The sequence below is a fragment of the Talpa occidentalis genome, unplaced genomic scaffold (genome assembly GCF_014898055.3).
Source record: "Talpa occidentalis isolate TD23 unplaced genomic scaffold, MPIMG_talOcc4v2.1 talOcc4.5, whole genome shotgun sequence".
In the NCBI taxonomy this organism is placed as follows: domain Eukaryota; kingdom Metazoa; phylum Chordata; class Mammalia; order Eulipotyphla; family Talpidae; genus Talpa; species Talpa occidentalis.
In genome coordinates this window covers 126,212,820-126,320,357 of record NW_023604861.1, presented here as the reverse complement: position 1 = coordinate 126,320,357, position 107,538 = coordinate 126,212,820, and the positions used below count along the sequence as shown (strand labels likewise).

The window sequence follows — 107,538 nt, the reverse complement described above, 5'->3', positions numbered from 1 at the left end:
GATATGTGGGAGCAGGGAATGTATAACTCTCTATACTTTCCCTTTAGTTTTGCTACGAACTTGAAATGGCTCTAAAAACAAAAGCTTCTTACAAATACAGGAATCAAAAACTGAAAGAATTGCAAGGAGAGATAAATCTACCACTGTAATTGAAGATTGTAATATTCCTGTGTCAATAAAGTATGGAAAACACGAACAATTTTATCAACCAACTTGAACTAATTGATATTTATAATACATTTCCCCACTAGCAACAGAATGCACATTTTTCTTTTCAAAACAGATTGAATCATAAAACAAGTGTTATTAGAAGGATTCAAGTCACATAAAGTTTATGTTCTCTGAGCACAATGGACTTAAGAGAAAAATCTGCAGTCTCCAAATATCCAGAAGTCAGACAGGGCACCTCTGAATTAACATGGACTAATGAACAAATCAAAATTAGAAGGTATTTTGAATTGCAGAAAAAATGAAAAATCATGTCAGAATTGTTGGGAGGCTGCTGAAGCAGTAATTAGGAGGAATTTTTAGTATTAAACACACATATTAGAAAACAAGAAAGTTCTCAAATTACTGACATCAACTTCCATTGTAAGACATTAGACAAAAAGAGCAAATTAAGCTGAATATAAGCAAAAGTAGCAAGCAAGCATCAGGGCCTCCCTGGTGGCACAGGGGTTAAAATCTCAGTGGTATCAAGCTATCAACAGCCACTGGGGCTTAAGTTCAAACCCAGGCCAGGGAGCTGACTCACATGGTGCAGCAGACCTCTCCTGACTCGCCCGCTGCTCCCCTCAGCAGTGTATTTCAGCCGATCTGCCTGTTCTGCTCACCACTCTGTCTCTGGTGAATCCGCTCACTCCCACACCCCTCGCCTAAGCCCCAGTTCTTGTATGCATAAAAAAAAAAATCTTAAAAAATGAAAAAGCAAGCATCAGATTGGAAATCAATGAAAACCAATGAAGAATATCAATGAAATCAAAGCTAAATAGTGCTGGAGTAAACACGGGAGTGCAAGTTGCCTTTCAAATTAGTGTTTTTGATTTTTTTTGGTAGATGCCTAGAATCACTGGGACAAATGGCTATTTTTAATGTTTTGAGACGACTCCATATTGCTTTCCACCAGCGCTGGGCCAGTTCGCATACTCACCAGCAGTGGAGGTTTCCCTTTTCTCCACATTCTTGCCAACAAAGCCATTTTAAAATTAACCATCTCTGCTGCAGAGAAAAGAAACTCACATTTAATTTCCTTATCCATGATTTTTCTTTTTGGTATTAGTTTTCATTTTTTTTTAAAGATTTATTTATTTATGCACACAAGAGCTGGGGTACAGGCCAGAGATGTGGGGGGTGAGAGGATTCACCAGAGACAAGTGGGGAGAAAAGGTGGATCTACTGAAATACACTGCTGAGGAGAGCAGCAGGCGAGTCAGGAGAGGTCTGCTGTGCCATGTGGGTAGCTCCCTGGCCAGGGATCAAACTCATGCTGCAGTGGCTGTGGACAGCCTTATAGGTTGCGTCTCAACCCTTGAACCACCAGGGAGGCCCTTGATGTTAAGTTTTTATCCTGGTAAAATATACACACACTTTCCCATTTTAAGCTTTTAAATGTACGGTTCTGTGGCATTACATCCACATTATAGAACCATTACTGCCATCTCCAGAACTTTAAACTCCCCATTGCTATCCACCCCATCACTGACAGCCACAACTGTACTCTGAATTTCACTACTCTAGTATCTCATTTAAGAGTAATCATACAGGGCCTTCCTGGTGGCGCAGCAGGTTGAGCGCAGTGCTGTGATGCCACCTGCAGCCTCTGCAGCACCAGTTTGATTCCCGGCCAGCTAGGGAGATACCCACATGGCGAGGCAGACCTCTCCTGTCTCGCCCGCTGCTCCCCTCAGCAGTGTACTTTGGTCCTTTTGCCTGTTCTACTCCCCGCTGTCTCTGGTGAATTCGCTCATCCTCCTGCACCTCTGGCCTGTACCCGTGCTTGTATAAATAAATCTTAAAAAAAAAAAAATCATACAATATTTGCCCTAGTGTGGCTTACTTCACCTACCATGTCTTCAAAGTTCATGCATACCGTTGCATCAGTCATAATTTCATTCCTTTCTTAAGGTGTAATATTCCATTTCATATATGGACACATTTTGTTTATCAATGACACTTGGGTTGTTTCACCTTTTAGATATTGTGAATATTGTTCTGAACATTAACGTACAAATGTCTGTTGGAGTCTCAGCTTTCATTTCCTGAGTATATATCCTGAAGGGAAACTGCTGGATCATAGGGTAGCTCAATGCACAAGTGTTCCAACATTTGTCCTTGGCAACACTGTTTTCTTATTTAATAATAGCTAACCTAATGGGTGTGAAGTTCTCGTTGTGGTTTTTTTTTTTTTTTTAATAGAGGCATGCTTTTATTTATTTGTTTGTTTGTTTTTGTTTATACACGCACTGGGTACAGTCAGAAGCGCGGGAGGGTGAGAGAATTCACCAGAGCCAGAGCGGGGAGCAGAACAGGCAGAAGGACCGAAGTACACTGCTGAGGGGAGCAGCGGGCGGCAGGAGAGGTCTGCGCGCCATGTGGGACCCTCCTCTGGTGGCTGGGGAGCAGCCGGGGATTGAACCGGTGCCGCAGAGGCCGCGGGCAGCTTCGCAACCCAGCGCTCAACCGCTGCGCCACCGGGGAGGCCCTCTCGTTGTGGTTTTGATATACATTTCCATATTGACTGGTGACGCTAAGCATCTTTTGATTTGCATGTATCTTTAGAGAAATGTCCAATCAATCCCTTCAATGATTTTAATGTTTTGCAGTTCAGTTGTAGGAATCTCTTGTATGTTGTAAATAATGACTTATCATTTGCAAATGACTTACAAATAAATGTTTCCATTTTGTATTGCCTTTTCATTGTCGGTAATATCCTTTGATGCACAATTCTTTGGTTTTCAATAAAATCCTACTTTTGTTTGCTGCCTATGCTTTTGCCATAGTCAAAAAAATCATTGTTAAATTCTGTTATGAGGGTTTCCTGTTTTTTTTCTAGTTTTACAAATTTAGCTCTTAATGGATAGTCTTCAATCCATTGAGTTTTTATATATGGTGTAGGGTAAGGGTTCAAATTCATCCTCTTGCATGTGGATATCAAGTTTTCCCAACCACCCTTTCCTCTTGCCACATTGTCAAAAAGCATCTGACCATATAGGTGATGATTTATTTCTGGGCTGTCTATTCTATTACTTTGGCTTATCTACCTCTACACAATTACATTGTTTTGATTGTAGCTTTGTAGTATGGGTTCCCTTTTTAATTTTTGAAATATACACATTCATCTTTCTGGCTCATGTTGAGTTTACTGATCTCCTGAGTGTTAGACTGGCATGCTCTGTAGTACCCACATTTAGCCAGAACCCAGGGACAACTGTGCAAACAGGCATAAGGGAAGATGGGGCAACAAGCAGGCAAGTCATTCCAATTGGTATCTGGTATCTTTGGAAAAGAAAAGGCACAGTCACTAGAGTAAAACTGTATGCCTTTATTCAACATAAACTGAGTCATTAAGATGAAATACAGTTTGTCCATGTGCAGAAACATTATTATACATTCAATTCTGAAGAAGGTAGTTTTATATGACCAATAAAAAGAACAGACTAAAAGTGAGAGGAATAAAGATAGTGAGGAGCTAATAAAAGGCAGAGTTTTTTCTGTCAAAGTGCTAAGGCCTATGTGCACAGAGATTTTAAAGTGAACAAGACCACCATAAGGTCATTTCTTCCATTCTGATTTCTCTTGGTGCTAGTGCAAGTCTTAAGGTGTGATGCAATGAGTCACAGAATTAAGATGGGTTTTTAAAAAACAGGTCATAGCACTTACGGCTAAGAGAAAAGTTTCATTTCTAGAGTTTCGTTTATCAAGTACTCTAGATCTTCCATGGATTCTAAAGAAATTTTGAAAATTCACTAAGAACAAACTTGCTCTTCAATCAGTAGTTTATTATCAGAGAATAAATTATCAGGTCTTCCCAGTCTAGAAGCTACCTCCTTATGCAACAAAAGTGAAAACAAATTTAAGATCAGGACTCCAAATTTCATTAACTTAAAGCTTATTCAAAGCAATTACACATAGGTTTAGCTGGGGTCCCTACTTAAGTTTTCAAAATGTCATTGCCTAAAAACCTAAAACGAAAATTGTTAACTTAGGGTCAAAGTCCAACTCCAACATTTCCAAGCTCTAGGTATCTGAAAACACAGACCCTGGTTATTGAAAAGAACCAAGAAATGCATTTTATGTATCACACTTTCCATAGGAAGGATATAGGTTGGGCATAAAATAATATTTCTAAAGTGTCTTCAAATATTTTGATAACATTTAATGTGCTTTCTTGCTGAGCTCATCTGAATTTTAAATATTTAAAGCTCCAAGATCAAGTTTAAAAAATTAAGTGTTGACTCAAGTTGGTTTAATATAGTGTCTGAGCTAACATCTGCGTCACTTACCAGACACAAGTGCACAACCCTAAATCAGCAGTAAAGCCTATCACTAGATAGTTCAATAAAAAACCATTACCAAGCTCACAAAATATCCCAAATCAAATTCCATGTTCCACTCATGGCAATTCAACATTGTTACGAATCCAAAACCCTAAAAAATATATTCACAGTAAAAGAATAACTCAAGGCTTACTTAAGCCTATCTTAGATCCAATCTTGGGTTTACCTTTCTTCTGCCCAGGGATTCTCTAGGTTTCGCAGTCAAGATGAAATTGAGGGTATGTTTTTAAATTCCCTTTTGCTTCTTCAGTTTGAAGAACCAGGAAAACTGAGTTTGAAGTTATTATTCAGGAGAACCCGCTATCTAGTCACAGTCCATCACCACAGCTGAATCATGTCTGGGTGGCTCTCTTCCAAGTTCAGTTTCCTGTTACAAAGAAATCTTCCTAGGGAATAAATTCCCTTTTTTGAATAGAAAGCTACACAGGGGTATACAGAACACTTAGTTTATAGTCTATTAAAAAAATCCAATTTTCCAATTAAGGTCACCAAGAATTAGGAAGATGTAGTATCATCTACTCTCCTACTTCCTGGAGAGTTGAGACTACATTACAGAGTGGAAGACACCTATCTCTTTGACTGAAAGGTGAAAATGAATATAGGGTACATTGTAGAATTTGAGTTGCAAACCCAACAATCCAGTTTAAAGATAAATGGTAAGGAAATTTAAAGAGTAAGTATTGATGAAATACAAGCTATTCTTTTAACACCTTTCTACAAAAAGCCCTTAAATAATGATTTAGTTCACTAAAAAGGGCTAGAGTCCTACCGAAGTCTAATTCAAGTTTGTGATACACAGAAAAAAAGTGAATCCTACAGTATTAAAGTTTAAAGAACATTAATTTTATCCATTCATGGAGGGAAAAAAACCCAGGTTACATCTCTTTAACAACTTAAAATGAAGTGATACACTTCCTCCTCACCAGTCTGTATGATGTAAAAAATCAAGGAATGCTTTTTTATTCCCTTTAGCTTGAACAGTGATAGCTTAGCTCTATTACCTACCCAATTGTTAGCTGAAAGGGTTAGTTGAACATTAGATAAAGCATCTTTCCAGGCATACACCAGAAGTAATCGACAGGGATTACTTTTGGTCAGTCTCTCTTAATCTGACTGAAAGGTGAAAATGGGTATGTTGGCATATAGGATTTCAGTCACAAATCCAACAATCCAGGTTAAATACAAATGGTAAAGAAAATTTAAGAATAAGCACTGACAAAATACAGTGTTACCAAGGTATTTCTTAACATTTCTATAAACAAGTCTAGATCTCCCGATGACAGTTCTCAATAAACAAACATGGCGACTCATTTCCACATTGCTGTTTCAAATAGGAGCAATGCATGTGTCTTGTCATTGTTTCACCCAGTACCTCCATGTCTACTATTTCGTAACTCAAACTTGCAACATGTCTTGGAAAAGGTGGTCAGATGCAGACGCATGCTATTTGGTTACTACTCTAGGAAGGCCTTTACAATTCACATAACTGCTTTTATTTATTCTTGCTTAACCAGAACTTTACCACAGTGCTTAGCACATAGTTGGTACTCAATAAACATTTGAATTAGTGAAAAACAAGACTTATATGCAAAAATAGCTAGAAACATTATGCAAAATCCGACCTCTGAAGACCACCTATGGCCTAGTAGTGTCAAAAGCAATGAACACAGGTTTCAACAACTGTGATGAAAATAAAGTTGTGGCTGCAAGTCAACACTATGTTCTTGGTATACTACTCTTTCTTACTCAACTACAGACCAACCATACCCTTAGGCTCCTGCCATTACCTGAATATAAATTTTATTTCCCATGAGGTAGAAGGCCCATTAAAATAATTATAAATATGTACTAGAAAGGTGTGTCTGTAAATGGTCATCACAGATTGGTTTGCACACACTAATATTTCACCTTCATCCCTATCTACTATACATGGGAATTATGAGGATGCAGATGATGTTCCCTGAGACTTTATAAATTTCCTTTAGAAAATAGTATACTTTCAGCAAAGATTGAGAGTTATCTTGGATGGCTAAATTATCTGCCATGTCTTTGGGCAAGTCTGATGTACGAAATTTTAATTTTTGCAAAATAACAAGACTGTCTTTAAAGAAGCATTCCATGTATCCTTATTAAATTCCAAAATAAGCCATTTTTATTGGTGAAAATAACCACAGCTGAGTAATTATGGGGAGAACGATGGAACTACAAAAACAAGTCAGCTTCACTGGTCATTAAGATACATTTCCTCAAACAATGGGCATATTAATTTTTCTGTAGGTCAATAAATGTCATTCATTTTGAGAATAGGCTATATACCTTTATTGCCAGAGACTGACTAGGTATCATTTTTTTCCCTCAATTGTATCCACTTCAAACCAAGTATTTACATCCATAAAATGAATTCTCTTCGACAGCAGGATTCCAGATTATCTCTAGCTATGAGACTATAGACAATTAACTTTCTCCTAACATATGGCTCAGTCGTCATTTCCATAAACGCCTGACCTGACACTGGGCAGATCAAAATTCAAGCTCTTCTATCCCTCCACGTCAATCAGGAAGGAAATAAAACTACTACGAAACTCACTTCTTGGAGAAGAATCGGGAAACAGAAAAGGAAGTTTTCTTCATGAGATTTTGTCACATACCCTATGGCTTGCAGGGTGGTGGCAGGGAATGTTTCGTTAATTATTAATCACTGGAAACAAAGAAAAATCTATTTCCCCCCTGAGACATTTTACCATTCTTTGTTTTAGAAGCAAATAGTGGGCACATTAAAAAGTTTTTTTTACTAATAGGTGGTTAGAAGACATAACAGTTCTAGGAGGGGATCACAGAAACACAGATCAGGAGAATTTAGTATTTTTACTAGAGTTCTGATGGAAATATACTACCCTGATTTGTTTATCACCAAATTTCTCTTCTCACTCTCCCCTACACAATCTGTGGTAAGCTCCCGGTGGTAGTATAAGGCAATAACTGAGGGCCCTGCCAACGTACTCTTAGATGTATGTCAGACCTCAAGATTCACCAAAAACTCCAAGGCTTTTATTTTCACTTTAATTATCTTTTACTTAATAATAAAATGAAAAATAAGAATATATGAATACATACAATCTATATACATATATTTATTGCAAATACTTAAAATTCTTATGTAAAATGATTTTTCTATATTTGTGAAAAAATACGACTTTTTAAATGGTGTCGACACCAACTTCTCTGTACATACCCTCAATTCCAATGTTAACAATTCCTTTAAAAAGGCGAAAGACACAAGAAAGTTTTGCATTTACCAAACCGTCTGTACAAACCTTATAGCCAGAAGGGAAAAAAATAGCTTGTAGTAAATAAGTCAACTTTCTTTTAAAATAAAAAACTCCAAAACTATTCCCCTTATTGCATTTTTTTGGAAATAATTTGAACGTCTTTAGAGTAACTTCCTTTGAAATAATTTGTGCCTTAACAGTGAGGTTCTACATTAAACACACCATACGCAAAATTCAAAGTCTTCCACTGTCGCTTTTTACATAGATATTAAAATATATATTACTTAAAATATATTACTGGAAAGCTATGTTTAAAATTGATCTTTAATAAGTTGTATCAAATGTAAAGCATTAAAAAAAATAAAGTAACCAAGAATCTATGAAGCTCTCATTTCAACTTTAGGAAATGTTCTACCTATTGCTCTCTTGCAATAGGTATGTAGGTATTGAAACACGGTAGGGAAGATCCCTGACTAGAATCATGTTTCTCAGTCTCTTTGGACTATTCTATAAATTGAGCTGATGACTACCCTTGGCTAAGCTTTTTACTCCGCATACTGCTGCAATGTGTTGGGGAGCCTTTTCCCTCCTTGCTGTGATTTGAAACTGATAGGCCACAGAGAAAAATAACCCTGGCACTGCTCACTGACAGTGAGTTCTAGAAATAAATAGCGGTGTAATGACCAGAGAAGACCCACTCACTCCCATTACAACAAATTTCACCAGAGAGCTCTTTAAGGACTCAACGGTGGAGAAAGGCAATATTTAGCAATTAGGATGGTAACTGTCAGGTCATTATGTATGAATTCATGCCTTCACCTGGAAGGCAGTAAGGCTTTCCTTTGGCTACTGGAATCTGAAATAATTCCTAAAACATCTGCGTGTGCACCTCCAACTCCATGTAATTAATATGCTTCCCCTGCTACAAAAATTGCCAGAAATTCCTTTAAAAATGTTACATGGGATATACCACAGTTTCAGTATCGTGAGCACAGGGGTGAAGACTAGAATTAGGGTAAACAACGTAAGGTTATCTGGCATTATCTTCTGTTTAGTAAGACAGAGAATTTTAATCAAAGTTGTTTGAGATTCAGGGAGCCTTCTCTACGAGAACACTCGTAAGAAAGATGAGATGATATATTGTTAATGCTTATCTCTCCATGGTGACCTGCAGAGGAAGGATTGTGAAAACTCAAGAAGCACACACTGTAGGCGCAGCATCAGGCAGAATGCTAGACTAGTCACTGGAAATGGCATAATTTAATAAAAATAACTTCAGTACTTACTAGAAACAGTTCAAACTGAATGGAAAGGAAAAGCAACTTAAAACTTAAGATATAAACTGCTTTATAAGGTAGTATAGTACCATACTCTAGTAATTTTTCTTATTCTTCATTCACTTTCAAAAGGGTCAGATTGTAATTTTTTCTCTTGTTCAGCTCATGAGATAACTTTATACTTGAAATCGCTGTTTTAAAACAAATCAATAGTGGATTATATTCAATTTACTAACAATGGTCAAAATTATTTCTGTCTTACAATCTCTGTTTCGGGGGCACTGATAAATGCAAATATTTTATTAGTTGGGTATTGGTAAGAGAATCAGGTGAATAGTAATGCTTGGGAACTATCTGCAAGAGCCTGGGAGAAGGTGAAGAGGCACAATGTGGTTTGCTCTCCAAATGGACCTGAAAATCCCTGATGCTCTTCCTAATTTTTCTGGTTAGTCTGTCCATCTTAGAATAAAGGCGCCACAGAGGAGAGACGTCCTGTGACAGGAAAGGTGTGAGGAAGAAAAATCACTTTGCTCAATCCGAACTGGTTATTAAAATTTAGCATGGGGTTAGTTATGAAACTCTCAACCATTCAGGCAGGCAGCCCTCAATCCTGCCACTGAAGTGGGGTGTGAAGAAGCTGGGCATGGAGAAGTTCACCCAGCAATAGGTCTCCTGAAATCCCTTTTGGATTAACCAGGGCACTGATAAGTATGGGAACAGAACAGTTTCTGTTTCCTACTGTTTCCTACTGTCCTACTGTTCTTGGCTGGAGAACTGATTCCTTATCCCTAGATGCTTGCAGTCTTTGTATCTCTTAGCTAGGTGTGTACTAGAAGGAAAAGGGCTGCTGAAATGACGTTATCAATGCTATCTTGTCTGAAACTACAACACAGATATCAATCCTATATTTGCCTTGGGTCACAAAAAAACCAAAAAACAAAACCAAAAAAAAAAAAAAAAAGATGAAAAAACAGGGCCTCCCCTGGTGGCGCAGCGGTTGAGCTCTGGGTTGCGAGGCTGCCCGCAGCCTCTGCAGCGCCAGTTCGATCCCCGGCCACCGGCGAGGGTCCCACAAAAAAAAAAAAAGGGAAAGAAAAAACAGTACAGTTATGGGGTCTGGAAATATTAAGAGTATATAATGGAGGAGGAGGGGCACGCCATGGGGGGAAAACAGAAATGGGACACAGCAAAGATTAGTACTCCTTATCTGGAGTGTGACGTAATTAATGAGTTTAAACTGTTTTGTATTTTGTAAATATTACATTCTGAGTATGTAGTACAGCAAGAATGGCACTAGGTTGCACTATTAATAACACTTGAAATTAGGAGACTTAAAATCAATATGCAAATGATGCACACTGACAATCCCCAATCTTTTAATACCAAATTCTAGTAAGTTGTAGGTTTATTTTAACATTGTTTAACCATGTCCTAAATATATGTAATCAAAAATACTTCAGTCACTAGAGACAGGATTTAAAAAACAGCAAAAAAGGAAACAAAAAATAATAAACAACAATAAAACTTTGCAGCTAATTTCTCTTTCTAGACGTTCCCTTCACCATCCACCAAGCCCTTCACACTAGAAATCTTTGAATATACATAGCAATAATCCAGAACTGGGGGCATATTTCCTAATACAGGAAAAGTCATCTTTACTGTGTATGTGTGAGTACATACCTAAGTGTTCAAAGCAATACACCATTACTCCATGCTCCTCAGATGCCTGGGAGGCCAAAGCAGGTTTAACAGAACGGGCAAGGCAACGCTACTGAGCCTGCAGAAACAGCTGACTACAGAACATCAGGTGATGGGGTTTGGATAGAAGAGGAAAAGAGTAGCCTCGTTTCTAGAGTTAAAACTGTTTCCAAAGTTGTTTAATAATTTCTGTACCTTTACTTCCCTCGCTCAACAAAACAGAGTTCAAATTACCCCAACACTAACATGTTTCCATTAATTTTATCTTGGTATTTCGAACCTGCTAGTAAGCTCCCAAGAATGACCAAATGCTTGGACATTAATGCTGGAACCGTTGCCCAGCACAGGCACTGGTAACATGAGAGGCTAGAGGAGGCAGACCGTGCATGGACCACATTCACTATCTCCCGCCTGGGGAGTGGGATGAGCCTGAACAGCAGAGATCCACTAATTGTAAGCAGACTGCTTAGCAACAGCACTGGCTTATGGAAACCAAGAACCAAGTCAGAGCTTTCAGAGTCTGAAATACTACCTGGGAAATCAAGGCCTTATCAAAAATTTGAACTTAAGAAGGTTCCATCTAAAGTTAAAGGGACTGCGTAAATCCTGACTCCGAGTCCTAGAGAGCCTTCAGTCAAACTGTCAAGACATAATCAACATGAATGATCATTTCAACAAACTGTTCCTTCACACCTTCTTTTCCTAGCCTCTGAGGAAAGGACAGAAGGGAAACCAATTCCTTTCTCCATGTATGGCATTAAACTCATCTCGGTCACATGAAGTGGAACATAAATCTGAATTGAAAGTAATACATTATTGCCTAAGCACTTGGAAAAATAATGTTAAAACAAAATGTGACATATTTACATGATTTTGTAAGTGCAAACTTGTCACGAATTCACAAAGTCTTGCTTGACTGAGACTTACTATACAAGGTGCTCTTCCCTAAAATGTGAGATCTGTATGTCTTCTGTATTCCTGATTAAAAGTAACATTTATCTCTTAGGACAACTGAAACCTACTCGTTTATTTCTGTGATTCCAAAAGGATGCAAAAAACACATCAACCTTTCCCTTCTTGCCCCCGTTACACTGAGTTCTCTTTCTGGTCTCATTACCGAACCACCAGGCAGGAGACACACAGTTTGGAGGGACCAATGCAATCATCATGGCAGAATGCTCCGCAGCCCTTGCACATGATCATGGCTTTCAATCGGCAGTAACATTTTGAAGGCGTGTCCTCTATGCTGTTCTCTTCAGGAAAAGCCTGGACAGGAATGGTCTGGCCATGGCTGCTGGGATTCATTGCTTGGCTAGCAGGGATGGTAGTGACAGTCACTGAAAAGGACATGACATCACCGACGTTGCTAGGTACCTGGCCACAGTCAGGCATCCCTGGAACAGCAGAGTTATGGTCCATGTCAGATGAGGTGGAAACATTGATCATGCCTCTGTAGCTTGGCCCGATCTGTGTGGGGCTTCCGTACAGCTTTGGGGTTTGCAGAGGTGGAAGGACCAGAGGCTGATGGGTGGGACTGTCTGCAGATAGAGGAAGAGCAGAATTGAAAAGCTCAGGGCTGCTACGCATTGTCTTACCTCTCACTGCATGAGCCATCTGCTTCTTTGCTGCCTGGATAAAATCTCTGGCTAGGGTCTTTTCATCAAATGTTTGGCCTCTACTGAATAGGTAATTCTCCTTGCTTAAAGAGGTCTGCTCATGCACTGGTATGTCTGCCTTCATATTCTTTTTAGCTAAACATTCATTGGTGGGTAGGGTTTCTCTACTGTGGTGTACTGAACTTATTTCGCACTTGCCAGAACTCTGGGAAGCCTGAGGCTCCTCCTTTATCATGATAGAGTCTTGCTCATCACCAGTACTTTCTTCATCAGATTCTTCTTTGCCACTGCTACTATCTCCTGTTGCATTTTTACAGTCTCCATACCCCACTTTCAAGGCCTCTGTGGGGCTACTCAGACAAAATCGGTCTTCAGAGTTTATAGAATGGGTCCTCCTAAAGCTCTCTGAACCCCGGCCATAGGTGGAAATGTTAAGTAAGTAGTGACCTGCCATTGCAGGCTTGGATGTCCTTCTGCCAGCAAAACCCAGCATGAATCTCTGACTTGTAGAGATGTCTTCTAACTGGAAACCTGAGTGAGTTAAGTTGAACTGGGAGGGCTGCACAAATGAGGGAACATTCTGCCTCCGAACCCTCTGGATGAGAGTTTGAAGGATCTGATCTTGGGTTGCTTCACTTAGTCCTTCCTGGTACTGGTGTGTGTCAATGCTAGGGTCCCTCAGATCCTTACCTGAAAACAGCTGAAGAGGTCTTGGAACCTGGGGGAGATGCTTACTTTGCAAGGCTTTACCGAGCTGCTGTACCACGGGAGGGGGCTGCCGCTCGTTAACTTCCTCTGTGATGCTGTTTCCTGTGACGTGGGTGCCTGAGAGTGTGCCTGCCCCCTTCTCCTCTTTTGTAGTCAGTGGAACAGTTTTCATTTCAACTTTGGTGAGAGGTTTAGGCAGAATTTGCTCCATGGGAACATCTTTGCCCTGGAGCAGTTGAGTCACCAAAGGATTATTAGCTGGGATACTAGAGCTTGGCCTTGAAATGGGTCCATTCATATTTGAAGAAGCTCCTGGAGGAGTTTTAAGGCTAGAAGCTGCTGGCAAAGTGCTTGAGAATGGAGCTGATCCAGTAGGTACTGTAGTTACACTGACTTGGGGTACAGACTGTTTTTCTAAAGTGGCTGTTGTTAATAAAGATGTTAAAGGGGAGGAAGTCATATCCACTGAAGCACTAGCACTTGTCTCTGCTGAGGCTGAAGGGTTTGGTGTATTTTTACCAGAACCTGCTTTGGGCTCAACTGTGCCATCAGCTACAAAATGAACGGGTGAGGCACCTGAGATTAGAGCAGCATCAGTTGGAGTAGAAGGTGCTTTCTCCTGCTTGCAATTATCGGGCCCTTGTATGTGGCTAAGAGAGGCCACTGTGGCTGTTGCCCTGTTGGGATTCAGTTTTTCACTATTCAATTTCCCTAAAGTTGGGGGTGCATTAGTGTGGGCTGGTGATGGGACATTTGTGCATGTTCCAGCGATGGCAGATGTTGGAGGCACTGAGGAGGTTTGCTGTAGTTGTGCTCCAGAAACACTAGGAGGCTGTGCCTGGCATGGGGTCTTGGTCTCAGATTTGGGCTGAGTCTCTGGACCACAGGGTAAAAGCTCTCTCGTACCTCCCCTGCCTCCAGTTCCTGCCAGTTCCAGTGTGGAGCCCTTTCCAGTTTCACGGACTCTGTCTGAGTCTGGACTCCCTCCTCTAGCAGTTTTTCCTTCACCACCGTCTCCTGGACCTTGTCCACCCCCGGGACCAGGTCCTGGAATGGTCCCTCCAACTGAGGCGGCTGCAGCGGCGGCAGCTGCAGCAGCCGCTGCTGCCCTCTGTGCTTTGACCAGCTGGGCTTTTGCTTTGATGTCTGCAAGGGTTCTGGCTCCTGTTCTGTTAGGACTAGTGATGGAGATTGGAAAACGAGCCCTGGGAGAGACCTGCGATGCAGGAAATGGCATGGGGGAGATTCTGGAGACCGGGATCTGAAAGAAGTAGGAGGGAAAACAGGAGTTAATGTTCATTTAAGACAATAACAAAATTTCATTAGCACTTAACGTTTTCAGAGTAGGGTGAACACTACAATACCTGTAACAGAAGCGGGAGGCCTATGGCCAAGAGACCCAACTGTGGAGACAGCAATGCAAGTGTATTTCTTGGGGCCTTCCATTTCCTCCTTTCACACAACTACACCCACCCCAAATCCCCATACCTCTTTTCTCAACCTAACTCTCTCCTAATGTCACTTCATCTCACAATTGCTTGTTATTTCAGATACGGATCTTTCCATGGTATCTGCATTTTAAAATGTGTATGAGAAAGAGAAAAACAGGAAAATGTAGAATACTGTTGCTGTCTTTTATTCTTAGCTTAACTACCAGGGCTCAGGCGGAAATTCTTGTTCTCTGCTGTCCTAAACATGGATATACAGTCAAGAATTTAGGATACATTATCTCAAATTACAGAGGCTTACAGGTAATGCTGGAAGATAGTACATGATCTACAGATACAGACACACCCCACTGCTCACCTACAAGAGTATATATATGTTTTTATTTACCACAGTCATTCTCTTCACCCACTGCACTATATCTACGTGCAAAGTTTTTGAAATGCATGTATCTGCTTGAGTCCTAAACTTTACATACTAGAACCCCCAGGGGAAAAATAACTTCTAAAACGTTTCTTGTAAAAACAATCAAGTTTGTGAGACTGTCATGAAGCATCAGGTTTGAAACCTCACTTTCATATCAAAATGTATCTGAAAGGAATCTGATTCCAGTACAAAATAACTGAGAATTATTGATGTTAATTAGAATGCATCAGGATCCAAACCCTTCTAGTAGGTACAGATAGAAATGATTATTACTGATGTTCTAGGGCATTTAATTAAAAAAAATAATAATAATTAGGGCCTCAGTGGTGGCTCAAGGGGTTAAGACGCGACCTATGAAGCTATCCGCAGCCACTGCAGCACAAGTTCAATCCCCAGCCAGGGAAATACCCACATGGTGCGGTATTTCTCTCCTGTCTCGCCCACTGCTCCCTTCAGCAGTGTATTTCAGTCAATCTGCCTGTTCTGTTCCCCACTCTGTCTCTGGTGAATCCTCTCAGCCTCCACACCTCTGGCCTGTACCCCAGTTCTTGTATGCATAAATAAATAAATCTTTAAAATAATAATAATTAAGCCACTAAAGCTCCAAGAAAATGCACACCATCTTTCTGGAACTCCTTAAGAATAATAAAGTCAGGGGCCTCCCTGGCGACGCAGCGGTTGAGCGCTGGGTTGCGAGGCTGCCCTCAGCCTCTGCAGTGCCAGTTCGATCCCCGGCCACCGGTGAGGGTCCCACAAAAAAAAAAAAAGAATAATAAAGTCAGGCCTCCCTGGTGGCACAAGGGGTTAAGCACCGCACTATGAAGCAATCTGCAGCCTCTGCAGCACTAGTTCAATCCCCGGCCGGCCAGGGAGCAACCCACATGGCGAAGCGGACCTCTCCTGATTCGCCTGTTGCTCCCCTCAGCACTATACTTCAGTAAATCTGCCTGTTCTGTTCCCTGCTATGTCTCTGGTGAATCCTTTCACCCCTGCATCTCTGGCCTGTACCCCAGCTCTTGTATGCATAAATGAATAATAAAGTCACTGAAGCATTTTCATTATTTGTGACACCCATTTTTCAAAAGGTCAGCAGTCCTGAAAAGTAAATTCTCTTTCATTCAGAAGTTAGATCTGGGATTTCCTAACAGTTATCATGGAAACCACATCACATATCAGTTGAATGTATTTGTATTTTATATCCATTACACACAGAATTTTAGAAGCTACACAGAATAAGAAAAAAAGAAACTGCTGTCTTCTGATAATATCATCTAGAAGAGAGTACTTGGGGAGAGATTGGGGGTGGAGAGAAGAAAGATAAACTAGAAAGTGAAACACAAAAAAGTAAAAGCACAGTTGTTTTTGGGTAATTGGTATATACAGGGGCCAAACAAACCAACATCAGAGTAAATAAGTAATAACAACCACAATAAATGACATCTATCACAATGGCTGAAAATCTTTAATAACATGTTGAAATTAAATAATTAATTTAAAGATATATAAAAGGTCTTAATACTTAAATTAAAAATGTTTCATTTATTTATGCAAACAACCCTAGCTCTTTATATGGAATGAGATGTCATACTCATATAACACAAAACCACTCAAGAGTTGTCTAAGCACTGATAACAATTTAACTCACTGAGCAGCACTAACCTAGTATTGTAAAGGAATTATTTTCTTTAAAAATATATACTGAGGGCCTCCCTGGTGGCGCAAGCGGTTAAGACGCAACCTATGAAGCTGTCCGCAGCCTCTACAGCACGAGTTCGATTCCCCAGCCGGCCAGGGAGCAACCCACATGGTGCAGCAGATCTCTCCTGACTCACCCGCTGCTCCCCTCAGCAGTGTACCTTGGTCAATCTGCCTGTTCTGTTTCCCACTCTGTCTCTAGGGAATCCTCTCACATCCCCACACTTCTGGCCTGTACCCCAGCTCTTGTATGCATAAATAAATAAAATCTTTAAAAAAAAATTATACTAAGTGGAAAAAACATAACATGTTGAGTTTTCTTTCACCTCTCTCTATGCAGACACACATATATGCTCACATATATTACAGACTACATAACACATGTACATAATTTTTATACATAATGTATAAATTTATAATAAAATTTAACTTTTGTCTAATTTTTTAAAAAAAAGGTTTTGTTCCATTCTAAATTACTTTAAGCCTTTTTTTTTTTTTTTTTTTTTTTTTTTAAGAAAATGGGATTGAGATAGGGTCTAAGGTAAAAGAGCTACTTAAAGCAATTTCTGGTACAAAGTTTTTTGGAGGGACAAGGAAGAAGAATAAAGTATAAGAAAAGGGAAAGAAATTGAATAATATTAACCTGGTTGGGCATCCCTGGTGGCCTAGCAGTTAAGTCTCAGCACTATCCCCACTAAGGCCTGAGTTCAATCCCCAGCCAGGGAGCTAACCCACATATGGCACAGCAGACCTCGCCCGTCTTTCCCCCTACTTCCCTTAGCAATGTATTTCAGTAAATCTGCCTGTTCTGCTCCCCACTCTATCTCTGGTGAATCCTCTCACTGCCCCCCCACCTCTGAGCTGTACCCCAGCTCTTGCATGCATAAATAAATAAATCTTTTTTAAAAAATTAAGATATTATTAGTACTAAGAAGCAAAATAAGAGAAGTCACATGAAGCAAGAAATGGGTCAATTTCTAATATCTGAATGTTACTAGGGATATTTCCTGATACAACTAACTTTGGTTCATCCAAGTTAAATATATAAGGGGGGAAGTAAATTTCTATTTTGCTTATTTTTCAATTATATCCTAATTACGAACAAATAATCTCCAGTGTCCATGCTCATAAGACACAACAGTATTACTACTAAAAAAAAAATTAATGTATATTAAATGAATATTCCACAGCACAAAAATTATTAAGCACAAGTCCAAGTATAAATAAACCTTTAGATTAGAAGAAAAAAAAAAACAAACATTTTGGAAGGATAAACTGCTGCCATTCGCAGCAATATGGATGGAGCCAGAAGGGATTTTGCTCAGTGAAATAAGCCAAAAAGAAAAATATTGGATGGTTTCACTTACAGGAGGAATGTAGAGGAACCAATAAAGGATCAGGGAAAAAAAGTAACTATAATAAAGTGAAAATCAAAATCAACAGGCAACTATAGATCAGAGACATTCTGTAGGGAGGAGGGAGAAGGATCAGGATGGGTGGGAAGAGCACAAGGGCAAGGGGATGGTGCATGGGAGAGGTGGTGGGAATTTCATGGGGAAATCAATCATTGTACAAATATGAAGAATGATGTAATAAATATATAAAAAATAATTAAAAAACATGTTTTGGTTTTAAAGGTTCTCTGCTGATTAGATGCACTCTTTAATACTAAGATAAAGACACTGCTATAGGAATTTCAAAGATTTGATACGTAGCAAATATAAAGCTAAAATGGAAATTAATGACATATCCTAAGCAGTAGAGCTTAGCAAGGATAATTAATTTTATTAGAGACCTTCAAGTAACCAGTAGTGAATCAGGATAGCCACACACATTTCCTTTAGAAGGATGGATCTAGTTCCAGACTCACAGAACATCAAATCAGTTAAGGCACTAAGGAAAGGGCCATGGTACACTTATGCATCATGGCTCTTGGTACAAAGGTATGATCTCTGGAACCAATAGTTTCTTCAAGCTTATTGTCATATTCTTATTTTGTCACATAAGAGAATCATTTTTCCATAACTGTCTCAAGATATAGGTTAGCAGGCCAGGGGGTGACAGAGGTGCTTTACATTATATATCCAAGTACCTTATGTATTCAAAACCAGTAAGATATATAAGGAATATAGTTCTGAATGCCTGTGTATTGGTAATTTTATTCAAGATCACAGTTATAAGCATACCAAACATAAAACCGCTTCTGCATTAAGGAACATAAATTACAACTGAAATTTAATAGATATGACCAAAAACTTAGTGTGGAGACCAACTCTCTTTTTCAGTTCTTCCCACTTTCTTACCTTGAGGGGTGGTACTTTTCGCACCTGGACTCTGTCCCCTCTGTTGAGAAAGGGCTGTGGTGAGACTTGAAATGGCTGCTGGTGCTGGCGATTCTCAGTGACACGTGGTCTCTTCTCCCAGCTCGGAGGGACCTCCTCTTGGGTGAGAGATTTTCTCTTGAGGCTTTCTGGGCTGTGATCAACCAGAAGTGATGGAGGCTCTTTCACGGTAGTCTCCTGCTGACCTGTTCCTAATGTGGGCTGGATTGGTTTTTCCACACTAGGGCTCTTGGGTTTGATGGGGGATGTAACTGAAGCAGCTTCTTGGTTTTCATTTTTATTAAAATTAGAAGCTTTAGTGAGATGATTCTCTTTCTCAGACTCCTGTTCAGCAGAAACAGCTGGCTTCTGCTCCAAGAGATCCTCTCCCTTTGGGCACTTGATGGGAAGAAGCTCATCCGTACCGCCAGCTGCAGAAAGCAGAGGCTCCGTGGATTTGGAGAAGTTTGGCTGCACCTTATCCTGGCTTTCGTGCTCTTCTTTTCTGATTGGTGACACCATTTGTACTACTTCATCTTTAGACTCTAACTGGGGAATGACTGGGTCTATATTGACAGGTGAGGCCTCTAAAAGCACAGATTTTGGTGGCTCAGCTGGGCTTTTCTTTACTTTGGGATCACTGGGTGAAGCCGTCAACTTCTTTGAATCCTCAAGGCTCAAGCCAGAACTAAAAAAGTAGAAGAGAGAAATAATCTAGTTGAAAAATAATCTAAGTGAAATAATCTAGTAGAAATAATCTAGTTGGCCCCTGTTGTGGAAGGCATTATGAGCGAGTACTCATGTTACTAGCGTTGCTACCACACAGTTTCCTCAGTTGAGCACTGGGGTTAATTAATAGTGTTGCTATGATGATTAGCTATAGTAATATACATAAAGTCCTTAGAATAGCACCTAGCACATTAGTAAAGCTCAAAAAAGTTAATTTTTATTACTTGCTAAAGAGGCTACTTGCTAGAGGCACGCACCACAACCACCCACAAGGAAAGTAAAAGAAGGCTAGACCCAGGCATCCTGGGACTATGGGTCTGAACTACAATCAACTCTGCTCTGCAATACCTGTAGAAAGACTAGCCCAACAAATCTAAGAAAGCCTGAGAAGGTAGTAGGAGAGGTGGCTGTCAATGTTCCTCATAGGCTGAGAATTGTAACTGAGCTTTTAGAAAAAAAATGTTAAAATTCTGAGCTCAGATGCCTCTGGAGCTAGCCTGGGAGTATAGGCCAACTGGGTCTTCCATAGAGTGGCCGGCTAACAGCTAGGCTACTCTGTACACTCACTGGACAGCCTTCTTTGCTGACTTCAATTAGAACTGCATCTCTGAGTTGTAAAAACTAAGGAAAAAAACCGGACAGTAATCAAAAATAGTCCTTCTAAAAATGCTGGCAGAAAGTACTAACTGAAAGCAGAGCCAAGAAAAGCTGTAATGGGGCCTCCCTGGTGGTGCAGGGGTTAAGGCTCAGCGCTATCTAGCTAACACCAGCACTGTGGCATGAGTTGAATCCCCAGCCAGGGAACTAACTCTCATGGTGCAGCAGACCTCTCCTGTCTCACCCACTGGTCTCCTCAGCAGTGTATTTCAGTAGATTCACCCATTCTGCTCCCCACTCTGTCGCTGGTGAGTTCTCTCACCCCACACACCTCTGGCCTACACCCCAGTTCTTGTATGCATAAATAAATAAAATATTTTTAAAAAATCATTAAGCTGCAGAGAATAAAACAACACTCAAACAAGTCTTAAAAAAAGCTGTAATGGGGCCTCCCCTGGTGGCGCAGGCGGTTGAGCACAGTACTGTGAAGCTGTCTGCAGCCTCTGCAGTGTGAGTTTGATTCCAGCTGGCTGGAGAGAATCCCACATGGCGCGGCAGACCTCTCCTGTCTCGACCGCTGCTCCCCTCAGCACTGTATTTCAGTCAATCTGCCTGTTCTGTTCCCCGCTCTGTCTCTGGGGAATCCCCTCACCCTCCCACACATCTGGCCTGTACCCTGGTTCTTGTATGCGTGAATAAATAAATCTTTAAAAAAAAAAAAACTGTAATGGTCTCTCTACCTAGTAAAAAGGGGACGAACAAATTTTTATGGAATCATAAATACCTATAATATAGTCTCAATGCAGACATCATTTCCATAAAAGAACTCAAACCTCATTATTTCCATATTCATTGAATGTAGAAAAATCAATGAATGAGGCTCAATCTCAACAGGACCCACTTCTGAAATGACCACAAAGGGGATCAATGAACAATATTTGGAGACAGGGAAATAAGCCCAGAGTTCTCAAGTTGCAGTTACAGAGTCAATCTCTGTAAGGGCTCTAATTAGGTATGTACAAGGAATACAAACAAGTAAGACTCTGGCTGTTCAAGTGATACAGCTCCACTGCCATCTATTTAAATTAACCCATGAAGATTTCATTTGGACCTTTTTGTTAGAAAAAAAAAATTATTTAGATTATTATCTGTTGAGAATAGGGTTTGTATCTTGATTAGTTATGTACATCTCCCATTCGGCTTCTAAGACAAGAGGTTAAATCATTTTGGGCATAATATTACATATTATAGGATTCTTAGGATTCCTTAGTGATTCTGGGGAGTTATCATATTGTAGGATAATTAACTACTATAAAAAATGTTAAAAACTTCAATATTCTTATTCTCTTACAAAGTTACTAGAAAAGCCAATTTATTCAAAGAAAGGGAATCTAATTCAAGATAATAAAATACTTTTGTTTTTAATTAAATGCAAAGTTGTGATCTGCTTTTTATTAAAAATGTAAAAATATTCTTTAACATTTACAACACTATAAATCATAAAGACACAGGATCACATCCTTCAGATGTATGTTACACATCATACCCACCAGCAAGACAACCACAGTCCACTGTATTCCCTCCCTCCCCCACAAAGAAACCCTCCTGCCACCTACAATGGCAGTGAGTGAACTGGATTACAAGTAATCCAATTCTATGAACCTGAGACTCATAAATAGAAAAAAAAACTTCTTGAAAAAGAATTGGTTACAAAAAAAAGTAAATAAAAAACTAGATTTTCTAGAAAGGTGATGAGACAAAGCACCATATGACATAGACAAAAAAATTAACATTTGGTTTTGCAAACTGGATTGACATTACCTCTGGCCATAGTAGCTTTCAAAGAATTGTTCTTTCCATGGCTCCACTTTCTTCTCCTTTTCAATCTCTTGTCGAATTCTCACCTGCATCTCAGGTGTAAACTCACCTGTAAAGTCCACCCCCCCGAAATATTTAATAGAAAAATAGTGCTTGAAAGTTTTACCTATTTTTAAATCACGAAAGACTCAGATGGAAGAAAGAACATTATCATGTGAAAGTAACACAAATTCCCAAAATTCCTCACTGTAGGGGAGTACCTAAGCGCCATGAGGTGAAATAAGAATATTTGCACACTACTCTACTTAATTTTCAGTCTTCAGCTGAGATCAACCATTTCTTTGGATTTTCCTTGTGCACCATCCTCCTGCTCACAAACATATTCCCCACAGATTTCTTTCACCACTATCCTTGAATTTGTGAATTTCTTTCCACTAGAAAAACAGGTACATGCTTTCACTGAATAATGTCACTTGACATTTTATTATTTTAAACTTGTTTGTCTTTGGCAACTTGTATTTTAGGTCTTTTATCTCTATATACATAATAAACATCTGTGGCCCTGCTTAAGGGGATATGGAATTCCAGGAAAAAAGTAGAAAGTTTTTCTGGAGTTGTCAGTTTTCTAATTGTTCAAAAATTTTACCATTTCTAGAGTGTCAAAAAAAAGATACCTGACATGCCAATGACACAGCTGCTATGAATATGTCATTTATTTGCAAATACAGGTTTCCCCTGCTATTCCAAAGTAGTGTTTATATTTGGTAAGAATGGTTAGGTTATTTTTTGGGTCTGAGACCACTATTGCAACTAATTTAATATAGAAAAAAAATGAAGCTTTCCCAGAACCTCTCCCAAAAAAACCTACCAAATCACACCAAACAGGAATGTTCTGCATTCAGATAGCATGGGAAACCTGTACCACCAACACCTCAATCCTTCCCCTCGATGAGCAAAGAACTTGAATGTACTGGATAGGCCATCTTCAAACTTATGGCTCAGAAAAGCAGCTCCCTTTTATACTCTAATACCCATGACATCAGGGAATAAGAGGTAGAAAAGGCAGAATCTGAAGTTTAAGTCTTCCTGGAGGTAAGAAGAGATAAAAGGAAAGTGTTAGGGGACAGTGAACATCACAGTCCTGGACACAAGGAAAAGAAGGATCTGGTTGTCAGAATCTAACCCAGAACTTCTGCTCTTCTGTTGAATTTATTGTGTGACCACACAAAGAAGGAAAAAAGTATTGAACTCTGTTCACCTGAGTACAGTGCTCAAAGATTCTGCTGCCCATAAAAGATGATCAAATAGCTGTAAACAACAGCAGCAATGGCTCACATGCACAAAAGAAATATCACTGATAATAATCAGGATGTTACTGTTACTAGTACCTACTTGCCAAAAATGTGCAGGTTAGGGGCATAAATCCCTTACAAAATTATTATTATTTTTTAAAGAATTATTTATTTATTTATACAAGCACTGGGTACAGTCAGAAGCACGGAAGGGTGAGAGAATTCACCAGAGCCAGAGCCGGGAGCAGAGCAGGCAGAAGGACCGAAGTACACTGCTGAGGGGAGCAGCGGGCGGCAGGAGAGGTCTGCGCACCATGTGGGACCCTCCTCTGGTGGCCGGGGAGCAGCCGGGAATGAACCAGCTTTGCAAAGGCTGCGGGCAGCTTCGCAACCCAGAGCTCAACCGCTGCGCCACCAGGGAGGCCCCACAAAATTATTTTTTTATTCTAAATTACTTTTAAAGAAGTCAACAATTTCAATGAACAATGGAGGTATAAAATAGCTAGTCAATTAACTCTCATTGTCTGAGATCTAACAGCATTCTTAACTCCCTTCTTATACATTAAAGCTTCTTATACTTCTTTAAGCTATTTCTTGGCATAAGTTCAAATGACTTTTCAAGTATTTTTTGTATTTACATACTGAAAGACACATGCAACAATTGAAATAAAAGTAATACAGCCAGTGGTTTTAATTATGGCTACATATTAGAGTAACTTGGAAGAACTTAATTATCATGAACAATGTGGGTTAAGAATTGCAAACGGTGTCTAATGCAATATCCTACGTTGGTGCAATCAATCACTTTTTTACACTTTATCATTTATACATAGTAAATATGTTAGATCAGAATCACATGAGGCATACATGGTAAACCAGTAGCCAGAGTCAGGAATTCCTGGTCATATCTATATTTATTAAAATGCTTTGCCTGCCACTAGACTATACACCTCAAGTGGGTAGATTTTATATGTGAATCCTTTTTCAATAAAGCGGTTTTTAAAAAAAGTTCTTAGTGATTCTTTCTACTTTATCATTGAGGTTGGGCAGTAACAAAGAGATTATCTCAATACTTACCAAATCATGTTTCATAGCAGCACAAAATAACTATTAATTCTATACTCTGCTCATTATGGGACTTATTAAAATTTCAATTCCTAGGCATTAACCTGGAATTACTCAGGTGACTTTAAACCCTTAACAAAATATATTCTGGATTCCATGTGGAGCCAAACCTTGTTACACAAGACCAAATAAAGACTAAGCATATGCAATATGCCATCACTGTGAGTCCTGGGAAACACGTTAGGTGGAAGACTTACCTTCTGACAGTCTTTCTTTCCAGCCTTGGGCTGCCGAAGTGAAGAACTCATTGTTAAGGGCTGAGCCATTTAACTTCATCAGACCATCTGGACCAACCTGAGTCAAAGAAAAAGCCAAGGGAAGCTTACAAAGAAAGTTAAATGTATCACTTGGAAATTGAGTTGACCTTCATTTTAGAAAAGAATTTGTGTACTTTTAATTTTATAGAAACATAACAATGTATCTTACTGCTTATTATGAAACTGCTATTTGACAGTGTAGTATATCATTTCTTCTAGAAAAACCCTTTCCAATTTATTTTCTCCCGTTTCTTCAAATTCCCTTCCCGACTGATTAATTACACTCTAAGAATCAATAACAGTAGCTACTTATTATTTCACTGCATGACTGTATATCAACTCACCATTTCCTAATCATACACATGTACCTGGTTCCAATGTTTCCCACAATCAATAAAGCTGCAGTACTGCCAGGTACTATTACTTCTATGGGAAAGGTTATGAAGCAAATAAATATTTGTAATAGACAATGTTAGATTATTTTCTAAAAAGACTAAAGCAATTCATTTCTACTAGAAATCTATAAACAACTTTCTCCTGAAAACAACAGATTTTTGCTGATTTAATGGCCTTGAAATGATAAAAACACAAAAAAGTGGAAGAGGAAGAGCACCTATAAATACACAGCGTGTATTTATTAAGACTATATAACAACATAGCATTTCAAACTATGAGAAAAAGGAGCGCTTACATACACATATATACATACATGCATATAAATGTAGCGCTGGAACAACTGGTTATCCAGTAGAAAATAAAGCTGAACCCCATTTTCAGAGTAATACAGGTAATTTCTAGATGGATTAAAATGTTAAGTTTTAGGTCAAAAAACAATTTTTTGAAGAAAAACTGAGTAACCTATCTGGATCAACATTATTTTCCACTGGCCCTGGAGTAGAAATTAGCACACTTTTTCTGTTAAGGGATAGAATGGAAGTATTTTAGACTTTGTAGCCTCACCCCTCTGTTGCAATTATTCCACTCTGCCATTGTAGCACAGTAACAGTTCTAGACATACGTAAATGACTAAGAGTGACTATATGCCAATAAACTTTATGAATACACACGGGGCAGTGGTGGGGGGTGGGGGAATTAGCCCCAAGGCTATAGTTTGCCCACTGCTTGCTGAGTCATATTCGAGACAGCTGGTAGAGGGGTAACAGGTTGCCTAAGATAACAGGTCATCCAACCTCTGTTTGAATAATCCAGTAATGAGCAAGTTACTCCATCACAAGTCAATCCATTCCACAGTTTAACAGCACCAACTGTTAAAAAAAAAACTTATTTTAAACCCAAATCTGCTTTCTGGAGAAAGATGCTTACCTCTTTCATGACACACCTTCAAATACATCTGAAGAGTGGTGTTTTCATCCACTCACCTCCCTTATTCTTTTCCTTGGCCTAAATAACATTTTTCTACTGTTTACTGATATGTAGTCCATATGTTAAAATATGGTTTCTAATGTTTCATCCTAGTGAAAACCAGAATTCTTTATAAATACTTTAAATGTCATCTGATAGAGAAGTTGTCTATCACTTAATTTGAACTTTATACTCTCTATATATAAGGACTATACTTGTCAGAATACTGTGTGCTCCCACCAAAATAACTGAAAAAGTCAGGTCAATTCCAATTAAGAATATCCCACAGACAAGACTCCATGGGAGGGTGAATAGACAACCTCTAAATCCTTTGAAATCTAAACTTCTATGCTATGTAGGCATCTTCCTTATAAGAGAGGATAAGAGATATTATTCAAAAGACAGTTTTGAGGAACTTAAAATAGAGTTCTAAGTCAAGCCATCAGTTAGGTACTGTCTTGTTGTTCCCTACCTGAGAACTCCAGTCTAAAAAAGATGAGCGGAATCTCTAATGAGAATCTCTAATTCTCTAAAAACTGCTAAAAATTTAGACTCCTAACTTGTTCTAAGAACTGGGCACCAAAGCTATAACTTCTCCAAGAAGTATTATGATAGGGAAAGGAGTAGTTGGGAAAGATCAGTTCCACTTCTCTGCCCCTGCTGCTTAGAGGATACCTGATTTACTTGGACTCTCTGGAAATCTAACCTGCTTTCATATGTGTGAATTCACAGCACTATGAAACTGCTATCAGTATCATCTATCAAAAATATTACTTTCAGGACCTCCCCGGTGGTGCAGCAGTTGAGCGCTGGGTTGCGAAGCTGCCCGCAGTCTCCTCAGTGCCGGTTCAATCCCCGGCTGTCGGGTGAGGGTCCCACATGCGCACAGACCTCTCCTGCCACCCGCTGCTCCCCTCAGCAGTGTATTTAGTCAGTCTGCCTGTTCTGTTCCCCGCTCTGGCTCTGGTGAATTCTCACCCTCCTGCACTTCTGACTGTACCCAGTGCTTGTATAAATAAATAAATAAATAAATATTTAAAAAACAGAAAATTACTTTCAGAATTAAAATTATTTAGCTTGCCTTTATATTCACTTAGCTATGGTAATTGGACCATTTGCTTACTCCCTATTAATCTCTTACGATAAACTGGAGAAATTATCTCATTTTCTTATTGTAAACGAGAGAAAACACCTCTTTCTCATCTTGTTTTTAATAATGATTGGAAGTCGGGGGAGGGGGAAGCTATCAGATTACTGAGAATATAGCAGGTATTTGAAAACAATAGTAAAAACATCTCAGAGCTCAATAAACCTTAGAAAATATTAATGGTCCTAGCTTCCTCTTGCAGAGGTGGACCCAAATGTCAGAAGCGGAATGATATGACTTACTAGTTATTCTTTCCTCGATGAAAGTCTATGCCTCAGATCTTTTACCTTATTCCTGGATTAAACTCTTTCTGGTCCACAGAGAGTCTCTTCCCAAATCTTTGGTATTTCTTCTAGCTATTTTTTTTATTCCTTTAAAGAGTATAACTTATGTTAGGTTTTTAAGTTCTCTACTGTGCAAATGATAAATGTTTTACAAAAATTTTACAATAGAATGAATATTGTTACTCCCTGCAAAAAAAAAAAAAAAAACCAAAAAAACTTTAATGTCCTAGGCAACTCTTCCTCTTGAACTATATTCTATGGATGCCCACATCCTATAATATGATAGTGAGATAAATTTTTTTCTATAATCTTGATATTCTTTTTTTTTTTAAAGATTTATTTATTTATGCATACAAGAGCTAGGGTACAAGCCAGAGATGAGGGGGGTGAGAGGATTCACCAGAGACAGAGTGGGGAACAGAACAGGCAGAATGACCGAAGTATACTGCTGAGGGGAGCAGCGGGCGAGTCAGGAGAGGTCTGCTGCGCCATGTGGGTTGCTCCCTGGCTGGCGGGGATCGAACTTGTGCTGCAGAGGCTGTGAATTGCTTCACAGTGTGGTGCTTAATCCCTTGCACCAAAAGGGAGGCCCTATAATCTTGATATTCTGATAAAAGGTTTTTTCCCCTTTATAAGTCATACAAGGCAACCAATTAATTAAGAACACTTACATTAAAATATTCTTAATTTTTTTGGGCCTCCCTGGTGGCGCAGCGGTTGAGCACTGGGTTGCGAAGCTGCCCGCAGCCTCTGCAGCGCCGGTTCGATCCCCGGCCACTGGCGAGGGTCCCACGTGGCGCGCAGACCTCTCCTGCCTCGCCCGCTGCTCCCCTCAGCAGTGTACTTCGTCGGTCTGCCTGTTCTGTTCCCCGCTCTGGCTCTGGTGAATCCTCTCACCCTCCCGCGCTTCTGACTGTACCCAATGCTTGTATAAATAAATAAATAAATCTTTAAAAAAAAAAAAAAAAACAGTAAAAAATTAAAAAAAAAAAATTCTTAATTTTTGATACCACTTCTTTGGAGAAACTTAGTACATCCTAAAGAGGATGAGGGAAGGAAGCCCGAGCAGGGTTATATAACTGCTTAGCTTGAAATAACTCACCTGTCGATCCACCTCTGGAAGCAGCAAAAGCAGTCGCTGTTGGCAATCTCCAGGAAGGACTGAAAAGGTATGTTTGTTGATCAGGGCTCGTAGATTTGTATTAACCAGAATGGAGTCCGGTGTCTCGACATCAATTTCAGCACACTTAGTCCTTTTCATTTGCCCTACAAAAACATGGAAATGAATCACTTGGGCCTCATTCACATGCCTGTTTTTACATATACTAGCTTGCTATCCAATGCAAAAACCACAGTTGAAGTACTTTAAGTATTACACTCTGAAGAAGGTAACAAGGTCCTTAGAAATTTCTTCTAAGACTAACTAACAAAGCAAGTTTTGCTCATTCATAAAGAATAAAAGAACATAATTTATCTTCTCTACAAAAAAAGGAACAAGGCCTGTGAAAGTAAACCTTTTGCCATAGGAAAAGTACATTTTATACTTGAGATTTATTTCCCAAGTGGAAATGAGGACGTTTACAATAAAGGACACATATACATCAGAATGACTAAAATCTACAAATCATTCCTGTGCCCCTTTTTTCCTTCTCATGAGAATTTTTTTAATCAATTTTAATTTGCATTACCCTAAAATGTTACGATTGAACAGCACTGCCAATTCAGGAAATCTGTTCACAATCAAAAGGTTAGAGTGTTTCAAAAGACTGACAGATTTACATAAAGAAAGATTTAAAGTAAGTGTCAAAAAAATATTTTGTTCATAAGACTAATTTGCAAGCCATGAGAAAAGGTTATTGCTCTTCATATTAAAAGTGCATTAATTTATAAATCAGTAAGAAAAAGACAAATATCACCAAGAGAAAAATGAGCAAAGGAAATTAACAATAGTTACACTAACCATAAACACATACCATGGTATTAACATTTAAAGAAATACCAGCTAAACCAATAACATTTTGTCTATCAAAATAATAATGCAGTACTGCATGTGTAGTGAAACAGCAAAAAGTATTTTCAAATCCTGCTCATGGGGCAGAATACCAGATAAATCTTGCTAGAAGAAAACATACAACAAATTTTTTTTAAATATTTATTGTTATTTATGCATACAAGAACTCTGGTATAGGCCAGAGGTGCGAGGGGTGAGAGGATTCACCAGAGACAGAGTAGGGAGCAGAACAGGCGGATCTATTGAAATACACTGCTGAGGAAAGCAGTGGGCAAAACAAAAGTCTGCTGCAACATGTGGGTTAGCTTCTTGGTCAGGGATCCAACTTATTCCATAGTAGCTGGTGACAGCTTGATAGCACTGGGAGTTTAACCCCTGCACCACCAGTGAGGCGAGAGCCCCATACAACAAAATTTTAATATACATAGAAATCTAGAAACCCAGAAATTCTATATTTGGAAACGCCCACACAAAGCTAGATGTCAGAACTCTGCTCCTGGCCAAAGCACAAGCAGGAGTAATCTCTTTTATAAGAAATAGACTTCCCAGAGTTATGGTCACAGGATTCCTGCCAATTAAAATCTAGTACTATCTTATAATGATTATCCTAACAAATCAGAAGGTATAGCACTATGACAGAGTTAGCGGAAATCACAAATAAAAAGATTTAGATCTACAAGTACTATTACTGAAAACGTCACATACATAGAATACAAAATAGGTGTATATAAAATCATTAGAGGGGGGAAAAAAGTTAGAAAAGATGAGGATCAAATAATCAGAAATTAACATAAAGATTTGAAAAACATAAATGGGACTGCCACAAATATATAATAAAAAGTGCAGAAATCAGTTACCATAGATGAATAACCAGAATACAGACTTTCAATTCTATGGAATTTTCTTAAATTACTTCTCCTATCATTTACTTCCCTTTATAATTTTTTTAAAGATTTATTTATTTATGCATACAAGAAGGGGGGTGAGGGAGGGATGAGAGGATTCACCAGAGACAGAGTGGGGAGCAGAGCAGGCAGATCTACTGAAATACACTGCTGAGGGGAGCAGTGGGCAAGGCAGGAGAGCTCTGCTGCACCATGTGGGTCAGCTCCCTGGCCAGGGATGGAAGCTGCTGACAGCTTCATGTTGCTGCAACATAATCCCTTGAGCCACCAGGGAGGCCCTCTTCTGATAATCCAATTATTTAAGACACTGGACAGCCTAGACGTCCATTGCAATTTTCTTACCTTTTCTCTCCTTTTGAATGTCTCCTCTGTTTTCTGGGAAATATCTTCTTATTTCTACCATTATATTTTATTTCTGCTATCATTTAATTTAATATTCAGAAACTCTGTTTTCTGGTTTTGAAAGCTGTATTCTGTTTGTTTGTTTTTTCATGGATATAATACCAGCTTTGTATTTCTTTCTGTGGGTACTTTACTTCTAAAAGTTGTGTTAAAGTTTCTCCTTCCTGAATTGTCTGTTTCTTCCGAGTCTTTATTTCAGATTCTCTCTCCTGATAGAAGTTTCTTCAAAGGTAGTCCCTAGTAATAAGTAAAAGAGAGGCACTAAAAAATTCTGGGTGTGTGGGTGGGTCTAGGAGATTGGTGAGCTCTACAAAAGTATGATCAAGATGACCTCTGTTTAGTTGAGTATCTGTAAATGTGCAGGATTTTTTTTGAGGCTATTCAATTTCTGGAGGTACAAGTCCACCAACATCCTGCTAGAACATGGCAGGGGGAGAGGAAGGAAGTAGTGATAGCAGAAATACACTCACCAATAGTATTCTGGAAGCCAAGGAGGAGGATCCATAATTAAGTATTTGTACTTTACTTCCCTAATTTCAGAACACTGTGCCTTATTATCTGCCCTCAGTTATCTGTGATATCACTGAATTTGGAATCTCTATGTATTATAATTTAACCATAGAATAATATTCCTGACTTCCTATTAAGGTGAGCCTTCAAACTGTTTATTAGTTTTCAAAGGTTCTTCTTTTCAACCTCATACTTCATCCTTCTGTGCTATGCTGCAGGATATCTCCAATTCGTGAGGCTTTCTATGTCTGCTCCTCGGCTCCATGAAAAACTATCAAAAATATGTTGACACTGTCTGCCCATCTGTTCTTGTTTCTTCACCCATTTGGATTTAATTGTTTATATTTTCATATTCTCATTTTAGTGGAATTTCAGAGAGAGCACGAAGAAAGTTTTTAGTTTGCCAAGTTTAATTACAAGCCAAGCCCTTCTAATTTTCTGTACACAGAAATAAAAGGAAATGCTGGACAAAGCAAATTATTGTTAGAAAGAGAAATCACAAAATGGCTGATAACAAAACTTACTCTGATACAAAGTTTGATAAGGGCAGGACAGGAAGAACAAGAAGATTGTCAAAAACTCACAGGTGAATGGAAGGTAGTAAATGAGGGGGGACAGACATGTCATTTCTGTCTCTTATTTCTTACATATAATTCTCTCTCTTAGACACACACACACACACACACACACACACCACGAAATTACATATAATCGTTGCTATGTAACTCAAGCAATGCTCTAAACCTAAGCTAAGCAGTTGATAAATTTCAAACATAAAGTTGACAAATTAATGTTAAGAACTGAAATCTTTGTAAATTAACTCACGTGTATGGAGTCTGTCAGACCTCTGGAACGACTTCTTTCCCAAGCCTAGCAAAGGACTTTCCACTTTAACTGAAGAAGAAAAGCTAGAGTTTGAATTATGAGGGCTGCTGGACTGTCCATCGGATTGCTTTCCTTCCCATACCACTAGGGGGAAGAACACATAAAGCGTGACACTGAGGTTATGGATGGAAATCAATCAAATCATCCAATGCTAATTAAAAGGAGTTACGTATGAGGCAATACCCTGAACATGTTGTTTTGAGTCTGAGAATTAAGAGTCAACAAGTAAAGTGAAGTCCCTTCCATTTTCCCAGCACATTATTTGCTACTGGTGGTAAATTTTCTCGCTTCCTAACAAAAATGCAAAGTTGGAAAAAATGGAAAACTACAGTTTAAATCTGACAGGCCCATCTAATTAGTCACCATCAAACTGAATTCTGAAGTAAAATATATAAAGTCTATATCTAAACCAGTTTAGATTTAAAACAAAACAAGCAACAACAAATAAATCCAAAGACCTGTGGATATGGCCAATGTAAACTCAAAGGTAGCATGTATTCTTAGGGATAACTTATTTTCATAAAGGAAAGAAATGGTGAAGAGTTCTGTTAAAGTGCCTTGGAAATCTCAGCTTCGTAAGTTACCAATTAGCAGCTTACAAATATTATTGGCTAAGCAGTTGATCTCATTCTAACATGCAGATTTGGCTGATATTTTTTAATAAAGACATGATTACTTAGTGTAAGATTTCCCACTTATCCTGGAAATATTTACATTGATGGTTTGGTGGGAGAGAAATTACGTTAATATAGTAATATAAAAATTAATGGTATAGTATACAAATTTGGAAAGGCAACACAAAAACACCAGGAAAAAGAAACTTCCACAGATAAGACACCAATCTACCTACCAGGTTTGGCAGATACAGAGTCACTGGCTGCTTTGACAGTCTTGAGCGAGAGATGTTGGTTGGAAGAAATGGACATGCTTGGCCTACACTGCTGCTGCTGCTGTTGCTGCTTCTTCTGCTGTTGCTGCTTTAGAGCCTGTAAAGTGAAAACTGACTATAAGAAACAATCAGTTTTCAGAAATAACAAAAAGTAAAAGCAACTTCTTTTTAAATGGTTAAAAAAAAGTCACCACAAATTTCTTGAAATCTATCAAAGTAAACAAAAATCTAATTTATTTTAAATACAAGGCCTAAGTGATCCTTAAGAGTGCTAGGTTTTGCCAGTATTACTCCTTTAGACAAATAAGAAATAGTTATTAGTATTTTCTTAAACTTCAAAATTGCCAGAAAGCCAAGAACTTCTCATTTTTGTTGTAGCAAAGAATTAGATGTTTTCAGTCATTTCTGAAAACAGAATCCTAAGTCCTTCAACAAGAATAGTTCCATTTGCTTCAACTTTATCTAGAAGTGAAACTAGCTTATGTATGGAATTTAGTGGTGCTAGATTTGAACAAAAATTTCGAAGTAACTACTTGAGTCTGATCTTGTATAAGAGCAGTAAAATTTGGTCTAACGACCAACTCTCAGGAATTTACAGCAAAGTAGCAATCAAAAGGAAGGCAGATTAGAAAACACAAGTTCTAATAATAGTGTGGTTCCTTCTAGTTACTTCAGAATATTTTTATATCTATTAAATTTATAGAATACACTACCCAATACTATTTAGAATGAACAGAAAGACCAATAAATTTCTGGATGTTTAGCACGAAGTCATATAAAAGAAACGTTTTCACTCAATGTTAAAAAATTAACCTAAAAGGACCTCCCCTGGTAGTGCAGCGGTTGAGTGCTGGGTTACAAGGCTGCGGCGCCAGTTCGATTCCCTGCCACCGGCGAGGGTCCCACAAAAAAAAAAAAAAAAAAAAAAAAAATTAACCTAAGGAAGTAAAGCTACATTTAGGGAAAATATTGAAAATCTATAATCTTGGCAAATTGCCAGTTCTGTGTTTTAACCTTCAAAACCATCATACAGAAAGTATGGAGTAACTAATTATTTCCCATTCCCTCTTCACAATATAGTTTCCCTGTGTTTAACATTCCCACGTGTCTCTGGCTATACTTTTTTTTTTTTTTTTTTAAAGATTTATTTATTTATTTATTTATATAAGCACTGGGTACAGTCAGAAGCGTGGGACGGTGAGAAATTCAACAGAGCTAGAGCGGGAAGCAGAGCAGGCAGAGTAATGAAGTTCACAGCCGAGGGGAGCAGCGGGCGGCAGGAGAGGTCTGCGCTCCAAGTGGGATCCTCCTCCGGTGGCCGGGGATCGAACCGGTGCTGCAGAGGCTGCGGGCAGCTTCGAAACCCAGCACTCAACCACTGCACCACCAGGGAAGCCCTGGCTATACAATTATATATGCACAGAGGCAACAACTGTGCCTTAATCTAAGCTATTAATGGCTAGTAATAACAGAGTCAGTTATCTGGCTTACACTTGCCTACATTTATGGTAACTGAAGGAGAAACACAATGTGTATGAAAAAAAAAATGTTGTTTCATCATTGCTTATATCTTATCTCTCATTCTTCAAAATCAGTCCAGAAAATATTCACAGACTTCCTGAATAGCAGTCACTAGTATTCATTCCTTGCTACTAACAGTATCCAGGTAATTCTAGGTTAATGTAAAATTTAATAAACATTTAATCCCATTTGCTCCTACTGTTACATAAATTAAGGAATGTCAGGAACAGAATAATTTATAACTTCTTTATTCAAGAACAGTACTCAGTTTTTTCCTTCCTCAGTATCTTACAAACTGCTCCTACTTCCATTTTAAAATTAAAAATCAAAGTGAAAAATCTTATTTGTGGTAAAAAACAAATTACACTAAAGCAATTTTTCTCACCTAATGTTATGAAAAGCATACACTGCAGGCAAGGCCTTACTTTACATACCAACAATACAAATTATAAAATTTCCCATACTTATATCCCAAAAGAAAGTACATTTTATTCCTGGGATCATACAGGAGCATAAAGTTTATGAATTAGCTAAGTAGGTTTATGAAAATACGTTCTTTTTTCCCCTCTGTAGAAAACAGTATCTTGTACTTCTTAAAATTTTCTAACAGCAACATGGATGGAACTGGAAGGGATCATGCTCAGCAAAATAAGCCAGAAAGAAAAAGAAAAATACCGGATGGTCTCACTCATAGCAGGAATTTAGAAAACTTAAATAAGGTACCAGGAAAAAAACTAATTACAATAAAGTAAAACTCAAAATCAACAAGCAACTAACTATAAACCAGAGACATAATACAGGGCCGGGGGGAAGGAGTAGGATGAAAACAAGGGGGGTGGGAATTGTATGGGGACTATAACCATGACAAAAATGCATACATTGTGCAAATATGAAAAATGATGTAAAATATATATAAAATAAAAATAAATAAATCCAAATGTTAAAAAAAAAATTTTTCTAACAAACATCAATACAGATGCCAAAGCATATCCAGGCAGGCAGGTAGTTATTACGCTTACTAAATTACTGGGCACCTTTAAATAAAAGCACTTTTGATTTAAATACTTTAAAAACAACATGATTATTAAAAAATTTAATTATACAGGTAATATATGAACACATTTTTAACATTTAATTAAAACATAAAGTTAAACATCTCTTTCTGACCACCAGTTTTGATCGCCAATTCTTATTTTTTGATTACAAAATCTCTCTAAACTAACCATAATAATTTATATTCCACCAGTAAACTTTGTTATTTTCTACACTTGCCAAAGCTTGATAGTATAATTAAACTCTTTAATTTTTACTAATATGAGAATAAAAGCAGCCTGTTAATGTTTCCATAAATACTAATGAGCTTACATTTATTAATCACTTGCATATCAAGCTATCGCCAGTGACCATGACATGAATTAGATCCCTGGCCAGGGAGCTGGCTCACATGGTCCTGTCTTGCCTACTGCTCCCCTCAGCAGTGTATATCAGTAGATCTGCCTGTTCTGCTCCCCACTCTCTCTGGTGAATCCTTTCACCCACCCACCCTGCACCTCTGGCCTATACCCCAGTTCTTGTATGCATAAATGAATCAATCTTTAAAAAAAAAAAAAAAAGCCCAACAAAATAGATAAAACTACCACAAAGTATTGTTGGGAGAAAAAGATACTATAAGTTAACAACACTGAGGAACAAAAGAGATACAAAAAAATACTCTGTACATCTTTATACCAATATTTGAAAAAATTAGGTGAAATAGGCCATTTTATAAGAAAGATGAATTTCCAAAATTGACTCAAAAAAACCCAGGGAGGGCCTCCCCAAAGGCACAGCGGTTGAGCGCTGGGTTGCGAAGCTGCCCGCAGCCTCTGCAGTGCCGGTTGGATCCAAGGCTGCTCCCCGGCCACCGGAGGAGGGTCCCGCATGGCGCGCAGACCTCTCCTGAGCCTCTCCTGAGCCCGCTGCTCCCCTCAGCAGTGTACTTCGGTCCTTCTGCCTGCTCTGCTCCCCACTCTGGCTCTGGTGAATTCTCTCACCCTCCCACGCTTCTGAATGTACCCAGTGCTTGTATAAATAAATGAATAAATCTTTAAAAATAAAAAAAAAAAAACCAGGAAATCCAATACTAATAATAGCAGACATAAGATGCTTCTAAAGCAATTTTTTTAAAAAGATTTATTTATTTATGCATACTAGAGCTGAAGTACAGGCCAGAGTGTGGGGGGTGAGAGAATCACCAGAGACAGAGTGGGGAACAGAACACGCAGAATGACGGAAGTACACTGCTGAGGGGAGCAGTGGGCGAGTCAGGAGAGGTCTGTTGCACCATGTGGGTTGCTCCCTGGCCAGCCAGGGATTGAACTAGCGCTGCAGAGGCTGCGAATTGCTTCATAGTGTGGTGCTTAATCCCCGGAGCCACCAGGAAGGCCCCTAAAGCAATTTTAAAAGTTGAAATTTACAGAACTTTCAAGGAAAGAATAATTTCCTAATTCTTTTCCAAAATCCAGAAAAATACAGAAAGCTATACGACTTATTTTATGCTAGAAATTATAAATTCTCAAATTGTACAAACAGTACAATAAATAGTGAAATCCAGGCCTCCCCTGGTGGCGCAGGCAATTGAGTGCAGCACTGTGAAGCTGTCTGCAGCCTCTGCAGCACCAGTTCAATCCCGGCCGGCTGGCAAGGGTCCCACATGGCGCGGCAGACCTCTCCTCTCTCACCCGCTGCTCCCCTCAGCAGTGTATCTCCTCAGTCTGCCTATTCTGTTTCCCGCTCTGCCTCTGGTGAATCCTCTCACCCTCCCGTGCATCTGGCCTGTACCCCGATTCTTGTATAAATAAATAAATCTTTTTTTTTAAAAAAGTCAAATCCAAGCTAAAATCTTAGAAAATTAAACATACTTTATACATATATATGAGCTACTGTAGAATTTATTTTAGAGAGCTAAGTATAAATCAGCATTAGAAAAATCTAGCTATGAATTCAGTATACCAGTAAATTTAAAGAGAAAAGTTACCTTATATCTGAATCTATGCTGAAGAAAACAAAACTGAAAAATCCAACAACTATTTATGATTAAAACACACAGAAAAATCTCCTAGCAAATCAGGAACAAATTGAGGAGCTTCTAAAAGAGTATTACCAATGGTGTATGCATTATTAAAGCCAAACTGGGACAATGTATGAAATTTCTCCTTAAAGGGATCTCATAATGTCCTTTTCAAGAAAGAGTCAATGACTGCCAGAGTCATACATTTTTAATTTAAGAGATTATACTTCTGGATAAACACAGACTAGCATGATTACCTGCTTTAGTGCCTTCTTGCTGTGCTTCTGTGATGGAGAAATGACTTTACCTGCTGGAATGGTGGGTGATGGGCAGCCTGACTGAGGAGAGGATGGCTGAGACAATCTAGACGATACTAAAGGGGGAAAAGTAACAATAAAAAAATTTGTTATCAGAGGTGACATCAAACACCATTCCTTCCCCAATCATATGCTGCTACCTGTATTAAGAACTGTGACCAAACACTTTTGGGAAGGATCTTCTTTTTTGGAGTTCTACTGCAAACAGCCTCCCTTTCCAGTTTATTTCCTCAGAAAGCTCTAGTGAAGGATGATAGGATGGGGAAGGGATGGTGTTAGTATTCATTCTTAAATTTTCCAATAGAATTGACTGAAGAAGCAGGACGCAGAATATAAACCATGAGTCATTAAATTAGAAAAAACTTAGTAAAGATTCTAGAGCGCTCTGGATGGTGTACATGCTCTTAGGGTAATCTAATGACAATGTGGTAATGAGGAAGAGGTCCTGTTTAACAGAATAGGTCCCAGTTCCCCCATCTTGAAAATGAAGGGAATAGGTATTCTACCTCAAAAAACTCTACCAGAGCCTTCATCTCTTATATAGTTTTAGATTTACCAAAAGCTCCCCAAAAGTGAAGGGAAGCTTTAAAATTTCTAATGGAAGCAATGTAAGTTTGCACAGGAAGTAACCTCTCTACTTCATCACTGACTGTTATGGAGTCTGTTAGAGCTTAGCTGAACCTTAGTCTTATATAAATGAGGGCTTTTTCCTTCAAGAACCTACACTTCTTAGGGCCTCCCCTGGTGGCGCAGCGGTTGAGTGCTGGGCTGTGAAGCTGCCCGCAGCCTGTGCAGCGCCAGCCGGCCAGCGAGGGTCCCACATGGTATGCAGACCTCTCCTGCTGAGCCCGCTGCTCCCCTCAGCAGTGTATTTCGTCGGTCTGCCTATTCTGTTCCCCACTCTGGCTCCGGTGAATTCTCTCACCCTCCCACACTTCTGACTGTATCCAGTGCTTGTATAAATAAAAATAAATCTTAAAAAAAAAGCAAATATTGTACAAAAATGAACAATGATGTAAAATATATATATATATATATATATATATAAAAAGAAGTGTAGGGTTTTTTTTTAAAGATTTTTTTATTTATTTATACAAGCACTGGGTACAGTCAGAAGCACGGGAGGGTGAGAGAATTCACCAGAGCCAGAGCGGGGAGCAGAGCAGGCAGACTCAAGTACCCTGCCGAGGGGAGCAGCAGGCGGCAGAAGAGGTCTGTGCACCATGTGGGACCCTCCTCCAGTGGCCGGGGAGCAGCCGGGGATTGAACCGGCGCTGCAGAGGCTGCAGGCAGGTTCGCAACCCAGCACTCAACTGCTGCGCCACCGGGAGGCCCGAACCTACACTTCTTATCATAAATAGCAATTAGATCTTTTTTTTTTTAATATTTATTAATTTATGCACACAAGAGCTGGGGTACAGGCCAGAGATGCGGGGTGGAAGGGGGGTGAGAGGATTCACCAGAGACAGAGTGAGGAACAGAACAGGCAGATTGACTGAAATACACTGCTGAGGGGAGCAGCAAGCGAGACAGGAGAGGTCTGCTGCGCCATGTGAGTTGCTCCCTGGCCTGCCAGGGATAGAACTCGTGCTGCAGAGGCTGCGGATTGCTTCATAGTGCGATGCTTAACCTCTTGCGCCACCAGGGAGGCCCCAGCAATTAGATCTTGATGTTTTAAAAAGTTCAACAATGTATTACTGATAAGAGATATAGAACTTAGTGAATTCTGGTGCTTTAATAGTAATTTTAAAAAATAGCAACCATAATAATTAGTGATAACTCTCAAAGAGTACATATTTACTAATGCCTTTTCTTTTTTTTTTTTTTTAAAGATTTATTTATTTATGCATACAAGAGCTGGGGTACAGGCCACAGGTGCAGGGGGTGAGACCATTTACCAGAGACATAGTGGGGAGTAGAACAGATAGATGTACTGAAATACACTGCTGAGGGGAGCAATGGGCGAGACAGGAGAGGTCTGCTGCACCATGTGGGTTAGCTCTCTAGCTGGCTGGGGATTGAAATGCTGCAGAGGGTGGGGGTTATAATAGCTGAACTAAAAAGGCCTTGATAGCAAAATGCATCCTATGGTAAATCTACACATATTTTAAATATACACATTCATATGCCTATTATGATAGTATCTAAAATCTACATATCAGGAAATTCAATTAGCCAGCCAAAAGACATAGCCGGCCAGATTTTGACCTCAGTATATTTGAGATGGAAAGGCCATCCTGTATTAACCCCAGTTGGTCCTAAAGCCCATGACAAGAGTCCTTGGACACAATAAGATAACACATACAGGAGAAGGCAATATGGAGACAGAGACAGAGACTGGAAAATGTGGCCACAAAGCACCTAAGTCAGTAACCAACAGAAGCTAGAAAGAGCAAAGAACAGTCTTTTTAGGGAGTATGACCTTTGCTGACACCTTGATTTCAGACTTACGGCCTCCAGAACGGTGAGAAATAGATGACTATTATTATTTTTTTTAGATGACTATTATTTTAAGGCACCCAGTTTATGGTAATTTGCTCAGCTTCAGAAAATAGTTGTTTTTTTTTTCCAGAAATTAGTTTTTTAAGTATTATCATCAACTCACTGAAGTTTATATATTTGAAATATTTAAATGAAAAGCAATACTTAAAAATCTGGCATCTACACTATGGAATACTATTCAGCCACAAGAAAAGATGAAATGCAGCACTTTCAACAAAATAGGGAATTTGAGAGAATTATGTGCAGTAAGACAAGTTGGAATGATAAAAATACTGGATATTCACACAGCAGGTGACTCAGTAAGCATCATAAAATACTTTGAAAAGCCAGAGGACATCAATAACCACCGCAAGGGCTCTGAGGTTAAGAGGGAGGTGAGGAGGGAAAGAGACGAGGGGACCTAAGTTGTCAGAAGTCTTCTAGATGGCTCATTCTTTTTTTTTTTTAATTATTTTATTTTATATAATTATTACATCATTTTTCTATTTTTTTCATTTTTCATTTTTTTTTAAAATTTCAGGCTTAGGTATTAGCACAGGTTGATCTGTTTAAGGCACAAGTACCTGGTCTTTGGGACATAAACTAGCACTAAATTTAATAAAATAAAATAAAATAACTGAAAATGAAAAAAGAGATTTACATTTCCTTAGTGTAAATTTAAAACACTATCCGAGATTTACATACAATTAGTTTCAATAAAAGAACAGAATGTCGATTACACTGTAACTTAAGAAAGAGAGAGGGGAGGGGAGAAAGGAAAGGGAGGGGAGAGGAGGGGAGGGGAGGGGAGGAGAGGAGAGAGGAGAGGAGGGGAGGGAAGGGGGAGAAAGAGGGGGGAGGGAGAGGAGGGGGAGAAAGAGGGGGGGAGGGAGGAGGCAGGCAAGAAAGCAAAGATAGAGTAGGCAGGCCTCCCTGCTGGCGCAAGGGGTTAAGCACCGCTCTATGAAGCTGTCCGCAGCCTCTGCAGCTCACGTTCAATCCCCGGCCGGCCAGGGAGCTACCCACATGGTGCAGCAGACCTCTCCTGCCTCACCTGCTGCTCCCCTCAGCAGCGTATTTCAGTCAAACTGTTGTAGAGCAACCCCGATACAAAACGGGGTGCGTGACTGTGGGTCATCACCCGCGCACTTAAAAGGACTTATCAATGCTCTACTGCAGGCACACGCAAAAGGTTAATAAAGGTTTATTTACAAGGGAAGGGGAAATGAGGAAATGTACAGCTCAGGGAGAAAAGTGGGAGACAAAGTTTTCAATGAGTCCTACCCGATCCACCAATCAGGAATTCCAAAATGGCACTCTGAGAGCTGGCCGAGAGCCAGGAGCCGTGAAGCCAGGAGGTGAGCGAGAGAGCGAGCCCCAAGGCCCACGTGTTTTTATATCCAACTTGGCTACCCAACTCCACCCTCAGGTCCCAGCCACCCTCCCTTTGGTGGTGACGGGATTTGTCTTTCCCAATGTCCTGATGGCTTTAGTCTGGAGTGGGGGTGGAGTCCACAAAGCCTGTATGGGATTAGCTCAGGACATCCTTTCCCCCTAACAATTCTGCCTGTTCTGTTCCCCACTCTATCTCTAGTGAATCCTCTCAGCCCCCACACTTCTGGCCTGTGCCCCAGTTCTTATATGCATAAATAAATAACTCTTTGAAAAAAATCATTTTAACCATCAATCCTGTTTATAATCTTTCCTTACAATGTGGCACTTAGAGAAAAATAGTACCTCACAATTGTCTATCACCAGTTTTACTTCAAAAGAACTAGTGCCACCAATTAATGTCAACGAGCATCAAGGAAACACATTATCCACAACAAATGATCTTCAAAAGTAGAATGGAAATGAATTCTACGCTAACAGTTAACCTACATAACAGTGCCAAGAAATAAAATGAACTAATGCAAACACCAGAGAGTAGGAAAATAAATCAAAGAAACTAGCATATTAACTCAAGATACTAAATGAAAAAGAGGATAAAACCAACAGAGAAAGATCTACAAATAAATCCTGTTCCTCTTGGTATGTGGCTCTGCACATTTGGGAGAGTAAGCAGCACTGCTATTATTTGATCCATACCATACACCTTAATTTTCCCAAGCAATTGATACTTCATGCACACTAATAACCTATAAATGATAGCAACCAGCACTAAAGATTAACATTCTGATCCCAGGTTCTTTCCACAAATACCCTTATCCAGCCAAACTTATTTTCCCAAGGCTTCCTGAAAACCCTCTACATATTTTCACCTTCACATCACTTTCTGCGATGTATCCTATCTTCAGGTGAAGTTAGCTACTGCCTTCTATAATGCTGCCACATGTTATTTACGGTCATTTGCTAATTAACTACTCATTTTTCAATGCCTACAAATATTCTGAGAGAACTGTAAGGGTGTGGGGCCCATACATTATTCAAATAGATGTCCCAGATACCTGACAAACAGAACATACTGGAAAAAGAATGAATGTAGCAATGTGGCTTTGTAAATAAATTAATGGCCTAAATAATACTTCTTAAGATTATAACCTGATCTACCAACCTGATCCTCCAATGTGGACTGCTCAATAGATTAAAATCACGCCTACTTAACATATTTTGTAGCAGATTAGAAACAAAAATGTTTCCTATAAACATACAGATATAACTAAAAATTAACAAGTTCTGATCGAAAGATCAGCAGTTATGCATCATTTGATTTAAAACAGAAAAAAACCCAGCCTAGTAGAACAATTACTTGTTTAAAACTAAGTACTTTCACAAAAATATTTAAAACCAGTTTTAGCACTTGCGGCCCATAAAATCAATTTTACTTAGTTTCAGGCTGTACCACTCACTGAGCATAAGGTTAGAAGGTACTACTTTACAGGTAATTTATACAATTGAGAAATTTCCATTTTAACAGATAAGTATTATATAATAAAAGGTCAAGGGATAAGGAATAGTATATTAGATGCATCTGAGCTCAAAGTTTCAGTAAATAATCAGACTTGATACTTTATTTTCTCTTCTGGGCCCCTCTCAAATATTAAGAGACTATCAGAAATAACGGAGTAACAACAACAGTATCAAACCTTAGCTATATATGGTTGAAAGATTAATAGTGGAAGGCCTGAGAACAAATGAGAACAAATGAAGTTTCCAAAGTACTTAATTTTTGGAGTATTTTATTCTCACAATAGTCTTTCTTCAGAGGAATTTCATTTCCAGAAGTAACAGACATTGTTTCATTCTAGGTCCCTTCTTCCTACACCAAGTAGTTATGGCTACTAATTATATTTAAGCAATTCCCTAACCAAAGATGAAGAGGCCATACCCCAACACCTTCCATTGTTTCATGGAACCCTAACTATCCAAGTCCTACTTTTGTATAGTTGTCTTTAATACATGACGTGACAACTCAGTCACCAACAAACCCAGAGAAGAAAACATCTCCCCAAAGACCTTGCTCTCACATTAAATTTACCCAAGGAGTTTTTCTCCCCAGAATACATTTTTAAGGAGACATTTATATATATAATCATCCCCATTCAGTATCTTAACATATGTATAAGAACTGCAGAGGGCAGGCAAGTCTATGGTATTTTAAATAACTATAAGCACAGTATGTATCAAATTCCTGATTTAAACTAGTTCTGAAAAAGCATTAAAACTAACATTAGTTTATGCTCCTGGAAATAACTAGTACTTCCTTACTGGTGAGAAGGTTATTTTACATAATTAGTTTTAAGACACTTTAAAATGGGGCCTCCCCGGTGGCGCAGCGGTTGAGCGCTGGGTTGCGAAGCTGCCCGCGGCCTCTGCGGCGCCGGTTCGATCCTCGGCTGCTCCCCGGCCACCAGAGGAGGGTCCCACATGGCGTGCAGACCTCTCCTGCCGCCCGCTGCTCCCCTCAGCAGTGTACTTCGGTCCTTCTGCCTGCTCTGCTCCCGGCTCTGGCTCTGGTGAATTCTCTCACCCTCCCGCGCTTCTGACTGTACCCAGTGCATGTATAAACAAAACAAACAAACAAACCAGCAAACAAATAAATAAAGCATGCCTCTATAAAAAAAAAAAAAAAAAAAAAAGACACTTTAAAAGCAGACCAATATCTAGCATAACTTTTCTCTATCAGAAGATAAAAACAGTACTGCTACAGATGCTTCATGCTGCACTATTTATATTTTATTGGGGGCAGGGAGAATGGGTAAACAGAGATGCCACTGAACTATGATCCTACTAAAAACCAGCAAAACAAACAAAAAACAATGAAATAGTAGACTTTATTACTCATTTTTCTGGAGTTATTCCACCTTACCTTGGCTTGGAATTCCATAAAGTTCTTCTCTGAACATTGTTTCCTGTCTTAAAATTAGGACTCGGACTATAAACTTCTAACTACTTCCACTTTACAGGGAAATCAACAAAACAGTTTTAATATTGGGCTTAATTTTACAGTTCTGTACTCTGTTCCTATTTGACCGAAAGGTATACCTATTTCAAGAGAGTTTCTATCGATTTTCAACTAGAAGTATCAGTTTTGCTGTCAGAGCTCTTTATTTTTGTACATAAAAGGAAGTGGGTTTTGATACTATCTCTTGTTCTTCCTGTCTTACAATGCATTTGAAATAAAGGGGTGTCAGATTGAGAATAAAAGCCCTAACAAAAAGGAACAGACACACTGCTTTACCTTTATTAATAACTGCAACTGATTTAAAGCTGCTTTGTTGTGTGCTACTGCTGTCACTGCTAACTATGAATTTTCCAACTTTATTTTGTACAAAACATTCATAAAGAATATACACCTAAAAATTTACATGATATCTGTACTACATAATATTTGTATGACCCATGAGTCAGAGAGGCACATTCTATGAAAAATTAGATTCTTCATTATTGCCAGGCCAGCATTTATCCACTTCTTGAAACTATCAGAGTTGCCAGAGTAAATGTGAATTGCATAGGCCATCACATCACATGCGCCTCTCATCTCCACCTTCTAAACACCACATATAGCCCATTCTATTTTCAGTTTAATAAAATACCTACAATCAGAGATCTTAATAGGACAAGTTAATGTAAGTTGAGGAAAGTCTTTCAATATTAAGACAATTTCTAGTAGAAAAATAAATCAAAAGGCAGTTCAAAAACAATTTATCTGGATCACAATTTTGAATTTGCTATTATTTTGCTACTATTGTCTTAAATTATTGTAATGCATGTAGGGCAAGGTCATGGTATCTTAATCTAACTATTATGCTATGGACAACTGGCTCTCTTGTTATTTCTTAGATCCTCCTAAACCACAATACATTTACCTAAAATTCTTAGAGAGCACTTTTAGCCACCAGGCAATAGCTGCTACTAAAAGAGCTACTGCAGCATGTGGCTAATAAAAAGTAAATATATCCAAGACCATGAACTTGTTCCCAGTTTACAAATCTGGCCTCCTTTAATACTGACCCCCTGTTTCCAGTCACCTCCAGAAAAATCTGCATCTGCTGTTTCCCTTGCCTAATGACTTGGCTTGGTTCCTAGATTCTTGGTTCTTAAAGCAACAATTTCCAAAGTTAAAAAGAAAAATTTAATCTGGAGAAACAGAAGAAAGATGGCACCTAACAATTTGGTTCCGTCCTTCCAAATACAGGTCCTTTGCAAATCTGAGGAACGCAAGGCCCTGGTCCCTATGTCCTTTCACTACTAATAGGATTACTCTATATATCATTACATAACAAGAACAGAGATCCCAGCTTTGTCCTGTCTTTATTACATTTGTCCCTAACAATTGAGGTTGCTCTCCAAGTGCATGTGCTCTTAAAGCTAAAACCCTCTGGTTACAAGATTTGCCCAAATTATACATGTAGTACCTATACCACAGAACACAGATGATGTCATCAATTATCTCAATTCTACCCAGGAACTGAACACATATTAACAACAGTGATGATAATGAAATAGACTATTTTTCTGACATAGTTCTATATTAATAATTCTGAAGCAATCAAAATTAATGAGTCCAACAAATAAAACCCTAGTCTCTAGATCAAAAGATAGCTCACCTATAACTCAAATCTAAGAGGCTATCCAAGCTAAGGAAACTCTTAGCTATTTTGTTCTGGTATATCATTGCATCAGACCTAAAAAAGGACCCAATATGAGTTGCCTTAAAATCGGTCACGTTATGGACAGCTTAATTTATAAATATTAAGGTAACAAAGATTTGCTCTCTTCAAGAACACTCTGATAAGAAGCTACAGATAATTAGCTAAGAACAAGTAATAAAGTATATCCTTAAATGGAAAAATAAGTCCCAGGGAAGCTGTGGCAACAAGAACATAACACCAGGGCATGCAATCAAAGACCATGGACTAAAAAATTCAGTCCTTGCTAATAGAAATGAGAAGCATTCTTTCCCTAGTAAGGAGGAGTTTTTAGAGTACTAAGTACCCAAATTTTAGAAAAGAGTGTTAGAGAGACAAATGAAATAAGAACATTAAAAAGTAAAAGCTATAGGCAGCCAAAAGCTGAAAATAAATCCAGGTAAAACCTAGAGCTGTGTTCAATGTGGAGGTCACTAGTCACATGTGGCTATTTAAATTAATATTAAAATTCAGTTTCTCAGCCATACTTGCCATATTTTCAAGTGTTCAAAAGATACATGTTGCTAAGTGGCTATACTGCATTGGACTGGATGGCACAAATACAGAACACTCCCATCAATACAAGAAACTATTGGGCAGTACTGATTCGAAGAGTAAGGGAAAGAGACTAACTGACACTACAGAAAGAGGTAGTGCTAATGCAGGCATTTATCCTACAGCATCCAGCACTTTATTGAGGGATCGGGTATATTTACCTTTCCTCTTCCACCTGTTCTTTTTTCCTTCCTTGTTGCTGCCACCATCACTGCTGCTGCTGCTGTTCTCGGAACTCTGGGAATCTGACTGACCATCACTGCTTTCTTCTGAACCTTCTGATAGCTCTTTCACCCCATCTGGTACATCTTTCTGAAAATGTAGGCATCCAATTAGGATTAATCATTACCATTTCAGCAAGATAGGAATTAAACTTCTGATATACATTTTTGCAACGTAGTTATACTAATTTTCAGTATCAAAGGATTCAGCAGCAGAACAAGCATATTTTCTAAATTCCTGTCATGTCCCTCTTTTTCCAGCAAAATTAGCTAATAATTTTAGCTACATTAAAAGATAAAAATTATAAATGATAATCATGCAGGCACATATGGAGGCTTAAATTAGAAGAAAACTGGGTATATGTAAGTCCAGCTAAGTGATGGAATGTTCAGGATGAAAAACATTATATAATAACAACATTGTATAATGTATATACCTTTTTCATCCTGGCGTGTACCACTATGTATTGCAAATTTAATTTTTTTTTAAATTAGATGCATCTCTTCGGCTTCTACACTATATTATGAAAATGCTGATCAGCAAGTACTGCCTATGTCGACAAGCATATGTAGGTAGTTGCAATATCAAGAGTGAGGAAATTAAGACTTTCTGGCTTCATCTTCTAACTGTGAAGTCTTGACTAATGCCTTAACCTCTCTTATCTCATTTTTCTGTCTATAAGATAGGTTCTATTGTCACAGTACCTACCTTAAAAGAGGACTCTGAAATTAAGTGAGTTAATAAATGTAAAGTGCTTTGAATAAAATACTAGCTACTGTGCATTTACGTAATAAACAGAAATATATACATATAAACGTACATTTATAAAACTATGAGCAGTTCTTTTCTCAATACATCATTTACTTTTCATTATGTTCATGAGAGATCATTTTTCTGAGCCATTTCTTATGTAACACACTTCCCTTTTTTTTAAAAAAAAAAAATTTATTTATACATACAAGAACTAGGGTATAGGCCAGAGGTGGGAGGGGTGAGAGAATTCACCAAAGACAGAGTAGGGAGCAGAACAGGCAGACTGACTGAAATACACTGCTGAGGGGAGCAGTGGGCGAGACAGGAGAGGTCTGCTGCGCCATGTGGGTCAGCTCCCTGGCCAGGGATCGAACTCGTGCTACAGTGGATGCAGATAGCTTCATAGTGCTGCGTCTTAACCTCTTGCACCACCAGGGAGGCTCTGTTATACAATTTCTTAAAACACATACCCCATATTTTTCTATTCTTCCCTTCACATGCCAGGCAAACTATATCCTTTATACAATTAGTTGCCAGTGAAATTCCTGATGCATAGTTTCAAGTATTTTAAATACAACTATCTTCTTTTTTTTTTTTTAACTTGTAATCCCTCCAGGATCAACTGTTTATGTCCTAAATCTTTCTCTCCCTTCATTTACCTACACTAAATGATATATATATTTTTATTTTTTTTTTATAGAGGCATGTTTTATTTATTTATTTTGTTTGTTTGTTTGTTTTGTTTATACATGCACTGGGTACAGTCAGAAGCGCGGGAGGGTGAGAGAATTCACCAGAGCCAGAGCGGGGAGCAAAGCAGGCAGAAGGACCGAAGTACACTGCTGAGGGGAGCAGCGGGCGGCAGGAGAGGTCTGCGCGCCATGTGGGATCCTCCGCCGGTGGCCGGGAAGCAGCCGGGGATCGAACCGGCGCCGCAGAGCCCACGGGCAGCTTCGCAACCCAGCGCTCAACCGCTGCGCCACCGGGGAGGCCCTAAATGATATATATTTTACCTCTTTAGTAATTCTTGTTCCCATCTCTTTTGCCACCCACCCTCTCAGTCAGGCCCTGATGATCTCTTCTAAACAATCAAAACCTTTTAATAAGCTTTCCTTCATTACCCTTGGAATCTATTCTACTTGAATTATGTTTCTAAACATAGATTTGATGTGGTGTGTGTACACACACACACACACTCTCTCTCTCTCTCTCTCTCTCTCTCTCTCTCTCTCTTTCCATCCCTGGTTGCTTACCACAGTAGTCCATACTGATTATGATCTAGTCACTCCAAATTTACTTCCAAATCTATTCTCAATCCTTCCAACTGTGTCTTGTCCTGGAAGGCCCTTCCTTCCTTAACTTATCCACCAAAGTTTAAATAAATCTTAAAAGTTTAAAACAAAAACATCCTAGATCACTCTATTCGAAATTAATCTTTATTTCTCTATATAACTACAATATTTTGTAAGACAATACTTAGAATGTGAACTGGGGGATTGTTACTTTCTTTATAGTCTCACAATATCTAGCACTGAGTTGGCATTTAATAAACGTTAAATCACAAAATGGAGGGGCCATGACAGCTAAAACATCATTAAAATCAGAACTAACTGAAGGGGTCCTGCTTTTAGTTCCTGACTAAACAGTTTCTATCCAGACTTAACAGTTCATGGAGTACAGTTATGTATAATGAGAAGAGAATCTGCCTGAGAATGAAGCCAAAGGAAAGCAGCAAGTCCAATTCCTAATGCTATCATTTGAACTCCTGGATCCACACCAAGTTGCCCTAGAATTTTCAGATAGATGAACTAATAAATTCTTTGTTTTACTCAAGTTCATTCAAGTTGATTGTCCTGCTTCAAAATGAAAGGACATTAATAAGTTAAGATCCTTTCTCAGCTTAAGAATTAGAGATAAGCAAATTTGTTATTGATTTCAGTCAGATATATGTTTAAATTCTGGTTCTAATACTATCTGGCAGGAAAATCCTATTTTCTGAACTTTGGCTTTTCCATTATAAAAAAGAAATAACCATAGCCCTAAGTTGTAATGGAGAATTAAAAGTGAGAAAGTAATATAAAGCCTCAAGGCAGTGTGCTCCATGGTAACACAAAATATTCAAATGTTAGGAGGTCCTTTCAAAAGTCACAGGAAGTCATTTTCATTTCATCCTTTTTTTCAGATAGTATCATAAAGAATAATAAAGTTACTTCTCTCATCCACCTACACAATTAGTTTTTTGAAAATGTATTGTGTACAGGGTTGAAAATATTACCTTTTCCTGAAAATAAGCTCTTCAAAAACAGAATTTGATCTAAAATACTTTTTTTAAAAAAAGATTTATTTATTTATACAAGCACTGGGTATAGTCAGAAGCGCGGGAGGATGAGAGAATTCACCAGAGCCAGAGCAGGGAGCAGAATAGGCAGAAGGACCAAAGTACACTGCTGAGGGGAGCAGTAGGCGGCAGGACAGTTCTGCGCGCCATGGGGGACCCTCGCCGGTGGCCGGGGGTCAAACCGGTACTACAGAGGCTGCGGGCAGCTTTGGAGCCCAGCACTCAACTACGGCGCCACCGGGGAGGCCCCCTAAAATACTTTTTATACTGTTTCTACTTTTTAAATGACTTTTTAACAAAAATATTTACCTTTAAAGTATATACTCCCATTCTACCTGGAACCTTATAGAAGATGCCTTCTTCCCCTCTGGAATTTGTGTGCAGCATTGCGTTGAGGCATGCAAGAGGGGAAGTCCCACTGCAAATAAAAAACATACAATGATTACTTTCAGTCTGATTATTCTAAGCACTGACTTCGGGTAAAATAAGTGGTCAATACTCATTTTACATGAGCACATCTTACAGACTATAGAAATAAGAGGCATTTTTAAGCATCTTTAAGCCAGTCCCATATTTGGAATTTTGTTAAGTCAGAAGCAACTGAAAGAATCCTAAGTTTATTTAATAAGCAGTTCTGGCTTCATATGTTATATATCTGGGAAAAATAATTCTTATATTCTATATAAAAATCATATTCCAAATAGATTAAATGGCAAAATAAATAAAAAGGATTAAAGGAAAACAGTGTAACCTACAGGACAGAGAAAACTGTCTACATAAGAGAGAAAACCCAAAAACCACAAAAGAGGAATATTTGCTAAATAAAAATTAAAATTTCTATACAGGAAATAAATGAGCAGCAAAACTACAGAAACTATAGAAAGCTAGAAAAAGTAACTGCAAAACATACAATAAGTATAACATTAATAGTACTGAAAGCTTCTTTTAGGAAAACACTATTCATTAGAACAAATGAATGATATGAACAAATGATCATCAAACATGCAAACAAAATGTCAGTAAAACACATGAAAAGAAGCTCACACTTAACAGTGTTCAAAAAAGCAAACTGAGATACCATTGGTCAGATTGGGAGTAATCAAATAAATTCAATTCTTAGCAGAATTGTACTTATGTGAATTCTGTGATTTTGATCTTCTGCTACATTTATATAAGATGCCAGCACTGGGGCCTCCCCTGGTGGCGCAGCGGTTGAGCACTGGGTTGCGAGGCTGCCCGCAGCCTCTCCAGCACCAGTTCAATCCCGGCCACCGATGAGGGTCCCACAAAAAAAAAAAAAAAAAAAAAGAAAAGAAAAGAAAGGAAAAAAAAGATGCCAGCACTAGAGGAAGCTGGCTACGTACACATGGGGCCATTTCTCCAATGTCCTGTGAGTCTACACTTGTTTTCAAATTAAATAAAAAACAAATTGGTAAAATTCATTGCTGGTAAGGTTATAGGCAAATCAGCATAATTAGACTGCTGGCAGGACTGAAAACTACCACCTTTCCCTTCATTTCTCAATTCTGCTTTAGGAAGTACTGTGGAAGTATCGGTTAAATTTAAAATTTAAAAATATTAGCAACCACTCAACCATCAACAATCTATCCCACAAAAACAATACCATATAAGTGTAAATATGATCACATTATTTAAAGCATCATAGCACTGAAATGACCTCAAAATCTAGTAAGATGGGAACATTTGACCATATATTAGTAAAGTAACCAACAGGATATGAACAGCAACATTAACAGCTAAAGTAATGTTATGTTCCAGGAAACATTCTGTTTACCTCCCATAACAATCCTTTCAGGACAGCAAAATTATGACGCCATCATATAGTAAGTGTTAAAGAAGTTGTTCGAGACCACATAGTAAGTAAATAGTAAGGCCGATATTCCAATAAGAAAATAGAACATAAGGAAAGAGATTGTTTTAAAAAGAACATGTTAGAGGCCTCCCCGGTGGCGCAGCGGGTTGAGCGCAGTGCTGTGAAGGTGTCCGCAGCCTCTGCAGCGCAGGTTCGATTCCCATCCGGCCAGGGAGATTCCCACATGGCGTGGCAGACCTCTCCTGTCACGCCCGCTGTTCCCCTCAGCAGTGCTTTAGGTCCGTCTGCCTGTTCTGCTCCCCACTCAGTCTCTGGTGAATCCTCTCACCCTACCGCACTTCTGGCTCTACCCCAGCTATTGTATAAATAAAAAATAAATCTTTAAAAAAACACATTATAATCTATTAAAAGTCCATGTTAATCTATCATAGATAGGTGAATAATCTACAGTAAAAGTTTGGTATTCAACTGCAATAGTAAGCACTTGCTCTGGTTAGGCTAATAAACTAGTCTGTGGATATAAAGAAAAAAAGCATCTTATAGGAATGATAGACAAGTGAACAGATGTCCACATTACCCTGTGCTCATGCTATTAATATAGACACACATTTACAATATCAGACCTAAAACATCTACTGTCAAATGTTTCAGGCAAAGGCGCTTTGATTTCAGAAAGGCAACATGCCCTGCCATTATCATGTTAACACCACAAGAGGGATTAGGAACAACATCCATAATCAAACAATGAAACAAGAACAGTCATGCTAAATTGGATAAAGAGCCTGAATATCATTTCACATCCATTCAAGAGAAGTGGTGTCTCTGATGTTGACTTTCGGTGCCAACTCTATGAAAGATTTTGGAGTTACAGAAGAAAAATGGTAGGCCTGTACACAGCGAGTGTTTTTTTTTTTTTGTTTTTTTTTTAAAATAGAGGCATGTTTTTATTTATTTATTTGTTTGTTTGTTTTGTTTATACAAGCACTGGTTACAGTCAGAAGCGCGGGAGGGTGAGAGAATTCACCAGAGCCAGAGCAGGGAGCAGAGCAGGCAGAAGGACCAAAGTACACTGCTGAGGGCAGCAGCGGGCGGCAGGAGAGGTCTGCGCGCCATGCGGGACCCTCCTCTGGTGGCCAGGGAGCAGCTGGGGATCGAGCCGGCACCGCAGAGGCTGTGGGCAGCTTCGCAACCCAGCGCTCAACCGCTGCGCCACCGGAGAGGCCCCCACAGCGAGTGTTTTAAGTCAGAGAAAAAGAAACATTTAATCTGGTCTAGGGTTTAGCATCAGAAACAAAAGACAAAACAAAATAAGCAAAAAGCCCTAGACAAAACAAAACCAAAAAACTCTATAAAATGAAACTCATAAAATGAAAGTAAATGGCACATCTGGGGAAAAAGATGTGGTAAGAGAGATGCAGACACAACCATATTTTCCTTGCTATTTTTTGTATGATTTTACTTTGAAGGAAATAAATCTTGAAAAACCCACAAGATATACTGAACACTGTTACTATTTAAAACAGAAATTTAGATTTCATTTCAGGAAAATACAAAAAGTCAGCATAGCCTGGAAGAATTTATTTTTATGAATAATAAAGCAATGGTAGAAAAGCAAAATAGGTTATACTGTCCATGGTGTGAAGAGTATTTCTTCAAGGAAAGTAAAGCCAGAACAATGTAATTAAATAAAAATAAGGAATAAGTATTGCTGTATGAGTGATAAAACTTTATAACTGACAAAATAAACACCAATGTAAAACCAAGTAAATATAATATGGGGTAATGTGCTTCAGATACCTGAAGCAGCTAAGGCAAGAACACCTCAAAAGATTACCTATATTGAGACAATGCAGCTGCTAATTTTTCGTGACCATGATCAAGAAGTTGCAGAGATGGGCCTCCCTGGTGGTGCAAAGGGTTAAGACACAACCTATGAAGTGATCTGCAGCATGAGTTCGATCCCTGGCCAGGAAGCTACACACATGATGCAGCAGACCTCTCCTGTCTCGCCTGCTGCTCCCCTCAGCAGTGTATTTCAGTCAATCCACCTTCTCTGTTCCCCACCCTGTCCCGAGTGAATCCTCTCAGTCCCCCGCATCTCTGGCCTGTATCCCAGTTCTTGTATGCATAAATAAATCTTTAAAAAACAAATAAAACTAAACTATAGCAATGTGCTGACATATTCTTAAAGAATGACAAAAGGAGGTTCTTCAAACAGAAATGAAATGATAAGAGCATAAATACTGTAGCATCAGGAAGGAAAACAGCACCAAGAGCAGGAATAGGGGCACATATACTAGGCTATCCTTCTCATGAATTTTTTAACTCATATTTGATGATTAGAACAAAAATTATAGTACTATCTGACACTCAAAATAATGAAATTTAAATATTTAATAATAAACTTCAATAATAAAATTTCCATACTTCTAAGTGGTAAAATGTTGGTAACAATAGACAGTGATAAATCACATGTATATACTTTAATGCCCAGAAGAAACATCAAGAAACTTACAGAGAATAAAGAAATGCACTGTAAGTAAACAGAGTATGGAACTCTTAAAAAATAAGACAAGAAAAGAGAAATAGAGGAAACAAACAAAACAAATAATAAGATGGCAGGCATAAACTAATTATATCAATAATTACCTTAAAATTAAATTGTGTAAACACAGAAATAAAGAGATTGACAGACCAGTTATTTTTTTCTTAAGAATACAGCTCAACCATAAACTATTTATAAGAAATTCATTTCAAAATCTGAGAAAATGGATCACATATACTGCTGATAGGAATGTAAAATCACTGTAAAATAGTATGAATATTTCTTTCAAACTAAACATACACTTACCACACAATTCAGCAATTGTACTTCTGGGCATTTATCACAGAGAAAGGAAAATCTATGCCCACACAAAAGTGCGCACAAAAATTTTCAAATATATTTGTAATAGCCAAAAGACAGAAACAATCCACATGTCCTTCAATGAGTGAATGCTTAAATAAACTGTGTTACATCCATGTAATGGAATACTACTCAGCAATGAATGTGAATGAAATATTAATACATATAACTTGGGTAAGTACACAGAAAATTGTATTAAAAAAGACAAGCCCACTTTCAAATGATCACATACTATGTATATGATTCCAGTAGCAAACTCTGGAAATAACAAAATTACAGAAAATGTGGAACAAATAAGTGTTGCCAGGAGTGAGGTGGGGTGATAGGTACATGGCTATGAAACAGCAACTCAAGGTTTTCTCTTGTTGAAAAAACTGTTCTGTATTCTAAATGGTGGTGGATCCCTGAATCTATTTATGTGCTAAGACAGCAGAGGGCCAAATGCACATGTAAATAAGCATGTGAATATACATGGGCACACACATGAGTAAATAAAACCAGATAGGCTGCATCAAAAACAATATTTTAGTTGTAATACTGTACTATGGTGTTATACAACATTACCATTGGGAAGATCTGTATTAGGGTTATTTCTAATAACTATTTGTGGCTTATGATTTTGTAACCCTCTAATTTTCTACATTGAATATAGTGGACATCTGTTGTTTCTGCCTGACCAAAATGCATTCTCTCTTCTTCTGGAAAGAATGTGCAATTTCGCTCTGGAAAACTATACCCTACCCCACTGGAAAGTCCTTGGTAGGACCATCAGTCAAGATGTCTTACCAACAGAGTGCTGGACCAGCCAGGCTCACCCTTCCCTAAATGTTAACCTTGAACATAGTAGACATGCACGAATTCATTCCACCCGGACAGACTTGATCCATTAGTTCTAGCTACCTGATCTCTGAAGTTGCCTCCATTCTCTTCATTTCAGACTCTGTTTCTTTCCTTTGAGTCTGGGAGCAGTCCCACATTCTTCAAATAAATCCCATTTTGCTTAAGTTATTCACAGTTAGTTCCTATTGTTTGTACCTAAGGAACCTAATCAAATATAAGCCCCCACAACACATTTTTTTTTCTTACCTAGTTTTAATTTTAATTAAAATTTGAACATGTTTTCATGGCATGAATTAACTTTCCCTCCATAAATGGACTCAAAAGTGAATAGATTCTTGTAAATGGACTTAGTGGAATGCAAATTTAACTGGCATTTAAAAGATTTATCAATCTCTAACCAGAAGCCAAGCATGTCATGTCCAAACACATGGATGTGGTTCCTACTCTCAAATTGTTAGGGGGAAAAGGCAGTCCCAAAGCAAATTCCATACAGGCTTTGTGGACTCCACCCCCACCCCAGGTCAAAGCCAAAGACACTGGGAACTCCAAATCCCATCCCCACCAAAGGGAAGGTGGCTGGGACCTGAGGGTGGGGTTAAGCAGCCAGGTGGATACAAAAGGCAGACACGTGGGCTTTGGGGGCTCTCTCCATTTTGGGGCCCTCGGCCAGCTCGCGGCGTCCGTCTAGCTCTGAGAGTGACTTTGGGGTTTCCAGGTCGTCGGATCGGGTAGGACGCATTAAAGACTTTATTTCCCTATTTTCTCCCTGAGTTGTACATTTTCCTTATTTCTTTTTCTCTTGTAAATAAACCTTTTATTAACCCTTTTGCGTGTGTCTGTAGTAGAGTATTCATAAGTCCCTTTAAAGCGCGCGGGTGAGGACCCACAGCCAGGAACCCGTTTAATATCGGGGTTGCTCTATAACAAAATCTCACAAGCAAAGTTAGATAACTATACAAGGTAACATGAGAACTGCTCTAACAGAATTATGTCTAAACTGCTATGTCAACACAGATAAAAAGCCAATTCAGAAAAGGATTCAACCTAGGAATTTCAACCTGTTCTGGCATGATTTAAATAAGTATCATTCTCTTAGAGGATTTACCAAAAGTCTCTCTAAATTGGCCAAAATAGTAACATAAATTTTCAATCATATAATTATAAAGCAAATGTTAGCTTATAACACTTCAATTCTTAAATATTCCCATTACTGATCTGCAAAATACACATAAGCCAATGCTAAATCAAATGATTTTAATGAAAACGAAATGTAGATTTAGTGTCTAGAATTATGACTAAACAATTATTATAAACCGCAAGAACAAAAAGAGCATACATAATATTTACATAGTAATTTCACTTAGTTTCTAACTACTTAAGTTTTATAAAGTAAAAATCATGCATCCAAAGGGAAGTTCAAATAAACTGGCAAAAGTGCTTTATAACTGTATAATACTTCTTTAGAATAAAGTAATACATCTTACCTTCTGGAGTTGGAATGCACCCCAAGAAAATAAAAGGAGGGAAAAAAAAGAACTTTTAATTTTTCTTTACAAAGCAACAATAATTTTATTTCTCCCTTCCCCTCCCAGCAATATCCACAATTCCACAAATTAGCAACCCCCCTTTGCTACATAAAAACAATTTCTTCTTTAGCATTTACAAGTTAGCCCAAAATATCACGGTGTCTAATAATGCACAATTAAATTCCATTAAATAGTCTAAACCATTTCAGATAACAGTTACAGGATCTTATTTATGTGGCAAAGTAAAGCTGTAACAGCAGTTAAATGTGGATACAAAAAATATTCCCCATCCTTAATATTCTTCCCATGCATTTCAATTTCAAGGAGCCATCATAAAGCCATCAGCTATGGACCCTAAAGTTTATTTAGCTTTCCTTTGATCCAAAACAGAACTCATTGAGAATCTGAGTATCGAATAGTGAGAATACTCTTCTATCAATATCCAAGCACTTTTTCCTTTGTCTTTTCATCATTAACCCTTTTGGCATCCCTACAAAGTCTAAGTACTTTAAAACAGACTGCAACTCACAGATAAATGCATCAGTCAACATTAGATAAATATGGTATCAATTTAATTAATGATGTTCTTCATTCTACAACTAAAACCACCTCAAAGCAATTCAGATTGCAAATGACTTGCTCTGCAGAAATAATGGTTTCTGCTGAAAAGCAGTAGAAAACGTTGCCTTTATTTCCCTTGCCATATACTTTTTGCATTAAAAAAAAAAAGGTGGGGGAGGGATTAAGTGATCTGATTAGCTTTTATTTGAGGATTATTTTGTTTGTAAGTAAATGCAATGTGACTCCTCCCATATCAGGAAGTTTCATTGAGCATGATCTTTGTAGATGGTTCTTTACAATTCCCACCCTAAAGGAGTTTGCTTGGAATACAAGACTGAAAGGGAAGAAAAACTTTTGCCACACAACAGTTTGGAGCTCTGCCAAATAACAATATAAAGATCTATTTAAATGTTCAGTAAGGGCCTCCCTGGTGGTGCAAGGGGTTAAGACGCAACCTATGAAGCTGTCCTATGAAGCTGTCCGCAGCCTCTGCAGCACGAGTTCGATCCCCGGCCAGCCAGGGAGCAACCCACATGGCACAGCAGACCTCTCCTGTCTCGCCCACTGCTCCCCTCAGCAGTGTATTTCGGTCAGTCTGCCTGTTCTGTTTCCCACTCTGTCTCTGGTGAATCCTCTCACCCCCCACACCTCTGGCCTGTACTCCAGCTCTTGTATGCATAAATAAATAAATCTTTGAAAAAAAAAAAAAAAGAAAATAGAATTAAAAAAAAAATAAATGTTCCGGTAGGATAAGTTCTTTAAAAATATACTGACCTTTTCAGAAGCCAGGTTATTATATGGCTGAGGTTTCTATTTCAAATTTTTTCAGAAAATAATTTACAATTAGATAGTAACTAACTTTTTTTTGTTATGTAAGCACACAAGATATAAATTTTATTTGAAAAATAATACAACAAATATATTAAACGGAGGATGAAAGAGAACTATAGATTTAGAGACAGTAGGATACCTTGAAAGAGCAAAACCAGAAGCAGGTAGCCTGGGTTTCTAGTTTCACTGAGCTAGCTGCATGACTATGGCCAAGTCTCAATCTCCTTAATTCTTCTATGAAAAAAAATACAAGATGCAAGTGTAGTATCCTAATTATCTTTTCAAGCTATAACATCCTATGACTGAAATAAAGAGACTGATTTGGAAAAGGGGAGGGAGGAGAGGCTTAGGAATGGAAGAGATCGCTCATTTGTGGGGACTTTCAATCAGTGGCATCAACTATAACATAACTTGGAGGCCTCTGAACCATGCAGTTGATCTAATAACATAGGATGGTCATGTGGACTGTTCTAACTTTGCATTGGTAGAACTCCTATATCAGAGTGAATTTTGGGGGGTTTGTCCTCACCACTTTGACTAAAGGCCAGCCCCCTAGTTGGGGAGATAAACTAAGATAAGAGACAGATAAAACTCTGAACAAAGTTCCACACTGAGCAACCCACATGGCGCACCCACTTTACTGGCTAAAAGAAAGGGGAACTGGACACTGCAAGTTAGAGTAGTGAGTGGGGGACAGGAGGTGGGGGAAGCACACAAAGCTAGAGAGAACTGGAGAAAGGAACAACCTAATTCCCACAAAAGGCCTGGTCTGATCCCTGAGCTGTGCATTCTTGGGACATTCCCAGGTACTACAGAAAAGGCTTTGAGAACTGAAACACTGGTAGTATCTCAGACTAACCCAGAGAAGCTCACGCATGAAACAGATGTTTTGGAGACTAGAGTGATTACTGAACCAACACCTACAGAAGGTAAGAGAACATGTAGCCACCGGCGAGGGTCCCACATGGCGCACAGACCTCTCTTGCCGCGCTCGCTGCTCCCCTCAGCAGTGTACCTCGGTCCTTCTGCCTGCTCTGCTCCCTGCTCTGGCTCTGGTGAATTCTCTCATCCTCCCGCGCTTCTGACTGTACCCACTGCTTATATAAATAAATAAATCTTTAAAAAAAAAAAAAAAAAAAAAAAAGATGGACTACAACCTTAAATTTCTCAATAAGCCACCCAGAAAAATGTGATAAATTCTCAAAGTGCAACAGGGTGGTCCCCAGGAGAAAAGACGACCAACAGTCGCCAACACTGAGGTACCCAAACTTGTTGGATTTAACAGACAAAAAGTTTCAAAGATTCATTATTACTATACTTAGTGAGGTAGAGACAAAAGAACTTTAAATAATGGAAGTTTTCGGAAGAGAAAGAACTACTAAAGAATTTCAGAACTAAAAGATATAAAATCTGAAATTTTAAAAATAGCTCTAAATTAGGGATTCAATAGCCAGATGTAGAAAACAGAGAAGAGAGTCAAGAAATGTGAGGATAAAGAAATAGAAGTTATCCAATCTGAAACAGAGAGAAAAAAAAGGTTGGAAAAAAATAAGCAGAGATTCAGGGGACAGTGGTGAAGTATCAGGAGATAACCATGTCACTGAACCCCCAGATACGTTAGCAAAACAAATGCAGCAAAAATAATTGTATTACCACCACAGGTATACAAGTCTCATTCAGTATTCCTAAAGCAATCAATGTAATGCACCTTATCAATAGATTAAATAGGAAAAACCATATGATCATACCAATTGATCACGTAAGTACCAGACAAAAATCAACAGCCATTCTTAATAAAAACTCTAAGCTAAACTAAAACAGAGGGCATTTTAGGTTGAACTGTCATCATTCCCACCCTGTGCTCTGTTCCACCTCCCCCAAAGGAATATCCTCACTTCAGGTTCCTGTGAATGTGACCTTATTTGGAAACAGTCTTTAGATGTTATCAAGTTAATATGATGTAATCCTAGTGGCCCTAATCCAATGACTTGTGTCCTTATTGGAAAGAGGGACACACGGAAAATGCTATATGAAAAGAGAGAGAGACTGGAGTGATGAACCACAGGACATGGAACTCCAAAGACTCTAGGCAACCACCAGAATCTATGAGGGAGGCTGCCACATTCTCCCTCAGGAGTCTTCTAAGAGGAAGCAATGCTGCCGAAACTTTGACTTCAGATTTCCAGCCACCAGAATTTCAAAGATTAATTTCTACTGTTTTGAGGTACCCTGTTAAAGCAGCCCTAGGAAAGAGTAAAGAGAAACTTCCTCACATTGATAAAGAACATCTAAAAAAAAAACCCATACCTAATATCATACTTAATGGAGCATGACTGAATGCTTCCCCCCTATAAAAAAGGAGGCAAGGATGTGTGTGCTCACCGCCCTCATTCAGCAAAGTAGGGAAGTTCTAAATAACAAAAAAGGGAAGTGAAACCAATAGTGTAGAAGCAGCCCGATGGTACTGGTGATGAGGACATTTCATTTTCACTTTTTATAATTTATGTTACATATAAGTTTGAAATAATACAATTTAATATTAACCCAAAAGAAAGCAGGAATGTGCTTCAAGAAAAAAACCCCAATTTGGAGACAAAGACTTTTGGGGGAGGAAGAGCTTATTCCACCCAATACGGAAGTTGGAATCAGAAAATCTCTAGTTAGGGCCTCCCCAGTGGCGCAGCAAGTTGAGTGCAGCGCTGTTTGAAGCTGTCCATAGCCTCTGCAGAATAGGCTCGATTGCCGGCCAGCCAGGGAGATTCCCACATGGCGTGGCAGACCTCTCCTGTCTTGCCCTCTGCTCCCCTCAGCAGTGTATTTCATCAGTCTGCCTGTTCTGCTCCCCACTCTGTCTCTGGTGAATTCTCTCACCCTCCCACACCTCTGACTTGTACCCCAGGGGAGAGGGAGGGAGGGAGAGAAGAGAGAGAGAGAGAGAGAAAGAGGGAGAGATAGAGAGAGAGACAGAGAGAGAAAGAGAAGGGAAGGAAGGAAGGAAGGAAGGAAGGAAGAGAGGGAGGGAGGGAGGGGGAGGGAGGAAGGAAGAAGGAAGGAAGAAGGGAGGGAGAGGGAGGGAGGGAAGAAGGGGGGAAGAAGGGAGGGAGGAGGGAGGAGGAGGGAGGAGGGGAGGAGAGAGAGAGGAGAGAGAGAGAGAGAGAGAGAAAGAGAGAAAGAGAGAAAGAGAGAAGAAAGAGAGAAAGAGAGAAAGAAAGAAAATGTCTACTCAGTGCCTCCCTGCTGACACAGGGGTTAAAGTCTCAGAGCTATCAAGCTATTGGCAGCCACTGCTGCCAATAGTTTGATCCCAGGCCAAGGAGCTGACCCACATGGTGCAGCAGACCTCTCTTGTCTCTCGCTTGCTGCTCCCCTCAGCAGTATATTCCAGTAGATCTGCCTGTTCTGCTCTCTGGTGAGTCCTCTTACCCTCCCGCCTCCCTGCACCTCTGGCCTACACCCCAGTGCTTGTATGTATAAATAAATGAAAATAAATCCTTTAAAAAAAAAGATACTGTCCATTTATAGGTATCTAACCATGGATCACTATTTCTCAATAGAAACATGATCAGCATCTGAGCTAAACAGTTCTTCAATATGAAAAATGGGCCACACAAGACCATTTTAGCAGCCCTGTTACCTGCCCATTAAATTCCATAGTGCTCGCTTCTTTCTGAAATAAAAAATACCCACCAAAAATTTGAACCCTTTTCCAGTTCTTATCCCTAGCTGAGAATAACTAGAATAACAGTTCTAAAGCACCACACCTTTTTTTTATTAAGGATTTATTTTTATTTATGCATACAAGAGCTGGGACACAGGCCAGAGGTGCAGAGGTGGTGAGAGGATTCACCAGAAACAAAGTGGGGAACAGAACAGGCAGAGTGATTGGAATACACTGCTGAGGGGAGCAGTGGGCAAGTCAGGAGAGGTCTGCTGCACCATGTGGGTAGCTCTCTGGCCCGGGATCGAACTCATGATGCAGTGGCTGCAGACAGCTTCCTAGGTTCCGTCTTAACCCCTTGGGCCAATAGGGAGGCCCTAATGCACTACAACTTTTTACACCTGAATGGAAGTATCTCTAATGTAGACTCCCAAACTTCTGCCTTAACATATATTTAACACAATTTTAACACTTTAACAATTCACGGTCTTGTTTATGAATAGTAATGATTATGTGCTACTATAACACAATAAGACTCTTAGAAACTAAGGTGTGCTTTATCTTTGGTCCTGTATAAATCTCAAACTTATAATTAAACATTTTAAGATTATTTATTGAAATGTACACTACATTATAAGTTTTTGGCATTTTATTCTTTTTTGGCTAAGGTTATTTCTTCCTAGACTGTCTACCTCCAGCACTCCTCCTTCATTAGAGTACCTTGTTATCTGCTCATAACCAAGCTGATTAATATAAAAACCTGCATTGATAGATGAAGGCTTGAAGATGGCTCCGGGCCTTCCTAAGAATTAAAGTGCATGGGTGTGGAGTGAACTGCTTCTTTCTTGAGAATGTTTTTCAAAGATACTTTTAGTTTTTAACTGTGCTATGACTGAAAACTACAAAGATCTGACAACTTAAATCAAATTAACAAAGAGGGTTACTATTTAATAATCTTCAATCTCCACTGTTATATACAAAATATCCTAGAGTATTATAATCAAGTAATACAATCAAGACTAGTAATATTTTAACAACTCACCTGATTTCTTTTAGTCCTTCTCTCTGGATAACTTGAAGAATTTCTTTATGACTCATGGGTGTATTGGGGTATTTTTCTAAGACCTGAGAAACAAGTATACAAAAATAAATTATTTCTTTTTAAGTTGTTGTTATAATTATACATGAAACTATACTAATTGTTCACATTATAACTATGGATTAATACATACACCTATGTATTATACATACCCCATACATACATATCCGGAGACTTTTATCCCTTATATTTCAGGATAACAACAAAAGTGAAACATTAATGAAATATAAATAGGTTTCTTTTTTTCTCTTTTAAGTCACAATATCAATTCTTAAAAGCAGTAATGGATCAAATAGGATTAAGATTATTAACTACATTATTATTAAAGTGTAACATGAAATTGTGTAATTTCTGCCTCCACCCCCACAACACCTATCTACCTGTGGACCTACTGTAAGCACCTTAAAGATTATTCATCTTTACATTTCCAGCAAAGCCACTTAATACAGCATGGATGCTCAAGAACTGGTACCCGAATCAAAGAACAATAGTTACAATGAAATTAAAATCTAACCTGTGTTCCAGTGCTGATAAAAACAGAGCAAACTCAGTTCATCCTATTTCTCCCACTGAAAACAACTAAAAGCATGATCGAATGCATATGGCGGGGTCTCCCTGGTGGCGCAAAGGGTTAAGCACAGCACTAGGAAGCAATCCACAGCCTCTGCAGCACAAGTTCCATCCCCAGCCAGGGAGATACCCACATGGCCCAGCAGATCTCTCCTGTCTCGCCTGCTGCTCCCCTCAGCAGTGTATTTCAGTCAATCTACCTGTTCTGTTCCCCACTCTGTTTCTGGTGAATCCTCTCACCCCCTGTACCTCTAGTCTATGCCCCAGTTCTTGTATGCATAAATAAATAAATCTTTAAAAAAATAAGAAGAATGCATATGGCAACTAGTTGAGGACTCTGAAAATGGCAGCAGGTGATTGGGGGAGGAAATCACAAATGAAAACACAGTTCAAACTCAGAGCTGTACACTAAGTGTATGCAGAAATGGCTCCAAAACAAGCCAACACAGCAGCTGTGGCAGGTAAAGTGATGATTACCAGCAGTGGCTTGACATGGCCCCAAAACTATAACAGAGAATTCTTTCTGGCCCCACAAGTGTGGAGGAAATCCCTAGGGCTTATACTCTTTCTCTGCCACCAGGCTCTTTAGCACAGAAAGCAAATGAAGTTATGGAAGGGTGAGATAAAATAGAGAAACAAAAACCCTCGTTGTCTATCCAGAGGGAAAAGAAGCAGCTAGGTTTCTAGAAGCCAGAAAGTGTGAGGGAACTTGCAGAAAGAAAGGAGTCCAAGAAAATGACACTGGGAGTTCTACAAATAACACTGGTATCATCCTAGAACTTTACATTTGTGGATCTGATCCAAGAACATACTATCAAGTTCCCAAATTAGCCACTAGGTGGTATACAAACAGAACAGCTCAGAACAACTGGGCAAACACTGAAAATTGCACATTGGAGTTTTACTACACATAAGTGAGTATTAACTTGTGAACACACACACACTTCCACAGTATTTAAGATACAGAGTATCATAACATAACATCAAAATGTGTAAGATACAACCCAATCAACAAATGAAGAAACAAGAAAATCTCAGTAACTCCCAAGGGAAAAACACCCCACACATGACAAATCGAAGATGATATAGATGTTGAAAACATCAGACAAAGACCTTAAAGATTATAGCCATGCTCAAAGGAAAAAAGAAAGAGAATCTCAGCAGGGCCTCACTGGTGGTCCTGGGGTTAATGTCTCAGCGCTATTAAGTTATTGCCAGCCACTGCAGCAAGAGTTCAATCCCCGGCCAGAGCGGTGACCCACATGACACAGCAGACCTCTCCTGTCTCACCCACTGCTCCCCTCAGCAGTGTATTTCAGTAGATCTGCCTGTTCTGCTTCCCACTGTCTCTGGTGAATCCTCTCACCGCCCGCCCCCCCACCTCTGGCCTGTACACAGATCTTGTATGCATAAATAACTAAAAAATAAATCTTTTAAAAGAGAATCTCAGCAGAGAAAGAAGGTGTATGTGTGTTAGACAAAATTTGAGAATTAAAAAATAACAATAGCCACAGTAAAAACCAAAATTCTCTGAAAGAGCCCAACTGCAAAGTGGAAAAAAAAGAGGAATCAGTGAACTCAGTGACAGACTAGATATAAAAAAGAAAAATTACAGAAAAAGTGAGCAAACAGAACAAAGAATCACTTCATTTTAATATGGCTGAATATTACCATTTATATAAAACTACTTAAGTATACTGACATGAAAGATTAAGCTACCAGAAATGAAGGACTTTTATAAACCAACATTACCTCAATAAACAGTATTACAGAAAAAGAAACAGAGACCTGAAATATATGTGTATCTTTTAGTGAGGACTTCACTGATTTTCTATATATTATTACTGTTACATTGTTTTACCACAAATTTTATGTAAGTGGAAAGATTACAGGGATTTTGCAGAACATTTAGCTTACTTTAACCACAGGAGGGCAATGTTTATCAAACAAAGTATCACTGCATTGGCAATGTTAGTAGAACTACAAAACACTATTTTGAGAAACTACTTTATGACCATCTGAGTAAGTGCTCAGAAGAATTAAAGTCATTAATACATCATTTTCTTTGTTTGTAAATTCTCACCATCTAGCTGATTGGATACAAAAATTATTTGAGTCTGCAAGGATAATCTAAATAGCCCCAAAGATTCTATTTGAATCATCTAAGTTACAGTAGTATTTCATTTCAATTATTGCTGCACTTATGAGTTCATTCCAGATAAGCACAGATACATACAGCCTGAATTTTGTGTAATTTTAGATGAACCTTATTTTACTTTTAAAATGTAGAAATAAAAATAATCTTTATGCATTTATACTGATGCTACATGGTTTTTCTACTGTCCCAAAGCCTTAATTAGGGACTAATGTCCCAGTAGTGAGAGAGGCCACCCAGGAAATACGCAGAGTAAGTGACGAGAACCTGCAGTAGAGAACTAGTATACCAATGTTTAAGAGTCAAAGAAGAAAAACTAGCAAATAAACTAAGGAGTGGCCAAAGGAACAGGAAGAAAATCAGACGAATATAGTGCCTCACAAAATCAAAAGCATTAGAAAGGGATGAAGTGGTCCACAAAACCAAAAGCTCCCTAGAAGTTAAGTGCAAAATCTACCATATTTAGCAACGAGGAGCTCTTTAGTTTTAAAGTTCAGATTCCATTTGGTCAGGAAGAAAGAAACCAAACTGAATGGGGAAGTCCAGAGGCAGCAGTGGGAATTAAAATAATTCTTCCTGAACAGTATAGGAAATGTGGAGGGGGGAGAAAGAAAAATTATTTTGTCCAATGAAAAGTTTCATTAAGCCAGAATAAAAGGAGGCAAAGGTATCCATAGCTAGTCCAATGCTTCCATTCCAACATGAGAGCCTAATAGAGTCAAATATAGTTTGACAAGTCCCTCATCCGAAGGTACTACTGACAGTTTTTGACATTAAGGAACACAATTAAAAGGATGCAGTGTCCCTCAGCTACCAAACTCAACTAAATAAACACTATTCTGAGTTCAGGAACTAAACTGATAATACCAAGAAATATATGGAATTTGAACAAAAGAAATAACTAATAGAGCCAAATATCCAAGGAGGAAAGAGGGAGAGGCTCTCACCTGGCTGCTTAGCAGTATGTGCTGATGCCCACCCCCTGTCCTGATGCACTCCTCATTTGTCAGCTTCTGTGACACCACCAGACTCTCACTTCCCTCCTACTTCACCAGCAATTTTTCAATCTCCAGTCTTTTAATGGTGATCTTCTGCAGGACTCTCTTTCTCATCTCAATTTCTATTCTCCTTGGGCATTTTCATCTTCCCATGATTTAAAAAGCAATATGCTCCCTATAGCAGCACCCTATTCACCCTAATTGTGCTTATCACACTGTATTTATTTTAACCCCATTTTAGATCATTTGTCTTAGCCACTGGCATATAAACTTCATGAGAACTAGAACTATCTGGTCTGTTCACCTAGTACCCTAGTGCCTATCACATACGTAGGCCTAAAACATGTTATGGCTGACTGACGGAATTAGGAACATAGGTGGCAAGACTGGCTTTAGTTTTTCTTTTAAACAAGAAGAATAAGAGAAATGAGTATTAATGCAAATAAGTTTGTAGATTCAACCACAGAAACTTGAGTATAAGTCACTAACAAAATTTAAATACAAATGACTTCAGAGAGGCAGCTATGAAAATCCAGAGATTACAGAGGCTGACTTTATAAGCTCCGTAAGTTAACCTCAAGGTTCCTCAATACTGAACAACTCTATAAAGCCATTCTGATCTAGTCCACTGCTGGCTTAGATTCTTTTTTAGCTGATTATCCAAAAAGTCTGAGTGTTCTTGCGCACTTCCTATTTCATGCAAAAACAGTTCTCAAAACCTAATTCTCCCAAAACAGTAAGTTACCGATAATAACAGTAACATTTAATACACATCCAGCATTTAAGTGAGAGGTACTATTCTAAAAGCTTTACACATATCATCTTTGAATCTTTACAACAAACCTATGACTATGAGGTAGATAATATTTTATCCCATTTTTCAGATGTGAAAACTGAGGCACAAAGAAATTAAATAACTTGCAATTCACATCAGCTAGTAAGTGATAAAGGACAAAACTATTTGTTCCTAAGCATTATGCCATACTCCCTCTCAATCAGTTACACATCCATACTACTAAAAAGTAACTCTTAGTGTAACAAACATTCACCAGTGCTTCTTAAGTGCCAAACTTTGGAGGTACATAGAATAAAGAAACAATCCCTTGAGAAGCTGGTGACAAGAGGGGGCTTAATATGAGATGAACTAGGAAAGTCTTTCAGTGTCCTACAACACATCCCCAGAGGCCCCTAGCTTCGGATTTTCCTTGCAACTCTGGCAGGTAGCTCCTCTCACACTGCCAGCACACCCCCTTTGCTCACGCTGCTTGCTCTCTATATCTAATAACATCTCCACTCCTTTCTATGCCTGAAAGTTTATCTGTGCTCTAGCAAAAATTTTCAAAACTGGTTTATTAATATTGAATACTTAGAGGGTTGAATAAGATAGGCACTTATACACTACATAGCTGGGAAGGTAAACTGATACACCTTTCTGTAAAGCAATTTAGTAATATGTAATGTTAAGGGCCTTTCAAAGATTGACATCTTTATCCAGACACTTCTTCTAGCAACCTATAAAAGCAAAATAACAGAAATACATAGGAAATAGAGGTACTTGCAGTATCATTTCCATCCGCTGTAAAAATAATCTAAATATTCAATAACTAACATAATAGAGCAAATTGATTTATCTCCCCTCCCAAGAAGATTATTAGTTGAAAAGCAAAACAAAGACCTCTATGGTTACTGCCCTTCAACTAGATAATACCTGAAACAGGAAAAATAAATGCCAAAATGTTAATGGTGTTAGATCAGTTATTAATTTGTAAGTCTAGCCCTCAGCTAGTTTCCAGGATTTCATGAACCCCTTTGGAGTTATGTACCGTATTTAGTGTATCTTTTTCTGGAGGAAGAGCCACGTATCTCACCAAACTCCAAAGAGGAACTCTGACACCAAATTAACTACAGAATACTCCTCTTGAAGTAGAATTAAGTTGATTTTTCCTGCTTCTTTACACTTTTATTTTTAATTTTCCATAATGTACCTTACCATTCAAATAATCAAGAAGGAAAAAGGAATGAAGTCAAAAGTGTCCATAATTGACAAAAATAAATGATTTACCCCTTAAAAAAAAAAAGTTAAAGGGCCTAAATATTGAGATGTTTCTTTTAAAACATTTCTGGCAGCTCAAAACATGGTTTTAGTTGTTTTATTTTTTTTTTTTTTAATTTTTTTTTTTTTTAAGATTTATTTATTTATTTATACAAGCACTGGGTACAGTCAGAAGCGCGGGAGGGTGAGAGAATTCACCAGAGCCAGAGCGGGGAGCAGAGCAGGCAGAAGGACCGAAGTACACTGCTGAGGGGAGCAGCGGGCGGCAGGAGAGGTCCACGCGCCATGTGGGACCCTCCTCTGGTGGCCAGGGAGCAGCCGGGGATCGAACCGGCGCTGCAGAGGCTGCGGGCAGCTTCACAACCCAGCACTCAACCGCTGCGCCACTGGGGAGGCCCGGTTTTAGTTGTTTTAAATAACATTTCTAATTTGGGCCTCCCTGGTGGTACAGGGGTTAAAGTCTCAGCACTATGAAGCTATCCCCAGCCACTGAAGTATGAGTGATCCCCAGGACCAGCCAGCTAATCCACATGGCGTAACAGACCTCTCCTGTCTCCTCCACAGCTCCTCTCAGCAGTGTATTTCAGTGGATCTGCCTGTTCTGCTCCACACTCTGTCTGTGGTGAAAACACACACATACACACACACACACACACGCTCTCACTCACACACACAACTCTGGCCTACGCCTTGTATCAACACTAAATCCAACCATACCTGAAGGTCTTTCTTCTAGTTCCTTGGATTTTTTTTTTTTTAAATCATTTTCTAAAAATCGTAACTGAGATAAGGACTCATTCCCAGATTAAAAGCTACTGGAGTAGGGCCTCCCTGGTGGCGCAGCGGTTGAGCGCTGGGTTGCGAGGCTGCCCACAGCCTTTGCATTGCCGGTTCAATCCCCAGTTGCTGCCTGGCCACCGGAGGAGGGTCCCATATGGCACACGGACCTCTCCTGCCGCCTGCTGCTCCCCTCAGCGGTGTGCTTCGGTCCTTCTGCCTGTTCTGCTCCCCGTTCTGGCTCTGGTGAATTCTCTCACCCTCCCTGCGCTTCTGACTATACCCAGTGCTTGTATAAATAAATAAGTAAATAAATAAATAAATAAATAAATAAATCTTTAAAAAAAAAAAAGCTACTGGAGTAGAAGATAAATTTGCATTCTGAATCCACAGACAGGGTTTCATAAGAGTAAAGCTAATTATGGTGAACAGACTGGCAATAATTAGAGTCTACTAGGAACAAAAGGCTTTAACCATACTAGAAAAAAATCCACATAATTTTTTATTTAAGCTTTGTGAATTACTGAACTATAAGACAAAATATTCCCAGAAAACAGCTAAAGCAATGCCTTGAAGCTACCAAGACAAGGCAATTGTCTAAGAACAAAATTTTCCAAGATGTCAAAGAGAATCTGGCCTTCTACATCCTTGCTGTAAAGAACCAAATTCAAATAAAATCTCACCTCTTCCATGAAGTCTGCTCTCATCCCCAGTCACACCCTTTCTTTTCAACTATCTCAGGTACTTAAAATGGGCAATTTCAGCAGTTAATTATACATTTTTAATAATTTCTAAATTATTTTAGGCTCTCATTTTGTTTCCATAGTAAAATCCCACTTCTTCACTAAAACAAAAGCCATGTTTTAGTCAAGAGAGAACTAAAAGAAGACTTCCTGAAGCAAAGTAATTCCAACTTAGATAACTGAATATCTTTGAGGGGAAAATCAGCTTTTTCTCACGATGATTAATACTGTCACCATGATGACATTCCCCCCAAAGGTATAGTAATTTCTAGTTAAAGCTCCAATTTGAAGGTAGATTAAAATACCATTTTTCTTTAGGTGCTGTTGCACAGTTTAAAAGAAAAAAACACACACACACAAAAACCTGCAGGCACTCTAAAGAGACCTTTACTAAACAGTACTGGAAAGTTGCTCAACAGAAGAGAAGGAAAACACTGCAGTCAGTCTTATATGAACAGATTTCTGAGGCTCATCATGGTAAGCTTTGACTTTCTAACATCAATATTCCTGCTTTAGTTTCTGCACTTCCTAACTCCTTACTTGCTGGCAAGTCTGGTGAACTGCACCCACTTCATGCAAGAAGAGGCATCCCTTCCTCCACAATCAATAGCGTTATCTCCCCTCAAGGTCACTGACCATGTTACATACTAATGACTCCCTGAACTGAAACAAGGTTGGGGAAGAGAAGAGCCTGGAAAAAATTACGTTGAATAGCAATGGTCATTGACACTGAATGGTAGGACTGTGGGTAATTTTTTTTTTCCTTCCCACATTTCTCTATCATGTGCAAATACTATTTTGACCCAGAGAAGTTTTTTTAATTTTTATGTAGTCAAATAATGTCCTTTATGGGTTATGCGTTTGTTAAGTATGCCCAAAACCCAGTTCAATATGAAGAAAAATATTACCAAATGTGATACATAAGAATGAAAAATTCAATAACACGAGTAATACACATGAATCCACAACCACACACAAAGCCTTAAACAAAGTCTAAAGAACACTAAGGGGGAAAATAATTGGAAAGCATTATCACACAGAGAAAGTTATTATAAATCAATGAGGAAAACACCAGTGAGTCAAAACCAAAGAATTGGCATAGGTTATATGCAGACAGTTCAAAGAAATATGAACACTATGAATACAAGTGGTCAGTAAACATCTTAAAAAAAATTCAACCTCAGTCATATAACCATTAACTATAAAATATAAATCGAAAGCAAATTTTTTTTTTTTTTTAACTGAACTGGCAAAGGTGCAAGGACTAAGAGCCCAGTATTGGACGGGGTATGGGAACAGATACTATCACCCACTGCTATTGGAGGGAAACATCGTTGTTGTTGTTGTTGTTTTTAATTTTTTCTTTAAAGATTTATTTATTTATGCATATAAGAGCTGGGTACAAGCCAGAGATGCAGGGGGTAAGAGAATTCACCAGAGACAGGGCAGGGAACAGAACAGGCAAAATGACTAAACACAATGCTGAGGAAAGCAGCGGGTGAGACAGGAAAGGTCTGCTTCGCCATGTGGGCTGCTTCTTGGCCAGCCAGGGATCGAACTCGTGCTGCAGAGGCTGCAGATTGCTTCATAGTGCGGTGCTTAACCCGTTGCGCCACCGGGGAGGCCCTTGGAGGAAATCATCTTGATCCAGCAATTCCAATTTAAAAATCAGTTCTATGAACATATTGTTACAATTAGACAAATATGTGCAGTATTTATTGAAACCATGTTTTAACATCTTAAGATGAAAGATATGATTTCCAATACATTGGTAAAACAGATAGCTGAATAACCAAATAATAGAATATGGTACCATCAAAAAGAACAATGAGGATGTCAAGAGCACACAGTAAAAAATAAACGAACTTAACATCAAAGTGTAAAACTTTTCTGCATCAAGGGACACAATGCAATGAAAAGGCAACCTAAAGAATGGAAGAAAATATTTGCAAATTATATATCTGCTCTGGAGTTAACAGCCAGACTTTATAAACAGCTCCTACAACTCAGCAAACATTTCTCCAAGTAAGATATACAAAGGGCCAACACACATATGAAATGATGCTCAGCAACAGTAATCATTAGAGAAATGCAAATCAAAACCACAATGAGATATCACTTCACATCCACTAGGATAGCTGCTCTCAAAATAACAATAATAATGGGGCCTCCCCTGGTGGCGCAGCGGTTGAGCGCTGGGTTTCTGGGTTTCGAGGCTGCCCGCAGCCTCTGTAGTGCCAGTTAGATGCCCGGCCACCGACGAGGGTCCCACAAAAAAAAAAAAAATCTACAAATAGTTTATATGATTCATCAGTATCACTTCCAGTTATATATCCATCCACAAGACTCAAAAGCAGGATCATAAATCAGTACACACCCATGTTTACAGGCGCATTATCCAGTAGCCAAGACATGGAAGCAAATCAATTGTGCATTGACAGATGAACAGACAAAATGTGGTATAAACATACAATGAAATATTATTAAGCTTTAAAAAGGAAATTCTGACACATATTACAACCTTGTAAAATCATTATGCTAAGTGAAATAGGTCATGTAAAACCAAACATGATATGAGGTATCTAAAATAGTCACTTGAAGAAACGGAAAGCAGAATGGTGTACAAAATGATAAATGATAAATATTTATTTATGTGTACATTAGCACAAATTTTTAAAAAGTTAGTGTTAGTGGCAGTATCTAGGTGGTGGGTATATGGGCATTCCTGTAAAATTCCCTTAACTTTGCAGCATATTTTAAGCTAGTCATTATAAAATATTGTGAGAGAAAAGAACAATACAGCACTCTGTGCAGACATGCAAAACAATTACAAACCATTAAGTGAAAAATACAAGTTGCAGAATTTTGCATATATTTTTAATTTCTTTACCTTTGGGGGGCAGAGGGTAGTTTTATACACACACATACATATACACACATACACAAAGAAAATTTCTGGCCATGTATCGTAGAAACCATTATCAGTGCTTACCTCTGGACAATTGGAGATATAAAAGTCTTTACTAAGTATTTAGGACTTTTGCCAGGAGCTTCTACTACCTATATTGTAAATATTTGCCTTAATGACATCTACTTCTATGGTTTCATTTCTTTTTTTATTCTAAAAGGATATGCTTATTGCAGCATTATTGCTTCTATGGTTTCATTTCTTACAATAAAAATGTCAAGCTTTCAAAATTTATTTTGTTGCACATATGAAACAGGGACATAATTTTTTTTCTCAAGATGATTTGGCTTCTCAACATTACCTGTATAATATACCTTCTTAAATGTATTTGTCTGTGCATGTTCACATCTATATTATTCACCAGTGCCTTTTAGTCCCGCATCAGTGCCATGTTAATCTTCCTAATACATTTTAACATTTAATAATGTAAGTTATGCCTCAATATGCTCTTATTTAAAACTACTTAGTCTAAGACAGATTAACATTTTATATGCTTTGCCAAAGTTGAAATGACTTATTTGATAAAGACTGAAATCTTTTTATCATATTGATTCTTCCCAGGCGGGTGCAAATTGGTTCTCCTCTATTTTTCAAGTTTTTTTCTGTTCTTTTTTGGGTTTTATAGTTATCTTCACCAAGATCCTGTGCATATTTCATTCAGCATACTCATATATTTTCTACTTTTCATTATATTTTGCTAAGTATTGATATATAAGAATTGTATCTTTCTAAACTCTTTCCAAATCTCTGACAGGTTTTTAGTTGATGCTTTTGAGATTCTAAAAAGGCAATCACAATATCTGCAATACTTTTTCTCTTCCTTAATGTTTAGACCTCAATTATTCTGCATGCCAAACTACACTAGCTACAAGTTCTAAAACAATGCTGCATAAAAGTACTAAGCAAGTCTTCTTGTCTATTTCTAATTTTTTCATATTTGTCTTAGTTTCACAATCATTGTAATATTGGCTGTTAATCTGAAAATATTGTTTTTAAAAATTACCCTTCTGCCCAAAATCAAAAGAAAAGCAATCAGACTATATATATATATATAGTGCTTTATTACAACAAACTTTATACTGAGTTTCACTTCCAATATTCCCAATACTGCTGTTTTAGGAGTAAAATACATTTAAGTACACTTAACAGAGAGTCAGCTATCTAAAGCACCCAAAAAAGAGAATGTAATTCTACTTACGTTAATCTACCCGGGTATGTTTGTATTTAATATTTTAATTTAAAAGTTTGATACATATAGAATTTTAATCGCTATTTTAACATGTGCTATAATCACATAGCTCATATTAATTTAGCCATAATGTATTATAACCAAATTCCAAATTTCATTAGCTTAATACAGATTCTTCAGATATTAACAATTACTTATGAACAGATTATTCATAATGAGTTATGAACAGATTATTAACAGCTTAACACAGCTAATTCCTAGCCAGTGGGCAGCTTTCCTCAATGAAGCAATTCAAAAAACCATGCTCTTCCCAAACAAGTGGTGTGCCACGCCTTAGGCCATGCAATTCTCTGCATCCAATCCAACACAGAGAAAGACATCCTATTTTTCCTCCTCGCCCCTCCAATAATTTATTCTTAAATACTTTGTCTCAGGTGACCCATTACTTCTACTCACATTCCACTGCAAAAATAGGTCACTTGGTAATACCAAGATAAAAGGCCTAGAAAACAAAATTCCTATCCAGGTAGCTTGGACAAGTACCCATCTCTACATATAGCTATTCATCTTTGACTTTAATAATCTGATGAATTAATAATTTCCTAATAGTAAAGGAACTTTTGCATTATAAGAATAAACTAATTTGGGCCTCCCCTGGTGGCGCAGGCAGTTGAGTGCAGCGCTGTGAAGCTGTCCGCAGCCTCTGCAGTGCCAGTTTGATCCCCGCCGGCCTCGGAGCAACCCACATGGCGCAGCAGACCTCTCCTGTCTTGCCCGCTGCTCCCCTCAGCAGTGTACTTCGTCAGTCTGCCTGTTCTGTTCCCCACTCCATCTCTTGTGAATCCTCTCACCCTCCTGCACATCTGGCCTGTACCCTGGTTCTTGTATGCATAAATAAATAAATCTTTAAAAAAAAAAAGGGCCTCCCCGGTGGCGCAGTGGTTGAGCATCTTCTCAATCACTCTTCTCCAACTACACAGACTTCCTCACTGTTCTAGACCAACAAAGGCACATTCCTGCCTCAGTATTTGTGCTGACAGTCCCCCATGTATATAGAACGCTCGTTCCCTGGGTATCTGCAAAGCATGTTCCTTCATACTCCTTCAAATATTTAGTCAACTACTCAATGAGACCTCCCTGAATACCCAATTAAAACTACAAAGTCCTGGGGCCTCCCCGTTGGGGCAGCAGTTGAGCGCTGGGTTGCGAAGCTGCCAGCAGCTTCTGCAGCGCCGGTTCCATCCCAGGTTCCATTCCCGGCTGCTCCCAGGCCACCGGAGGAGGGTCCCACATGGCGCGCAGACCTCTCCTGCCACCCGCTGGTCCCCTCAGCAGTGTTGACTACATATGTTAGAAAAGAAGATCTAGAATCAATAATCTAGTCTTCCACCTTAGGAGACTAGAAAAGATCAAATTAAATCCAAAGCAGAAGAAATTATTAAAGTTACAGCAGCAATCAAAGTGAAGTTAAAAACAGTAAAACAAAGAGAAAATCAATATTACCAAAGCTGGTTCTTTGGAAAGATCAATAAAATCAATAAAACTAAGACTAAGGGGAAAAAAGACACAAATTACAGATGTGAAAGAAAATAGATTGCTACAGATTTTATGAACATTAAAAGGATAATAAAAGAATGTTATGAGTAACTCTATGCACACTAATTTGAGAACCAAAATGAAATGGATGAATCCCTTGAAAGACACAACCTATCAAAATTCTAAAGAAACAGACCTATAACTACTCAAAAAAAAAAAAAAAAAAAAACAAAAAACCCTGAATCCAATTAATAATTTTCCAAAACAGAAAGCATCAGACCCACAAAGGTTCACAGGTGGATTCGGCCAAACATTTAAGGTAGAAATTATACCAGTTCTCCACAATCTCTTCCAGAAGGTAGAAGGAGGGAGAATATTTCCTAACTTCTTGAGATCAGCAATACACTAATTCCAAAACCAGACAATAATACACGAGAAGAAACCTCAGACTAGTATCTCTCATTGGCATAAATTCAAAAATCCCCAAAATATTGGCAAATCAAATCCAAAAAAGTAAACCGTAGCAAGCACGTAAGACCAGAATTCCAAGTACCAAAAAAACTGGCAGTGAGCAATTTTTCCTCAATCAAGTGTTTCTCGATCTGAACTCACCATACCACAAAAAGCTGGAAATGGGCATCAGCGTGGATAGACAAGTTACATCAAGATGGGAATCTCCTAATGCTCAGAAACCAAGCAGACATTTCCCCCAATTCTTTCCTCTATTTCTGATTGTCCCTGTTCTTTCACACCTCAAACCCCAAGTAATCCTATGGCAACAACAGCAAGCAGGTGCCTAAAACTCTGAAGAAGGGAAACATTCCCTGACAATAAGGGGAACTGTGTTCCCAATACAGGAATGAGACCAACCCCAGTGGCTCTTACTCCCTCCCACAGCTAGGTCCTCTGGGAATAGCTGGAAGCGGTACACAGCAGAGTGGGATGAAAGAATGCCTAAAATTTCTAGCCAAAGATATGAAAAGGGAGAGTCCCAGAGAATCAGAAAGTGCAGGGAGACGGCATATGAAAGAACCCAGAAGAGGGACCCCTTCAAGTCAATTAGGAACTTGTTGGCTAACATTTGAGCTATACAGAGGTGGACTGGATGCTAAACAGTATAAACAGACTTCGAGTACTAAACTGTGGGGTAGATTGGGAATCAGCAAAATTTTCTACAAATGGCCACATATTAAATATTTTTGATTTTGTGGGCCTGTCTGTTGCAATCGCTCAGTTATGACCATTACAGAACGAAAGCAGCCATGAAATATACAGAAACAATGGACATGGCTGTGTTGCAATGAATTTTTATTAATAAAAGTAGGCAGCGGGTTGGATGTAGCCCACAGGCCATAGTTTCGAAACCCCTAGAAAAGACCACGACTCAAATCCCAGACAATCTGCTAACGTTAAACACAAGGAACAAATCCAAATAGCACCAAAAAGGTTTTGAAAACTTAACTGACATTGAAATAACCCATAGAACCCTGGTCAGAGTTTGAGACCTGAATCCAATTCAGTCAAATGTTTGCAAAAATAAAACTATTAACATATTTTGTAGAACTTAAAGACCCTGCAAGCATCTTTTTTTAACAACCCTTTCCCATTCAAATGCAGCTCTTTTTGCCTGCTTGTGCCTTTGCCTGTGTCCTTTCCATTCCTTTTTTCTTTAAGATTTATTTATTTATTTATGCATACAAGAGCTGGGGTACTGGCCAGAGGTGGGGGAGGGGAGTGAGAGGATTCACCAGAGACAGAGTGGGGAACAGAAGAGGCAGACTGAAATACACTGCTCTGGGGAGCAGCGGGAGAGACAGGAGAGGTCTGCTGTGCCATATGGGTTAGCTCCCTGGCCGGCGATCAAACTCATGCTGCAATGGCTGTGGACAGCTTCACAGCACTGTGCTCAACCCTTCGCGCCAACAGGGAGACCCTCCTTTTCCTTGTTTATATAATAAACCTGCCTTTTTGTATATTAAAAAAAAAGGCAAAATAAAACCATTCTGACAATAGTGAGAACAGATAAATCAAAAGGGGCTATTTTACATAAACAGTAAAATCCAGCTGCAGAAACTACAGCAACCAAAGAGGAAACCCAAACAAATCCATTAAAAAATGGGCAGAAATTGGGGCCTCCCTGGTGGCGCAAGGGGTTAAGATGCAGCCTATGAGGCTGTCCACGGCCGCTGCAGCATGAGTTCTATCCCCGGCCAGCCAGGGAGCTAACCACATGGCGCAGCAGACCTCTCCTGACTCACCCTCTGCACCCCTCAGCAGTGTATTTCAGTCAATCTGCCTGTTCTGTTCCCTACTCTGTCTCTGGTGGATCTTCTCACCCCCATACCTCTGGCCTGTACCCCAGTTCTTGTATGCATAAACAAATAAATCTTTTAAAAAAGGGGAGGGGCAGAAATTCTCAACATTTGTCCAAAGATATACTAATCGCCAAGAGACTGATAAAAAGGTGCTCAGCTTCAAGATCAGGAAAATGCAAATCAAAATCACAATGAGATACCCCCTAACCTGATAGAATGGCTATTATCAGAAAGATATCAACAAGTATTGGCACAGATGTAAAGGGACTCCTTGTGCACTGTCGAAGAGCATTCTAGAAATTCCTATATGTGAAAACTTTGGGAGACTTGGCAAACTTAAGTGAAGACTTCAGTTGAAGAACTTACAAGTGGGATAGGTGTAGGGAGAATGACCTAAAATTATACCCCCTCCAACTCTTCTAGTTGAAGAGAGTTCTACTCCAATCCTCACAACCCTCTATAGCTTACCTCCCCAGTCTGCTACACTAAATCCCACAAGTGGTCCAATCTGCTTAAAAAAGAGAAAAGATATTATCTCCTACAGAAAAACTCTCTAAGGCTCCTAGTATAGAAATACCTGTCAGCCTGACTTCTACAGTTCTCCACGTTTTGACCCCAACTAGTCTTATCTAGCTTTATTTTTCACTACACTTTACAACACTCAAGGTAAATTAGCCATGCATCAAACATACCCTCCCTCCAGTCTTCCTTCTTTCCAACTCTCCCTTCTGCTTGGAATACCCTACAAATGTTTCATCCATCTTCCCTGAATACTCAAGTCAAACCTTGTCTGAAACCAACCCTGCCGGGCTCCCAACCTCCACCAAATCTTAATATTAACTTGCTGTTATACAGCCTTAACAACACAAATTTATTTTTTGACTGTTTTATTATAAAACAGGCTAAAACAACATAAATTTCTCTCTCAGTTTCTGTGCTGTCAGAGCATGGGTCAACTGGGTCTTCTGCTTGGGGATTTAGCTAAATTCAAAGCTTCAGTTGGGACTATCAATACATGTGAGGTTAGGGTTCTCTTTAAAGCTCACTACCACACTTATTTGTTGGCAGGTATCTGTTTTCTTGCTGGCTCTTGGTCAGAAATCACTCAGCTCTCAGAGGCTGCCTGCCATTCCTGGCCACTTAGCCAGGCAGTTCACATGGTGTAAGCCAAGAGAGTGGAATTTTGTGCAGAATCTCCTGAAGCAGGAAATGGATCTACCATAGTGAGTTCTCAACCTTATTCACAGGCAGTTTAAATCTGTGTATGATTCCACATTAACCTTGGGAAACAGCAGCAAATAGGGTCCCTGAGGCTAAAGGCTTTTCATTAGGACTGTCTCAAACCTCTGCACTTAATTGCTAAGAAATAAAATCTTTACATCTAGTTTTCTCATTCAAAAATATAAAATGGGGGCCTCCCTGGTGGTGCAGCGGGTTGAGTGCCACGCTGAGAAGCTGTCCACGCCTCTGCAGCGCGGGTTCAATTCCTGGCCGGCCAAGGAGATACCCACATGGTGCAGCAGACCTCTCCTGCCTCACCTGCTGCTCGCCTTGGCAGTGTCTTCGATCAATCTGCCTGTTCTGCTCCCTGCTGTCTCTGGTGAATCCTCTCACCCTCCCGTGCCTCTGGCCTATACCCCAGTTCTTGTACAAATAAATCTTTAATATATATAAAATGATCTACAAAAAATGCTTACAACATACTAATATTGTACAAAGAACTTTTCATACAACTCTCATCTAATCACCTACCACCCCAAATGATAAATCCTATTATTATCATTTCTATTATAAAACAGGGAAACTGAAAAAGCTTGGAAGGTATAAGCTTCAACAACTCCAAACGTGGTCCCTCAAGCAAAGCACCAGCATCACCTGGGAACTTGCTAGAAATGCAGACCTGTAACTGCACTAGAGCTTTTGAAATATGCTTGCTTACTGCACAGACCTAATGAATAAAATTCTAATTGTAACAAGTTCACAGATGATGAGTATACACACATTAATGCTTGAGCACTGTTTTAAAAAATTTGTCCAAAATGACCATAAATGATAGAGACAAGACCAAATCCAGATTATGGTTATTTCCAAATTGCTATTAAAAACAGTCCTATTTTCCCACTATCTTTTATAAGTGATTAATAATATATCAAAATTGTTTTTCCTATTATCTTTATCGTGTAATCCATCTCTCTCCCACATATATTTATATAAGAAAACCTTTCCTGACATATTAATATATCTCATAGGTACCATCTATTCAAGACTTAGTTTGTCCGAACCACTTCAAATCATATAAGAAACTAATCACTAAAAATAAGTTGCAATACAATTAAATTTCTGTTACTATTACAATAATGTACACCATTTAGCACTCTATTGGAAACCTAACATGGTTAAACCAGCTACTGAATGATTCAGACTTCAGTAGGTTAAATGTTCAACGTGACTGGACCAACCCAAGCTGTGAACTGCAAAAAAAAAAGTCCATTCTAAAAGTCATAGCAATTGCTTAATGTGAGCAGCAAAAGAATCTTCAAATGGAAAGTCTTTCCCAACACAATTTTTGCCAAAAGATGGATCAAATTACCCAGAAGACACTATAATTATGAGGTTTACAGTATTCCCTAGTGCCCAGGATAAGTATATGTGTATTTATAATTAATCAATTTTAGTTTTGTCAAACAAGGTCCAAAGTAAGAATTACCACAGAAATTTCCCAATGTCCAAAAGTAACTCAAAGGGTCTTTGGTGGCAAATACCCCAATGTGCCTTGGAAAATTTCCCTTCATAAAGCTGAGATACTCAATCACTTTTCCTGGCAAACAATACTTAATAAGTTGACTAACTTTATTCACACTGTGCTTTCTTGAAAATAAGAACTCAGTCTTCCCTTTTATCTCCAGCTAAAAGGTTTTTTTTTTTTAAAAAAAAAAAGGGGGGGGGTTTAGTATTCATGAGAGAAAGAATAAGTTAAATTCTTCAGAGTAGAAACATTCAAAAGAAAAGTCTCCGCCTCCAACAAGCAGTCTTAGTAATGAAGTGAATTAGGTCTTATTTGTCCACAATATAATGTGTATTTTATTTAGGGAAGATAAGCCTTCAGAGTTAAACATTATTTAAAACACTTTATTTATATCTTTGAGTAAAAAAAACCTTCTTTAATAGGACTCAAAACCTACAAAAGCATAAAGAGATGGATAAATTTCTCTATATAAACCTTAAAAATACCAGGGCAGGGTCTCCCTGGTGGCGCAAGGGGTTAAGACGCAAATATGAAGCTGTCCGCAGCCACTGAAGCACAAGTTCAATCCCCAGTCAGGGAGGTGACCCACATGGCGCAGGAGACCTCTCCTGTCTCGCCCGCTGCTCCCCTCAGCAGTGTCAGTCTGCCTGTTGTGCTCCCCACTCTGTCTCTGGTGAATCCTCTCACCCCCCACATCTCTGGCCTGCACCCCAGCTCTTGAATGTATAAATAAATCTTTAAAAAAAAAGGGGGGGGCCTCCCCTGGTGGCACAGCAATTGAGCGTTGGGCTACGAAGCTGCCCGCAGTTATCTGCAGTGCCGGTTCAATCCCTGGCTGGCGGCAAGGGTCCCACATGGTGTGCAGACCTCTCCTGCCATGCCCGCTGCTCCCCTCAGCAGTGTATTTCATTGGTCTACCTGCTCTGTTCCCCACACTGGCTCTGGTGAATTCTCTCACCCTCCCGTGCTTCTGACTGTACCCAGTGCTTAAATAAATAAATAAATAAATCTTTTAAAAAAGATACCAGGGCAGCAGAAAAAAAAAATCACATGAATAAGCCAAAAGATAAAACTGGGAAATAGGGCCTCCCCCGTGGCGCAGCGGTTGAGTGCTGGGTTGCAAAGCTGCCCACAGCCTCTGCAGCGCCGGTTCAATCCCTGGCTGCTCCCCGGCCACCGGAGGAGGGTCCCACATGGTGCGCAGACCCCTCCTGCCGCCCGTTGCTCCCCTCAGCAGTGTACTTCGGTCCTTCTGCCTGCTCTGCTCCCCGCTATGGCTCTGGTGCATTCTCTCACCCTCCCGCGCTTCTGACTGTACCCAGTGATTGTATAAATAAATAAAAATAAATCTTTAAAAAAAAAAAAACAACTGGGAAATAGACCTGCAACACATAAGCCAACAGACTAGTTTGCCATAATAGATAAAGCACTCTTAGAAATTAGTGTAAAATGACCAGGAAGCAAAAAAGTGTGGAGGGAGACCTGAACAGACTAGTATGAAATAAAAAAAATCAAAAAGCATAGGAAGTTACTTTACACCTTGTACTATCCAATTATAGTAACCACTAAACAAATATGGCTAAAGTTCAAAATTCAATTTCGTAGTCACACCAGCCACATTTCAAGTGCTCAATGACCAAATGTATTACCAGCAGCAGATATAAAACATTTCCATCATGTTCTACTGAACAAAAGAAACCCCATGTTAATATACAAATGCATTAAAGAAAAATATGGGGAAAACAGGAATCTTTTAAATTTTTGGTGGGGAATACAAATTGACACAAACAGAAGTTTATAAACTCTTTAAGTATTCCATTCACACAAATGTACATATAATGTACATGCATACAAATACATGTGCCCAGATGTATATATTGAAGTATCTGCAACGAAAGGAAAAAACTACAAATGATCTATATGTCAAATAATCAAGGACTGATTTTTTTATCTAAAAACAAAGAAACAGGGCCTCCCCGGTGGCGCAGCGGTTGAGCGCTGGGTTGCGAAGCTGCCCATGGCCTCTGCGGCACCGGTTCGATCCCCGGCTGCTCCCCGGCCACCAGAGGAGGGTCCCACATGGCGCGCAGACCTCTCCTGCCGCCCGCTGCTCCCCTCAGCAGTGTACTTCGGTCCTTCCGCCTGCTCTGCTCCCCGCTCTGGCTCTGGTGAATTCTCTCACCCTCCCTCACTTCTGACTGTACCCAGTGCATGTATAAACAAAACAAAACAAAACAAAACAAAACAAAACAAAACAAAACCACACACACACAAAAAAAAAACCCACAAATAAATAAATAAATAAAAACAAAGAAACACCATTAAAAAGAATGAGGAAGCTATGTAAGTAATAACATTAGAAAGCATCCAAGACATTCATAAAGAAAGCAAGTTGCAGAACTGTATGTAAAATAGATGTATACATGCTTATGCATGTTTCCATATACAAGAATAAAAGCCCAGAAAGCTATATGCAGACTACCAACTGTTGCTGAATTACAGCTAATTTCAGTGTAACACAATATTTTCAATATTTCAGTATGTAAACTTTCATTTAATCCCTGCTTTCGTAAACTGACTCATCCAAGATGAACTCTTCCATCTATTTGTTTTTATTAATGAGCTGATATAACTTTAATAGAAACTCAATTTAAAGCAAATACAATTGTTTCTAAGTCATATTAACAGAGTTCTAAAATTTAGTACAGTCAATAATCTTTTAAAACAGCACTAGGGGCCTCCCTGGGGGCCCAAGGGATTAAGTCTCAGCACTATGAAGCTTTCCACACTGCTGCACGGTTTGATACCGGGCCAGGGAGGTGACCCACATGGCACAGCAGACCTCTCCTGTCTCGCCCGCTGTTCCCCTTAGCACTGTATTTTAGTCACTCTGCCTGTTCTGTTCCCACTCTGTCTCTGGTGAACACACACACACACACACACACACACACACACACACACACAGACCCGCATCTCTGGCCTGCACCCCAGCTCTTGTATGCATAAATAAATCTTAAATAAATAAATAAATGGAGCGCTAAAAACATGCTAAATCAAACTACTAAAAATACGAAGTTACACAATACTATACTAGAAGCCTCTTCTATGACATATGGAAAGAAAAAAGACAGAACTAGAGGGACATTCAAGAGTCTTCTATAAAAAGGACAAAGATAGTAGGTTTTAACAAACTTTACAGATCAGGTCCCTATAGTTACATCTTCCCCAAGCTGGCATCTTTCCAGCAACTTTTGCAGTGAAAACATAATGACCTTTCACCAACAATAAAATTACAGTCTAAGGGTCGACTGACTAATTTTGTGGATAAGGAAACATCAAGAACTTTTACAAATCTGAAGTTATGTTCTCATCCTGCGTGAAATTCTAGGAGCTGCAAGAGCAGCAGCACCTCTCATTAGAAATTTCTAATTTATGTGTTTAAAAAAAAAAAGATTTTTTTCTTCAACAAGTTAGGGGGTTGTGAACTTTTTCTTTTTTTAAGATTTATTTATCTATGCATACAAGAACTGGGGTGTAGGCCATTGGGGGCGGCAGGGGGAAGTTTCACCAAAGACAGAGTCAGGAGCAGAACAGGCAGATCTACTGAAATACACTGCTGAGAGGAGCAGCAGATGAGACAGGAGAGGTCTGCTGCGCCATGTGGGTCAGTTCCCTGGCTGGTGGTGGCTGCTGATAGCTTCATAGTGCTGAGACTTAACCCCTTGCGCCACCAGGGAGGCCCCAGCTTGTGAACTTCCAAGAAAAGAACATCAACAAAAAAGAAAAAATGAATTAAAAATAAAGCAAAATTCAAGAAGCAAAATATGGGAAACTTATTCAATATTATGGGAAGAAAGATCACCCCAGCATGAACCATTACATCAAATCCCTTAACACAGGCATAGAAATTTCATAAATGTGTCAAATATATTACAGTTTTATGTCAGTTATATTTCAAAACACTGAAATAGAAAATAACGTGTTTTATCTGAAAATATGAATCAGAGCAGTTTCTCACTTTTTAACCTAGGCCTCTTACAGTGTTTTCTCACTTTTCTGTATCCCACGAACCAAGAAGATTTTGGCCAGTTTTACTTTCTATAGTCCATATTACAAAAGCAATGTATTTGTTGAATGTTTTTCCAAGATGCACACTCTCTCCTAGACAATCTAATAAGCGACAAATACAATACAAATACAGATTTAGAAGGACTGTGGCCTGCTCAACATAATCGAAGGGGACATAACCAGGCCTCATCATACTCTTTTTTTTTTTAAAGATTTATTTTTATTTATTTATACAAGCACTGGGTACAGTCAGAAGCGCAGGAGGGTGAGAGAATTCACCAGAGCCAGAGCAGGGAAAACAGGCAGAAGGACCGAAGTACACTGCTGAGGGGAGCAGCGGGCGGCAGGAGAGGTCTGCGCGCCATGTGGGACCCTCCTCTGGTGGCCGGGGAGCAGCCGGGGATTGAACTGGCGCTGCAGAGGCTGTGGGCAGCTTCGCAACCCAGCACTCAACCACTGCACCACCGGGGAGACCCCTCATCATACTCTTAACCTTATTTTTTAAGTAAAAAAACAACCTACTGATGGTCAAGACTGAGAGGTACTGAAAACTTCTGTATTATTACCACTATTTTCTAACTTGTATTTTTTTTAAGATTTATTTATTTATGCATAGAAGAACTGGGGTACAGGCCAGAGATGCAGGGGGTGAGAGGATTCACCAAAGACAGAGTGAGGAGCAGAATAGGCAGTCTACGAAATACACTGCTAAGGGGAGCTGCGGGCATGACAGGCGAGGTCTGCTGAGCCACGTGGCTTAGCTCCCAGGTCAGGGTGCTAACTCAGGCATTTGGGGTGATAGTGCTGAGACTTAACCCCTATCCCACTAGGGAGGCGCATGTGTATTTTTAAATGCTCTTTCTAAACATTTTTCTAATCATGCATTTTTATAATTATATTTCTAAGTAATTACTTTACATTTTCTACACTTCCTACATAAAAATAATCAGCCCATGAGTTTACTCCTGTAATGGAAATTTTCTCTCTATCTTCGATCTTATTCCCTAAAGTTAAGTAACATACAAACTTGTACTTTGGGGACAATTTTTCCCTTTCTTGTCCCTAGGTGAGAGAAAAGTGGCAAAGAAAACAAGACCCTGGGTCTCCTGGGTGGCACAGCGGGTTGGGCACAGAGCTGTGAAGCTGTCCGCAGCCTCCGTGCACCGGTTGGATTCCCGGCCGGCCAGGGAGAATCCCACATGGCAAGGCAGACCTCTCCTGTCTCACCTGCTGCTCCCCTCAGGAATGCTTTCCGTCTGTCTTCCTGTTCTGCTCCCCACTCTGTCTCTGGTGAATCCTCTCACCCTCCCTCAACGCTGACCTGTACCCCATGTCTTGTATAAATAAAAATAAATCTTTTAAAAAAAAAGAGGGACTCGGACCTCCCCAGTGGTGCAGCGGTTGAGCGCTGGGCTGAGAAGCTGCCCGCAGCCTCTGCAGTGCCGGTTCGATCCCTGGCCCCCAGCGAGGGTCCCACATGGCACGCAGACTTCTGCTGCACACTGCTCCCCTCACAGTGTACTTTGTCACTCTGCCTGTTCTGCTTCCCGCTCTGGTGAATTCTCTCACCCTCCCGCGCTTCTGATTGTACCCAGCGCTGGTATAAATAAATAAATCAATCTTAAAATAAAAAGAAAAGAGGGACTCCCCTGGTGGCGCAGGCGGTTGACAGCTGTGAAGCTGTCCCAGCCTCTGCAGCATCGGTTCGATCCCGTGCGGCCAGCGAGGATCCCACATGGTGTGGCAGACCTCTCCTGTCGCACCCACTGCTCCCCTCAGTAGCGTATTTCGTCATTCTGCCTGTTCTGTTGCCCACTCTGTCTCTTGGTGAATCCTCACCCTCCCCGAATCTGGTCTGTACCCCAATCTTGTATAAATAAATAAATGAATCTTTTTTTAAAAAAGGAAAAAAAAGAAAAGAAAATAGGATCAACAAGATTATACTATTTCAAAAGTTCTCCTACCAAAAAAAACCTAAATTCCTCAGGGATGTCATCAAATATTTAGATTATACAATGTCTTCTTTTTTCCCTTTTTTAAAGAATGGATCTAACTTTGAACATTAGTACTTACAGTCAATTTAATAGTTCTCATTATCAAAAAAGTAATTATTATCTCTACCTTACACCTTCTTAAATTTAAATTGCACTAGGGCCTCCCCGGTGGCACAGGGGTTAAGACACAACCTATGAAACTGTCCGCTACAGCACGCATTAGATCCCCTGGCCAGCCAGGGAGCAACCCACATGGCGAGGCAGACCTCTCCTGACTCGCCCGCTGCTCCCCTCAGCAGTGTACTTCAGTCAATCTGCCTGTTCTGTTCCCTACTCTGTCTCTGGTGAATCTTCTCACCCCCACACACCTCTGGCCTATACCCCAGCTCTTGTATGTATAAATAAATAAATCTTAAAAAAAAATAAAATAAAAATAAATTTAAATTGCACTAAACTATACCACAGATATCCAAATCATTTCATCTCCACCATCACTGCAGTCTTAAATTTTAAAACATTTGAGATTGCTTACTAAATACTTGAATAATGCTTTTTATAACTAGTGTATTTACATAGATCTAATATAAGATCAGTAGAGACACAGTCCACTGTAGTTCAGGTAAATCTCAACTCCATTTTCCCTCTGTCTGGTGTCCTCAGTTATTACACCAGTCTGTACTCTACAATCAACCAACCCCTTGGCCTAATTTCACTATCATATAATAATTACAAATCTTATTTTACTTTTTCACATTGTCCATACCAACCTTACTTTGATCTGTGTAGCTCTGAGACACCCACACACACTCCATATATATAGTGTTACTTATTTTTTGCTATATTATTGGTCAGGAATGAACACTTCATTTTAACAGTGCTCTCTAAAACAGGACAGTGCTACAAGTATCAACAACACAATAAAGGGGGGGAGCAAATGTTGTTTAAAAAGGAACAATGATGGGGGCCTCCCCGGTGGCACAGCGGTTGAGCCGCTGGGTTGCGAAGCTGCCAGCAGCTTCCGCAGCGCCGGTTCGATCCCAGGCTGCTCCCCAGCCACCGGAGGAGGGTTCCACATGGCGCGCAGACCTCTCCTGCCGCCCGCTGCTCCCCTCAGCAGTGTACTTCGGTCCTTCTGCCTGCTCTGCTCTCCGCTCTGGCTCTGGTGAATTCTCTCACCCTCCCGTGCTTCTGACTGTACCCAGTGCTTGTATAAATAAATTAATAAATCTTAAAAAAAAAAAAAAAGGAACAATGATGTAAAAAATATTTTAAAAAGCAAAAAAAAAAAAAAAAGAACACAATAAAATAAGTAGATTTTGACTGTAAGTTTTAAAATAAATACTTTTATTTCCTTGCTGAAATTCCATTCCTAGACATCTGACCTTAAGGTCTAGGAAATAAATTTAAGTCTTACAGCCTCTTTTCCTAGTCCTCTTGATCTTCTAAATACATTTCTTAATTAGATTAGTTATTTCCATTTGCTATATCACTAATTTTCTTACCCTATTCTGCAGTGTGAAATATTAAAGATTACTTTCGTCTGTTCCTCCTCCGTTTACTTCCATTATGTTCCTACAAACAGAATTCTTTTCAACATTTAAATTTAGTTTAATTCCTCACTTTATAAATGATGAAACAGGGCCTCCCTGGTGGCACAAGGGGTTGAGACTCAGCCTATGAAGCTATCCGCAGCCGCTGCAGCACGAGTTCGATTCCTGGCCTGGCAGGGAGCAACCCACATGGTGCAGCAGACCTCTCCTGACTCACCCGCTGCTCCCCTCAGCAGTGTACTTCGGTCAGTCTGCCTGTTCTGTTCCCTACTCTGTCTCTGGTGAATCCTCTCACCCCCCACACCTCTGGCCTGTACCCCAGTTCTTGAATGCATAAATAAATAATTCTTTTTTAAAAATGATAAAACAAACCCAAAAAGTAGGTTATTTTCTAGATGTCAGCTACTAGAAAAAGAAAAAAGTTTAGCATTACCACTCTCTAAAAATCACTTTACTAAAGAAGTCTGACATAAAAAAATCAAGGTTTTTTTTTAAGTCCCCAATATACTCCTCTCTTCAGGAACTCACTCAAAACTCTCTTAAATCAAACTAGTCTTCCCAGCTTTTAAATACTATTTTTCACATAGGGCATGAAATGTCAATTTCAAATGAGCAAACACACTAATTTATGATAGTACTTGCAAACAAATATTCCCCCTTTGTCACTGTCTCCTAATGAACAGACCATTTTATCCAAAGAGATAATTACAAAAGTACTCTAAGGCTCTAGAGACTTAAAATTAATTAACATAATTAGGGCTAGGGTCTGCTTGCCTATAATTAAAATTTACCAAGCGTCTTTTAATGAAAGGAAGAGACACTCATCAAGCACAAGAAAGTAAAATAGTCTAAAATAATCACCACCAAAATAACTATTTCCAACCTTTTATCTTTTGGAGGGAAACGACTAGCAGGTGCTGATGCATTTGTAGGTGAAACTCAAATAAAATGTGCTTTTATTTATTCACCAACTTTTTCACATTTCCAACTAAAACAGAAATACAAGTTAAAGCCTCATCAACCCCCTACCGGCATAAAGTTTACAAAATAAAGCACAAGGTTTACAAAACAAACGCACGCGATTGCATCAACAGCAGGACCCAGGCTTAGGGAAATAAAGATTAGACGGTAATCTAGCAAAATGTTAACAGATACATAGGTCTGAGGATGGAAACGCGGTTTGATTTTCTACTTTGTGTTTCCCTACCTTTCCAAGTTTTTCCCGCATGAACATCCATTACTTTTATACTGTGAAAAATCTCAATTCAAAATAAGCCATGCAACACATAATAAAGGTTCACTTGGAAGGGCTCTGCGTGCTGTGCCAGCGTTACTAACATGATCCACCATTAAAGATAATGCCTCCACCCCGCCTCACCTCCCCACATGGAAATACTGATGTTTAATCTCATTAGTTTTCTGCTGCACCCTCAACGAGGGGAGCAACTTCACTCTCTCTCCTAACGTTTCCTTCCTACTTACATCACGCTTTTTAACTTTTTTCATGAAACACAGAGGTCTCCCAAACTCTATATAGTCCTTAAAAACCATCTCTAAACTTCGCAAAAGAAATCAGACCGGGGAAGTGGGTGGAGGGAGAAGAAAAAATGGTTTTGCACACTAACTCCAACTTGGCGAGGCCATCATCCTGCAACCACGGGCAGGAGAAGGCCGGGTGAACTACACGTCCCACCATGCACTGCTGCCTAGTTCAGAGCAGGTCTCTACGGAAACAGAAAAAAAAATTCTGCAAGTCCCACCTGTTACTTCGTTTCTAAACACCTCCTGCACTTTCGGCTCCAACGGCAAACAAAAACAAGCGCCTCGTGACCTGCAGTCGGAGCCGAGCGCCCCGAAGAGCAGGGGCCCGGGGGCCGGCGGCGTGTCTGGACAGCGGGGTGAAGGCTCCCCGGCGCCAGCGCTCCCCGCTTCTTTCCGGGGCTGGTGCACGCACGTCTGCATCCAATGGGGGCCCTCGAGCCGCCAGGGACAAGAACCGGTTTACTGGGGAAGCACAACAGACTTCCCCGGGCAGGGCGCGCGCTGCCCCAGAGTTGGGGGCGAGAGGAAACCGACCCGGAGCGGCAGCTCCAGCCGCCAAGAGGACTAGTCGCAGGCGCGGGGAGAAGCCGGCCCCGCGGCGCCCCTCTTCCGCCGGCGCCTCCATTCCCGCAGGGATCACAGCCCCGACCCCAACCGCCGCCCGCTCCGCGCGGTTTTGTGCGCCCCTCAGCCGGGTCGCCGGCCGGTGACCTCCCCGCCCCGGCGGCCGGCGGGAGGCCAGAGAAGGAAATCCCCCCGGCCCCCTGCCGCTCCCTCCGCCTTACCGTCTTGGCGGCCTCCGCCCAGGTCCTGCCCTTCTTCCTACGGCCCTTTTCCCTCATGTCGGGTCTTGAACTGACTGGGAGGCTCCCGTGTCCGGGCTCCGGCCGCCCTCCCTGCCTGCTCTGCCCTGCGCTGCTTTTCCCGCGGTGCCGGGAAAGGTGGGAGGAAGGGGAAGTCGGGCCGAGGAGCACCCAAGCAGAGGAAGCGGCGGGCGGGGTGCGCGGGGGGGTCTATGGGGCGGCCGGTCCTCCTGCTGCCGTTGCCACTGCTACCGCCGCTGCCATATTGGGTTCTTACTGTACAGGCAGCCGCGGCGGTCATGTGACCGCTCCCGCGCGGCCGTCACTACTGTACGCAGCCGGCGCACGAACGAGCGCGCGCGCCCCCGCCTCCGCGCAGGGCTGCGGGGAGAGCGAGTCGGCGGTTCGGCGGCGCCTCGCCACGCCCCCGCCCTCCCGCTCCCCGCCTCGCCTCCGGAGCATGCGCGTGGGGGCGGCCGACGCTCGGCGGCGACGGGCGGCCGCGCTCACGCCGGCCGGGGAGGCTCTGCCTGCGGAAGCGGAACTTGATCCGTCCCGGAAGGCGCGTTGGGCGGCTTCTGGCCGCGGAGAGGCGCCGGGGTGACTGTGGAGGCTTGGGGGAGCCAGGCTTCTCCGTCAAGGGGTCACCGGCTCAGCTGTCACGCTCAGCGAGCCTCGTGCTTGTGTTTTTTTCATTCGTCCATGTTCTTTTTCTACAATGGTTATGTTTTGGGAAGTTTTACAACAATTCTCTCGTCTACTTGTTGACCCCATTCTATAGATGAAACAATTTGAGAACCATTTACAAACTCACCCATCTAGAATGCGATGAGACCCAAAATCAAATGGCCAACCAAGATCCCTTTTCATGTCCCCGAAATACCTCTCAAACATGACTTTTTTCAGGGCCACCCCTAACTGCAGAGGCGTGCTTACATATGAAACGTTTGCGTGTAAATCATCTCACCAGGAAAGAAATGGTGTCTTTTACCTTGGTGAGCTCAGTCCCGGGCACAGTGCCTGTATCTATCAGACACCCAGTAAATTCTTGCTGAATGACTCACCTGTCTGTGGTCAGAACTCATTACATGTAGTGGCCATATGGACCTTCCAAAAGGTGCAGAAGGCGGCATCTTCTGTCGCATTATCAAGGTCTTTATACTTTGCAAAGTCAAAAGAATGTGTAATAACACCTCCAAGTCTGTTGAATCCACCTGCTTCCAGAAACTGTTTCTAGTCTACTAAACTTAAAATATTCTAAAATGAAACTAACGATTGTGCTACCTCGGGAGGAAAGAGAGCTAAGAACAATATTTAACTGAAGCCCACGAATGAGTTTTAGAAATTCATGGAGCACCTTAATTATGGGTAATATTTTGTATATTGCATGTGCATTTTTTTGTGAAGAGGATTCATATTTTCAGTTTTTGAAGGGGGTCTGTTACTTCCCCCGAAAGAAAATCTTAATGGAGTTTGAAAGGCCATCTAGATATGTCCATATACTTTCACTGATCAAGTATAGATCAGCAATTGATATGGATATACTTTCACAAGTTTCATTAGTAACGCATAGCACTAACCATACCTCTCATGGTATGTACCACCTCATTGTAGATCTGCAGTCAATACAAAAAAGACCTTCTCCATTAGGAATGGAGGTTGCCATCCAGCCCTGTTGCCTGAACCTGGGTGCTCTAACTCAGCTTGTCCTTAAACCCTGCTAGGCCAGATGCTCCCATCGTTCTTACTTTGCATTTCTGGAACTCCATCCTCAGATTTTATTTTATTTTTAATTTATTTTATTTATTTATGCATATGAGAGCTGGGGTGTAGGCCAGAGGTGCTGGGAGGGAGTGGTGTGAGAGGATTCACCAGAGACAGAGTAGGGAGCAGAACTGGCAGATTGACCAAAATACACTGTCGAGGGGAGCAGCAGGGAGCAGCGGGTGAGATAGGAGAGGTCTGCTGCGCCATGTGGGTTAGCTCCCTGGCTGGGGATCAAACTCAGGCCATAGCAGTGATAGCGCTGAAACTTAACCCCTAGGCCACCAGGGAGGCCCCCTATATTTCCACTTTAATATATATGGACCTAGAAGAAAAAGAGCTGTATTAATCTAATAAACCTGGTATTTCCATGTGGAGGAAATGCCCTGGAGGGACCATCCTGGCGCCTTACTTTATCCCTTCCTTCCCAAGTCTAAAGAGGCATGAATGTGTGCATAATCATATTGTATCTAAAATACCTGATTAGAAAAGACAGCGGAGGGCCTCCCCGGTGGCGCAGCGGTTGAGCGCTGGGTTGCGAAGCTGCCCGCGGCCTCTGCGGCGCCGGTTCGATCCCCGGCTGCTCCCCAGCCACCGGAGGAGGGTCCACATGGCGCACAGACCTCTCCTGCCGCCCGCTGCTCCCCTCAGCAGTGTACTTCGGTCCTTCTGCCTGCTCTGCTCCCCGCTCTGGCTCTGGTGAATTCTCTCACCCTCCCGCGCTTCTGACTGTACCCAGTGCATGTATAAACAAACAAACAAATAAATAAAAAACTTTAAAAAAAAAAAAAAAAAAGTGTAATGGCAATTCAGAGAAGAAGAATAGTTTAAAAAAAAAAAAAAAAAAAAGAAAAGACAGCGGAAAGTAGATCTTTTTGGGCCTCCCTGGTAGAACAGGGGTTAAAGTTTCAGCCCTATCAAGCTATCACAAGCCACTGTGGCATGGGTTCGATCCCAGGCCAGGGAGCTAGCCCATATGGCACAGCAGACCTCTCCTGTTTCACCCGCTGCTCCCCTCAGCTGTGTAATTCAGTAGATATGCCTGTTCTGTTCCCAACTCTGTCTCCAGTGAATTCTCTTACCTCCCGCACCTCTGGCCTACACTCCGGTTCTCGCATGCATAAATAAATAAAATAAACCTTTAAAAACAAATTTAAAAAAATAATAAGTAGATCTTCTCAACCCTTCTCCCCTCTCACAGAACTTGTAAATACCTAACAGTTCCCATTTCTCCACTATGCAAAACAATTTAACTTCCTTGGTGACCAGATCAACAAAAACCTAGAGGAAAGGAAAGGAATTGGCTATTGAGTATCTACTACATATCTGACAATTTACATTAGGATATGAAGATTCGAGAAACTTCTCAAGAACCGTTTCTCGGGCCTCCCCGGTGGCGCAGCGGTTGAGCGTTGGGTTGCGAAGCTGCCCGCAGCCTCTGCAGCACCGGTTCGATCCCCGGCTGCTCCCCAGCCACCAGAGGAGGGTCCCACATGGCGCGCAGACCTCTCCTGCCGCCCGCTGCTCCCCTCAGCAGTGTACTTCGGTCCTTCTCCCTGCTCTGCTCCCTGCTCTGGCTCTGGTGAATTCTCTCGCCCTCCCGCACTTCTGACTGTACCCAGTGCTTGTATAAACAAAACAAACAAACGAACAAAACAAAATAAATAAAAACATGCCTCTATAAAAAAAAAAAAAAAAGAACCGTTTCTTTTTTGAATAATTTGCCAACTAGTACTATGACCTCGAAATACTTAATACAATTTGATCAAACAGGTTAATTTAGTATCTTTCAGTCATGAAAGATAGTGAGAACCAGACAGGACTGCAAAACTGAAAAACAGTGAGGACAAGGGCTATATCTTTCATGTTCATTATTGTATTTGCAGTGCAACAGAACAGACCCTTTTAATGAGAGGTATTTGATACATCTTTATTGTGTGAATAAAGAAATAAATGAGTGCATAATCCCTATATTCAAGTAGCTCATATTAAGTAAAAAGGGCCTATAAGCAAATCAGAGTCTCTAATCTGGAAGACGTCTATTAATTTAGATAAAGAAAAAACAAATTTTTACTTCCATGAAACTTGATTTATCATATATGACTTTGTCACCAAAGAAATCACAAATATTTTCATATTATATTACAGTTAAGATAACTGGAAATGTTTGTGCATTTATCACAACTTCACAATTTCAAAATTATTAGATTTGTCACTGATCTTGTTATTTGGTCCATTAATAATGAAGTATATATATCACTATAGCACAAATTTGTTTTTCTAGTAAATGTAACACTGCATTTCAACATAATTGACTTTCTTTATAATCCCATGTATTTTATTTACATATTTAAAGACATTCTGAAAAGGCTCCACACCAGTCCACAGATTTCCACAGGAATCCATAGCAGAAAACAAAAACAAAAATACACAACAAAAAACAACAAGAGGTGCAGGTAGTTAAGACCCCCCCCCTTCCCCATTCCAGAGGCAGATCAAGTGGATAAATCATTGCACTCCATTATAGGGTGAAACAAGTTTTTTGGAATCCTTGGGCCTTTGTTTACTCATGTGAAAATGAGTATAACACTGTTAGTGTCTGTTTCATAAGGTTATTGTAAAAATAAAGTACACATAAAGAGCTTAGAATAATGTCAGATAATGAATAAATATTCACTAAACGATAATATACCCTGTCTGAATCTTAGTTTCTAAAGAAGTTCCAACAAATGATCCCTTAAATCCAGCATTCCCTGACACTGTAGCCTACTTGTGAAGATTTCCCTGAATGCTGGTACCTTCGCTGGTGGCCAGAGATTGAACTGGCAACCCAGCGCTCAACCGCTGCGCCACCAGTGGAGGCCCCCAAGATTCCTTTTTGTCAGTAAATTTGAGGATCAATGAAGTGTCAGCACAGATTTTCATTTTCTGCAAAGAACTAAAAAGGCAACTTCCTTGAGAATTAAGGCTGGTAGGGGCCTCCCTGGTGGAACAGCAGACCTCTCCTGTCTCACCCACTGCTCCCCTCAGCAGTGTATTTCACTCAATCCTCCTGTTCTGCTCCCTACTCTGTCTCTGGTGAATCCTCTCACCACCCCCCACACACCTCTGGCCTACACCCCAGTTCTTGGATGCATAAATAAAATAAATCTTCTTTTTAAAAAAGGCTGATATTTGGGCCTCCCCTGGTGATGCAGGGGTTGAGCGCTGGGCTGTGAGGCTGCCCGCAGCCTCTGCAGAGCTGGTTCCTTCGTTCCCGGTTTTCCGGGCAGCCGGCGAGGGTCCCACAAAAAAAAAAAAAAAAAAAAGCCTGATATTTAAACGCAGGTTTAACGCATAGACTCCCCCATGGAAAACACCCTATTCCAGGTTCTCTAAAGCATGAATCTGTGTACTGTTGATAGGCATGAACAAGCTCCCTTCATGAGCTTGAAGGCAAAACCAGAGCAGAAACTGTACTGTATTGCAGGTGGTCAGAGGCTCAGAGACATAGAAGCAGGAAGGAAGGCAGAGGAATTGGAGGCCACCCAGGAACAAGCTGGGAATAGCCAGGCTGTGCTCTCCTTAGTTACAAGTTTTGTCCAAGCAGATGTCCTCAGTATCTCCTTGGTTTTCTGCCTGAGGAATTTCACTATTCATTCTGAAGTTGTCTTGAATGCTTTGCACATTCACAAATACTCCCCCAAGGCGAAATATATTTTTATTTATTTTATTTACTTTTTTGTTTTAAAGATTTATTTTTTTAAGATTTATTTATTTGTTTGTTTATTTTATTTATTTATACAATCACTGGATACAGTCAGAATCGTGGGAGGGTGAGAGAATTACCAGAGCCAGAGCGGGGAGCAGAGCAGGCAGAAGGACCGAAGTACACTGCTGAGGGGAGCAGCGGGCGGCAGGAGAGGTCTGCGCACCATGTGGGACCCTCCTCCGGTGGCCGGGGAGCAGCCGGGGATCGAACCGGCGCAGCAGAGGCTGCGGGCAGCTTCACAACCCAGCACTCAACCGCTGCGCCACCGGAGAGGCCCTTAAAGATTTATTTTTATTTATGCATCCAAGAACTGGGATATAGACCAGAGGTGCAGGGGATGAGAGGATTCACCAGACAGAATAGGGAGCAGAACAGGCTGATCTACCAAGATACATTGCTACATGTTTTAAAGATAAGTTAATGGAAGGAGTTCTATTTATTTATTTATCTATTTTAAAAGATTTATTTGTTTATGCATATAAGAACTGGGGTACAGGCCAGAGGTGTGTGGGGGGGTAAGAGGATTCACCAGAGACAGAGTGGGGAACAAAACAGTCAGATCGACTGAAATACACTGCTGAGGAGAGCAGCAGGCGAGACAGGAGTGGTCTGCTGTGCCATGTGTGTAGCTCCCTGGCCGGGGATTGAACTCATGCTTCAGTGGCTGCAGATAGCTTCATAGGTTGTATCTTAACCCTTGTGCCACCAGGGAGGCCCCCGAAATATATTTTTAAATGTTTGTCTTAGCAAGAGATTTTTGAAACAGAGGGGGTATACTGCCTAGACCTAAAAAGAATTAGATTCAACAGCCAACTTTTTCACTTACTATCAGAGTGAACTTAAACAATTTATTTAGATTCTCTAATCTTCAGTCTCCTCAATCTGCTCCCATTGGGTAATGTAGTATACACAGATTTTGCTCTATAATGATGCACACCTGAAACTTTCGTAATGTTATAATGTCATGTTACCTCAATCATTTTTTTCCTTTTAAAAGATTTATCTTTATTTATGCATACAAGAACTGGGGTTCAGGGCCTCCCTGGTGGTGCAAGGGGTTAAGTCTCAGCACCATGAAACTATCAGCAGCCACTGCAGGGCAAGACCCACACGGTGCAGCAGACTTCTGTTTGTTTCGCCATCTGCTCCCCTCACAGTGTATTTCAATAGATTCTCCTGTTCTGCTCCCTACTCTGTCTCTAGTGAAACCTCTCACTCCCCCACACTTCTGGCCTGCACCCCAGCTCTTGTATGCATAAATAAATATATCTTAAGGGGCCTCCCTGGTGGCACAAGGGGTTAAGCATCAGCACTATGAAGCAATCTGCAGCTACCGCAGCACGAGTTCAATCCCAGCCAGGGAGGTGACCCACATGGCGCAGCAGACCCCTCCTGTCTCACCCGCTGTGGCCCTCAGCAGTGTATTTCAGTCAATCCATCTGTTCCCCACTCTGTCTCTGGTGAGTCCTCTTACTCCCCATACCTCTGTTTGTACCCCAGTTTTTGTATGCATAAATAAATGTTTAAAAAAAACTTTAAAAAAAAAAGAGTAACTGTGTGGGAGCATCTTCAGACTACAAGGAAAGCCTCTCTGAGCATTTGTCATTTGAACTGAGACAGACACAAGAAAAACAAGAGAAAACTAACATTTTGAAGAGTAGGGTGTGGAGCATTCCAATTAGAAGGAAGGGGAATTTCAAAAGTCCTAAGGCAGAGGGAAAGTTTGGTATGTCAGTCCACTATAAAGAATAGAATGGACTGAGGTAAAGACGGTTCCTGGAAGAAAAAGGAAAAGGAGGCAGGACTGAGGAAGCAGAGGAAGATGTGGGTGATTTGATGAGAGCAGAAAATGTGTGAGAATGGGGGAGAGAACATACCAGGAAGAGTAGTTGGGTTGCTTGGCAGCATTGAGACTCCTTTGGAAATGTGTGGTCATGAATTTAAACTAGAACTAGTTGGCAGAGTGGATCGTGGTCTGAGTATTCGATGGAATAAATGGAAGTTTTCAATACAGGGTAGATGCTCAAAATTGTTAACTTGCTATCACAAGAGAGAAAATATTAAAATGAGGAGAATTAAATCCATTTATTTCCTTTTGCCATTTTTGCAACTCAGAAGAGTGCTAAATAGGGGCCTCCCTGGTGGCACAAGGGGTTAAGTCTATGAAGCTATCAGAAGCCACTGCAGTATGAGTTCCATCCCCAGCCAGAGAGATGACTCACATGGTGCAGCAGACCTCTCCTGTCTTGCCTACTGCTCTCCTCAGCAGTGTATTTCATCATCCTCTCACCCTCCTGTGCTTCTGACTGTACCCAGTGCTTATATAAATAAATAAATAAATCTTAAAAAAATAAATAAAAAAATAAAGTAAGGGGTTTTGGGGCCTCCCTGGTGGTGCAAGGGGTTAAGCACTGCACTATGAAGCAATCCACAGCCTGTGCAGCACAAGCTCGATCCCCCGCTGGCCAGGGAGCAACACACATGGCGCAGCAGACCTCTCCTGACTTGCCCGCTGTTCCCCTCAGCAATGTACTTTGGTCAATCTGCCTGTTCTGTTCCCCACTTTGTCTCTGGTGAATCCTCTCACCTACTGTGCCGCTGGTCTGTACCCCAGTTCTTGTATGCATAAATAAATAAATCTTTAAAACAAAAATAAAGTAAGGGGTTTTTTTTGTGTGTTTTTATTTTGCATTTGGATATTTTAAACCTGAGTGTTTTTGCATACCAAAATACAAACCATTGTGATTTTTGCTCTTGTGGTCTTAACAAACTGGAAGTAAATATTTTTGGTCAGTCCTTGTAGAACCACTTCCTGAATTCCAAATACAGAAGGATAGCTCATCTTAGTATATATACAAAATTTGCTTCTCTCTGTTTTTATGAGTGTTTAGACAAAAGAAATACTTCTTCTCCCAACCTTCCAAGATATAAAATCTTAATATACAACTTTTGGTAGCTGGGACCATCTCTGCAGCCTAGAATATTACATATATAGCAACTTTAAATATAATCCCCCTTGCAATGCAAAAATAGAAAAAATCACACCTGAGATTGCCTGTAACAAGATCTCACAGATGAGTTTTGTTTTTTTTTTTGGCGTAGAGGAACTTGGGTTCAGGCCACAGGTGTGTGGGGTGGTGGTGAGAGGATTTACCAGAGACAGAGTGGGGAGCAGAACAGGCAGATCTACTGAAATACATTCTAAGGGGGCTGTCGGTAAAACAAGAGAAGTCTGCTGTTCCATATGGCTTAGCTCCCTGGCCTGGGATCGAACTCAGGCCTTTGCAGTAGTAGCACTGAGACTTAACCCCTAGGCCACCAGGGAGGTCCTCATCTTTATTGACAAATTATGATTTTTTTTTAAAGATTTTATGTAAGAACTGGGGTCTAGGCCAGAGGTGCAGAGGGCGAGAGGACTCACCAGAGACAGAATGGAGAATAGAACGGGCAGACTGACTGAAATACACTGCTAAGGGGAGCAGTGGGCAAGACAGGAGAGGTCTGCTGTGCCATGTGGGTCAGCTCCCTGGCTGGGGATGGAACTCATGCTGCAGTGGCTGGTGATAGCTTGATAGTACTAAGATTTTAACCCCTGTGCCACCAGGGAGGCCCTTTTTTTGACAAATTCTTTTTACTAGCTCTGTAAGATTTAGGAGTTCCAGTGCTGGGAAAGCCTTATACTGATATGGGATATAGCAGAAATGCTGAATGGACTAGACTTGAGCAGGACAGAAGCTGGAGATATTGAGAACCTGAGGACAGTGACTGAGCAACAGGTCTGTTCTAAGAGGCGAGAATGACAACTGGGTTCGTAGAAGGTTAGCGAGGAGTCCAACAAGAGCTAATAAACAAGCTCACCCACTCAGAGCAGAGAGTAGCAGAGAGGCATCTGAGAGCAAGTGACATGGGATTCCAGCCATGAATTTGACAACAGGATGTAAAAACTCCAGCTCTTATACAATTGGGAAAGATAAAAAGAAGAAGGGCATCCCCGATCTGTTTTTTGTATCCCCACCTCTACTTTCTGCCATCTGACCCCGCCCCAGGTGACGATATCTTCCAGAGACACCATCAACCCCAGTGTCCTTGGTTCCTTGCAGAAACCTCCTTCTATACACCTCCCACCTCCACGCCACATACTGTGTACAAGTTGGAGAAAAAAGAAGTTCTGAGGTTACAGCAAATATGGCTGTCACCATTATATCCGCCAGACACTCTGTGTTCCTGTATATGCTAACAGTTCCTTCTAGCAAGCATCTAGAATTCTCTGCCAGTGAGTTTTACTCCCATCACTGGTGCATGCTTGATTCATGAGCAGTACTGAGCAGGAAAGTAAGGATCTTAATGCCTCCAGGAGCAACTGTCTAGCAACCATTGACTGGAGGTGGTGTAGAAATACGTGTTTCAGTTACTGACTGCTATGTAACAAACTACCCCAAAACCAGTGACTTCAACAACAACGAGGCCATGTCTTATGATTCTGTGGTCGGGCTGGGTGGTTCCTCTTCTGGGTTTGTCTGAGCTCATTCACATTACTGCGTTCAACTTCAGGCTGGCTGGTGAAAATTTCCAAGAGGCATCACTTAAATGTCTTATGTTGGCATTGGGGCACTTTGGTATTCCTCCACTTGGCTTTTTATCTTCCCTTTACTGGATGAGACCAGGTCCTTATGGGGGATCTTAACATTTCAAAGGCAAAGGGAGAAACTGCAAGGTCTTTCAAAGCTCAGACTCGGAAGCTGGTGTACTATCACTCTTAGACAGGAGCGGTCTGCCGCATCTTGTGGGTCACCTCCCTGGCCAGGGATCAAACTTATGCTATAGTGGCTGTGGATAGCTTCATAGTGCTGAGACTTAACCCCTTGTGCCACCAGGGAGGCCTACTCTTTTTTTTTTTTAAAGATTTATTTATTCAGGGCCTCCCCTGGTGGCGCAGCGGTTGAGCTCTGGGTTGCGAGGCTGCCCGCAGTCTCTGCAGCGCCAGTTCGATCCCCGGCCACCGGCAAGGGTCCCACCAAAAAAAAAAAAAAAAGATTTATTTATTCATTTACACAAGAACTGGGGTACAGGCCAGATGCGCGGGAGAGTGAGAGGATTCACTAGAGACAGAGTGGGAACAGAACAGGCAGACTGAGGATATACACTGCTGAGGGGAGCAGCGGGCATGACAGAAGAGGTCTGCTGCGCCACGTGGGACTCTTGCCGGCTGGCCAGGATGGAACCAGCGCTACAGAGGCTGTGGACAGCTTCGAAGTGTGGCGCTCAACCACCTGCACCACCAGGGAGGCCCAAGGCCTACTGTTGACATTTTTGTTGGTCAAATCAAGTCACAAGATCATCCCAGACTCAAGGGGCGATGACCAGTGCCATTAGGAAGAAAACAGATGGATAGGCAACAAAGGCATCACTGAATTTAAAAAGCAAACAAACAGGGCCTCCCTGGTGGTGCAGGGGTGAAGAACAGCACCATGAAGCTATCCTCAGCCACTGCAGCGTGAGTTGGATCCATGGCCAAGGAAATACTCACATGGTGCAACAGACCTCTCCTGCAGCTCCCCTCAGCAGTGTATTTCAGTCAATCCACCTGTTCTGTGCCCCACTTTGTCTCTGGTGAATCCTCTCATGCCCCATATCTCTGGCCTACACCCCAGTTCTTATATGCATAAATAAATGAAAAATAAACCTTAAAAAAAAAAAGAAAAGAAGCTGGTTCTATTAACTCACCTCAATTAATTTTCATTTTAAACATTGTTACTGGTTTACCATCTTGAAGAATCAGTGACAGAGCAGACTTAATATGCAAGACAAATAGACAAAGTGGAGTAAGGTATGTTGGTGCCCAGCACAAATTCTCCTGGCACAGACCTCTCTGCACTCCGATGGGCTTTCCCTAATAGCACCTGCAACCCTGTACCTGCTGATTTTCTCTCCCATAGGTGCCTAATTTAATCCACACTTGAAACAGACAACAATTGCCAGGGTATTACATACTCACTCTCAGCCAATAACTGAAAGGAACTGGTGCACAAATACCCCAGCTCTGGGGACAGCTCTGAGATGGAGGTTCCCTGTGGGCTGAGGTCTGGGCTGCTCTTTAATGACTCAACCTGGCTTCCTCCCTTCTGTTTCCTTCCCCACTCCCCTCAGGTACTTCCTGAGAGCAACTTTCAACTCACATCTTAGACTTATGTTCTTGTCACCAACTCTAATTTCTCTCTCTCTTTTTAAAAAATTTATTTATGTGTGCATACAAGAACTCAGGTGCAGGCCAGGTGTGGGGGGTGAGAGCATTCACCAGAGACAGAGCGGGGAGCAGAACAGACAGATCTACTGAAATACACTGCTAAGGAGAGCAAAAGGCAAGACAGGAGAGTTCTCCTGTGCCATGTGGTTCAGCTCCTTGGCTGGGGATCAAACTTATATCTGGTGATAGATTGATAGCTCTGATATTTAACCCCTGAGCCACCAGGGAGGCAACTCCCCATGTTATTTTAAAGCAAATTCTAGATGTCATTTCATCCACAAAATTATTTCATCATACATTTCTTTTTTTTTTTTGATAGAGGCATGCTTTATTTATTTGTTTGCTGGTTTGTTTGTTTGTTTTGTTTATACAAGCACTGGGTACAGTCAGAAGCGCGGGAGGGTGAGAGAATTCACCAGAGCCAGAGCGGGGAGCAGAGCAGGCAGAAGGACCGAAGTACACTGCTGAGGGGAGCAGCGGGCGGCAGGAGAGGTCTGCGCGCCATGTGGGACCCTCCTCCAGTGGCCGGGGAGCAGCCGGGGATCGAACCGGCACCGCAGAGGCCGCGGGCAGCTTCGCAACCCAGCGCTCAACCGCTGCGCCACCGGGGAGGCCCTCATCATACATTTCTAAAAGATAAGGAGTCTTTCGCAAGATAAGCACAAATCATTAATATACCTTTAAAAATGAACAATATTAGGCCTCCCTGGTGGTGCAGGGGTTAATGTCTCAGTGCTATCAAGCTATCTGCAGTGACTGCAGGATGAGTTCAATCCCCAGCCAAGGAGCTGACCCACATGGCACAGGAGACCTGTCTCCTGTCTCACCCACTGCTCCCCTCAACAGTGTATTTCAGTTTTTCATTTACATTACATTTATTATTTCCTCTGCCTAGATTGCCCTGCTTTTCTTGCCTACGTAGCTGCACACAGCCATCCAGAGCTGATCATATATCACCTCCTTCAGGAATCTTTTTGGAAATAGTTTTGCAAAACTAAGCAGCTTGTCATCACCACAGCACTAGGACTCGGCTGTCTTATTTTTTTTATTTTTTTTATTTTATTTTTATATTCCCCATACAATTGCAACCTGTCTTTTATTATTTTTTAAGATTTATTTATTTATGCATATAAGAACTGGGGTACAGGCCAGAGGTGGGGGGCGGGGGTTGGGGGGGTTCACCAGAGACGGAGTGGAGAGCAGTAGCGGTGGATCTACTGAAATCCACTGCTGAGGGGAGCAGCGGGTGAGACAGGAGAGGCCTGCTGAGCCATGTGGGCTGCTCCCTGGCTTAGGATTGAACTCCCTCTGCAGTGACTGAAGATAGGCCCTTATTTTACATTTTAAATACACACTCTTTTCTGCGAAATATCTCTTTGGCTACTGTGTGGAGACTGTACTAAGGGGAAGCAGGACAGAGGGAAGGTGAAAGCAAAGCTAGAAACTGAGACATCAGTTTTGCTCTCTCAGTGTCAGGCGTGATGTGATGGCAAAGGGAGAAGCAGGGAAATGTGAGCTAGGCAGAGGCCAGGGGCTCTGCTGGGAGGGGCACTTCACATGTTGCTTGTGTTTTGTAGGTCCTGGGCAAATAGCCAGGAAGTGAATGAAATGCCTTTTCTGAAACACCGTGATCATCACCCTTCACTTCGCTGATGAAATGAAGAATATTATAAATATTCATTCCCCGAACTGGATTCCATGTTCTAGCTGGCAACAGGGGTTTTGTACAGGTGCGTGGGTGTTTGAGTGGAATTTTTTCAGGTATCACACCTCTCTTTACTCAGTAGGTCTCTCTTCACTGCTCCCCTACTCTCCCCTCCCCCCTCTTCAGATAGAATGCAGGTTCTCAACAGCTCACTAAGAATTATTTTCTCTTTGTAAAGCAAATTGAGTGGGGGCGGCTTGGGAGCTCTGCAATTCCTGGGGGTGAGGGGTGTAAGGACTAGATTGGTCTCTGGGGTTCCCATTGCCGGGAGAGGCAGGGGATAAAGAGCAACTCTCCCCTACTGGGCTTAGTGCAAAAACCAATTTCTTCCTTTAAGTTGTTTTCTCTGCTCGGGTGGAATAAAATGCAATCAAAATAAGGATTTAATTTGACAAGGGGAAGGGTCGTGAACAACTGGAGATTGCCGGTGCTGTGACATAGCCAGCCCTGATCTCTGCAAGAAGGGAGATGAGTCAGGCAGCTTTTGCAGATCAAAGGGAGCTGCCAGGCTGCTCCACTGAGGATGCCAGGCAGACCTGGAGAGAAATATCTGAGCCCCAAGGCAGGTCTTCAGATGCTGGCAAAGCTTACAGAAGCCCCTGGGGAAATACAACATTGCATTGTCATACATTTTCAGAAATTAAATAATCATAGAAGGAGAAAAATCTGCTTTTTCTTTGCAGGGATGACATTGAAATTCTTGTACCCTTCAAATGGTTTCAAAAGTAAACTTGCACTTTCCTTGGCTCCCTGGCCCATGAGCTGGAGAGCATGGCAGGAGCTCACAGCACTCCAGCTGATCCCTCAGCCTTTGCTCCCAGGGCGTTGTCCTTCCAAGATAGGGTGCTTCCCAGAGGAGGTCCTAGGACTGAGCTCTCTCATGTCTTTCCTTTTTTTTTTTTTAAAGAGGCATGTATTTTTATTTATTTATGATTTATTTGTTTGTTTGTTTTGTTTATACAAGCACTGGGTACAGTCAGAAGCGGGGAGGGTGAGAGAATTCACCAGAGCCAGAGCGGGGAGCAGAGCAGGCAGAAGGACCGAAGTACACTGCTGAGGGGAGCAGCGGGCGGCAGGAGAGGTCTGCACGCCATGTGGGACCCTCCTCCGGTGGCCGGGGAGCAGCTGGGGATCGAACCGGCGTCGCAGAGGCCGCGGGCAGCTTCGCAACCCAGCGCTCAACCGCTGCACCACCGGGGAGGCCCTCTCATGTCTTTCTTTATTGCTTCTCTGCAAATCCATTCCTTCTCTTTCCCTCTCTTATACACAAGTTAATCAACCAAATACAAAAGTCGCTGAATTGCAGAACTGAAGTTGGTCCTTTTTTTCTAAGTTTATTACCATTTGTGTTCTTCATCTTTCATTAAAAATGTAGACGAAGGGCCTCCCCGGTGGCGCAGCGGTTGAGCGCTGGGTTGCGAAGCTGCCTGCAGCCTCTGCGGCGCCGGTTCAATCCCCACCTGCTCCCCGGCCACTGGAGGAGGGTCCCGCATGGCGCGCAGACCTCTCCTGCCGCCCGCTGCTCCCCTCAGCAGTGTACTTCGGTCCTTCTGCCTGCTCTGCTCCCCGCTCTGGCTCTGGTGAATTCTCTCACCCTCCCGCGCTTCTGACTGTACCCAGTGCTTGTATAAATAAATAAATAAATAAATAAATAAATAAATAAATTGATTAATTAATTAATTCTAAAAAAAAAAAAAAATGTAGACGAAGCCCTCCCTGATGGCGCAGAGGTTAAAGTCTCAGTGCTATGAAGCTATCTGCTGCCACTGCAGCATGAGGTGGATCCCTGCCCAGGGAGCTGACCCACATGGAGCAGCAGACCTCTCCAAGTCTCACCCTCTGCTCCCCTCAGCAGTGTATTTCAGTAGATCAGCCTGTTCTGTTCCCCACTCTGGTGAATCCTCTCACTCCCTGCACGCACCTCTGGCCTGCACCTAGCTCTTGTATGCATACATAAATAAATCTTCAAAGGAAAAAAAGAAGAGAAATGCAACCTATCGTGTCAGGATAAAAACCACATGGGTCTATCCTGAATTAATGACACAGAACCTCTGAGGGTGACAATTTCCATGCTGGTGATCCTTAGGCCACATTGTAAGAATGATCAGAATAATAGAATGAATGCGGAGCAAACATTTCTTAAGCCATTATAGGTGATGGACACAATGGTCATGGGCATTTGTCTTGTTACCCAGAACACACTCCACCCCCACTGCTATCC

The 107,538-nt window shown here is 40.3% G+C and overlaps 1 protein-coding gene across 3 annotated transcripts; it reads right to left on the bottom strand.

Moving 5' to 3' along the window:
* Positions 1–3,510: 3,510 nt before the first annotated feature.
* Positions 3,511–92,151, bottom strand: ASXL2 (ASXL transcriptional regulator 2). Of its 3 annotated transcripts, XM_037528396.2 has the most exons (13): positions 91,836–92,151; positions 63,790–63,872; positions 57,656–57,658; positions 50,902–51,010; positions 47,441–47,591; positions 38,053–38,168; positions 33,187–33,322; positions 32,277–32,420; positions 28,726–28,889; positions 24,771–24,867; positions 22,160–22,265; positions 18,995–19,700; positions 3,511–14,385 (listed from the first exon to the last, which is right to left on the bottom strand). In XM_037528396.2, the coding sequence occupies exons 1-13, from the start codon at positions 91,890–91,892 to the stop codon at positions 11,914–11,916; spliced, it is 4,344 nt and encodes a 1,447-aa protein (XP_037384293.1). In that variant the 5' UTR covers positions 91,893–92,151; the 3' UTR covers positions 3,511–11,913. The 3 variants fall into 3 exon arrangements, with proteins under 3 accessions (XP_037384293.1, XP_054557242.1, XP_054557241.1); XM_054701267.1 differs by lacking the exons at positions 47,441–47,591; positions 50,902–51,010; positions 57,656–57,658; positions 63,790–63,872; positions 91,836–92,151 and adding an exon at positions 38,253–38,295; XM_054701266.1 differs by lacking the exons at positions 32,277–32,420; positions 33,187–33,322; positions 38,053–38,168; ... (3 more) ...; positions 63,790–63,872; positions 91,836–92,151 and adding an exon at positions 30,882–31,133.
* Between the last annotated feature and the right edge of the window lie 15,387 nt (positions 92,152–107,538).

What these genes read in the sequence shown, in the direction of transcription:
- ASXL2 (XM_037528396.2), bottom strand. Translation starts at nt 91,892, where the DNA reads ATGAGGGAAAAGGGCCGTAGGAAGAAGGGCAGGACCTGGGCGGAGGCC. An exon ending in GAACAGGTGGAAGAGGAAAG is followed by an intron (nt 38,169 to 47,440) that starts GTAAATATACCC and finishes TTCCCCCTTTAG; the next exon opens with TATCGTCTAGATTGTCTCAG. An exon ending in TTCCAGAGGTGGATCGACAG is followed by an intron (nt 24,868 to 28,725) that starts GTGAGTTATTTC and finishes TCTTTGACTCAG; the next exon opens with GTTGGTCCAGATGGTCTGAT.